The sequence below is a fragment of the Polyodon spathula genome, chromosome 13 (assembly GCF_017654505.1).
Source record: "Polyodon spathula isolate WHYD16114869_AA chromosome 13, ASM1765450v1, whole genome shotgun sequence".
Classification (NCBI taxonomy): Eukaryota; Metazoa; Chordata; class Actinopteri; order Acipenseriformes; family Polyodontidae; genus Polyodon; species Polyodon spathula.
The window spans coordinates 29,212,884-29,357,062 of NC_054546.1; the positions used below are offsets into that span (position 1 = coordinate 29,212,884).

At 41.6% G+C, this 144,179-nt stretch overlaps 4 protein-coding genes across 4 annotated transcripts in view; 2 read left to right on the top strand and 2 right to left on the bottom strand.

Annotated features, from left to right (window-relative positions):
* Positions 1-17,963: 17,963 nt before the first annotated feature.
* Positions 17,964-28,482, bottom strand: LOC121325364 (solute carrier family 2, facilitated glucose transporter member 1). Its single transcript, XM_041267807.1, has 9 exons — positions 28,395-28,482; positions 28,101-28,261; positions 26,243-26,483; positions 25,513-25,675; positions 24,357-24,541; positions 23,740-23,844; positions 23,521-23,622; positions 22,431-22,634; positions 17,964-18,287 (listed from the first exon to the last, which is right to left on the bottom strand). Exons 1-9 carry the CDS (start codon positions 28,410-28,412, stop codon positions 18,063-18,065), a joined length of 1,404 nt encoding a protein of 467 aa, XP_041123741.1. The 5' UTR covers positions 28,413-28,482; the 3' UTR covers positions 17,964-18,062.
* Positions 28,483-41,422: 12,940 nt separating this feature from the next.
* Positions 41,423-45,274, top strand: LOC121325378 (killer cell lectin-like receptor subfamily B member 1B allele C). Its single transcript, XM_041267826.1, has 6 exons — positions 41,423-41,531; positions 42,006-42,104; positions 42,694-42,822; positions 42,908-43,062; positions 43,481-43,593; positions 44,524-45,274. Exons 1-6 carry the CDS (start codon positions 41,438-41,440, stop codon positions 44,651-44,653), a joined length of 720 nt encoding a protein of 239 aa, XP_041123760.1. The 5' UTR covers positions 41,423-41,437; the 3' UTR covers positions 44,654-45,274.
* A 4,077-nt stretch (positions 45,275-49,351) lies between these two features.
* Positions 49,352-68,735, top strand: LOC121325374 (C-type lectin domain family 4 member E-like). Its single transcript, XM_041267821.1, has 6 exons — positions 49,352-49,506; positions 50,537-50,665; positions 65,788-65,922; positions 66,886-67,040; positions 67,787-67,899; positions 68,461-68,735. The coding sequence occupies exons 1-6, from the start codon at positions 49,404-49,406 to the stop codon at positions 68,597-68,599; spliced, it is 774 nt and encodes a 257-aa protein (XP_041123755.1). The 5' UTR covers positions 49,352-49,403; the 3' UTR covers positions 68,600-68,735.
* A 75,189-nt stretch (positions 68,736-143,924) lies between these two features.
* LOC121325367 (beta-citrylglutamate synthase B-like) overlaps positions 143,925-144,179 on the bottom strand; it is a 10,710-nt gene continuing 10,455 nt past the window's right edge. The window contains exon 5 of the mRNA XM_041267811.1: positions 143,925-144,179. This exon is cut by the window's right edge and continues 1,723 nt beyond it. The gene's annotated coding sequence lies outside the window, so the exon portion shown is untranslated.

Consider the following 144,179-nt stretch of genomic DNA (forward strand, 5'->3'; position numbering starts at 1 on the left):
GAGAGAGAGAGAGAGACTGACTGTGCACACTGTGGCACCACTGATGTCTTCACATCCAAAGAAAAAAAAGAACCATGAAGAACGACTGGGTGGAATATTACTTGTTCATGTTTGATCTTATTCCACAAAACATATTGCTCTACTGCATTACTATGAAGTAGGTGTTTTTTTAAGCCATGCAAAAAAAGGAAAAGTTTGGAAATAGATTAAGTTTGGAGCAATAATATCATAAGTGAACACAAGACAAAAACAAATTGAAATACCATGAAGTCATAAGACTGAGTTTAACACTTCTGCAGTTTGAAGACAGACTTTGTATTGCTGCAGTAGATAAGTAGAGACACCAACTATATGCACCTTCTCTGTACCTCTTGGGTTGTGTGATCTTTTCAGATAAGAAAGAGAAACTGAGCAGCTGCAGCAGGATCAGTCCTGAAATAGAACATCAGCAATGGTGTTATCTAGAAGAGGTCACACACTTTGTCCAGTCTAAAGGAATATAAATACAAAGGAAATCATGTTATTGTTTTTTGTTGCTGGTGTTTTAGATGACACCATGTCACCAGGGACAGTGTCTCTCAAAAGTATTCACCCCCTTGGACTTTTCCACATTTTATTGTGTTACAACATGGAATCAGAATGGATTTAATTAGGAATTTTTGCCACTGATCAACACAAAAAAGTCCATAATGGCAAAGTGAAAAATAAAATCAACAAATTATTCTAAATTAATTATAAATAGAAAACAGAAAATAATTGATTGCATAAATATTCACCACCTTTGCTATGACACACCTAAATAAGCTCTGGTGCAACCAATTATCTTTAGAAGTCACATAATTAGTTGAATGCAGTCCACCTGGTCCAATTAAGGTGTTTCAAATGATTTCAGGTTAAATACACCTGTCTCTGGGAGGTCTCACAGTTGATTAGTACATTTCCTAGCAAAAACTACATCATGAAGACCAAGGAACATTCAAACCAAATCCGGAATAAAGTTCTTCCAAAGCACGAATCAGGGGTAGGATATAAGAACATTTCCAAGGCATTGAATATCCCCTGGAGCACAGTAAAGTCCATTATTAAGAAATGGAGAGAATATGGCACAACTGTGAATCTGTCTAGAACAGGCCGTCCTCAAAAACTGAGTATCCAGGCGAGAAGGGCACTAGTCAGGGAGGCCACCAAGAGACCTATGGCAACTCTAAAGGAGTTACAGTCTTCCACAGCGGAGCTGGGAGATACTGTGCATACGTCAACAATAGCTCGGGTGCTTCAGCCAGTTTTATTCAACTTTATAAAGCAAAATTTGTTAATTCTACAGGGTGACACAACAGTTTTAGCCATAGCTGTAATTACAGGGAAAGCCAATTAGACAAACGTTTTGTAAAGAGCTTTCATCAGTACAAAGATGAAGCTACTGGCCAAAACCTTTACTGAATAACTTACTCTAGGATTTCTTAAGGTGTGACAATTTCCGCACTACACTTTTTAAAATGATTCAATAAAGTGCCATAAAGGAGGTGGTTATTTTAGCACAAGGCATAGTTGTTTGTGGGCATCGTTTGGATTAAGTACCAACCTGTGACACTCACATGCTTATACTAAACAGAAAACCAGAATTTATTTTAGATACCAAGACCACTTAGGAGCCAGCTTCATAACCTTTAGGTTATATACAACGCTGTGGCCCCTCAAAGGCTGAAGGATTGTTAGAATGGCATTACCATGTATCTTATGAAGTGAAGCTCTGCTTGATTTGCAGGTATTTAAAAACACATACAGTAATCACATTTACACTGAGAGAAACAGCTCAGCCATTTGGTCCGTGGTATCAGCTCCTAAGCTGCAATTCTCAACTAAACACACCTGCTAATCCTATTAGAAGTGGGACTGAGCCAAACTTGTTAGTAGTAGTAGTAGTAGTACAAAAAAATGACATTCATATTCTTGATAGTCCTAGCAACTTTAGGTAAGATGCTATCTGAAATTGCTGAAATTGAAAGCCATAGATCGTACTCATAAAAAAGAATAAGCAAAATGGTTTTAAAGTTTTTTATAATCTTTCTTCTAATACAGCTTTCCTTTGTCGTAACATGACTTCTAATGTCTTTATCTCTTACAGTTCAAGAGTGATGTCTCTCTGATGTTCTGATAAAGTGAACTCCACTTACCCTTAGAATAGACAGTTTTTGCTACGCATTTGCCATAGTTAACCCTAGTTTGTCATGTTTATTAATAGGCTTTACCATACCTCCCTGTTCTTTACAATGCTTTATCATGTTCTCAATATGCTTAATTACACTTTGCAAGGCTTTTACTGTGGTAAACTTGTATAATGTGCTGCCACCATTTTTAGCTCAGTTCCCTTGAAGTTATGTAAAATGTTTTGACTGTAAATTAACCTTCTTTCAGATGTGGGTTTATCTTTATAATGTCCTTGTATTTCCTTACAAACTATAGGAGAGGCTAACATTAGTGGGGGTGAGAGTCTGCATGACCTGCTTCATATTGCTATAGTCAGAAATACAGCCTGGCTTGCAAATGATCCTATTCACACTCACAGTCAGTTATTTGTTTTTCTAAATGAAACTGAAGTCCCCTTCCTCAGGTCTCTCTCCTCCCCCTTTAATTTCCTGGTGTACCAGTATACTCAGACTGTGCAGGTTAGCAGGTAGAGAAGGGCTATGAGGTGACCTCCACAGATATCAAATTTAGTACAATCCTTGGAGATTCAGCAGCAACCCGCACCCCCTCCCAGCACACAGAGCAGGTACCATGAGTACTTCCATAAAGCCTCACATACTCTCTTTTCTGGTAGAAACTACTTGACTACTTAGTAGTGAAGTACAGTAATGTGTTCTGTGAAATATGATAATAAAACTTCAACATTCTTTCAGAGATTGGTCATTTGCTAGACTAAATGCAAGAGTTAATTTAAGTAGATTGTTTTATGACAGATGTGTATGTCGTAATGTTGTGGTCGCTTCTGATATCTTGCTTCAGACTTCATCTGTTTCTGTACTTCTGCTTATTTGTCAGGAGACAAAATAATATTTTTGTCTGACTTATAAAAGCTTCCCAAAAGTAAAGATGACAATTATCTTATAAAACCAGCAAGACAGAATATATGCATTTACTGTACCGCTACAATGTAAACGTGATCTTTATTTTATGATATACGCTATAATAAATTATATACAATAAAAGATAATGTTGCCAGTGCTTAGAATAGATGCTAATGAAGCCTTGGCTAGCACTCCTTTAAAGGGGAGGGAAGCTCCATCAAGTTGGATGCGGACCTTTGGTGAACAGCAATTTTCAACTCTTTCCACATATTCTCAATTGGATTGAGGTCCGGGCCTTGACTTGGCCACTCCAGGACATTGACCTTTTTGTTTCTAAGCCACTCCAGTGTGGCTTTCGCTGTATGTTTGGGGTCATTGTCCTACTGGAAGATAAATCTTCTCCCAAGTCCCAGGTGTCACAGACTACAGCATGTTTTCCTCCAGGATTTCTCTGTACTTTGCTGCATCCATTTTGCACTCTATCTTCACAAGCTTTCCAGGCGCTGACGCAGAGAAGCATCCCCATAGCATGATGTTGCCACCACCATGCTTCACGGTAGGGATGGTGTTCTCAGGATGATGTGTGGTGTTAGGCTTGTGCCAAACATAGTGCTTAGTGTTGAGGCCAAAAAGCTCTATTTTGGACTCATCAGACCATAGAATCTTCTTCCACTTGGTCTCTGAGTCTCCCACATGCCTTCTGGCAAACTCTAGCTGAGATTTGATGTGAGCTTTTTTCATCAATGGCTTTCTTTTTGTCACTCTCCCATAATGGCCAGTTGAACATATTGAATTACATGCCATGTTTTAGTTTTCCATATACTGTACTTAATGAAAAACTGGCAAAAAATGATTTTGCAAATAACAGAAACCAAGCTGCTACTTTAGTGTTCACTTCCTCTGTCAACTCAGAACTTCTCCTTTTTTAATAAAAAAAAAACATGGCCTGTTTGCATCCATCCTGTTTGCATGATAAAGATGTGCTAGAAACTCTACACAAGGCATGAAGACATATAGTATGACACTTCACAACCCGGTTGAACTACAGCTATGGCCAAAAGTTTATCATCACCCTATGTAACTAACACATGTTGCTTCATGAAGACGAATGAAACCTGCTGAATAATGTTATATTAACATACTGAATTACGTGCCCATAGAAAGTCTACAGTCTCAGAGTTTCATGCATTTAAATGAGGATTTGTTCCACTTATCTACATACCATACTCTACACTGTTAATGGGAAAAAGTTATATATTAAAAATACAAAACTGAACGATCATAATTGGATAAGTCACCTTTGGCAGCAATTACAGCTGTGAGTCTGTTGGGATAGGTCTCTACCAACTTTGCAAACCTAGATTTGGCAATATTTGACCATTCTTTTTTGCAAAACTGTTCAAGCTCTGTCAAGTTCCTTGGGGAGCATTGATGAACAGCAATCTTCAAGTCATACCACAAATTTTCAATTGGATTTAGGTATGGGCTCTGACTGGGCCACTCAAGGACATTTACCTTCTTGTTCCTTAACCACTCCAGTGTAGCTTTGGCTGTGTACTTCTGTCCCAGTTTCAGCTTTCTTGCAGATGGCAGCAGGTTTTTCTCAAGGACTTCTCTGTACTTTGCTTCATTCATTTTCCTTTCTATCCTGACAAGTGCCCCAGTCCCTGCCGATGAAAAATATCCCCATAACATGATGCTGTCACCACCATGCTTCACAGTAGGGATGGTGTTCTTTGGGTGATGTGTTGTGTTGGGTTTGTGCCAAACATAACGCTTTGCATTTAGGCCAAAGAGTTCCATTTTAGTTTCATCAGACCACAAAACTATTTGCCACATGGCTACGGAATCTCCTGGTGTTTTTTTGCATACTTCAAATGGGATTGAAGGTGGGCTTTCTTGAGTAATGGCTTCTGTCTTGCCAACCTACCATACAGGCCAGATTTGTGGAGTGCTTGGGATATTGTTGTCACATGCAAACTTGCCATTGGCCTCTTGGTAGCCTCTCTGATCTGTTTCCTTCTTGCTCAGTTATCCAGTTGGGAGTAATACCTGCTCTAGGCAGAATCTTGGTGGTGCCATCCAAGGGATATTCAAGGCCTTTGATATTTTTTTATACCCATCCCCTGATCTGTGCCTTTCAACAAATTTGTCCCGGAGTTCTTTTGAAAGCGCCTTGGTGCTCATGGTTGAGTCTTTGCTTTGAAATGTACTGCCCAGTAGAGGGAACCTACAGGAACTGCTGAATTTGTCCTGAAATCATATTAATCACTACAATTTAACACAGGTGGTGGCCATTTAACTTGGTGTGTGATTTTGAAGGTGATTGGTTACACCTGAGCTAATTTAAGATTGCTATTACAAGGGGGGTGAACACTTTTCCAACAAAGGTATTTCAGTTTTTATTTTCAATTAATTTTCTACAAATTTCTAGAATATTTTTTTTACTTGGAAGTTTTGGGGCAGGATGTGTAGATAAATGAAAAAAAAACTTTTAATACATTTCAATTCCATGCTATCAGTCCGTGTTTTTCCACTTGTGAAGGACGGTTTCCTCCACATCTCTGCTGAAAGATATCATATAGATATATATATATATATATATCTAGATATATCTATATATATATATATATATATGTCATCGTAGCAGCTTATACTTTCTATGTGTGCTGTGGGCAAGGAGGAATCGATTTGTGTAAGTTTTGATAAAATCAGACCCCCTTTTGACTCGTCCGGTGGTCCGGATGCATTTTAATGAATAATAATAATTTTAAAAAAAATTTAAAAACTAAGTGATATGAAGATGGTTCTTGTTTCTAAGCTGGCAAGGAGGATTCGATTGATGCCTGTTTTTGGAGCAGGTTAAAATGTTTTTACCCATTCCCGAGTAACCTATATTTGCCCCCGGTCTGATTTTCTGCATTTGTGCATATTTCTGACACTGAATGTTATCAGCTCTTCAACCAAAATCTAATATTAGATAAAAGGGACCCTAAGTGAACAACTAACACAAAATTGATAATTATTTCATTTATTTGTTAAAGAAAGTTATGCAAGACCCAAAGCCCCCTTAGACTCAATAACTGGTTACGCCATCTTTAACAGCAATATCTGCAACCAAACGCTTCCTGTAGTTATTGATCAGTCTCTTAAATCGCCTTGGAAGAATTTTGGCCCACTCCTCATGCAAAACTGCTTCAACTCAGTGACATTTGTGGGTTTTCGAGCATAAACTGCTTGTTTCAGGTCCTGCCACAACATCTCAAAGGGGTTTAGGTCTGGACTTTGACTAGGTGTAGGGGAATAATTGCATAGAACCATTCCTGTACCTGTTTGTTGCTACTCTGTACTACCACTATTCACCGAGTTATATGCTTTAAAACAATTTGAGTTTATGCAGGTACATGTCACTGAAAACCAAACTGTGGATGGTGTGACAACTGAGCTGGCTCCAGCTTATCTGTTGATCTTTATTGTGTTACCTCGTAAATACCTGTCCCCCCTTATTGTTGTTGCCCCAACTGAGCTGGCTGCAGCTTATTGGTTGAAAGGGAAACTACCCTGTCTCTCTGTAAAGGTATAATTACTGTATGCTAACTCTGTATGGCAGAACACTACTCGGGCCTCCTAACACTGGTGTGTTGAGCTGTTCTCGTTTGCGCAGACTAATAAAGCTTTATATCTCTGAACACCTGGTGTAGATGGCTCCTTAAAGTTGCGGACCTGAAAAGTTCCATGACATTTTGACATAGTCAGCAGGACCCTAAACTCCGCCCGGTGGAAATAGTCCTGGGACAAAGAGTCAACCGTCGACAGGGTCCAACTTAAATACTGGAATCAGGACACCGCGTTCTCGGAACGGGCAGGGTCTGCTCTGAGTCTGGCTGAGGGCTCCACCAAGGTGAATAAAGGATCCTGAGAGCAACTGAGAGGTGAGTCAGATGATACTGAGTCTGGGACTCAGTAGGTTAACCTTGGTCTGGGACCAGAAAGACGGAGTACGTCATATTAGGTTTCGAACCTTGTTGTGGTCTGGGACCACACGACGTCCGAAGGTTTGGAACCTAGTTGTGGTCTGGGACCACAGGAAAAAAAAATAGTAAAAAGGGGAAAAAAAAAGGAATTTTGAGAATTTGTTTATTAATGATTGTTTAGTTCATGCCTGAGCTGAGCAGGGAGATAACATTTTCTTTGAATGGAAAACATGTATTAATGAAACAAGAACTCAGAATTTGTTTATTAATGATTGTTTAGTTCATGCCTGAGCTGAGCAGGCAGACAACATTTTCTTTGAATGGAAAACAAATAATAACGAAACAAAAAACTCAGTACTATAAAGTACCGAGTTACGTTACCAGCATCGAACTGCCTTTATGTTGAAGTACGTCGTTTTGTGTTTTTGTCTTGGTATGTTTAACTGTGTGTGAATTTTTGAGTAGGCCTATGTGTGTGCGTGCATGTGTGTGCGAGAATGTGTAAACTGTGTTTACGATACGAATTAGCAGAGTGTTTGGCAGCAATTAGACTCTGAGATAGAGACAGAATCTGTTTACAGTTTGAGAATGGGAGCCAATTTGTGTTTAATTGTCTGTTGATTTGTCTCATTTGTGTTTAATTGTCTGTTGTTTTGTCCGAAAAGAGCTCATGTGTGTTTAATTTGATTTATGCTCATGTGTGTTTAATTGTCTGTTGATTTGTGCTCATGTGTGTTTAATTGTCTGTTGATTTGTTGTCTCTTCTTTTCTCTCTCTCTCTACTTCAATACGTTAGCAAAACAGGATGGGGCAGGGACATAGTAAACAGTTAAACAAATGTCAGATATATAACCTTACAGGACCACAGAAACTAATATGTGACAGATGGGGTCCTGTTGTATTACAACAAATAGATTTATGGTTTGACAAGGGCGGGTTTTCACTAGAAGGAAGTTTAAGTATAACTAAATTAGCCAGTGTACGCAGCCAGTTAGAAGGTTAGGAAAAAGAAAAGAAAAATAGAAAGGGCAAAATAGACTGGGATAGCTTTAGGAAGTGGGAACGAATGGCAGATGAGGACAAAGAGAAACAAGAAAAGGGAAAGACAGACAGAGAGGCTCAAGTTATGTTGCAGATGGATCAGAGGAAGTCGAAACAGCGCAGAGAGAGACTCGCTCCCCCTTCATACCCTGGGGTGACCGTGCCTCCGGTAACTGTAGCAACTGCACCGCCACTCCTCCCTCCCCAGAAACAGTGGTGGAAACTGACTACTCCACCGCAAGCGAAGACAGCACAAGAGAAGCAACTGATCCAAACCCAACAGCGAGAAGAACGTAACAAGAAAGATGGTACAGTACGACTTGCTGGACAACCGTAAAAACTCTGGACAGTTTGTGGACATTGCAAAAGAGCAAGTGCAGGGACTAATACAGATGTACCGTCCTAGCACCGGTGAAATCGGACAGGTGTTGCGTAGAGAAATGCAACTGGACTGGCACAGTGTTAGCGAAGGATTTAACACCAACATGAACTTTGCAGCAGATGGAGACTTTCAGCGACAGTTCCAGGATCTATGTAACCGGATCACTACCGGTGGAATAAAATCCACAATTGCAAACAAGGTCTTGAAGAAAGTTGGGATGACTATTATGCCCGACTGCTAAAGTGCTACTGTGATCACAGAGGTATGAGAGATGACCAGGACCAGTACTCAGAGGTACTAAAGACTGTCATTATGAATGGCATTAAACCTGATCTCCGTGGCCCCATAGCGCAGTCATGCATTGGCTGGGAAACCGACACACTGACCAACTTGTTAGACCACATAGTGCATCAGAATCGACAATTGGCAACACAAAAAAAAAAAAAAGAGAAAGAAAAGAAGCACGGGAAGTTGCAGATGGTACAACTACAGTACTACCAGCAGCAACAACAACAGGATGGCAGGGGTGGAGAACAGCGGGGAGGACGTGGTCAGTGGCAAGGTAGGGGCCTCAGTGGGCCAGAGAGGAGAAGAATGTTTTATATGTGGTAAATTAGAATATTATGCTAGAGGTTGCCCTGAAAGGGGCACTACAACACAACAGCAAATACAACCTTAGATGGGGTTATGGGGCTTAAATCAACCATGAAATAAGGAGGGAACTGTAGAGAAAGAAGTTAATAACAAATCAATTAAATTGTGCCCTTTACAATTTGATACACATACTAGCCCAACAATAACATTAACAGTAGAAGGGAAAGAGATTATATTTTTAGTAGACACCGGCGCAGCTAGATCAGTAATTAAAAACAGTGAGACAGGACACCTGCAGTTATCAGGAAACACTATACTAACTGTTGGGGCCTCAGGTCAAACCAATAAGGAACAGGGTGCAGTGTAATAATATGTCTGTTGACCATGCGTTTATATGGTCGCATTTGTGCTCAGTAAATTTGTATGGGAGGGATCTGTTAACGGCTCTACGCATCACGATAGAATGTAGTCAGGAAGGCATTATCATTGAAGTGCCATTACTATATCATGGAGAAGCCGATTGGCTGTATGCGCATATGTGTGAGACCTGTTGCCCGGAATCCTAACCACACAATTGGAACGGCTTGCACGAGAAGTATGCGGCTCACAAACAGACTTTATGCCAGCACCTCATATGCACTGCACGGCGCTTTTCTCGCATGGCCAACGCAACCTTGAATTTGAAAAAGATTGGTTTACTCCTCCGTGCCCTGTCTATGTTAAATATGTGACCTCTGAATATTTATACTGGTCAAAGGATTTTATTGTTCTATCTATCTGTTTGTCAAAAGAACAGAAAGTGTTCTTTTCTACTAAGGGCTCTGCCCCTCATGTATCTTTTGCTAAGCGACCAGAACGAGCATAGAAAGATTTGGGTCCGTGGGTGTTAGCACTAGATAAATTAGTTGATTGGGTGTCAGCGCCCAGAGGCGAGTACTCTCTGTCCGGTCAAGCATACCTGATGTTACAAAGAGGGGCCTGGGCGTGCCATCAAGTGGCTGTGGAGCTTTCAAACACGCCTGGACTACAGGACGTCATGTTGTTACATGACCCTGAGCCAGCCTGGTTGAAGGACATATCCCAGCAACTGTGGCACACCAGTAAAAATTATTTTGGTCGCATTAAGAATTGTGAACCTCTGGTGGTGACACCCAAAAGCACGCACTGACCCAAACGGAAACAATACCCCTTGAGACGGGGTGCTACTGACGGCATTAAACAACTGTTAGAAGAACTGGTACTAAAAGGAGCCATCATTCCGGCCCCAGGAGCTTGGTGCAGTTCTCCCATTCTCCTAGTCCGAAAGGCAAATGAAGAGTGACGATTTGTGCAGGACCTCCATGAAATTAACAATGCTGTACAGCAGCGGACCCCAATTGTCCTCATTTCTAGGATAAGAGTTGCCCTGCCCGACCCAACAGAAGGACCTGGACACAACGTCCACCCCAGCGATTGAGTGGTGATCAAGGACCTTCGGAGGAAGTATTGGCACCAACAGCGCTGGACTGGACTGTTCCAAGTATTGCTAACAACTCCCACTGCAATAAAAGTAGCTGAGAGGTCCACGTGGGTCCACATCAGTCACTGCAGGAAGGTGCTGCACGATCCAGACCAAGATGTCTCCACTCAAGTTTCTCCTGGGACCAGTCACCATGCTCTTGAGCATGTGTCTCCTCACCCTGCTGCTCCTTGAGTCTCCCAGTACTAAAGCAAAAAGGAACACACTGCACCAGTGGAGTGCTGAACACAATGTAGACCATACAGTAATGCCTGGTGGTCTCTGTTGCACCACACTACAAGGAACACTTTGAATATCACCGAACCTTGCTATGTTTGTTCTCTAATGACACACTCAGCAGGGGAACCATTCCCTTTATACCCAGTAGAAGTGTCAACAAACACCCTTGCACCTGCAATGACTATAGGTACAGCCTCCAGCACGGAAATGACACAACAGAGCTGTATAAACGAGATGGTGGATCTCCACAACAAGAGCCAAAATGTATCCATGAACATTTTTAGAGCAGCCATGAATGTTTACACAGGAACTGATCGCAGCACCTCCGGCTGTACTGTCAACCATGCTGACTGTTATTCGAATAATACTCTGAGTATACCTGTACAGTGGTGTAAGCAATTGGTTGGTGGGCCAAATGGAAACATGCCATTAAAGTCACACTGTCCCATGAACTGCCTGTTTCTCCAACAACACCCTTTGTTGGTGTCGGGGAAACAGGACAAATGGAGTATTTATGGGTGTTTCACACTGCAAAACATATGTGTACCCTTTTAATAGCTATGTATGTTTTCATACTCTGCCTAAAGAAACTGTGCACTAGAGCTACCGATTTCACTTTTAATATGTCCTTGCTTACCAGGGAAGGTGAATCCAGTAACGAAGATGAGGAGGACCCCTTTTCAGGATTGCAATTACCTGAGTTGTAATTATATTACAAAAGGAGGCAATGTAGGGGAATAATTGCATAGAACCATTCCTGTACCTGTTTGTTGCTACTCTGTACTACCGTTATTCACCAAGTTATATGCTTTAAAACAATTTGAGTTTATGCAGGTACATGTCACTGAAAACCAAACTGTGGATGGTGTGACAACTGAGCTGGCTCCAGCTTATCTGTTAATTACCTCGACTGAGCTGGCTCCAGCTTATCTGTGCTTCTTTATTGTGTTACCTCGTAAATACCTGTCCCCCCTGTTGTTGTTGCCCCAACTGAGCTGGCTGCAGCTTATTGGTTGAAAGGGAAACTACCCTGTCTCTCTGTAAAGGTATAAAAACTGTATGCTAACTCTGTATGACAGAACACTGCTCGGGCTTCCTAACACTGATGTGTTGAGCTGTTCTCGTTTGCGCAAACTAATAAAGCTTTATATCTCTGAACACCTGGTGCAGTTGGCTCCTTAAAGTTGCGGACCTGAAAAGTTCCACGACATAGGCCATTGCAAAACTTTAGATTTCTTGTTCTTCAACCATTCTGATGTAGACTTGCTCGTGTGTTTCGGATCCTTGTCTTGCTGCATGACCCAGTTGCGCTTCAGCTTCAGCTCACGGACGGGTGGCCTGATATTCTTCTGTAGAATTCTCTGATACAGAGCAGAATTCATGGTTCCTTCAATAATGGCAAGTCATCCAGGTCCTGATGCAGCAAAGCATCTCCAAATCATGACACTACCACCACCATGCTTAACTGTTGATATGAGGTATCCATAGAACATTGTTCCAGAATCATACCAGTGCTTTTTGACAAACTTGAGATAAGCATTCAAGTTCTTCTTAGTGAGCAGTGGTTTCCGCCTTGTTACTCTGCCATCAATCCCATTTTTTCCCAGTGTCTTTCTGATGGTAGAGTCATGAACACTGATCTTAGCCGAGGTTAGAGAGGCCTGCAGATCTCTGGATGTTGTTCTAGGGTACTTTGTGACTTCCTGGACGATTTTACACCTTGCTCTTGGAGAGATTTTGGAAGGATGACCACACCTGGGAAGATTCACTACTGTCCCAAACTTTCTCCATTTGGACAATGTGGCTATGACTGTGGTTTGGTGGAGCCCCAGGGCTTTGTAACCCTTTCCAGACTGATAGGCATCAACTACGTTTTTCCGGAGGTCTTCAGGAATTTCTTTTAATCATGGCATGTTGTGTCTCTAGAGCCTGTGTGCTGACAACTTCACTATAATGGTAAGGGCCAAACTTAGTCAGGATTTATATTGGGCAGGGCTGGCCCAAATCAGGCCTGATTTTTAACCAAAATATTCAAACAGCTGACCCTAACTATCCTTTTAATTGGGTTGAGTTAACTAGGGGGGCAATACATTTTTCACACCTGAAGACTGCATGTTTGATTACCTTGCACACCAAACAAATGAAAGAAGCACCAGACTTGTGTCATTTTTTCTCTCAGACTCCCTCTGCATACTATTACAACCCACAAAAAGATCTGACCAAATACAATGTGAAAAAATGCAGAAAATCAGACAGGGGGCAAATACTTTTTCACGGCACTGTGTGTGTGTGTGTATGTATATATATATATATATATATATATATATATATATATATATATATATATATATATATATATATATATATATACACACACACACATACAGTGGCTTGCAAAAGTATTCAGATCCCTGACCAATTCTCTCATATTACTGAATTACAAATGGTACATTAAAATTTCGTTCTGTTCGATATTTTATTTTAAAACACTTAAACTCAAAATCAATTATTGTAAGGTGACATTGGTTTTATGTTGGGAAATGTTTTTAAGAAAAATAAAAAAACTCAAATATCTTGCTTGCATAAGTACTCAACCCCCACACATTAATATTTGGTAGAGCCACCTTTCGCTGCAATAAGTCTTTTGGGGTAAGTATGTTCCAGCTTTGCACACAGTGTCAGAATGATTTTGGCCCATTTTTCTTGGCAGATTTTCTCCAGGTTGTTCAGGTTGGTTGGACAACGCTTATGGACTGCAATTTTCAAATAGTGCCACAGATTCTCAATGGAATTGAGATCAGGACTTTGACTGGGCCACTGTAGAACATTCACCTTTTTGTTCTTGAGCCACTCCAATGTTACTTTGGCCTTGTGCTTGGGATCATTGTCCTGCTGAAAGGTAAATTTCCTCACAAGCTTCAGTTTTTTAGCGGACTGAAGCAGATTCTCTTGCAGTAATTTCCTGTATTTTGCTCCATCCATTCTTGCTTCAATTGTAACAAGATGCCCAGTCCCTGCTGATGAGAAGCATCCCCACAGCATGATGCTGTCACCACCACACTTCACTGTAGGGATGGTGTGTCTTGAAGCATGGGCAGTGTTAGATTTGCGCCACACATAGTGCTTTGAGTTTTGGCCAAAAAGCTTTATCTTGGTCTCATCTGACCACAGAGCCTTTTCCCACATCACAGTTGGGTCACTCTCATGCTCTCTGGCAAACTCCAGACATGCTTTCAGATGGTACTTTTTGAGAAACGGCTTCTTTCCTGCCACCCTCCCATATAGGCCAGTGTTATGCAGAGCTCTTGATATGGTTGACTGGTGCATCATTACTCCACTCCCAGCCACTGAACTATGTAGCTCCTTCAAAGTGATTGTTGGCCTCTCTGTGGCTTCTCTCACAAGTCTCCTTCTTTTGAGGGACAGCCTTTTCTTGGCAGTGCCTGGGTGGTGTGATGCAGCTTCCACTTCTTGATTATTGATCCAACTGTGCTCACTGGGATATCCAAACACTTGGATATTATTTTGTACCCTTTCCCTAATCTATGCATTTGTATTACTTTATCTCTAACTTCTGTAGAATGCTCTTTGGTCTTCATTTTCCTTCAGATCAACATCCTTACCAATGATCCTTCAACAGTGGGGTTTTTATCCAGAAAATGTGACAGCAAATGTAATGGTTCACAGGTGGAGGCCAATGGTGTGATGGATTGCCCTCACAAAACCTAACCCGATCTTGGGCCCTAACTAAAGTGTTTCCCTAACTAATAACAAGGCAAGCTAAGCCTGTTATCTTGTCACCAAAACGAAATCATAATCCAAATAGCTTTTCCAATAGTTCAGTGTCCAGTTCCACTGTAATAATAACCAGCGCTCCAGCGCTCCAGCACTCCCAACCAACTCCTACTATCACCCACCCAAACATACACACTCACACCCTTTTAAACATAATTAATTGGTCAACTAATTGCTCTACTGACTAAACCTGGAGTTGGTCCTGACTCCAGTAACCTCTACTGGGTTCTAATGCCCATGTATGGTCTCTACTAAATAGAGCTATTTACTTTAAGCCAGATTTAATTATTTTAACTCTCATTTATTTATCACACCATTATCATTTGATAGTTAATCAATAATCCCATCTTTAGTTTTAACCTCAAACACATTATATTATTTTAATACTTTGTTTACCCTCCAGTTAGTTTATTTATCATTTCACCTTTTATTCTTTCCCTAATCAATCCTACACACACACACACACACACACATATATATATACCCTACACGAGATTAAGGAAAAGGCACTGCTAAATTAAATACTGTATTAATAAAAGTTCCACACCACAGTGATTGACAGCCTGTTCCTCCAATCAGTGATGTGGAACCCCTTTTTCTATGTACCTACCCATTCTGGTTGAAAGTTAATGTTGCAGCATTTTCCTTAATGTTGTTGTTTTCCTCAATGCTATTGTGTTTTCTTTAATGTTGTTGTTTTTTTTTTTTTTTAATATTGTTGTGCTTGCCTTAATGTTGTTGTGTTTTTCTTTGTGTTTCTTCTTTTCTTTTTGTGTTTGTGTTTTGCACTTCAGGGCCGCCATTCTTTTTTCCTATGTTGTAGTCACAATATATACAGTAAGGTACTGTACATATCTTTTTTTCATTTCCTGTGTTGCCAGAGGCTACAGTAGTGTGTGCACTGAGCTTACAGTTGCACTGTAACGTACCTGTATTTAATTTATGTGTTTTTCTTTCTCTTTCTGAAGTTGTACACAGTAGGCTACATGGAAGGGTGGTGGGCAATTCACTGATGTTGAGAACTTTATTTGTAACTCTGCTCAGGCACACTAACTTATTTCAACCCTCAGAGGGCTCTGTTGTCCATGGCTTGAGTATCGGCAACAGTAAACAACACCACGGTTATACCATTACAGGTATATGATTCAGTGCAGGTGCACTCGCAGGTGTCTCTGGAAATAATAATCACAAAGGACAAAATGCAAAAGAAAAAGGGAAAATAAAACAGAGTAATAAAACTACAAAACAAAGGTGCTGCACTCTGCAGCATTTACCCCAACCGCCGCTACTAGTATGGCCCAGGTCTCCATCCTATGCTAATGCGTTGCCTCACTACCCTAAACAATAATCGAGGCATCGAGTCATATATACATGTACACGTACGTATAGATCCATTGTCATTGTATCCCGTTGTTTTCTCTTACTCCTGTTATCTTTATACTCTGGTTATGTGCAGAGCGTCACACCACTCCCGAGCCTATGCAATTATGTTACACATTAAGTTAAGCTGAATAAATTAATTTTATTGGAACATGCAAAAGAAAGTACATCTGTATTTATGATATTGTGGACATTGCCATTGAAAGATACATCACCCATGTCACTGACAGTGCAGACACAGACGGGAGGAATAAAAATAAATACAACAATGTTTTGGATTTCAATCATTTTGTGTTTTTCTGTAGCGTTTACAAACCACTAAAAATACGTTATTTTAAGTGACAAAGTTGGGGTGACTGAGGATAAAGACAGCGATTTTTTTTTTCTTTTTGCTATTTTCATTTATTTATTTGTATCTTCCAGTTCATTTAATTGTTCTTCATCCAAAGATTTTTTTTGCAGGTACTTGGTCACAGCTGTACATCTGTAACTCTAAAAGCAAGGTATAATTGCACTGTACACAAAAGGGTTAAATGATAAAAACAGTCATTTATCTCAGGATGTTTCTGACACAATGCCCGTCTTCAGCTGTGTAGAAAGAAAAGTAAACACAGTGCAGTAAACTTGTTATTTTTCAATAATTCTGTGGATGATGCCATGGTCAGATCAGAAAATAATGTTCATTTCAAGAGGTTCCAGAGTTCCTAGTTTGAAGATAAACTTGCCTTCCTTTTGTTTCCAAGCAGCATTTGTTCCACGGCACTGACTGATCCCACAGATGGTGATGTCCATCTGTGTGGTTATCATTGTTGAAGTGTTGGGCAACTAGAAATGCAGTGGTATTGATTTGAATGCTTCATAAATGTATTTGGTATGATTCTTCCACACACTATGTGAGTGTATATGAAAATCCTGTTAACATTACACATTGACAAAATATGCCACATACAGTATACAGGGTGAGGTATACATTAAATAATGCACCTTGAAAAAAACTGGTTGTATTTTAGGTTCACAAGTGGACAATCATTGCAGACAGGAACACATCCAGTGATGATGAATGTGAGGACACAGGAGGTTCTTTTCAAAGGAGCGTAATGGAGCTCACCAATGAGTACATTTTGAGAAATTTGTATGCATTTTTTCTGTTTTTAAGAGATTAATTTGTGACATTGCTTGTTGGTTTTCTGTGTAGTTGTTTGCTATGTCAGAAGTGGTTGCGTAAGTAATTTTTACTTTCAAGTACGTTTCTCAAGTAACTTTACCCTTTCAAGTAACCGCACAATCATTTTCAAAACTTATTATAGACTATTCATACGTAACTGACTTGTGCAAATTTGCACCATCTCATATGAAGGTGTAAATAATTATGGAATTATGTAAATATGATTTTTGTTCTTAAAATGTCATTTCTTTGTTTAAAATGATGTCTCAATCCTAAAATTCTAAGTAATTATTATTATTTGTTTATTTAGTAGACACCTTTATCCAAGGCGACTTACAGAGACCAGGATGTGTGAACTATGCATCAGCTGCAGAGTCACTTACAACAACATCTCACCCAAAAGACGGACCGCAAGGAGTTGCGACTTGCTCAAGATCACAGTGAGTTAGTGAGTGAGCTGGGATTTGAACCGGGGACCTCCTTTACAAGCCATTTTCTTTAACCACCAGACCACACAGCCTAGCTGATGCAAAACTTTTAGCTATAGCTGAAAAAAGCAGTATATAATAGACTATATTACCCACATACACAGACGTTCACCATCGTATAAACCTATATACAGTCAATGTTGGAAGAATGGCTCCCAATTGTCCACCAACCATATTTGCCAAATACATCAATATTGTGTGGATCACCACTACTGAAAATGTTTGTGTCGATGGATACCTGAATACACACGGCTTATGTACACACCTCTGCATATTATTAATTGTTTGGAGCATTGTTTAAAAAAAAAAAAAAAAAAAAAAAAAACGATAGTACTTTGCTTAACTAGAACATTTCTGTCTATCAGTTCTTGCGACTGTGAAGATGAGGTCCATTCCTGATTGCGTTGGTAAGGTCTAGGGTTGTTTTGTTGGTAGTATTAGTGTTGACTTTCTCTATAGAGACTGCCGTCATCATGTCTGTTGAAGGTTCTGAAATCTTTCTGGAGTTCCTTTAACAATACAACCCTGTTTGTCTGCTTGAATTCAGTGGCAATTTCATCAAAGGTGCGTCCTTTTGTTTCGGGAAGCTGGAAGAATGTGAAGGTAAACGAGCAGCACAGGACAGCAGTGAAGGTGAGGTACACGTAGGCACCCATAAGGTTCTAGAGAGAGAGTGATGTACAAGCAATTAGAGAAAGCAAGGTAAATATTTTTTTTTCCATGCTATATGTTATATATGTGGCACATGGCATACATATTTTATAAATATATTATACATATTTTTACATTACATTCTTTGGCCTCACCTTTCGAGGTACCACTAGCCATAAATTAGCTTGCTCGATAAGCGAAGAGGTTGACTGTGAGCGTTATACAATATTGAATGTTACATTCTGAAAATTCGAGGGCAGATAGAAGTCTTAATAAACATATGTCACAGGGGGATTGAATGGTACACGTTTTTCTTTTATTTAAAATATGTTTTGTGCACTTGTTTATATTATTTGCACGTTTTTTTTGTTAGTTAACTTTCTTTATTATTGATTGCATGTTTTTTTAATAATATTATTAACTTTGTGGTGGTGTGTTTTGTTGAACATGAATCTTTGTTTATTTCCTGACTGGCGTCCACACAGGTAAATGCAATGACCAGTATAAACAAAATGTTCAGCGTTGCCTAACTTTACTGTCAGCATTCTTCCAATAGAGTAATCCATAAGATGAGGCGAACACCAATGAATGGATGGATGGTAGGCGGACCGTTTTCAGCTTAAATACAAGCTTGTGCAGTGCTGCAGGAGAGCAGGTGATCTGGTCACAAGGGCAGGAGGGAACGAAACGAAACGAAACAGGACAGAGCAAATTATAACAAACCTACAAGGAATCAGCTGTGAGAGACGCAGAAAGGACACAGTTTTGCTAATAAAACTGCAAGCTACACGCAGTTGCCTAAACATCGGAAGTGTGCTGATATACTAGAAAGGCGCAGTGGAGTAACGAGGACCGTTTGGACTCCTGTGGACACGAAGCAAAGTAGCCGCATTGATTGTATAAGACGCTTGATAGATTGGTTTTGTTTGCCACAATTAGAAACTCTGACTTTTTTATTTTTTTTAGAATATTTCTCCCTAAGTATCATGAATCTTAGTATCATGAGTTTTGATTATTAGTTGTTCACCCGTCCCTGTTATAGTAGGTGTTTTATTATTATTATTATTATTATTATTATTATTATTATTATTATTATTATTATTATTATTATTATTTATTTTGTCCTACTTATTGTATAGTTTAGTTTTTTCACTTTCTGTGTTTTTGAAAGAAAAATGTGTACCGTCGACAGGGGAAAGAGATACAGACGGACATCAAGTCTACTGCAACTACTCAACCCTAGACTAAGCTGCTTGTTGATGATTTTAATATTTCAGTTTTGAATAGTTGTATGGTTGTTTTAACTAAATGAACTAGTGCTTTTTTTTATGTATTTATTGTTTTTAAAAAGATTTTCCCATTCTATTATTTTGACCAACAATGGGGTTGTGAAATTGTTCAATTTTAGAATATCTTTAAATCGGGGCTTTAAGATGTGTTTCCAGTGCCGGGTGGTTGTAAGATCTGGTCAGTGACGTCCTCTAGTGGGGGAATTGGAGGTTTTAAAAAGGGGAAGCGAGAGGGGATTTTTTTTTTTTTTTTTTTTTTTTTTTTTTAAATCAAACTGACACTGGTCATACGTCTAATAAACCAGACGGTAAGGAGAACCAGAGAAATTGTTACATTGCCCCAGATATATACAAATTGTGTTTTTATATTACCAAAATAAAGTGGTTGTACATTTTAATACAGCGTTGCTGTCTTTTCTTCTGGGGTGTTCACAGTCTTAGTGTGTTGCTCTCCAAATTAAAAGAACTCAGTGCAAGACTATTTAAGTACTGAACTTTTTTAATTGAACTATTCTTATGATGCAACTCCCTTTGTGGTGCAGTCAGCTACTTTAATGTTATTGGCACAGTTTCAAAGTGCGCCACACGCAGTCAAAATATATATGGATCATGAGTGCAACTTGGAATGACAGTCGAACACTAGGACCCACACTGCATATCTATTGGTTATTTTTAACTAGTAAAAGTTTTAGGTGTGCAAAATTGGTTGCAACTGCAATAGAAAGGTTAGCATGTGTCATTTGGCAAGGCTGATGCTTTGCTTGCCTTGGCACAGCTTATTCTGACTGCTTTGCCCCTAGCACTTAGAGTATTTGCATGATCATGCTGTGACACAATTGAATATTACACGTGATGCTAAAGTAGTTGATGCAAAGCTGCTGAGACAAAAACAAGCTTATCTCGTATTTTTACGTACTAAAAGAGGCTACACAAGCCTACAGAGCTGGACTATTAATTTTCATATAAAAGATCAACATTTGTGGTTAATTTAACACAAGGTTCCTGATTTTCTACCCTTGTTGACCTATATATATATATATATATATATATATATATATATATATATATATATATATATACACACACACACACAGTGGCTCTCAAAAGTATTCACCCCCCCACATTTCACTGTATAGAACATGGAATCAGAACGGATTTAATTAGGAGTTTTTGCCACTGTTCAACACAAAAAAGGCCATAATGTCAAAAAGTGAAAAATAAAATCTACAAATTATTCTAAATTAATTATAAATATAAAACAGAAAATAATTGATTGCATAAGTATTCACCCCCTTTGCTATGACACACCTAAATAAGCTCTGGTGCAACCAATTATCTTTAGAAGTCACATAATTAGTTGAATGGAGTCCACCTGTGTGCAATTAAGGTGTTTCACTGGATTTCAAGTTAAATACACCTGTTTCTGGGAGGTCCCACAGTTGGTTAGTACATTTCCAAACAAAAACTACATCATGAAGACCAAGGAACATTCAAAGCAAATCCAGAATAAGGTTCTTCAAAAGCAGCAATCAGGGGTAGGATATAAGAACATTTCCAAGGCATTGAATATCCCCCAGAGCACAGTAAAGTCCATTATTAAGAAATGGAGAGAATATGGCACAACTGTGAATCTGTCTAGAACAGGCCGTCCTCAAAAACTGAGTATCCAGGCGAGAGGGGCTATAGTCAGGGAGACCACTAAGCTGCCTATGGCAACTCTAAAGGAGTTACAGCCTTCCACGGCTGAGCTGGGAGACACTGTGCATATAGCAACAATAGCCTGGGTGCGTCACAAAACTGGGATAGTGGGATAGTGACAAAAAGAAAGCCATTGTTGAAAAAAAACTTGCATCAAATCTCGGCTAGATTTTGCCAGAAATCATGTGGGGGACTCAAATGGAAGAAGATTCTATGGTCAGATGAGACCAAAATAGAGCTTTTTGGCCTCAGCGCTAAGCGCTATGTTTGGCAAAAGCCTAACACAGCACATCATCATGAGAACAATATCCCTACCATGAAGCATGGTGGTGGCAGCATCATACTATGGGGATGCTTCTCTGCATCAGCGCCTGGAAAGCTTGTGAAGATAGAGGGCAAAATGGATGCAGCAAAGTACAGAGAAATCCTGGAGGAAAACCTGCTGAGGTCTGCAAGAGACTTGGGACTTGGGAGAATATTCCTCTTCCAGCAGGACAATGACCCCAAACATACAGCCATAGCCACACTGGAGTGGCTTAAAAACAAAAAGGTCAATGTCCTGGAGAGGCCATCAAAGCCCGGACCTTAATCCAATTGAGAATATGTAGAAAGAGTTGAAAATTGCTGTTCACCAAAGGTCCCCATACATCTTGACTGAGCTTGAGCAATTTTGCAAAGGAGAGTGGGCAAAAATTGCATCGTCCAGATGTGCAAAGCTGGTAGAGACTTATCCAAATAGACTCATGGCTGTAATTGCTGCCAAAGGTGCCTCTACCAAATATTGACTCAAGGGGGTGAACACTTATGCAATCAATTATTTGTTTTGTGTTTTGTATTTGTAATTAATTTAGAACAATTTGTAGATTTTATTTTTCACTTTGACATTATGGACTTTTTTGTGTTGATCAGTGGCAATAACTCCTAATTAAATCCATTTTAATTCCTTGTTGTAACACAATAAAATGTGAAAATGTCCAAGGAGGGTGAATACTTTTGAGAGCCAATGTATTATATATATATATATATATATATATATATATATATATATATATATATATATATATATATAAAATAATCAATACCAAAAAAATGATATTATCATGATAAATGATTATTACAACCAAACCCCCAGCTGTGTGCAGATATGTAGACGAGCAGATTGATTACCAGCAGTGGTGGGTAAAGCAGTGAGCACAGGAACTTGCCCCCCCAGTTTAACATGCACGTGAATGCCATGCCGAAAGGCCGAGCTGATTGGTCAAACAGTTCGGCGGCGATGAACCAGGATATGGGACCTGGACCGAGCTCGTAGGCCGAGATGCTGCTGAACACCAGCAGGATTTGAAGATAGGACATCCCTGGGATACAGTGCTGGGCAAGGGAGAGACAGAGGGAGAGTGCGAAGGAGTGTGAGGCACACAAGTACATTTAGTCTGTCTGAGAAATATGCTTTATCAGAAGCCACCCCTACAAAAATGGAACCTCATCAAGCGTGGGTTACCATGGAGCGAAAATCGATGAACACTGGAATTAAAAATCACTTTCCTTATAACTACCTGTTTGTAAGGAAAGCTTAAATATTGTTTTATTCAAAATATTACTACATGATTCAACTGTGTTGAAAGCAGGGATATAATGCTCACATGAAAAAACAATTGTTCTTCTTTCATACATTGGAGATCCTCAAAGTTATGAATACATCAGGAATGCAGGTTTCTCATAAATGACTCTGAAACTGTTATTATTTCCAGTGATTAAAATGCTGTATACTGTGTTAAAGTAAAGTCAATAAAGGTCTTAACCGGAGGAATAATAATCTTGGACAACATAAATAAGCCATTTTAAAATTTCCTGTCTCTGATATTACACTGTACACTTTACATTAAGTGTCTCTAGTTACTGTGTATTTACATACTAGATACGTATTAAGTACATGTGTACTTACACATAATTACAATGTGACTGATATGTACTGTATGTTATTGACAGAGGCCAGGAGCCCTATTTCAGTTTTAAGAAGTGTGTTTGTAACTGTTGTCCCTGTAACTCTGTAATTATTGGTATTTGATACCAATGCCAGATCAGAGATTTCTAATGCTAGCACAGATTCGTTTAGATGCAGTAGCAACAACCGTTGAGATAAATAGTGGATTGTTCCACCATGACTGAGAACTCTAACATATCTAGAAAACCCAATGGGATTTATATTTCATTTAATTTGTGAAATGTCTAGAAGAATAGGTGCAGCGGTTCTTACCATCGCTGCTTCACTGACAGTTAGAAGGATGTTACACAGTGCTCCTACCATGAAGCCAGTCAGCAACAACTTCCTGCGGCCCACTCTGTCCACCAGTAACACCTGTAAGAGGGGTTGGGAGATTATTCCTGCCATTAAAATCTACTACTGTGGAAATCCATTGAAACTTCAAACAGACTTAGGTTTTAATTATTCTGTGGTCCAAGGTGGAGTACTTACAGAGATGACTGTAAACAACACATTGATAACTCCGGTCCCGAGAGTTAGAAATTGAGATTGTGAAAAACCAGCCTTTGTGAAAATATCTGTTGAATAATTGAGTAGCTGAAAAGAAGACAGGTAGATATTTAGACAGAAAGAGAGAAGCTGTTGTCACTTTTTTTTAGATAAGTTCACACATAGTTACAAGAATATTTAAATAAACAAAACCAAGGACAATGGTTTAAGGATAACCGAGTTGTTCTGCTTCTTCAGAATTTGCTTCTGCTATTGAGAGTCAATACCGTGGACTGTAACCTTGGTTAGAAGGTTGACCAAGAGTTAGCTGTCTCTTATTAGCACAACTGCTTACACTGTAGATTCACTCCCTGTGCAACAGGTATTAGGATTCCCTTAAAGTGTCAACTGAAGTTTCATGTTTCAGATAAGGTGTGCTGTGGAGGGATTAAATCTATTGTGTAGTAATGGCTTCAGGTTAAATGGTCTTCACCAAGTGTAAATAATGAAGTCTGGAAAACTAAACCATCTACAGGAGAAACGAGAAACAAACTTAGAAGAAAGTTTTAATGCTAATGGAAAGCAGAAAAGTTCAGAGTTTGGTTAATTTAAAAACTAACCGCGTTGAACCCGGACAGCTGGGCGCCAAGGGTGATGGCAATGATGATGCTGATTGGACTGAGGTATCTTCTCAGGGACAGGAAGTCTCTCACTGTGACCTTTGATTGGGTTTGAGAAGCTTCCTCCCTCATTTCGTTGATTTCAGTGAGGATATCCCAAGAGTTTCCCCATAATTTATGCAGAGCTGGGAGACAGAGAATCGGGTATGTTATATGATATGAAATTCAAATCCTGTTTATGATAAACAGTGATAGCCAGCCTTGCAACCTTTACAGCTCTTGCCAAAAGTTTGGCATCACCTAGATGAAAAAAAAAAAACTATATGAACACAATTAAGATCTTTTATTTAGCATCATAATAAATAAATAATAATTTTTATTTAGCGCCTTCACAAAACGCTTTACAAGATACAAGACTAGGGTATGGAAACTATGCATCAGCTGCAGAGTCACTTACAGCAATGTCTCACCTGAAAGACGGAGCACAAGGAGTTTAAGTGCCTTGTTCAGGGTCACACAGTGAGTCAATGGGTGAGCTGGGATTTGAAATGGGGACCATCCTGGTTAAAAACCTGTTTCATTAACCACTGGGCCACACAGCTTCATATAATGCACAGAAACTACAAAGTGATATCGCAAAAGTCTAAGTTACATAATAGTACAGTAACAATGTTTGTGATTTCAAATATCACATTTTCCAATTTTTGTCAGTTTTATTGTCAGTTCTCGTATGTAATTGAATATTACACTACTCTACAGGTTTCATTTGACTTTATGAAGCAAAATGTGATAATTCTATATAGGGTGTTTATCACAATAGCCCACATATAGCATGTATATATTATATATATATATAGATGAATATATATATATATATATTATATATATATATTATATATATATATATATTATATTATATATATATTATTGGTGACATACTTTATATTCTGAAGGTAAACTGTCCATGTCCTGCTGGTGTGGGTTCTTACGTCTGTCTCTCCTGTAAATTCAGTGGCAGGCTATGCTAGGGATCAATGGGATGCTTTGTGATTATTGAAACTGTGTCTAGGAGAATTTGGATCTCGTTTATAGTGATTGTCAGAGACAGACATAATTAATTCTCTATTAGTACAGTGAGAGTCCTGTTCTCTCGTACCTGCCTCTGCTTCCTTTTCTTTACCACAGTTAATCAGGAGGTATCGAGGACTTTCCGGACAGAAAGGCAGGGTGAGATACTGAAGCACAGCCAGGATCACAGAAAGAGAGAGCATCAGAGGCCAGAACCTAGCATTCCCCAGCACTTCTTCCAGACTCATCACCTACGTAAAACACGGGAGCCAGGGAAAACCTTTACTGAGCTCTTGTTACTGTGTAGCTAGTCAAATGAGAACAGGACAAAAAAATATGTTTTTAACATATATTTCTATGCTACCTCAGACTGGGACCTAGGAGTACCCGTGACGTTCCAAAGTAATTTCCGATAACATATGTTAACATATGCCGCTATCATAAGCCAGGACCTTCTGTATTTATTCTAAGACCATGGAGCTAGAGAACTGAATGCATTTTTTCAAAATTCCATACAAACCTTATGAACTGAGGAATTGAAAAATGATCTAAAATTATAAGCACTACTAGAGGTAATTAACTTTTTTTCCCCCAAGGATAGACTAACAAACAATTATGTATCAATGTTTAAATCTTATCAAAGATAAAGAATACAGCTTCCACAGAGATAGACTGTTATATTTAGAAAAATCTTCTTCATTGAGTTATGATTAGTTATTAGATGTCCAAGACTTTTGGAATGCTACTGAAAGTATTTTAAATGCTACTGTCATGCATTATGCTTTAAATATTTTAATATTACGCTTTTTAGCTCATACCATTCCCACAAGTATTCCAAAAGAGAAGGAGACATGGCTCATGATGGTAAAAGCCCCCCTTAGCGCTGTCGGGGAGATCTCCTGGATGTAGAGTGGTATCAAACTCATACACAGGCCGCAGAACAACCCCAAAATTAGCCGCCCTGTGATGATCAAACCTAGAGAGCCACAAAGCTCAGAGAGGGACATTAGACTTCCAGAGACCACAGATAGGGCATTAGCAATCAGGATCGAGTTCCTCCTGGAAGAGAGAGATAGAGAGGAAGAGAGAGATGAAATAGCTGCGTGTCAGGGAAGGAGATCATATGGAGAGGGTATTGCCAATCAGCATTTCATTCTATCTAAATAATCAGAAAGGGTGGGAGGTAAGTGAAAAAGGAGATTGTAGAGGGGGGTAGTAAGAGGGCTTAAGGGAGAAGGGAGACTGACACTTTAGGCGGGCTGAGTGAAAGCAGAGATCATTGACGATCAGGATTGAAACGGGAATCGGAAAGGGTGGGATATAAGTCAAGGAAATTTGGAGAAGGGATGAGAGATGAAGATGAGAGAGGGATCAGACTGTCAGGGAGCTTGGGGAGGTCAATCATAATCAAGACAGAGAGGCATGAAGGAAAGAGAGAGGGAAGTTAAGGATCAATCTTTTGTTTTAATTAGCTTGAAGAAAAATGTAAAGCACAAAAACCTTGATTTCTTGTCAAAATACTTGTCAGTTTCCTTCAGTGTTTACAGTGTTTTATTGGTTTCCTGCTACACAGGGTGAACTTTAGTTTATAAATATATAAAAGTGAATTAGAAATCTATTGCATTAATGGGAAGCCCTTGAATTGATGATGGTATTTACCATTTAGGTGTGAGGGCGAGATAACAGGAGAACCACACTAATACACTTATTGACTTTACTGGGCCTGCACTGAGCCTTCAAACATATGTAGAGCTGGTAAGATCAAGAGTAAATTTCTGCATTCCTTCAAAGATTTCTTAACAAAGGAACAATGGGAGTTTTAATTAGTTCCTGTGGCAGGCTGGCGAGTGGATAGAGACCCAGAGACAGACTGCAGTTCAAAAATATACTTTTATTATAAATAGATACAAAAATAAAAAGGCACAAGTGCCAAAACAAAGGGATTGAAACACAAAAACAAAGACAAAAAGCAAAATGTACAAAATAAAGGTTTCCAGGCTGGGCAATGCCTTCACTGGATTTAGAAAATTGAAAATCACAACCAACAAAACACCAACCTGCTTCCTCAGCTCCCTCCTCCCAAATGAGAAGCAGAGGCCTCCTTTTATGTCAGGTGGCTGTGCGCTGATTGATCGTTAATTAACCTAATCATCTAATCAACCCCAGCCTCCTCAACATAATAAACCCAGGCAAGTAGGGGAAATTAACGCTATCCCTGCCAATTTAAAAAGGGCAGAGCTTTGCTCTGCCACAGTTTCATTTGGGTAAATCTCTTGCCACATATCATTTGAAGAATTGAGCTCACATTTGCTGGGCTAAATAAACATGCTAAATGTGGTGGTGAACTTGACACTGATCTAGGACATATTTTGGCTGTAATATTCTGGTCATGTGACCAGGTTTTTTCTGTACTGTATAGATTATTGACTTCATATCAGGTTTACATATTTTTATCAGTTAAGTCCCATGTGTACAGGTGTTTTGTCAAATAAAAGTATTTCTTTCACTGCCACACTATTTTTACCATATCAATGACAAACATACTTTTTAGATATGCATTTTACTTCCTTTAATGATGTTTTTTTTTTTTTTTTATCTCCAGTGGTGTGTTATTAGAATTACCCGTATTAGTGATTTGTCCTGTTTTATGCACAACAGATTGTAACTGTCTCTCACCTCCCAAAAGTGTCGGCTAATCCCTTAACCCCCAGGGCCCCCACAATGCCCCCGAAATCTTTGCTGCTGACTGTGACAGCCCAGAGAATAGTCATCTGGGATGTGGTCAAGGACACATTGTAGTTTTCTTGCCATGTGGTATTGAAGAAATTCTCAAAGACCTAACAAGAGAAAGAAGACATGTTGCACTAGAAGCAATCTTTCCAGCCCAAACTCAAATAAGAACAGTGCAAAAAGGGGATTTCAGAACCATTTGCTTGCATTTTATTTTTTTATTATAACTTATGTTCTTACCTGTTGAGGTGCATTCATGTTTCCAGAATGGTAGCCCACCTGGAAGTTCCCAAAAACTGCGGCCAAAACTGACAGTAGCAGCACAGGACTCAGGGAGGTCTAAGTGTGACAGGGTATGGTAAGAAGACAAGCACTAATTAACAAAACCACAGGCAATTAAGTGAACCTACTCTTTGGTGAGGTGATACGTAAACCTCATGTGATACAGAACAAGGTTCCAGTGTAGTAGTCTTGAGCATTCTAAAGATGAGCCATGCAAGTCATGCCCTCCCCCCACACACACACACACACACTTAAATATACCAACATGAATACTCAAAGGATTCTAATTGCTTACTTACCTCTTTTGAACCCATGGAACTCTGCAGGTCTGGATTTCAATAGGTCCCCTGAAAAGAACTACACATATGTTACATCTTTAAAAGTATAGTTTTTAAAGGGTATATAAGGACCTTTTAAATGTATTGTGTTACATGTTCCCATGTGTTGCTATAACTGTTTAAGTACAGAAGACCCCAGAGATGTATCCTACTTCGCTCAATCCACACGGTTGTCATGCTGATGCACGGGGGAGACCGCACTGGGTTGATCCTCGGAGACAGCATCATAACCATTGTGTGTGCTGATGCGCTGGGAAGGCAAAATGAGCTGATCCCTGGAACCAGCATTACACTTCAGCAATCAACACCAGTCAGAAGGATATCTACATCACCAGATGGAAAACAACGCAAATGGATGGAGATGCAGATGGATCACATTAGCTTATTGCAAAGCTACGTCTTAGTTGGTGCTTATCTTTGTGAGAGCAGAGTTCAAATCAGCATAAAGCTCAACATCTAATCTCATGTAATGGAAATCATGAAGATCTGGATACATCCAGTGACTGCTATGAATAGTGCAGCTGGCAACAAGGGAAATACCTTGTGACAGCATGGAGAGACAGCTGACAGGAGGAAAGAGATCCCATTGGGGCTGGCAAGGGTTAGCTACCCTGGTCGGCAGTATCCAGCTCTTTCTTTTTAAAGGTGAACAGGATGGCGGAGACAGCTGCACAAGGCTTCTAAGAAATTAAAGAGAAAAATACCCCTAGAGTCTGCGAGAGCGGGGGCAGAAGATGACTCAAAGTTGGATAACACAGTTAACGATTTAGGAACGGAAATGGATATGAGAATGGAAAGTATTTCACAAAAGACTAGTTCAAGATCTGAAGTTAGCAAAGACATGGAACTCCAGGTTTGTGTCTGTGGCTGGAGCAAAGCAACAATGATCAGAGGTTTGAAGATTCATCAAGGGAGAAAAATGCTTGAGAGAGAAGTGACAAGGGCCTCGCATTGATCAGTACTTCTTACGAAGTCAGTCGAATGAAATCCAGCAACAGGAAACAAACCACACTTCGCAAGATATCAGCACCCATGTCAGACGTGAGGAGGACTTGCATAGATACAACTAGTTATGAACCTAATGATCATAGCAAACCTGGTCAGGCAAACCAGCGTAAGAGAGACCAAAAAACCTCAACAGGCACAAGCCTGGAGTTAAATGGCCAAGAGCTTGTGAGAAAACTGTATGGGACACTGACAGGCTGGCGAGTGAAGAAAGGCCCAGAGACAGACTGCAGTTCAAAAAAATAACTTATTATAAATAAACACAAAAATAAAAGGGCACAAGGGCAAAATAACAATGTTTAAACAAAAATAAAGCAAAACACAAAACTCACAAACACCAACCTGCTTCCTCAGCTCCCTCCTCCCAAATGAGAAGTAGAGGCCTCCTTTTATGTCAGGTGGCTAGGCGCTGATTGATCGTTAATTAAGTTAATCATTTAATCAACTAATCAACCCCAACCACCTGAACATAATAAACCCAGCCAGGTACGGGAAATTAACCCCATCCCTGCCAATTTCTAAACGGCAGAGCTTTGCTCTGCCACAGACACAGTAAACACAGATCTCTGTTTTACTTTGGAAAGGTTAAATGGAACAGTTGAAAAGAAGCTGGATAAATTTGGGGACATCATCTACGCATATGGAAGAGAGAGGTTTGGAATTGAAAAAAGGATGAAAAAGTACAAACTATTCCTGGAAAGTCTAAATGGCAGCAGGAGATGGAACGCTTAGTTAGAGAAAGGAGGCAGTTGAGGAAGCAATGGAGAAAAGCAGAACAAAGTCAGAAGGAGGGACTTCTGTTACAAAGGGTCATAATAGATATGCTTGCAACATTGCGCAGAGCTGAGCGCCTACGGAAACGCTACAAAAAGAAAGAGCATGCAAGAACTAACTTTTATATTCACCAGTGAGAAAAATGGCACACTAAAATCATCTAAGTTTGAGCTGGAGAGATATTTGGAGGAAACACATACATATTTAAAAAGGCAGGAGCCTATGTCAGTTCCTTCAGACATTCCACCTATCAATCCACCCAAATACACAATGGAGGACTGTGCACTTAAGTGGAAAGAAGTAGAGCAAGCTATGAAAAAAACAAGGGCATCATCATCTCCAGGGCCTAATGGAGTTCCATACAAAGTGTACAAGAGTGTTTCTGGAGTTCTATGAACCTGTTGAAATTGATAAAGGTGGCATAGGAAAAACAAGTTGTACCAAGAGCATGGTACCGAGCAGGTGGAGTTTTTATACCAAAAGAAAAGGATTCTACAAGCATCTGTCAATTTCGTAACATAGAAGGCAAGATTTTCTTCAGCATTATTGCTCAGAGATTGTCAACCTACCTATTAAAGAACTGCTTCATTGACATTTCGGTACAAAAAGCAGGCATTCTTGGTTTCCCAGGATGCTTAGAACACATCAGCATAATCTGGCAACAAATTCAATCAGCTAAAAAGGAGAGGAAGGAGCTCCATGTGACATTCCTGGATTTGTCTAATGCATATGGTTTAGTGCCACATGATCTTCTTTGGAAAGGATTTGATTTTTTCAGCATACCAATGACAATAACAAATTTAGTGAAAACCTACTTTGGAGATTTGCAATTTGGTTTTCAATTTCAGAATTCAGCACTACATGGCAATGCCTAGAAGTTGGAGTAATGGCAGGATGTATCATTTCTCAATTGGGTTTTACCATGGCAATGGAAGTAATTATTAGAGTATCAAAATGGGTAGTGGGAGGAGAGGACTTGGCTTCTATAATGTGACTACCACCAATTTGAGCATACATGGATGACATGACAACAACGACTACAACCGTAGCCTGCACAAATCAGTTATTGGGCAAATTAACCAATAACATTGAATAGGCACGAATGCAATTCAGGTCCACTAAATCAAGGAGCGTCTCTATAATTAAAGGCAAAGTAGTAGATAAAAGGTTCTACATTAATGGTGATGCAATACCAACAGTGTCTAGAAGCCATTGAAAAGTCTAGGGAGATGGTATGACGGGGATCTAAAGGACACAGTTCGTGTGGGATGAGTTAGACAGCTAACAGTGGAAGGGTTGAAGAGCATAGTCAGGAGCGCTTTACCAGGCAAACTGAAACTCTGGTGCTTTCAGTTTAGTCTACTGCCAAGACTGCTGTGGCCACTGACTGTGTACGAGATTTCCTTGACAACAGTTGAGAAGCTGGAAGCTTTAATCAGTTCATACGTCAGGTAATGGTTGGGAGTTCCATGCTGCCTCAGCAGAGTGGGACTTTATGGTAAAGGAATACTGCAGTTCTGCTCTAACCAAGGAGTTTAAGTGAGCCAAAGTCCGACTGGAAATGACATTAGTAGATTCACATGACAAATGTATAAGGGAGGCAGCACCTGTGTTGAAAACTGGAAAAAAATGGATGACAAAGAAAGCTGTGGAAGTTGCTAAGGGTACCCTTCGAATCAGAGATATTATGGGGCAAGTTCAGCATGGAAAAGGAGCTTTTAGTCTCAGTTCAGCTCCTCCTACAAGGCACAAGGCAATCCCGGCTCAATGGAGGAAGCTGGTCGTCAATGATGTGCAAAAGCAGGAGGAAAGGATCAGGTGTGTAAAGGCCATTTCCCAGGCCAAGCAGGGAGAATGGATGAGATGGGAGAGTGTGGAACAAGGCAAGATTGGCTGACAAGACCTGTGGACAATGGAACAGAGCAGGATCAGTTTCTTCATCAGATCAGCATATGATGTTCTCCCATCACCACAGAACCTAAACCTCTGGGTGGGTGAGGATCCCTCATGTCCTTTGTGTTCATCACCTGCAACATTAAGGCACATTTTGACAGGATGTCAGGTGGGTCTTAGCCAAGGACAGTTTACTTGGCGCCATGACCAGGTGCTGCGATGTTTGGCCTTAGCATTGGAAGACAAGCGTAACCTGACCAATAAGTTGCCACCAGTTCCATCAAAGCATTACACACAAAAGACAGTATTCCTCCATCCAGGAATAGCAACCACCAAGAAAAGGTGTTAAAACCAAGCCTCGCCCAGGACAACTGGAAGATGCTAGAGACTGGAAGATGCTGACAGATGTTGGTCAACAGCTTATTTTTCCACCTGAGATTGCTACCACTAACCTTCGACCAGACATTGTCTTGTCATCTGGATCAGTATGCCTTGTTCATCTGGTAGAGTTAACAGTGCCATGGGAGGATGCTGTGGATGAGGCGTATGAGAGGAAAAAACTTCGGTATGCTCAACCAGCTGCTGAAGCGGAACAGCGACGATGGAGAGTCCGAATTTACCCAGTGGAGGTGGGTTGTCGAGGATTTGTGGCATGCTCTACAACCCAGTTTCTCAGAGATGTCGGGTTCAGTGGCCAAGAGTTGCGTCGCACAGTGAAGCAAAGCGAAGCAGCAAAAAGGAGCAGCAACTGGCTGTGGTTGAGATGGAAAGATTCTGGATTATGGAAAACAATGCAAATGGATGGAGATGCAGTGAATCACATTAGCTTACTGCAAAGCTACGTCTTAGTTGGTGATTATCTTGGCGAGAGCCGAGTTCAAATCAACATGAATCTCAACATCTACTCTCATGTAATGGAAATCAGGGTGTGTGTTTTTATTTTATTTTTTAATTTTGACAACTTTTTTAAACTATTAAATTGTATTCATTCTACTGCCTCCAAGATGGGTTCACATGGTCCTGCATGGTCACTCAAACTACATTTCCCATCAGTTTCCTTCTCACGTATGTAACGGAGGTGGATTTACCAATGAGCAGGAGGACGATGGGAAATGTAGTTCTGAGAAATACATGAGCGGCCATCTCGGAGCTATAATAGATACAGCCAGAGAGCACTGCAATTTAAAAATGAAAAAAGTGGTCAAGATGTAAAACATCATAATTTAAACAATATACACACCTTACTTAAACATTTGTAGCAACACACGGAAACATGTCTTCTGTTTTTTTTCTTCTTTGTTTTTTTTTTTTGGTTTTTTTGTCAGCTGCCTAAGACAACATTTGATTAAACAAAACCAAAAGCAGTTAAAATTTGCTAGGCAAACTGACATTCAGGTAAGACAGACATGGAGAAAAATAACACAATATTGGATCAATAAAATTTAAGTTATTATATAGTATTATTATTAATTTATTTAAAATTTCTTTACAAAATTTGTGCCCAATTATTTTACCCCCCAGTTTTCTTCCCAATTTGAAATGTCTAATCCTTGCCCCCTCACTGCCGCAATTCCCCACCTGGCAGGGTTTGCTGTAGCACGAAGATGACCCCCCCCCCCACGGTTTTGCCCCACTAACCCACAGGAGTGCCAGAGCTAATGTGACACTCCCTTCAGAATCCTTAACGAACACCAGCTACTTCGCACAGCCAGGACGCAACATTTTTTTTAAATTATTATTTCTGTTTGTGTTTTAACTAGACAATCGCATTTCAGTTGTAAAATACTAAAACCAATTTATGTCATCAGCCCTTGTCTCTCCAGACATGGGCTGATTTTACTTGAGCATTTTAAAGCAAGTTTATAAAAAGAATGTCTTTGTTTACTGGTAATCCCAGGATAACTAAGGATAGGGGACTCAAACTGATTTAATCCAATCCTCGCTGCTTATAAACAGGTCAAATAACCCCATAGTCAAACAGACAATCATTTTGACCTTCATTAGTGAAACTTAATATGTCATTCAAATATCTATGTACATTTTCATTGAATAAAAAGTAATGTAACACAATGTGAACTTTACCTCTAGTAAGCAGTGAATTCAGTAACAAACTTGATTCTTATGTCAGCTTGAAGTACACTCTCTCTCTCTCTCTCTCTCTCTCTCTCTCTCTCTCTCTCTCTCTCTCTCTCTCTCTCTCTCTCTCTCTCTCTCTCTCAAACTCAAACAGCCCTTCAACTTTACATTTTGTTTTTCACATGGTGTCATGCATAGTATATTATGTATAATAATTTAAAATGTATTTGCATGGCCATCACTGAAATACTCCAGTAGTCATGTAGCCGAAGGCAAGAACTGTTTATGCTGAAATGAGAGGTGACATCATGTCTCATGTCTTTTTTAAAATAATACACAGTTATATGGTTATAATAACAGTTCTAAATTCCTATGAATTTCAACAGAGTTGCATGGGATTACTTAGGAGTAACATCTGAAAAACAAATGGCTTTGTTGTTGTTTGGTAAGGATTTTAAGATAATAATAAATAAACAGCCAGAAAATCATAATGAATTGAGGAATAGCAACTAACGTGGTGGAATTCATAACTTTCTAGCCATTATTTAAAAGTTTAACTTTTTTGTGAAACTTTCCATGCTTGTCGAGCTTGGGATGAATTAGGGAATGCTGGATTTGAATTCTGTTGCTTATTTTCTCCATAATCTGTTAATTTATTTTTTTTCTTGATTGCATGTTTAGTTGCTTTCATGGCCCCAAGGGACTGGAACTGCAGCATCCAAATTAATCACTCAAGCAAAGTTTAGAGAAAATAAAACAGAAACAATAAAAAGAACAGAATCTAAGATGCACATTTTTTAAACAAGATCACATTATAAAACAGATTTAATAACAATTTCTTACCTGAGTTTTGTAAGCCTGTCCTTCTTCTGTCTTTCTGATCGATCTATCTATCTATCAGTCAACTCCAGTGTAACTACTGTACATAACTGTTTGTCTATGTCCACCATTAATTAAGTGCCCATCCTCCTGTCTATTGATTTAAGTTATAAGGTACTGCAAAGTTTAACTGCTAAACAAATTGTATATGTCTGCGTGTCAGTAAAAGATATGTGTCGTAGTTCTCCCTAGTTTTCCTTTAGTATTCTCCTCTCTCTGTCTCTCTCTCTCTCTCTCTCTTTCTCATATGCTGACTTTGCACCTGGCTGGCAAATGTAGCAATGGCACTTCAGCGACTGGGGTCACAACTAGTACTAACCATGTTCACATTTACTCCTTTCCCCATCTTCAGGGGATTCACAACCCCGGAATACAAAAAACTTGAAAGGGCATTCTTTAATTATTGTGAGTATTAGAATGTGGAACCACATGTCATACTGACATTTGTAGGCATATCCAATTTTAATGGAACATGACAAGGACATATCTAGAACAAGTTATTGACAAACTTAGAATACAGCAATACATGATATACTGAAGGGCTTATTAATTTGTCCAAGTCACTTACATGTTTCCCTATATACCTGTTTATCCAGATGTGATGGATCTTGGTAAGGGCATATTTTTGCACAGATTCTTGAGGATGGTGTATGACGTACCTACATACACTACCTGGCCATTTCATTAGGACCTGTCTACCCAATTGGATTTGGTACTTCCGTGGTGTGGGGCTTGTTCTCCTGGTATAGGCTGTGATCAGGGAAAGCAGTGCCCCAACCCAATATTAAGGAAATGTCCAAATAAAGTGGACATAAAGTGTATGTCCCTCACATGTTTTTACGTGTTTGTCAAGGTGGTCAACTTTTTCAGGACAGTTCTCATTCTGCATTTGTAATTCTCTTTTTACAGTTTTCCAGTCCCCCTTGTAAATGAAGCCTCAGTCTTAATGGATAAATCTCATGGTTAAATAAATAAAATTAATTATGCAGTGAATACCGTTGTCGATGTTTATATTACCTACAGAAATAGCAGCACAATCCTGCCAAGGTAACCCTTCATTGACATATAAACTATTCTTTGATCTTGGTTTAAGTGGGTTGTTTTCTTGCTATTTTCAGATAACCAGAGGATGTGAAATGCATGACCTGTTTCAACTGTCGGGTCAGCAGGGATTTGGATCCCCAGCAGGTGGACAGTGAAGCACTTGAACGCTCCAGACAAGGCTTGCTGGTCGTAACAGTAAGATCATGGAATTTGATCTCTGGGTAGATGCATGTACATATTGTCCTACCCCACCCTTCACACTAACATAACAGAATGCAAACCGCAGGCACGCTTAATTACTTTTACTAAGGTTCTGTGTTAATGCACAGAGAGCAGTTTCTTCAAGAAATGTGCATGCAAGTGCGTGTGTGTGTGTGTGTGTTACAGTTTGCACCATCCTATAGAAACAACACATTTTGCTTCATAAAGTTGAATGTAACCTGCTGAATAATGTTACGCTGAAATATTGAATTACATACCGTTTTGTCATTTTCCACCTATATTGAAAAACTGACAAAATTAAAAAATGTGACATTTCAAAATCTAATATGAAATACTGTACTGCTATCATGGCTTCTGGTATATTTTTGCAATATTATTTTGTAATTTCTTTGATTACATGATGTTAAATAAAATATCTAAATTATGTTCATATACGTATTTTTTATATTACTTTATAAACACCTACTTTATTAACACAGTATTGCAATAAGAAGCATCCAACATGATTGTAAATATCATACAAAGTTAGAGACAGGAACAAGAACATCAAAATGAAAGACAAGCTGATAGCAGTGTTGGTAGTTACATCAGGGTTAGATACGAGTGCCGGTGAAAGAAGAAAAAAAAATACTACAGATTGGATTAAGTGCAGGATTAAATGCAGTAAAATAGGGAGCAGATAAGTGCAAGTTAAAGTGCATTAAAGGCTGAATGCTAAATTGTCCAGAAGGGAAGAGTTGATTTTTACAGGTGTTGTCTGAAGAGGTGTGTCTTGAAGTGGTGCCGGAAGGTGGAGAGGGACTGGGCAGTCCTGACATCCATAGGAAGGTTGTTCCACCACTGCGGGGCGAAGGTGGAGAAGGAGCGGGGTCTGGAGGCAGTAGAGCATAGTGCAGGCAGAGTGGAGAGGTCAGGTGGCGGTGTAGGGATAGATGAGGGTCTGGATGTAGCCGGGTACAGTCTGGTCAAGGCATCGGTAGGTGAGTAAAAGTCTTGACCCAGATGTGAGCAATGATTGGGAGCCAATGGAGTTAGCAGAGCAGTGGAGTAGTGTGGGAGGATGCAGAGAGAACACTAGGTGAGCAGCAGAGTTCTGGATGATCTGGAGCGGATGGGTGGCTAATACAGGGAGGCCGGCCAGGAGGGAGTTGCAGTAGTCTAGGCAGGAGAGTACCAGGGCCTGGACGCGGAGTTGCATTGAGTAGTTGGTGAGGAAGGGTTGGATTCTCTGTATGTTGCTCAGGAAGAAGAATTGGCAGGTGAGTGTGTTAGAGTGGAGTTGTGCTGGGAGTAGGAGAGGCAGGGAACCAGGGTTACTCCAAGGTTTTAGGCTGAGGTGGAGGGAGAGTATGGTAGATTCCAGAAGAATGGAGATGGAGAGATCAGAGGAGGGGGAAGATGAGGAGGAGGAGGAGGAAAGAAGGAGGCCAGATTTAGAGAGATTGAGTTTCAGGTGATGAGAGTGCATCCAGGAGGATAGCAGACAGACAGGTAGAGATACAGGAGGGGATGGAGGGGAAGGAGAGAAAGATCTGAGCATCATCAGCATAGAAATGGTATGAGAAACCATAGGATGTAATGATGGGGCCCAGGGAGTGGGTGTAGAAAGCGAACAGGAGAAGACCTAATACTGATCCTTGGGGGACGCCTGTAGAAAGATGGTGAGAAGTGGAGGTTGAGCCCCACCAGTTTACGTGGTAGGTGCAGTCAGAGAGGTAGGAGGAGAACCAGGCCAGAGCAGTGCCAAAGATTCCCAGGTTAGCATGAGAACAGGAGAATATAATGATTGATAGTATCAAAGGCAGCAGAGAGAATTAGAACAGAGGACAGAGGCAGCACGGGCAGAGTTTAGCAAGTTAGTGAGAGACAGGAGAGCAGTTTCAGTGGAGTCAGCAGAGCGGAGATGAAGGAGATGAAGGGGAGTAGAGCAGGAGCAGCAGCTTGAAAGAGGGGAGGGGGGGGGGGGTGAAGGGTGCACGTGGTAAGTTTGTGGCCCTGGATGAGGGAGGAGATATCAGAGTCAGAGAGATGAAATAAGGAGGAGGGCGAGTTAGTAGGGGAGGCAGAGGGTGCTGGGTTTAAAGCGGGTGGGGGTGGGGGGGGGGGTGTTAAAGAGCGGATATCAGAGATTTTAGAGGAAAAGAGGCAAAGTCGTCAGAGGAGAAGAGGGGAGGATGGTTGAGGAAGTAATAAAAGGTAGAGAATAGTTTCCAGTGGTTGTTAGTGGAGGACTGGATAGTAGATTGGAAATAGGAGTTTAGCAGAGGAGAAGGAGGAGAAAAGGAGGTTGGTTCTCTTCCATTTCTTTTCAGCAGAGCACAGTTTGCTTCTTGCCGAGCGGAGCACAGAGGAGACGGGTAGGTCGAAGCCAGGTTATGGATGGAAGAGGTGAGGGGAGGAGGGGGGTGGAGGACAGAATCTACAGAGTTGGGAGAAGGATCCTAGGAGGGGGTGAGAAAGAGTGGTGGAGGCAAAGACTACCCCCCCTCGTCTCCAGGTTATGGCACGAGGTGACAGTGAGGGGGGTGGGGTGGGGGTCAGTGGAGTAGGGAGTGAGGGGAGAGACAGAGAAAGAGATGAAATAGTTATCAGAGAGGTCCAGAGTGATAACTGAGAGCGTGTAGGGGCAGCAGGCCCTGGAGAAAGTGAGGTCCAGTTGATGCCCAGCTTTGTGGGTAGGAAGGGATGGAGAGAGAGGTTGAAGGAGTGAAAGAAGAAGAAATCTGGAAAAATGGGTTGGGTTGGAGAGATGGATATTGAAGTCACCTAACAGGACAGTTTGGGTAGACAGAGAGGGCAGTGAGGAGAGGAGATAGTCGAGTTCGTCAAGAAAGTGAGAGGTCCTGGGGGATGGTACAGTACAATTAGCACGAGTTGACAAGGAGAGGTTAGTTGGCCAGTGTGAAATTAAAAGGTGTTAACAGAGAATGAGGTGAGGGCAGAGCAGACAGAAAAAAGTAAGGAGGGACAGAGAATAAGACCAGTCCCACCTCCCCGTCCAGTGAGATGTAGAATATGGGACAGTAAGTAGAGAGAGGACAGGGCAGCAGGAGTTAGTGTTATCAGGAGAGAGCTAGGTTTCAGTGAGAGCAGGGAAATCAAGAAAGAGGTGGAAAGCAAAGGCGGAGATGAAATCAGCTTTGTTAGCAGAAGAATAACAGTTCCAGAGGGCACCAAACAGAGCGTGGGAGGGGAAAGAGTGGGAGGGGGGGGGAAGAAGCAGGGGGATGAGGCTAGAGGAGCAGCAGCAGAAGGAGGACAGAGGTGAGAGCATTGAATAACAGATGTGAGAGACAGTCATAGCAGGACAAGTGAGACAGATAAGTACAGCAGTATTGGGAGCAGGAGCGGTGGGGGGAGGGTACAGACCTGTCTAGTAGTTGCCATCTTCCAGAGCGCTGCTAGGTTCAGATTTTCTCAGTCTCTCCTCAATGGACTCCCACAGCTAGACTCCTGACTCTTTGGTAGAGAGACGCTTCCGTTGGCTGACACTTTGCTCTGGCGGACAATAGGCTAGCTGTCTATTATACTAACTAGATGGATCAAAGCTGTGTGTAAACAAAACAAATTGAAAATCAACCTCTATTCAATTTAACCACACTCATCTGGTACTAATCACAAATAGTAGATCACCTAATTAAAACAACATCACCTTTATAATGTTACTTAAAAACAGCTAATGTTAATTACTTGAATCAGGATCGCTCTGTCTCTGCCACTGCCTCTGCCTCTGCCTCTGCCTGGCTACCTGTAGACTGACCACTAGTAGATTCACTCAGTTTAAGTAGGCTCCATGCTCACTTTGCAAGGGAACTGGTTAACAGCTGTTAAACTGTGCTAAAGACAATACTTAAGCAATACAATAGTTTCAATGCACTTCAATGGAATCACACAACTACAAAACACTGCGTGGAAACCAAATTGCAAATCAACCTCTATTCAATTCAACCAAACTCACCTGGTAGTTATCACAAACATAAGATCTCCGAATTAAAACACCACCTTTACAATGTTACTTACCTTTACCTACCTGCCTCTAACTCTGGTTACCAATATTAACTTGCTGCACAAACTAAATATATCAGATATCAAATTCCCAAAATCCCAGGAGGCCCCAATTCAACAGCAACCAGCACACAAAGCAGATACTGTCAGTATCTTTATATGCACTCTACACTGGGAGAAATGCCTTCATTTGCGGTATAGGTTCTCTGGAATAGGGTGATATAAGATTGAGCTTCGATATACTGAGTCTGAGCTTAACCTAAAGCATTTACTGGACCAAAAGTAATTTTAAACAGATTGCCTCACAAAATTATTAGCCATTGTTAATGCTGTGCAACTTCCAACGATGTTGCTTCAGCCTAAATCTATCTCTGTACTTCTGCTTTTTTTCTGCAAACGGAAAGTGTTCTGGGTGACTAGATGTGTGCCATAGTGGTTCGCAGTGCGCAGATGTAGAGGTAATGCTCAGTAATAACAACCCATCAACAGTTCAATGGTGAAAAATAAAGCTTTATTATTTGCTTAAATAATACTGGCTATACACAGCGATGGTTTTAAGATTCACCAACATTGATATCAGCTGTGGAGACCCCTAGTGATTGAATGATGACTGAGCGAAGTGGGCTATGATTATGAAGTTGTTCCTCAAATCTAGAAACAGACTGCACACTAAACCCTAACCCCTCCCCTTTCTCTTTATATATTATTTCCTGGTCTGTCTGTCTATACTCACACAGTGCTGGATAGCTGAAGGAGAAGGAGGCAATGACTGAATTGGTGGTCTACTCAGATATTATATTTTCCAAAACCCCAAGAGGGGAGGGGACAGTAACCAGTAGCACTCCAGCACACAGAGCAGGTACTGTGAGTACTTTCATAAAGCCTCAGAAATGCAATGTTGGCAGAAACTACTATTCAGTACTGTAGCGCAGTAATGTGTTATGATACAAGATAGAGCTTTAATTTACTTTACTGAAATATTTTGCTGGACTATTAATTATATAAATTTATTTATTTTACTTTTTGTGTTCACTTACAATATTTTTACTTCAGGTTTGGCTACTTCTATACTTATGCTTTTTTTGTCACAACATAAGATTTATTTTTTTTCACATGACAACTTTAAAAGTATAGATATTGCAGATGTGACAAAATCAAACAAAAACTGCAATATGCAAATACCTTTTAGCAAATAGCTTTTAAAACCAGATTTGGGTGATTAAATACTTGTGTGTATTTTAAAAGTGGTAACAAACAATGCTTTACTGCATCTCCTTTGAATAATCTATCATCAGTGATTTAAATCATTTTTTAATCTCTCCTCCTCTGTCAGTTCCACCAGTCCAGTTCAGTTCTCGTTCCAGTGTCATCTTTGCTCTGGGAGCTGCAGTGTGTGTCTTACTGGTGGCAGTTATCGGAATGAGTATAGCACGTAAGAACTTTATTAAGTTTAAAAGTACTTATAGTTACAAATGCACGTGCCTTTTCCTGATATTTCCATTCCATCTAATTTAAGTTGTTATTTTTTTTTAAATTCATGGATTTCAGAAATCACATGACATTGTGCCCTTTCATACTATGTGGACTCCACCTCTTTCATGGTATAATGTAGAAGACGGTGTTGAAATTTCACACTACCATATGATTTCTCACAAAACAGAAAACAAACATGGTAAACAACACCTGCAGAAACGTTGGCAGCCTGTTAGCCTTCTTTACTTCACAGGAAGTCATTTGTAAAGGAGCCCATTTCCAAAATTGTTGCACTCTCCAAATAGAGCCCTCTTCTTTTTTTTACCTCTCAGCTCCCAATTTCTGCTTTTAGTTTTCCCAATACAGATGTAAAGCAGATATTTAAACTTAATCAGTTAGAATTGGGAACTATTAAGACAGTCTTGGTTAAGCCTTGGTTAGCACTCCTTTAACAGAGGGACACAGTGTTTATGAAAAGCAAGTGGAACGATTGCATTGCATTGCCCCCCTTTGCATTATTTCAATATGCTTGCTGCTTATTTGTCCAGTTACACAGATACAAGCATCTCAGACTGGGGATGAAAAGAATGCATTTGGGTCAACAACTGTAAAACCTTCAGAGTGGAGGAATGACCTCAGAGAAAACTTTTGTTGGGATCCAGAATCTACAAATGAAGGTTAAAAACAATTTCTTATTTCTTATCCAGTTAACACTGGTCACTTGCAATTCACCTTCAGACACCTTCTGCTTTTAATTAACAGCTGATCCATGTGAAATCTGTCCAAAGGGCTGGATGTGGAGGTACAAGGGAAGCTGTTATAACATTTCCAAGGAAAGAGATTCCTGGGACTCCAGTAATAATGCCTGTTCCATCAAAGGAAATCATCTTGTTGTTATTGAAAACAACAAAGAGTTGGTAAGACAGATTGTCTTGAGAATAATGCACCTTACATTATCTTTAAACTACCCTGAAGAAACCCTGGCTAGCAGAACCATTAGTCGACCACAGAACTACCAGCAATGGTAACTGCACAATGGATTGGGAATAACTATATTGCACAGTAATGACTGTGGTCCTGGTATGGTTATACACTGTCTCTCCAATACTACCATGGTGCTGTCTTTCAATGCAAAAATATGTAATTGCTCCCACTGTAATAACATTCTTGTGCCAATGCAGCTGCCCTGGACAATATTTATTCCACATTAATATTATTGACATTGCAAGTAATACTTTCTTATCTAGAGTATTTTATGGTAATTATGATTGGATTATAATGGGTTTTTCAGACTTCTTCTTGTTTGGAATACTTTCTATTGTGTTTTATTACCAGGAATTCCTACGTTCGAAGATTGCAGGTAATACATTTTACTGGATTGGGCTGAAAGGCAAATTGAGCCTGGGAGAATGGCGCTGGGTGGACAACACAACTTTCAATGAAACTCTGTGAGTCTCCCATGGATTTTTTTTTTTACACACACAACAACATTGTACAGTTTAAGATACACCGTGTCAACAGTCTAGGGAGGTTGTGATAAGATTGTACCATGCCCTAGATAAACCCTACTAGATTTATGTGTGCTGTTTTGGTTACCCTACTACAAAAATACATAATTTCACTAGAGAAGGTAAAGAGAAAGGACAACTATTCTGATCCCAAGGCACTTAACAGCATGAGCAATCTTAGAACAAATAATGGAAAGATTGGACTTGATTGAAGTCTATACATAATCAAATATAAAGTTAACCCAAGACACGACTACAAATTTAGCACAGAGTGTAGAAATAGAGGGCATACATCGAAGCTGAATACAAATAAGTTTAGAACAGAAGGTAGGAAGCACTTTTTTACGCAGAGAGTTATAAATGCATTGAACAGCCTAGCAGGTGAAGTAGTAGGATCTAAAACACTGGGAACATTGAAAAAAGACTAGATTCTGTGCTTTAAATTAGATTCCCCCCCCACCCCCCAAGTAGCCTTGATCGGCCAAACTGTTTTGTCCTGTTCCCAATCGTTTCTTATGTTCTTATTTGTGCAACATACCATAAACTGCACTGTGTCAATGTAATTTAACAAACGTGCCACAGCTGCACTATGAAACCAATAATGGTCCAAAAGACAGTGGTGTAAAACACATTTCTAATCAAATTCACAGAAAAACACATTTTTTCTTTTTTCATTTCAATAGCAAACTAACAGTTCACTTTGCAATCAAATCTGCAACAGGACATGACACAAAAGTTAAAGATTGGTATAGATTGCCATTTTAGAATTATTTCAGTCGCCTTATTAATTCACAGTCTTCCAAAATGTTATGTGCTTTAGCTGGTGTTTTAAGATGCAAGACATTTCAATATCAAATTGTTTTCTTTCAGGTTCCCTTTCGACAATACAAACCATAAAGGTCTTGATTGTGTCAGCGTTTCCAAACAAAAGGTATATGTAGACCATTGTACAAAAACAAGGCCCTGGATCTGTGAAATGAGAGCTGTCAGATTGAACTGAATCATATGACAAAATGCAAGGATATCTAACCCATTAAGATATAGAGAACTATGAGGGGACAGGATACATGATATTCCAAAAACATACTATAACTTGAATGGAACTGACACTCTAAAGTCACAAAAGCTTGATAATAGTGTGAGATACTTTGAAAAACAATGTGATATACAGGACACTTTTGATATACGGGGACATCACAAAGGTTCTCATTGACAACACAGCAGCCAGAAGAACCACAGAAGTCAGACTGAAAACAGCACACCAGGCTTTTTTTTTTTTTTTTTAATATTAAATCCAGAAACTAAATAAAGACAGCTAAAAACACTTGTCACATAATAGTTAGAACTAGTGAATGCATAGAGTGTACATGCAGGTAACCACCTCACTCACTAGAAAAAAAAAAAAAGCTTTTGAAAATGTTTGACTTTTGATGTTTATCATCCCATACAATTGATATGTCCTGCAGTTATATCTTACATCTAGATTATTATATTAATGTAGACTATTTAGGTTGCTATTTGATGTGTTATTTTATTCTGCATACAGCAAAAATGATGGTACTCTTGTGTATTGCACTGTTGTGTACTGATTTTGGTTTTGCTAGTAAAATGAATTTTTTTAAATAACTTTTCTAGTGTGTTAAAGTAGAATGACTGATATATCTAGCTGTTTTTATTTGTTTGAATATTTTTCCCCATCAATATTATTATTTACCCTTTTCTTTCGTCCTAATATGAATCATGAGGGTCGTGTGTTTGCCAGTTTGTCGAGGGACAGAGCAGTGTAATGCAAAGAGGCCTTTGATTAATGAGATGACAAATCTATGTCTGAGAGTTCCCTTCCAAGTTAAAATTAATAATTTACTGGGCCATCTTTGAGATTGTAATTACTGCAAAATGAAGATTGCACGAAAAAAAGGATTGTAGGAAGAACAGTATACCCTCCTGTATGCCGGCGTAGACAGAACAGGTTAGATAAATATTATAAAGAGCCAGGAAGTAGCCATCCTACTTATACTGTACCAAGTACATTTAACTTTAATTTGGTTTATTACAAGTGTCCAGCTTGAGGAACAGTACTTTCAAGCAAATTAAATAGCAATATGGAATAAAGCAATTGTGACAGTATTACAAGTTTTTGGTATAAGTAGCTTGTTAGCTTTAAAAAAAAAAAATTGATCTGAAGTGTTGTCTTATACTTTGTCAATTTAAAATCTATAATTAAGACATATTTAGCTGCCAATGCTTTTTTAAGATTGTACAGGGCTTTGGGTGGTTCTCATCAAAAACTCTATAGCAACTTAATATAATAATAATAATAATATTTTATTATATTGTTTACTAAATAAATAAGTCCACGAGCACCCATAGGAGGCAAAGCTGATGAAATAAACTTTGACTACGTCACCCAGTGGTTTGAAGAGGAATGGGAACTCTTGAATGACACTTATTTTTCCCACGCACTTCCCAAGCCTTTTCAATAAAATGAAAATAAGCGACAGCGATCACAACTATTGCTTTGTTCCGAGCAGGGTCATGTATTCAGACATACAGTGATAAAACAATGATGGCTATAGGAAGAGAACAATGGAATAAGAAAACAGTTAACTGTCCGACATTACAATTTTCCCTTTCCAGTCCAATGTCGTACCCTGTCCGACATCATCAAAAAGACGTCAAGCACAGGTCTCCGGAAAAAGCCAAGAAAATTTTCAATGGCCAAGTGAGACCGATAGGAGCTGAATGAAGACGAAAAAAAGGCGTAGCTGATAGCCCCATGTACCACAGAGATAACACAGACATAAACAAAGGAGAAAGCTGCTTCTGCATCAGGCACTCAAAGAATATCAAACATTTGCAGAGATTTTTGAAATGTTATAGTAATAAAATAATTACTTAGATCACATTATTGAGGAGTTTGGTGATAAAACGAGTGATCAGGACAGGATTTATCAGTATGCACGTATACAGCAAAGGATGGGGCTTGGCTGGAAATGCAATACTGAGTTTACTTTTGCAATTCAGTGCCTTTTAAACCTGTTTCACGCTGAACAAAGAAAACATTTAAACAGCGTGTGTAAAATAAACAGTGTGTGTGAAAATAAATTGGACCCAACATGCCTGACAAGCGCTGAATAAATGGACCACAACGGGTTAAAGAAAATGCACCTAAGGGAGAAAGCATCTATAACTAAGGACTAGATCATTGAGGGAGGGAACACCTAGAGCAACCCGAAACCTTACACTGGCCTGCTCTGCCTACCAGGTCAGTCCAGACCAAGAACCTTGCACCTGCCTCTCTGCTTACTAAGTTAGTCCAGACCAAGAACCTTACACCTGCCAGCTCTGCCTACCAGGTCAGTCTAGACCAAGAACCTTACACCTGCCAGCTCTGCCTACCAGGTCAGTCCAGACCAAGCCAATAGTACCACCACATGATTTAAATTGGAGTAAGTGCTCCAGATATCATGTACTCACAAATCTGCATAGATTAACACAATCAATGTGCAACTATCAAAGCTGAAAGTCTATGAATTCTGACATTCACTACATATCATGTGTTGAGTTGAAAAAACGTATAAAATAATAATAAAACCAAAGGCTAAAATCTTGCATTGTAATATAATTAAAACGTGCAATCTTGTTCCTATTTAAAAGTTCTGACCTATGGCAGAACATTAATGGTTCCAACAGACTCTTCTCATACTTAACTGTATAAAAAGAAATGTGAAAAACTGACAAGATCTCAGTCGAAGAAGTGCTGAGCAGGCTTGACCCTGCTGCTTATTTGATTTTTTCTGAGAACACATATGTTGATTTCTTATTCTTTTTTTTTTTTTTTTACACTTTTAAAATAATGTGATTTTAGTGTGTGTGTGTGTGTGTGTGTGTGTGTGTGTGTATATATATATATATATATATATATATATATATATATATATATATATATATATATATATATATACTGAGCATCAAAAGAAACTTACCACTTATATTTGGATAAAACTCACTAGACTTGATCGAAAAATGACAAACTCTGTTTTAGAGTAGGTTCAGTCACTTTTTACAGTGCAGATTAACTATCTACATTAAGAAGATGTTGCAAAATTATCTGTCAATCTTGGGCAGGTGTTATAACTCTTGGTCTCCCAGTTTGTGGCCTGTCATTGACAGAATGTGTCTGGTTATACCCTCTAGCCAGGTTTGAAATTTCTGGCTGTGAACACCCAAGACGTTGAGTCACAATACGCTGCACTTAGTCCAGCCTCCAACATGCTGATAGCACGAAGGCGCTGCTCTCTCGACAGACGTGGCATATTTTTTATTTTCTGTGATTTTCTTTATTGATTTTATTTAAGCTTGCGATTCAACAGCTGAAATCGCTCCACATCAAGTGTCGAAGCAACTGTCTCACTAATTAGGTGATTAAGTGCATATGCTTCAGTTGTAGTCACTCAAGCGTGTCATGGTCACAGACAAATGATAAAGTGACTAAAAAGAAACCAAAAACATTTTGACAATGTCCATCATTTATATACCTTATTCATTTATTTTAAATAAATGTGTTATAATAGTGATAGGTTTCTTTTGATACTCTGTATATAATCTTTGGAAATCTTGTTTGGAAAAATCTGTAGAGTGCTTGTCTCCTTTCCTTTTCTGTGAATGAATGGATTGAATGAACACTCAGCACACTGCAGCTGCTGGTCCCTCCTCCTCCCCCCTATCGCTAGACTTGAGATTGACAGTCCTCACTGTTCTATTGGAGCCATGGGCAGGTGGGCAGGATAGCTGTCGATCATTAGACGATTGTTTATCGAAGGACAAATAATTGAATGCACTTTTTCATGACAAATAATTTAATGGACTTTTTCATGCTTCAGTGCACTAAATAATTTTTTTGCTCAGTGTATTAAGCATTTTCTGAAAATTTGACACAATCATTGTAAGTGTTCTTTTATACTCCTTCCTGTCTTGTGTTGCATAAAAAGATATTTCAGGATTTCGCAATTTGTGTGGTCAGCATCTCTGTAGTTCAGTTTTATTATCACACAGGAAACAGTTCCGAATTTCCCACTTCACTGTGCAAGGGTATTTCAGCTACACAGTCCATTTATATGAACCGAAATCCTATGTGAAAGAATGTGGACTGTTAATATGACTGACAGAGTGAAAGTCTTCACACGTTAGGGTATCATGGTAACTATAGTTTTCCATACTATATGGGCATATCAGGGTCGTTGAGGAGACCTTCCCCTAGCTTGTGTCCCCTAGCTTGTGCCTAAACAGAATTCAATCACAGTAAAGAGGGGAGTGGTCAGTGTTTTCAGTGTGACAATAAAATTACAGCATCAGAAACACTGAGTGCTCAATGTTTTTTATTTGTTTCAAGATAGATAACTATTTTGCCTGCACCATTAAATTAAGAACTTCTTATTCAGCTCACTTCTCTGACTATTTACTGTGAACCACACTGAAGTGTGAAAATCCAGTTCAGTCAGGAAACTCATATGATTGATTATTTATTAAAACAGACTAGACAGCACCATTACATTATACATATTCTCACATTACGTTCTTTGGCTTTTGGCTTTGACTTTCGAGGTTCCCCAACTCATAAATGAGGCTGCAAATAAGTGGAGAAGCTGACCGTAGTGAAGTGTGGGGCAGGGTGGCTCCTCCCCAGAGCTACAGTCTGCACTGCTAATATAACAGTCAGAACTTCCTTTCTAGCTCGCTTCTCTACAGCTATGGAGTTAGACAGCATTTACACTGGGCTGCAGAAACCCTCAGAGAATGTCTACTCAACAGTAAACCAGACCCAGGGCAGGAGAGCCGGTTCAGAACAAGGAGGTAAGTATTTATGTGTCCGTTTGAATAGAGACTGTACAACATGCTGGCTGACAAGACAAACCAGGAGTATATTGCACTTGCTGAGGATAGAGCATGAATATTACAGCTTATGCTTAAGAATCCCAGGACTGAATGACAAGCAGGAGGGGTTCAGGTCAGGACTGAAGAGTTTTCGTGGCCCCTGACTGCCTGCTGGACTAGTATATTTTGACTCCATATTATTGCCAATACTGAACTGAACCTCCCTGTCTGCCTTTATAAAAGGTCACCATAGTAAAAGCAAAGCAGAATGTAGTAAAGTGATGAAATGGGTTGAAGTTGAGTATCCTGAAAATGAAGTTTAGAACTTTATTGAAACAAGGTGTTTGTTTTTATACTTGCTGACCATTTTAAACATGATGCTTTGAGACACTTTCTGCAGCCAGTTTCAATTTTTTGCTATTTCATGTACAAGGGTCCTATTCTTGTCTAGCAATCTGTCTGCATGCTACACTTTTACATATAGACGTGCTTATCTAATGTATGTTTTTGCAACCAAAGAACCTACTGTTATATTATACATTCTGTTAAAATAACCTTTTCGAGGGGATGGTTTTTGTGGGGGTATTTTATTTTATTCTATTTTTTATCTTTTTCAATGTCCTTGTTGTGAATCTGATATAGTTTGGTGTTACGTTAAAAAATAATACAAAATCTGGCTCCACATGAATTAAAATTATACATTAGTAACTGAAACCAGTAAAGATCACTGTTAAACATTAAAGCCCAGTGTGATTAATTCCTGAGTGAAAATTGACAGAAATTCACTGTTATTGTATTTCTGGTGTTGGCCAGGCCTACTCCTGGTGACATCACATGATTATCAGTTTCCTTACAAACATGATGAGTTTTCTGCATACCTCAAGTCCTACAAACATGCTTAAAAACACTGAAAATGATTTCAAGTGATACATCTCACAGGTTCTTTTATAGCTTATAAGTGATACAATATTAGCTCTTTAATGATATAATGGTCTTGTTGTATCTGCAGCTTGTATGCTCAATCAGGGATCTCTCCCAGTTCCCCTGGTCCAGCCCAGTTCTTCTTCCAGTGTCACCATTGCTCTGGGAGTTACAGTGTGTGTCTTACTGGTTGCAGTCGTCGGCATGGGAACAGCAAGTAAGAAAAAGAGGTTTAAGGGTTTCAGTTTTGAGTTATGAGCTATAACAAAGAATTAATTTGGTTAAGGATATATGGAGTGCTTGATTTTGAAATCACCAATTATCAGCACAGTTTATAAATCTGACAAGATAACTGTCCAAGAAGTATTTACGCATCTGAAACCTTCACAAGAGTTACACAGTACAGCTTAAGCATATTGGTAACTACCATATTGTTTTGTTGTTTTTTTTATTTGATAAAAATAAAAAAAAGAATAATCATCAAAAAGGTTTCTATCTGAAAAAAGATTAAAGTAAAGGACATGATAAAATATCAGGCACAAACTGAAGTCATTAATCAGGAAAAAAAAACAAAGATAATACATGAAGGGTAATGTTATAATGAGATTCGTACATTTGCAGGTAAAAGTAGTTTGAAATAAACAGTTGTAACTAAACTACCGCAGCGGGGATGAAATGAGTCACAGGACTGAAAAATGACTTTAATATATCACGGGTAGGTGTACAAAATCACAAAAACCAATATATATAAGAGAAGAGAGAGTAGGTGAGTTCTTTATTATTGATTTGGTGTGAACCATGCCCCAAACAGGTATTCACTGTTTTATTTTATTATTATTATATTTAATGCTGTAATTAAAAGCAGCAAATCTGGAATCCCATCCGGGTCTTGTTTAACTTCCAACACAGCAGTTTATTTCTATATATATATATATAGTAGTGTTCTGCTCAGCCAAAAGAGAGACAAGAAGCTGAAATCAGTTCCAAATCTTATTTCGGGAAGCTAACCTCTAGCACCTACTCAGAGACCACTGCTCTGACTGCTTCACTGCTTACTGGACCACAACTAAATCAGGACAGCAACAATAACCCATAATTGGTGGCGCAGGGCCCGTTTATAACAGCTTCACCCCTTTATGTTAATAGGGTGCCGGAGCTTTAAGCACATCCCATTGGTCCTCAGCAGCACACCAGGACCAATGGGCACAGACAAACAACAACCAATTACAGGGGAGACACAGACAGCACCACAGGTGCAGATTAGATTTACACATAGACACAGAGACAGGGTTATACAAGCGAAAGAAAACAAAGAAACGATGAGAAGAGAGTTTAGGAGAGTCAGGAGTGGATGAGTAGCGGCAAATTGAAACATTCAGCCAGGAGAAGAGTGGATTGGAGAAATGAGGACAGATAGGAATTTGGGCAGATTAAGAAAGGGAAAGGAGTGTTTGCAGAAGAATATCGAGGAGGGACAGATTAGTGGGGGGGGGTTGACAGGGTGACTTTGGACTGAAGAAAAATGATGGAGAAAAGGAGTAAAGGAGAGGAAGAAATGGAAAGTATAAATATGGAAAGTAAAAGAAAAAATGATTCAGGTGGGGAAAGGGAAGAAGGTTGTTGTTGATTATAAAATCAAAAATAAAAGAAAGATTTTAACAATGTTAACCCATTAAAAGTGGCTGTAGGGAGAGTAGAGGTAGTGAAAAAGGTTAATGGTGGAGGTTTATTAATTGAATGTATGAGTACGACTCAGAGGAAAAAAGTGCTGGGGTTAGAGGAGCTAGGCCAAATCCTAACTGAGAGTTACACAAGGCAGGAAAAGAAAATGTGTAAAGGAGCGACATATGGGGTGATAATGGACAATACAATAGAAGAGTTAGAGGAAGAGTTGGAAAAGGATCAGGTGGTGGAGGTAAGGCGTATTGGGAAAGGGGATGAAAAAGTTAAATCTACAACAGTAGTATTAACATTTGAACTAGAAAAAAAATGCTTTAGCAAGTAATTATGGGATTTCAAAGAGTGAATGAATATAGGCCATCACCTATAAGATGTATAAGTGCCAACTATTTGGTTATATAGCAGGCTCCTACAGGTGTAAAAGAAGATGTGCTAAGTGTGGAGGAGATCATGAGTTCAGGGATTGTGATGTAAAAGGACAGGGTAAGTGTTGTAACTATGGTGGGGAGCATAGTACAGCATTGAAAGGATGTCTGGAACAGACAAAAGCCAGGGTGATTCAAATAATGAAATTTGTGGAAAAAACTTTCTATGCAAGTGCAGTAAAAAGCTATAAAAAAAACAAATGGAAAAGAAAATACAAGAAAAGTTTCAGATGAATACAAGGCAGGAAAAGGCAATCAAGAGTATTACTAAAGTGACAGAGAAGGTAACCGAAGAAACGTTATTGATGAATAAAAAACAGTTTTTGCTGTTTATTATTGATATGATCAATTGTACTGCACAAACTAAGAGTAGGACAGAGAAGATGTAAACTGTGAGTAAAGCTGGAGAAAGATACTTGAGAATAAAGTTAATGTCTGTAGGACAGATAAATGAATTACTGGAATGTAATAAATAATGGGTATAAGAATTTTTCAATGGAATGCGTAAAGATTAATAGGAAATGGACAGGAATTTAAAAAATGTATAGTTGATTTTAAGCTAGTGGATATTTTTTGTATACAAGAGACATGGTTGATTCCACAACTAAATTTTAAAGTACCAGGGTATAAGGAAAGATAGAAAGGAAGGTAGAGGTTGTGTTTTCTGAAATTGTTATTGTTACCAAGTTGGAGATAGTGGGGGTACAAATAATATGGAGGATGGTGTGATAAGTGTGTTGAATATGTATAACCCTTGTAAGGAGTTAGATAAGGAAGAAATAATGAATATTATTGGGTCGGGAGATGATTTGTGGAGATTTTAATAGCCAGAATACATTATGGGGTAGTATGATAAATTATAAAAATGGAATGGTGATTGAAGAAATAATAGAAGATTTAAATTTGGTGGTTTTAAATTCTGGGGAAGGAACAAGAAATGATGTAAATACTGGGAAAAGTTCAGGGCTAGATGTATCTATTCTATCAGCAGTTGGGAGTTAAAGTGGACTGGAAGATATTAATGGATGAAGAAATGGGAAGTGATCATTTCCCAATAATTCTTACGATAGATGGGAAGACTAAGATTGATGAACAGGTGCAAGAAGAGAGATGGGATTATAAAAAAGCAAATTGGGAAGAATTTCACTACATCTGTAATAGAACTATTAAAGAAACTATAAACCAAGATGATGTAAATATTTTTAAGGAGGGGATAATAAATGCTATCAAGCAAGCAGCAAAAAAGAGCTATTCCAATTAGGAAAAGTAAGAATTACAGACTACAGACTAATTAAAGAAAGGAAATCTTGTCTGAGAAAAGTTTAAAAAAAAAAAACTATGTTGGCAGAAAAGGAAAAAAATGTTTTTAGGAAAAGGAAAAGGGAATATTGGCAGGATTATTGCACTAAAATAAGTTGTGATTCTAGTGTAAAGGATGTATGGAATAAAATGAAGGCAATGGCAGGAAAAGGGACAGAAAACAAATTATTTCCATTAAAGCAGGATGGAATAATTATAACGGACAATGAGAAGAAAGCCTCTATGCTGGGGTTAGCATTTGCTACAGTGGGGCAAGATAAGAATTATAATAGAGTTTTTAGATAAGAGGGGTCAATTTTGCACAAATAATTCAGTAATATTGGAAGATAGGGAAGATGTCAAAACAAAAATAAATGTGTCATTTTCAATGGATGAAAGCTGCGATTGAAAAAGGCAAGAATTCCTAGTTAGGTGAAGATAAGATTTCTTATATTATATATGAAATGTTACCAGATATAAGTTTATATCTATTATTAATAATAATATTATTAAAACGTTATAATAAGGTGTGGGAGTTGGGGGTGTTACCTAAAAATGGAAGAATGCTATCCTCTTTCCTATAAGTAAGGCAGGAAAGGATCCGGGTGAAGTGAGATTTTATCGTCCAATAGCATTGACAGCTAATATATGTAAAATTATGGAAAGGATGGTGTGTGAGAGAATGTGGTATTTTTTTGGAAATTAATGAGTGATTATCAAAGTGGGTTTCGTAAGAATAGATCGATGACAGATTAGTTGGTAAGCTTGTCTATTGAAGTCAAGGAGGCATTAAGTGAGAATGAGGTGGTTGGGGCAGTTTTTATTGACATAGAGTAAGCGTGATATATAAAATAGCATCACTGGGAATAAAAGGGAGGACTTTGTGATGGATCAGAGAGTTTCTGAAGGAATGAGGATTTAAAGTAAAAATTTATGAGAAGTTCTCTGAAAGATTTGAGTTACAAAATGGAACTCCACAAGGAAGTGTTATCAGACCTTTGCTATTTAATATAATGATAAATGATTTAGCTGAGAATACTTAGGTAGGATCAAGGTTTGTTTGCTGATGATGGGGGTTATTTATAAAAGAAGTAAACATATTGAAATAGTTTGGAGGGAATTGCAGGAGGCAATGAATAATCTGAAAAAGTGGTCAAATAAATAGGGCTTTAAATTAACAGTAACAAAAACAGAGATGCTCTTATTTTCACGAAGGAGAAGAGAGCAGGAGAAGTTAAATTTATTATACCAAGATAAGATTCTTAAAGAGGTGGAGGAATTTAAATACTTGGGAGTGTGGTTTGATAAAAAATTAACTTGGGGAAAACAAATAACTACTATAACAGATAAATGTAAAGGAAGGATAAATATTCTAAGAAGTATTTCAGGAATGAGTTGGGGAGCAAATAAAACTAGCATGATGATGATATACAGAGGGTTAATTAGGAGTGTAATAGACTACGGAAGTCAGAGTCTAGTGGGAACATGTAAAAGTGAGGTGGATAATCAGCAAGCTGAAGCAATAAGGGTATCTATAGGAGCTATGGAATCTGCTCCAACAAATGCTGTGCAGGTTTTGATAAATGAGGTGACATTGGAATTTAAGAGAACATGGCTAAGTATAAAATATTGGATAAAGTCTAACTCTCTGCATACAGAATTTCCTCCACGGAAAAGCATGGAAGATAGGTGGCTATACCATTATAAAAAGGAGAGGTGGGAAACAAATGGGAGCATGTTGAGGTATTGGATGCAAAAATGGATAAAGGAACTGGGAACTGAAAATCTTTAATTGGTAGAGAATGTTAATATAAAGGTGTGACCGGGATGGTTGGTGGAAAAAAAAAAATGTTTTATAGAATTGAGTGAGCAAGTGAAAAAAGGAGGGGAAACAATGGAATTGAAAGGAATGAGTCGAGCTTTTGTAGAGGAGAAGAGTATGGAGGCACTATGTATATATACTGATGGATCCAAGGATCCAAAAACAGGAAGAGTGGCGTATTATATTATGACGTATTATATCCCAGAATTGGATATCTGTAAAATAGCAAGGATATCAGACAGTCTATCAGTGTGTGCTGCAGAAATGGTAGCTATACTATTTGCAATAGTTAAAATAGCTGAAACAAAGCCTTAAAAAGCGGTCATGTTTTCAGATTCTTTAAGTGTACTTATTGCATTAAAAGGGGATTTTTATAATAGAAGAGATATCATGTTTGAAATAATACAACAATATAAGGAATGTGCAATAATGGGGATAAAAGTGATTTTAGTTTGGATTCCTGCTCACTCTGGCATTCTGGGCAATGAGATGGTAGCTCTTGCAACAAAAAAATTAGTTAAAAAGAGAGGAGATTGATTTGTTGATTCCGCTGGGGTCTCAGGAAATGATAGACTATGTGAAAAAAATTATAGTAAAAGAATGGCAGGAGAGATGGGATGAAAGCATAAAAGGAAGGTTTTATCATAATATCCAGAAAGAGGTGAATAATAGCTGGGTGAATAAAAGATTGGGAAGGAAAGAAGAAAGATTGTTGGATAGGTTAAGGATTGGACATAGTTCTTTAAATGAACATCTATTAAGACTGGGGAAACATGAAGATGGAAAGTGTGAAAAATGTAAAGTAGCGGAAACAGGAGAACAATATTTATTAAAATGTGAGAAATATGAGGAGCAGAGAAGGGAAATGGAGAGGAGGCTGAGGCGTCGTCAGGTGATAGGATTATGCTGAGCTTAATAAAAAAGCTGCCTTTAGGCCTCCGTGGTTCTGATGTCAGCGCCCCGCCCCTTGGGTGCTAAATAAGTATGCAGAGCATAGGAAGTTCAGCCTATTTTGCTTTCAACCTTTGATTGGGATTGAACATAACTGTATTGTTGTTCTTACATCACTCTTAATTTATTTAATTCAGTGTTTGTACACTCTGTTGCCTTAATTGTGCACGAGAAGATGGCAGCTTCCCCTTATCCAGGTTTATTTCACTGAATCTCTAGTTTTAGGTTCGCTGAGCGTGGGCTGCAAAATCACCGGGCTCGGCTGGTTTTGATGCCCGCTTTTAGCTCTCATATTCAACGTGCCACCTGGCACTGCCCCTTAAGCACTTGACTGAGTCTCTTACTATCAAGCTACTCGCTCTTTTCAGCTTGTTGACTCCTTGAGCCTGTCTCGCTATTATTATTAGAGCCTTTATTGTTAATTACTGTGATTTTTACTTGTAATTAACTTTTTGTTTTTCTTTCTTTCAGAAAAGAAACACGAGGTGTGTGTGTTGGCCTTGGGCCTACCTTAAGCACAGCAGATGTCTTTATTAGACCTTAGACTGCTCCAGACACTAGCTGCACACAGCATTTCTTGTAAACACCACCTGTTAGTTTAGGTCTCCGATCTAAATTTCAATCATTTTTTCGGAGGGATTATTCCCCAAGTGTGTTTCACCACGTCTTCGCAGCGACACACGCACATGTGCCCTGTGCCCTATGCACACCTGTGACCCATGCACATCCGTGCACACCCATGCCCCATGCACATCCGTGCCCCGTGCACCCAGTGCACACCCGTGCCCACAGTGAATACCCGTGCCACGTTCACATCCTTGCCCATGCACACCCATGCCCTTGCACCCATGCACACATGTGCACCCTGTGCATATCCATGCCCCGTGCACACCCTTGCCCTGTGAACATCTGTGCCCCATACACAGCCGAGCCCGTGCACTCCTGTGCACATTCGTGCCTGTGCACACCCATGCCCCGTTCACACCTGTGCCCCATCCACATCCGTACCCATGCACCCCGCGCATGCCCGTGCACATCCATGCTCATGCACACCTGTGCCCCGTGCACCCATGCATATACATGTCCCATGCACCCCCATGCACATCTGTGCCCCATGCACACCCGTGCTTGTGCACTTATCGTGCACCCCATGCACATACTTGCTTCACTGGTGCCCTGTGCACACCTGTGCCCGTGCACTCTCCTGTGCAACCCGAGCACGTGCGCTGCTGTGCACACTATTTTGGGCTTCCACGAGTGCAGCTCTTGCAGCCAGAACATGCCCCCAGAGGACCCGCATGAGTTTTGTGTCTCATGCCTCGGGTCAGAACATGCTGCCTTGGCCTTGACCAACAGAACATTCTGCACGATCTGTGAGAAGTTCCGGAGGCGGGTCCTCAAGGCTAGAGCCAACAGAGAACCATCTCCCGGCCGCCTACAGCTCTCTGGGTCACCCTCCCCATCTCTCAGGCAATGCTATCGCTCGCCTACTAGGACAGTGGGGCAGCGTCCTCGCTCCCCCTCAGAGGGACGCTCACCTCCAGCTAGGAAGCAAGTGCGCTCCAGGTCCCCTAAGGACCAGCCAAGCGGGATCTCGGCCCTCACGGACCAGATTGGCCTCTTTATGGAGGTGGTAATGGGGCAACAGTCGCTCATGATGAGCATGTTGTTAGCCTCTGGCACCACAGCCGCGCCGTTTCCCCGGCCTCCCAGTTTGACTCTTGAGCCGGAGCCTGAGCTTGAGCCTGAGCCCATCCCAGACTACGAGGAGGACATCTTCTGTCTGCAGGCTTCTGGTGACGAGGAGTTTGTACAGGAGGGACTTTTTTGCAGCTCGCTGGACGAGCTGCAGCAGTAACCGAAGGTATCTCCAGGGCCTGTGTTTGAGGCTCTGTTTGAGAGGGCGGCTCGATGCCTAGGGGTGGAATGGCCCAGAATCAAAGAGCCCCAGGGCTCCTGGTCCCCCTCGGCTACGCTGGTACATAGCAGGACACTGCCCCCTTTCCTTGACTTTGTCAGGGAAATCCAGTCTTCCTGGTCCAATCCAGCTTCAGCACATAGTACGGTTGCCGAAGCTCGGGTTTTTTCTTCCATGCAGGGAGCGGAATGTGCCGGCTTGGCAGCCTTCCCCCCGCTGGACACCGCCATTGTGGCCCTCATACAGGTGCCAGGTTCTATGAGTACTGCATATTCCCTTTTGGTCTGTCCCTTGCTCCTCGCACTTTTTCCAAGTGCATGGATGCCATTCTGACCCCCCAGTGGGTTCAGGGCATATGATTGATGAATTACCTAGACTACTAACTCATCTGCGCTCAGTCACAGGAGCAAGCCCTGGCACATACAGCATTGGTCACAGACCACCTCCAGTGGCTCGGTCTCAAGAACCTGCAGAAGTGCCACCTCACTCCAAGCCAACAATCAGATTTCCTGGGCCTCCACCTAGACTCAGTGTCTATGAAGGCCACATTGACAACTCAGAGATTTAACGCAATAGAGTCTTCCCTCTCCCTATTTAGGCTGAGGAAAACAGTAGCATGGTACTATGTACCAGTGGTACACGTGGTGGTGCGGTCAGAAAACACCACGGTAGTGGCGTATATCAACCGCCAGGGCAGCCTGGGATCTCCGAGCCTTCATCGTATGGCGGATCTGCTGTTACTGTAGTCACAACCCCGGCAGTCTTTTCTTCGAGCAGTCCACTTACTGGGCTGACTCAACCACGCAGCAGATCTCCTCTCCAGAGGAGGTCCCCTGGCATCAGAATGGCGTCTCCACCCCAGGGCTGTACAGCACATCTGGGAGTGGTTTGGCAAAACAGACGTCGATCTCTTCGCCTCGCGGGAGTCTACTCACTGCCCTCTTTGGTTCTCAATGAGAGACCTCGACAGTTCCTTAGGGGTCAACACCCTGGCCCACAAGTGGTCGGCTTGTCTCCTATATGCCTTCCAACCAATACCACTGCTCCCCGCCTTCCTAGAGAAGGTCAGGGTAGAGAAAGCTACAGTACTTCTGGTAGCTTCTCAGTGGCCCTGAAGAACTTGGTTCACGATGCTGATACAACTCCTGCACGGCCAGCCGAGGCAGATTTCCCTGCGGGCAGATCTCCACTCTCAGGCTCAAGGTGATCTGTGGCACCTGAACCCCCAGCTGATGCAGCTATGGGTCTGGCCCCTGAACGGGAACGCCTGTCAACCCTAGGGCTGTCATCGGCAGTTATTGCATCACAATACGCTTATAAGTGGCAGTTATTTCAGGACTGGTGTCTGGCCCAGGGCCACATGGAAGGTGTACTTAGCAGCCATATCTGCTTGTCATATATGCATAGATGGATTATCGCCTGGGAACCATTTCCTAGCATCCCAATTTCTTAAGGGTGCGAGGAGGCTGCGTCCTCCCAGGACATCTAGCCTCCCCTCGTGTCGCCTTGATGTGGTGCTGGAAACACGTACAAAACGTCCCTTTGAGCCACTCCACACTGTGGATCAGAAGCTCATGTCTCTAAAGACTGCATTTTTGATGGCTATTGCTACAGCAAAACGTGTGGGTGAGCTGTTTATACTTTCAGTGCATCCTTCTTGCACTCTCTTCGCTGGAGACAGGTCTAGAGTCTCCATGTGACCAAACTCTGCAATTTTGCCTAAAGTAATATCCCCGTTTACACGTAAACCAATCTGTGGAGTTCTCCTCCTTTCTCTGGAGGAGCAATGGTTGCACATGCTCTGCCCGGTGCGGGCATTGAGATGCTATATTAACCATACAAGGGGTGTCAGACACACTGAACAGTTGTTTGTGTGTTATGATTCTAGAACGCTGGGTCAGGCATTGTCTACACAACGTCTGTCCCATTGGATAGTGGACACCATTTGCTCTGGCTTATGAATCTGCTGCCCCCTCCAGGGACAATTGAAGGCCCATTCTACCAGGGGTATGGCGACGTCCTGGGCTCTCTTTCGAGGTGTCCCAGTGTCAGAAATATGTGCTGCGGCTAGCTGGGCTACACCGTACAATTTAGTGAGGTTCTACAGACGGTCTTGGATTCTACAGTGGCTTGCGAAAGTATTGACCCCCCTTGGCATTTTTCCTATTTTGTTGCCTTACAACCTGGAATTAAAATGGATTTTTTGGGGGTTTGTATCATTTGATTTACACAACATGCCTACCACTTTGAAGATGCAAAATATTTTTTATTGTGAAACAAACAAGAAATAAGACAAAAAAACAGAAAACTTGAGCGTGCATAAGTATTCACCCCCTCAAAGTCAATACTTTGTAGAGCCACCTTTTGCAGCAATTACAGCTGCAAGTCTCTTGGGGTATGTATCTATAAGTTTGGCACATAGCCACTGGGATTTTTGCCCATTCTTCAAGGCAAAACTGCTCCAGCTCCTTCAAGTTGGATGGATTCCGCTGGTGTACAGCAATCTTTAAGTCATAACACAGATTCTCAATTGGATTGAGGTCTGGGTTTTGACTAGGCGATTCCAAGACATTTAAATGTTTCCCCTTAAACCACTCGAGTGTTGCTTTAGCAGTATGCTTAGGATCATTGTCCTGCTGGAAGGTGAACCTCCGTCCCAGTCTCAAATCTCTGGAAGACTGAAACAGGTTTCCCTCAAGGATTTCCCTGTATTTAGCGCCATCCATCATTCCTTCAATTCTGACCAGTTTCCCAGTCCCTGCCGATGAAAAACATCCCCACAGCATGATGCTGCCACCACCATGCTTCACTGTGGGGATGGTGTTCTCGGGGTGATGAGAGGTGTTGGGTTTGTGCCAGACATAATGTTTCCTTAATGGCCAAAAAGCTCAATTTTAGTCTCATCTGACCAAAGTACCTTCTTCCATATGTTTGGGGAGTCTCCAACATGCCTTTTGGCGAACACCAAACGTGTCTGCTTATTTTTTTCTTTAAGCAATGGCTTTTTTTCTGGCCACTCTTCCGTAAAGCCCAGCTCTGTGGAGTGTATGGCTTAAAGTGGTCCTATGGACAGATACTCTAATCTCCGCTGTGGAGCTTTGCAGCTCCTTCAGGGTTATCTTTGGTCTCTTTGTTGCCTCTCTGATTAATGCCCTCCTTGCCTGGTCCGTGAGTTTTGGTGGGCGACCCTCTCTTGCCAGATTTGTTGTGGTGCCATATTCCTTCCATTTTTTAATAATGGCTTTAATGGTGCTCCGTGGGATATTCAAAGTTTCGGATATTTTTTTATAACCCAACCCTGATCTGTACTTCTGCACAACTTTGTCCCTGACCTGTTTGGAGAGCTCCTTGGTCTTCTTGGTGCCGCTTGCTTGGTAGTGCCCCTTGCTTAGTGGTGTTGCAGACTCTGGGGCCTTTCAGAACAGATGTATATATACTGAGATCCTGTGACAAATCATGTGACACTTAGACTGCACACAGGTGGACTTTATTTAACTAATTATGTGACTTCTGAGGTAATTGGTTGCACCAGATCTTATTTAGAGGCCTAATAGCAAAGGTGGTGAATACATATGCACGCACCACTTTTCCGTTATTTATTTTTTAGAATTTTTTTAAACAAATTATTTTTTTTATTTCACTTCACCAGTTTGGACTATTTTGTGTATGTCCATTACATGAAATCCAAATAAAAATCCATTTTAATTCCAGGTTGTAAGGCAACAAAATAGGAAAAATGCCAAGGGGGGTCAATACTTTTGCTGTTAAAGACCCTCTGTTCATAGAACAGTATTAGGACATATGTCTTTTGAACCAGACACTAAGGCGCTGTATATTTTTTACAAGTAGACCGATCCTGTCCTACTGCCGCATGGTCTCCCTTGCGACTGCTTTGGAACACAGTACCCATTAGTTGGTGGCTATTTTTGAATTGAAAGAGAACTTAAGGTTGCGGATGCAAGCCCGGTTCTCTGAAAGAGAAAACAGCCATCAAGCAGCGAGGTTGCTTCGAGGTAGCCCTTTTGGCCTGAAGCAAAAGAGGCTGAGCTTCCTACACTCTGCATAGTCATTCAGCACACGAGGTGCGGGGCGCTGACATCAGAGATACGGAGGCCTAAAGGCAGCTTTTTTTTTATTAAGCTCAGCATAATTCTATCACCTGACGGCGATACCCATTAGTTGATGGCTATTTTCTCTTTCAGAGAACTGGGGTTGCATCCGCAAACTTAAAGTACATGAGTTCAACATAAAGATCTTGCTGGGAAAAGGGAAAGAGGAAGGGAGACTGAAAAGAGAAAAGATACTGACGAAGTATATAAAGGAAACAGGAAAAAAAGGGAAGTTATAAATAATAAATAATGACAGAAAAATAAAGTAAATCAAAGAAAGACAAAGGACTACAGAGGGCACTAATCATCTAAAATAATACATGATAATGCACCCTATAGATTAAGAAGAAGAAGAAGAAGAAGAAGAAGAAGAAGAAGAAGAAGAAGAAGAAGAAGAAAGAAGAAGAAGAAGAAGAAGAAGAAGAAGAAGAAGGCTTATACTAGTAATCTTCAGGAAATACAAAGGGAAAAGGGAAAACAATACAGCGGGAATTAATGCACGCAAACATAATTGCATGAATCACTACTATATAATATATATATATATATATATATATATATATATATATATATATATATATACACAGTGGCTTGCAAAAGTATTCAGACCCCTGACCAATTCTCTCATATTACTGAATTACAAATGGTACATTGATATTTCGTTCTGTTCGATATTTTATTTTAAAACACTTAAACTCAAAATCAATTATTGTAAGGTGACATTGCTTTTATGTTGGGAAATATTTTTAAGAAAAATAAAAACTGAAATATCTTGCTTGTATAAGTATTCAATCCCCATACATTAATATTTGGTAGAGCCACCTTTCGCTGCAATAACAGCTTTAAGTCTTTTGGGGTAAGTATGTACCAGCTTTGCACACAGTGACAAAGTGATTTTGGCCCATTCTTCTTGGCAGATTTTCTCCAGGTTGTTCAGGTTGGTTGGACGAGGCTTGTGGACCGCCATTTTCAAATAGTGCCACAGATTCTCAATGGGATTGAGATCAGAACATTGACTGGGCCACTGTAGGACATTCACCTTTTTGTTCTTGAGCCACTCCAATGTTGCTTTGGCCTTGTGCTTGGGATCATTGTCCTGCTGAAAGGTGAATTTTCTCCCAAGCTTCAGTTTTTTAGCGGACTGAAGCAAATTCTCTTGCAGTATTTTCCTGTATTTTGCTCCATCCATTCTTCCTTCAATTGTTTCAAGATTCCCAGTCCCTGCTGATGAGAAGCATCCCCACAGCATGATGCTGCCACCACCATACTTCACTGTAGGGATGGTGTGTCTTGAGGCATGGGCAGTGTTAGGTTTGCGGTACATATAGCGCTTTGAGTTTTGGCCAAAAAGCTCTATCTTGGTCTCATCTGACTAGAAAACCTTTTCCCACATCGCAGCTGGGTCACTCTCATACTTTCTGGCAAACTCCAGACGTGCTTTCAGATGGTACTTTTTGAGTAACGGTTTCTTTGTCCTCGTTAGGGCAATTTCTTTCATCGGTGCAAACTGGGAGCTTCCACAGCACAGGGGTTGAATACTTATGCAAGCAAGATATTTCAGTTTTTTTTTTATTTTTCTTAAAAATATTTTCCAACATAAAACCAATGTCACCTTACAGTAATTGATTTTGAGTTTAAGTGTTTTAAAATAAAATATCGAACAGAACGAAATTTCAGTGTACCATTTGTAATTCAGTAATATGAGAAAATTGGTCAGGGGTCTGAATACTTTTGCAAGCCACTGTATGTATATATATATATATATATATATATATATATATATATATATATATATATATATATATATATATATAATATATATATCCATCATCACAATTATGTTTGTGTGCTTAACCACACTAATATATATATATATATATATATATATATATATATATTACTTATATATATATATATATGATTACTGCATATAACCTGTTACGTTATCGGCATTTGAGTCCGTAAACAAAACATAACTTGTAACAATTACGACATTACAATGAAACCTACGATGTAATTCAGTAATGAAGACAACACAAAAGTGTAACTTTTGAGGTCAAAAAATTAACGTCTCGAATGCATTTCCGTAAGTCAAATCACCTGGCTTTTAAAGTGGACCGGTGTGTGTGTGTTATATATATATATATATATATATATATATATATATATATATATATATATATATATATATATACACAAGTACCTTTAAATACAGTATAATTGTAAATCTCGAAAAACTACTCACTTCTAAATCTTTTGTAGTCATCTTTGTATTACTTTAGTATAAATACATATTAATTTGGATTCATATGTTGGTTTTTTCTGACTTTATGTGAATGAAAAGACACACATTTGCCCTTTTTCCCTTTGGAAATAGTGATATTTTGAAATATCACTGTCCTGGTCACAAAAGCAAGGTTTGTGGGGAATAATAGCCATAAGCAATTAGGAAATAACACTTACTACCCAGGAACAAAAATTATGTTACATAGTGTAATCTGTGCATTGAATTGTGGGATTGTAATCCTGGGCAAGATGTAATGTCTGATTAAAACAAAATATATAAAGATATCCCAGTTCCCACAGAGGTACCTCTTGAGTTAGGGTTAAGCAATGGTAACATTTACACAATAAGTCAGTTGCATTTGCTAGTTTTGCAAATGTTTTCATTGTGAATTTACAGCCTCCGTACGGCAGTACAACAGTAAACCCCCGGGAAAATTCGCTTACATTCAGCTTTAATTGCAGAAGTTAATTGTCACTGATTGGTACTCAATTGTTAAGGAAGGACTTCTTTTCTTGTTTTGAAATGCACCCCATTGATTTATTTAATACTTGCCAAAAAATACTTTGTAAAAGTAATTACTTGAAAATACCAGCACAGCCCTATAGGTGACATTTGTTATTTACGGCCATTGGGGTCACCTGTTGATCTTCAATCCTTTTGATAAAATGAAAAGACTACACAAAGATTGAGTTAGTTACAAAATCACAGTTAAAGAGGGAGGTCCAAGCAGAAACAACAATTAAAATCATAAAGAAAACACACAATAGGATATTAAACAGGTAAGAAATGCATTAGGAAAATATAGATGATATAAAATTGTTTAATAATTGGACTACTTTGAATTCCAGTTCTATGGATACAAGGAACACACTGTATTGCTGGAAATAGCAGCAGTGCGTCACAGAGTTCAACAAACTCTTATATGAAGAATAGCAACGGCCTGGTGAGATCATTTTGTTGGGATCAAGACATTGGAGATGAAGGTAAATCTTAGTTCTCTTATTAGAGTAACGCATTTCTGCATTCAGACTCAAAATGTCTAACTTTCACTGTGACATTCCGTTGTTGCAAAACTTAAACGTACAGAAAAATGATTTTACAAAGTCTGCATTAGCTCAACCCGCAAGAGCATTAAAATGACTGCCTCAAATGACTGTGAAGAACTCCAGACAAAGGTATGGCTCAGTTGTGCTGTACTAATATGCTTCAAAATATTTCCTGAGTAATTCCATCAGGGTGGAATATGTGCTGATTATCAATCCCTGGTACCAAAGCTCTGGTATGAATAGTGGCATGCATATACTGACACATACTCAGGTAGAGCAAGTACACATACACTGGTAGAGCACTGACACAAACACATTTTTCTGTACAAATTGAAATCTCATGAGTACCTCTGCAGAAACACATCAGCAGTCTCTGTGTCATTCATTGACTCATTTCTGGACTTTTTCACTGTACTTCTGTTTTCTATAAATTAGATTTTTTTTTTTTTTGAGTGTACTGATTTGTCTTTTTGTATCTGTATCCTGGAATCAGAGTAGAACATGGCTGCTGTAATAAAGTGCCTTACCATATACTCACATCTTGATGAGTATCAATACAGCAATTAAGTTTGCAGTTAGTGAAACCTGTTTAGGAACCTCTGCTATCAGAGGCATCAGCTCAAAAGTTTACTTGACTTTGATTCTTCTGGTTTTACCCTAGTATTTCTGATTGTTTGAAGAAATGATACTTACTGTTGAACTCATTACACTGTCCAAAAATGGCATTAGTGAAAACTTTTCTAATCACAATGTATGCTGATGGATATAAGGTTTGGGATGAAGCAGTTATTTTTTGTTGACTCCCATACTATGCTGTTCAGTGGGTTGTTGCTAATAAGTAGAAGGTGACAGTAACGGAAGTGATCATAACTTAAACAACATATTATTTTCAATGTACAGCTGATCTGTGTGCAATCTGTCCAAGGACCTGGAGGTGGAGGCACAGGGGAAGCTGTTATGACTTTTCCTTGATACCACAGTCATGGGTGTCCAGTAACAATACCTGTTCTAAAGATGGAGGTCATCTCGTTGTGATTAATGACCAGCAGGAGTTGGTAGGACCAAACTAAAATAGAAATAACAATAATGTCTGTAGCCGATTTATTGTTACATATTAGTACGGACTCATTAAAGCAATTGCAGCTATCAAAATAATTCCATAAAAATGCCTCCTCCATTCACATCCCTTCATTGTGCAGATTTGAAAGAATCACATATTATAGCACATATGTATTTTCATTTTACTCTTTTACTAAACTAGGTCAAATAAATCTCTGTTTACAAGCCAAGCTTTTAGACCGCCTTGCGCTTACTGGGTCATTTTACCTGAAAGTAATTTTATTCCCACCTCTTCACTGGCTTCTTCCTGTCAACAACCAACCAGCCTCAATTCTCAAATGACTGGCATGCTTTCAGCCAGTAACGTGCTTTGACCGAAAAAACACTGCTGAAGTGAAATGACCCAGGGAGCGCATGTGCCAACAGATAACCCAATAATAAGGCATAAAAAATAAGGGCTTCCTTTAATGTAAAGTAGTACCACATATGTTGAAAAATAATAATACATGTGCGCTATGACATGTGTTTCATTCAAAACTGCACACTTGAGGTATATGTAGTTAATGGATGTTCAAAATGGTTAAGATTTATGTAATTATTTTACCAGCTACATAAGTGGCTGACACTATACAGATTAATTCCCTGGTAATGGTGGTGTTTCGGTGGATTACAAAGAGATTAACTTCTACTTTATTGGGATGTTTAAATTAAATATAGTCTCATAATATGTTCATCTCACCAGGAATTCCTACGTGGTAAGATGGTAGGAGGTACATTTTACTGGATTGGGCTGAAAGGCAAATTGAGCCTAGAAGAATGGCACTGGGTGGACAACACAACTTTCAATGAAACACTGTGAGTTTTATCTTTATTAATCTTGGCTTGACTGCACATAGCCCAAATCCAGTAATGCTGTAGCCATCCCCTGCTTCTGAAGTATATCTTCATCATTATTAGTATTGCCCTAGCACCAAACCTACCTATCATCAAATCTACCTATCTTCATGGTATCAAATCACTTCCAGTGTACGATTTCTTAAAGCTCAACTAAGATCCAGTTCAAGCAGTAGGTAGCAGTAGGTAGCAGAAGCTTTTTATTCTGTACTTTACTTGAAATATCTGCATATCCCATATAGACGTATAACATACAAGCAAAGAACCTTGAGATCTGATGATAAGGGACAACAGCGATAATGATGTATGAGCTAAAAGGATATGTGTATGGATATTAAAACCTTGCTTAATACTCATTTAAGCTAGAGTGGTTGCATATTTAAACACCTGGTTTATTTAATGAATAAACCTGCACTTTCTCAAACTGTTTTGTATTGGTGGAATTTCACTTTTTACCATGTTGCCCTCTGGGTATCCTGCGAACTCACAGGAGTCATACATTTGTTACTTTGTTTCTTCCAGGTTTGCCTTTAACAACACTGATCACAGAGGACGGGACTGTGTTATCATTTCTAACACTAAGAAATATTCAGAACCATGTGAGACAGGGAGACCCAGGATTTGTGAGAGGAAAGCTCTCCTGTTGTCACCCAATCTTTGACCACTTTCAAGAAAGATTGTAAATTCACTGCAGAAGAGGAGGGTATTTTTTTTTAAATGCCTCAAAGAATGCCTTGCCAACAAGCAAAACTTTGTTTTTTTATTTTTTGTTTAAAATAAAAGTGAGCAAACCTGTGCTTAATTCTCATCCCTGTTGTTTCCTGTGTTAACCTTCCTGACTCAGCTCTGTTATAGTTGTAATGAAATGGTATCTCAACCCATTGAATTGAAAGGAAAGGGAAGGGTTAAGGATATATATGAACTGCAAACCATACAGTTCAAAGATGAAGGTGTTACCATTCAACTAAACAGCAAGCTTTGTAGTTGAGAGTTAAGTACAGTTCTTATGCTGATGTCAATATTATTCACTCACCAGCTGCTAAGATGAGATTTGTTACATCCCCCCCACCCACAACCCCATCCTTAATCAAAGCTCGTCTTCAAGTATTTCCACAAGTTCTTCACCTAGGCTCAGGGAGGGAGTTTCAACAACAGACCTGTAACCGTGACCGCTTGCTCTCCCCAAAGATTTTCTTGGTTCTGCTGTTATTAAAACCTGCAAATGCTGCCCTTCTGATAGTTCATTGACCTTGATTAAAAAGCTGTGGTGTTAGTTGTCCTGCCCTCATCTACTGTAATTTGAAACAAAATAATATTTGCATTAAATAATATCTAGAAGAACAGTTCAGATCGACAATCACAATTGGACACAACATTGAGTTTTATGATGAGTGAATGTGTCTTTTCACATTGACCAAATGATCTGAATACTTTGAGGAACATGGCACAGGCCTGCAACACTTCCATGGCCAGCATGCTTTAGGCATTGTGTTAAATCTCAGTGATGCTTAGGGTGATCACAGATCACCTCCCTATCTCTTATGATGCAAGTTCATTCTGTCACTAATAGAACAACAACTGACCTTTATTAATCTTGGCTTGAATGAGCGTAGGCCAAATCCAGCAGCCATCCCTGTGTCTAAAGTATATCTGCATCATTATTGGTATTGCCATAGTTAGTTATAAATCAGTTCCATTCTCCTCTATGGCTGACAAAATACTTTAGGACTACAGCAATTGTTGAAAATTGTAGATTGTTGTGCTAAAACCATAGAAAACAACCTTCTAGACCCAGTATGAAAGCTCCTAAATGAGATTATAAATTGACCTTTGGTTTCAATCACCACTGATTCCCTCTCTTACTGGCTGTAACAGTGTGAGCAGCCCTGCACAGTGTATTTTAAGAATGGGTCTCCCCCTCCGCCCATGTTATTTTGTGTTTGTATTATCATGTACAGTATTTATTTGTTTATATATAGAAATGTCGGCGAAGCCGTGCATTTGTTATTGTATTTTTATGACAGCGTAGCTGTGTTTTGGTTTTGTTATTGTTTTTATTTTGAAACGTGTTCTGGCAGAGGCAAAGGAGTAAGTCGTCCTCTGCCAGGAATGATTAAAAACCTTGTGCAGAAGGTGGCCATCTCCCGAATTAATTAAGTGATTCATTTGTTGCTAAATCGGGAGTTGGTCACCTGCATAAAAGCCTGCAGCTCTCTCACTCCGGGTGGGTGTACAGAGGAGAGTACGGGAGAGCGAGAGAAGAGAGAAATTAAATAAGATACAGGAACAGTGAATGCAATCGCCCAGCCTGACCTATATTTCTGTTGGAGATTTTATTTTTGTTTAACCTTTTATTTTTGTGTTTGTTTTTTTTTAAATATTTATTTTTGTTATTTGATAATAAAACGGCGCAAGGGCCATTGCACCGTACCTACAGTGCTCTGTGTTTTCAATTCCTAACTCTGGCCTGATGTCACCGCTTATCCATTTCCTGTCACACTGGCAAACCCTTTTTGAACTTCAATAATTACAGAAAATACTGTATAAAGTTAGATTAAAAAAAACCTTTTAGACCTGCAGCAACTGCTGAACCCAATATGAAAGCACCTTATTGAGATCATGAAACTGAGTCTTCATTGTAAACCAGTACCAACCCAGTTTTGCAGGTACTGAAGATAAATAGTTGTGATAAAACGTGGTGAACAACTGCAGCTACTCAACCCAATATGAAAGCTCCTTCTTACATACAATTAAAATTTCTTAGAAATAGACAGACACTGATAACCTCTGGGTGTCCCTACCTGTAGTGCACTCTACAGAGCCTCTCTGTCCTGTACACAAAGTAACATTATAAAAGCCTGTATTGAACTACAGCAGCTACCCAACATGGTGTCTGTATAGAGTTGTAATCTAGTGTACTGGCATTGCCTGCAGTGTGCTGGTCAGAGCCTCGCTGTACTGTCCTGTTACACACTATAATGCTGGCATGACCTCACTGTGAAATATAAATTTCTAATTAGATCAGTTCTATGACAGAACTAGCTATTGAGAGGGCCATCATTTACACTGCAGAGATTCTAAGCAGCAGAGCGGGATCAGAGCAATAATTCTGTGCCTCTTTGAACAGAAGCTGTAATACATGCCAGCTCACTAGAGTGCATTCTTAAACCAGTAAGATATTTTGCTGGTTGAGGATAGTAAGTCAAAGGTTAAATTAATACAATAAGAACATTAGTTGAGTTATTAGCAGTCCTGGTGTGAATGGCCTCGCTGTCATTTAATTGTGAGGTGGTTTTGTGGGTGTGTGGTGGTATGAAAGGCATTACAGTTGTGTATCAGAAAAATGACCTGCTCTGATATAAAATCAAGCTGTTCAACTTATCGAAATTTCAGCACTTGTTTAAACTGGCTGCAGTGAATCACTTCCTGTTCAGTTCCAACTTCTGCTTCATCAATCTCTTAGTGTTTTATTTACATCACAAGGCATTAAATGTTATTGAATGTCTATAAACAGTTTAATATTGATAAATCTGTCCTTATCAGTCTATAATGTCATACACATTCAATTAAACAAAGATGTAGTAATGTTTGAGGGGATAAGAAGCTGTTTTTCAGAACTGCTGGCCGATAGTTTTAGTTTTTTGTTTTACAGAGTCGTGAATAATTGTTACTTACTTGTCTGTAGTAGGTATAGGACAACACCACAAAAAAAAAAAAAAAAAAAATGGAAATGTAGGAAATGAAAATGCAGATCTGCATTGAAACTGTGCTCACAAGTTCATCATGAGTTTCTATCATATTTAATCAAATATGGTACAACTTTCAAACTGTGTAGCTTAATTAGTCTATTTGAGATCTGAATGTTGACCAGGTCAACATCAACTATGTCTCTTTCTCTCTACTGCATTAATATAAAAAAGGCTGCCTTCCAATAGCGTTCAAATTGCTGCCTTCTAATGGCGTTCAAATTGCTTTCATAGGGTTTTCCCTTACAATACTTTTACTTCCCCTTTTTCTTTCTGACTCTCACTTCCTGCATTGTGGTTGCCTGTACTCAGACACTGCAGGGTAGCAGAAAGAGAAGGATGATGGACAGACAGGTGATCTACTCAGATAGCAAATTCTACAATGCCCCAGGAGAGGAGGGTACGGTAACCAGCACTCCTCCAGTACATGGAGCGGGTACTGTGAGTACTTTCATAAAGTCTGAGAAACTCAGTACTGGCAGAAAATACTTTTTAGTACTGCAGTGCAGTAAGGTGTTGTAGGATAATACAAGATAGAGGTTTAATCTACTTTAAATTAATGTGTTCTGTGGAATAGGATGAGACTGTAGGACAGCTGTAATGGACTCCATCTTCTCTTTCAATTCGAATATGACCACCAAACATTGTTATGGGAAACGTGTACCAGAGCCAACATGAGGGAGAAAAGAAAGGCAACATATGAGGGACACTAAGTCCTGCCTGACCAAGGCAGGGCAGTAAAGAAAAGCACATATACACAACACCAATTGTGAGTGCAAAATACCAGTCACCACGGCAGCGCGTGCGACTGTTTTGTTTTGTAGACAGCGGGCCAAGTAGGCAGGCTGAAAAAACTGGCGGATTCAACTCAATAGCAGGAACACAGCAGAGTTGCTACTTTTTCTCTTTGAACTGCAAGGCAGTAAGGAAAAACACATATACACAACAGCAATTCTGAGCATAAAAGCACAGTTACCACAGTGGGCTGACACAAGCTGGCGGATTCAACTCAATAGCGGGACACAGCAGAGCTGGGTTCCCATGGAGGAATCCCACCTATTATTACTTATTTCTAACTGCACGGCAGTAAGAAACGAATACACAGACTTACAGGCGGGCTGACCAAGCCGGCGTATGCAACACAACAACGTGCGCAGCAAAGTTGGATCCCGGTAGAAAAAATACGACATTTTCTCTTTAAACTGCAAGGCAGTAAAGAAAACACATATATACACACCCAATTAAAATGGCACGCCAAGTAGGCTGCTGTGGCAGTCCAGCAAAGTCAACTCTACAGCGGAACTCGGCAGAGCCGGGGTCCGATGGAGGATCACGCGTCTCTTTCTTTTAAACTACAACTAGCAGAGGAAACATCAAACAGGGAGCGTTGTGAGGTTTAAGTAGGCTTCAATCACAAGTGAAGCCGTGCACTATGTGCAACGTGTACCGTGCAGCACTGCATTCCCACACTAGCACCAGATACTGTGCACCGCTTGTACCAAGCACTGGGCTACCGCTTGCACCAAATACTGCGTGCACAGAAGCACCGAGTACCATGCAGTGCCAGGCACCGTGCGCACAGAGTGCACAGAGTACCGCGTGCACCGCTTACCATGCAGCACAGCCGCGCTAGCCTATACCAGTACAGCAAGACAATGGGCACTGGGAGCACCGCGGTACCGAAGTAACACAGGCAGAGTCTTACGCACCGCAGTATTAAAAAACACCGGGGCAGCTGTGCATAGTGCCTACCCTGACTGCGTGGTCACATGCCTGAGCAGCGCATAGAGTACAGCAGGGGGGACAGGGCCGAAGCCGCAGCGGGTTCATAGTCAATAAGCACCTCACGCACCGTGGTACTGAAGTAGCATGGGCAGAGTCTAATGCACCGGGTTGTTAAAAAACACTGGGGTAGCCATGCACGGTAGCTACCCTGACCGCATAGTCACACAAATGAGCAGCCCGTAGCGTACAAAAGGGAGACAGGGCCGAAGTCGCGGCGGGCAATTGACACACACACAGTAATAAAAACTGCTTTTTAAATACAAAAAACAGTTCAATATTACAGGACAGATAGGGGAGAGCACTCTGTCTATTGATTTGAGCGACCTATACCAATGTGAAGGCCCGTGCAGCCCATTTACGTCTCAACCCAACAACGAGGGAAGCATCAGTAAGGAGTATTTAGCTGTACCCGGCGAAAGCAACCGTGGAGCAGCTAGCACTCTACGTGAGTACGGGGACCTGTAGCTACAATCAAAACAAGGCCCAACTGCGGCCCGCAGGTGGCTGGTGGGCAAACTCGACAACGGGAACAAGGCAAACCCGGTCACGTGGAGTAATAGCAGGTGCTGAAAGTCAGAAACAGAATAAAAAGATTACAAATTTTTAAACTACTGATTCCAGGAAAGTGACGATGCCAGCTTTCAGCACAAAGCGCAGGGGAACTAGTAGTAGCTTATGCGGCACTTTTTATAAGAAGACAGGGCTCAATGCAACACAGAGGTCTTACCTTACCAGTGTGAGAAGCAAAAGAGGGTGATTCTTCCCCTGTGTGACTGTTAAGTACCCTCGGGAGGCGGGACCGAGGACGTCACTGGGGGAAGGGGACCTATCGGCAGATTTGACATAGGAGCTCAGCGACACCTACCGGTAGGCAGGGGTGTATCCCATAACAATGTTTGGTGGCCATCTTCAAATTGAAAGGGAACAATAAACACCCTACCGGCTGCTGACAGTGAGTGAGCGTTGAGCGCACACTTGGCTAAATTACATATTTAAATAGCATGGCGGTATCTGCAGTCTGTAGGCTAAAAAGAAGAAGATAAAGTAGTATAGTATTTACTAGACACATTTGCTTTCTGGAGTTTAAATGTTCAGTGTTTGTAATTTAGTTTAATCAGTTCAGTGTGTTTTATCTAAGTTTATGTTTTTAAATAACTGTATTATTGAGTTTAGCAGGCAGCTGTGCCGCCCTACTTAGACAGTGAAATCACTGCGCTGGAGCTGGAGCAACAAGGCTGTGTTATCTTTACTGTTTACTGTTTTCTGACTAATTCGTTAAAGGACTCCTTTGTTGAGTAATTGCATTAGCCTACGCATGTACGCTGCTAATTAGTAGGCTAATAAAAGCAAAAGCACGGTATTATTATTAAAAAAATGGAATCGCGGATTTAAAAATTAAATTATAATAATAATCAATCCCTAACTCCTGGATTGAGAGGTGTCTGAAATTGGATTCCCTACTCCAGACCTATTGCGTGTGTTCATATCATACAGTGAGTACCCATCAACAAGCTGTCTGGCAGTTGATTGACATGAACAGACGACTGCACTAAACACTAACATGTAAGCATTTTACTAAAAGTAATTTTTAACTGCATAATATAAATGCCACCTTTCTACTTTAATCAAATTTAGTTTTTGGAAATATTCACTTCAAAACAATGAACTTATTCTGGCTGGATTCGATACTGCACAAGACACTCATAGCATTTTAAATGTCCAGCTCAAGTGTTAAACCATAACATTCGTTAGCATGTTTTTGGACTCGTTTGGCCACTTATTGGTCTGGATTTTGAAATAGTTTTACATAGTATTTTTAGTCTTAATTGTATTTTATTTAAATTAGTTTAAGAGCATTTTCCATGAACAGTAATTGGCTGAAATCTAGCATCTCCTCCTTCCCTGTGCGTGCTGAGCCAACAAATCGAGTCCTGTTTATTTTTCGTTTGTCTAATGACTCACTTAATTTTTTTTTGTAACTTGAAATCCTATTACTTTAGGGATATCACAAGTAAAATTTTGGCGACAAATATGTCTTTATTGTATGGGGCAAGGGGGGGAGGATCACCGACAGGGGTAACAAATGATATCACTCCCATGATCTTATATATATATACTGAATATATATACAATCTATATATTATATATATATATATATATATATATATATATATATATATATATAGACACACACACACACACACAGCTCTGGAAAAAATTAAGAGACCACTGCAAATTTTTCTTAAATCAGCATCTCTACATGTATGGCAACCATTCCACTCCAGTCTGTTGAACACAGGCACACCTCTTTCTACTGAATGAGGTACTGATTAGGTGATCACCTGAACCAAATCTTATTTAACAAGGAAAAGTATAAAAACCACTCCTGTGGTCATCACAATCCTCTTGCAATAGGACCGGCTAGATGGCAAAACAGTGCTAGTAGTACCTCAAAAGTAATTGGAATAAAAAAATAACTATTGACCATGCCCAAAGATTTGAAAAGGAAAGTTTTGAGTGAAGAAAAGAAGGGTTCAATTCTGGCTTTACTGGCAGAGGGATGCAATGAGCATCGGGTTGCTTCCATCCTTAAAATCTCAAAGACAGCGATTCATAAGAAAAAGGTCAAGCAGCACATATTGGGGACAACAAAGCTACAGACCAGCAGAGGACGAAAACGACTCTACGCTGACCGGGATGACCGCAAACTCATTCGAATGTCACTCAGCAACCGAAGGATGACATCAAGTGACCTAAAAAAAGAATGGCAAACAGCAGCTGTGGTGAAGTGCACTGCAAGGACGGTTTGAAACAGGCTCCTAGGGGCAGGCTGAAGTTGTGCAAAACTAGAAAAAAGCTCTTCATCAATGAGAAGCAAAGAAGAGCCAGGCTGAGGTTTGCAAAAGACCATAAGGATTGGACCGTAGAGGACTGAGGTAAGGTCATCTTCTCTGATGAGTCCAATTTTCAACTTTGCCCAACACCTGATCGTCTAATGGTTAGACGGAGACCTGGAGAGGCCTACAAGCCACAGTGTCTCGCACCCACTGTGAAATGTGGTGGAGGATCGGTGATGATCTGGGGGTGCTTCAGCAAGGCTGGAATCGGGCAGATTTGTCTTTGTGAAGGACACATGAATCAAGCCAAGTACAAGGTTGTCCTGGAAGAAAACTTGCTTCCTTCTGCTCTGACAATGTTCCCCAACTCTGAAGATTGGTTTTTCCAGCAGGACAATGCTCCATGCCACACAGCCAGGTCTATCAAGGTGTGGATGGAGGACCACCAGATCAAGACCCTGTCATGGCCAGCCCAATCTCCAGACCTGAACCCCATTGAAAACCTCTGGAATGTGATCAAGAGGAAAATGGATCGTCACAAGCCATCAAACAAAGCCGAGCTGCTTGAATTTTTGCGCCAGGAGTGGCATAAAGTCACCCAACATCAATGTGAAAGACTGGTGGAGAGCATGCCAAGACGCATGAAAGCTGTGCTTGAAAATCAGGATTATTCCACCAAATATTGATTTCTGAGTTAAAACATTAGTATTGTGTTGTTTAAAAATTAATCTGAACTTATTTTCTTTGCATTATTCGAGGTCTGACAACACTGCATCTTTTTTGTTATTTTGACAAGTTGTCATTTTCTGCAAATAAATGCTCTAAATGATAATATTTTTATTTGGAATTTGGGAGAGATGTTGTCAGTAGTTTATAGAATAAAACAAAAATGTTCATTTTACCCAAACACATACCTATAAATAGTAAAACCAGAGAAACTGATAATTTTCCAGTGGTCTCTTAATTTTTTCCAGCGGTGTGTAGGGGGTTAAAATTCCTCCTTGCTAAAACCATGTGAATATGCACTTTTGGGTGAATGGGCTAATGGGTGTTAATTGTTTTAATTGTTTTATTGTTTAGTTAATCCCTGCACCTGGTGGTAATTGCAAATTAGAGCCAGGTACAGGGTATTTCAGAGAAGCAGTCAAATTGCTAGGGACTGCTGAGGAAAGAGCCCGACTGTGTGTGAGTGAGAGCAGTCGTACCAGGAAGGTTGTGTGGAACGTAAGTTTGAGTTGTGTGACAGGTAAACGGCTTAGCCATCCTGTGGTCAGTGAGGGACCAGTATCTGTTTAGTTAGTGCTCCGAAAGGGAGTTAGGTGTTTGTTTCTGTTTGTTTTCTTTTCATTTGTGTTCATTAAAAGTGTGCGTCAGCACCGTAAAAATCAATTTCTGTGTCTTGGGGCTCATTTTAAAGGGGCAACGAACCACGTGAGTTCCAAGGATCTTTCACAATATATATATATATATATATATATATATATATTATTATTATTATATATATATTATAGATATATTATTTATATTAGCAGTGTAATATATAGATAGTAATTAGAACATATAATTTTCAGCTAACATCAGTAAGTACTTAAGCCTAGTAATTAGAGTACGTGGTAGAATAGATTTTTTGGAAAGGCGTACGGGGCCTAAAAACTTTGAAAAATCACTGCATTAGCAGAATTAAAATGTTCTTAACAAATAATAAAACAAATATGAGAATACCATATTTTTATTTATACTTTCTGGGCTTATTCAAAGTTCTTGATAAAGTGCATAAATAGATAGACTCAAAATCGAACTACCATATTACTTTTAATTACCGCCACCTTTAAATAACTACTGCACACAAATTAGCATCACAAGGGCATCCATGTAGTATATCAAATAACAGATTAGCCTCTGCAGTGAGTTACAGGAAAACAATTCCATCTCAGGTTTCTGTGACAGTTTATAAATGACTCGACCTTTGGTCTCGTAATTTATGACATCACAGACATCACTGTAACTCACTGAAGCCCATCTATTATTCTCTCTCTCTCTCTCTCTCTCTCTCTCTCTCTCTCTCTCTCTCTCTCTCTCAAATCCACAATACATAGAATAACAGTCAGTGATATGTGTTTCTCTCTTTATCTGTCCCAGTTCCACCAGTCCAGTCCAGTTCTCGTTCCAGTGTCATCTTTGCTCTGGGAGCTGTGGTGTGTGTCTTACTGCTGGCAGTCATTGGCACGGGGATAGCAAGTAAGAACAACAGGTTTATATGGGATACATGAAGGCTTCAGTTTGAGATCAGCAGTTCCAGAGCTACTGTTTAAGGTCCATACTTATCACTCCTATGGAAGCCTCGCTTTCATTTTCATTAATTTATGTAAATCCACCTATTCTTTAATAGTTCATAAGCCTTCACATGTGTGCATATGTTCATATGAACACAGTTAATGAAATACATTGCTTTTCAGTTTTGCAGTGTCAGAGCCATGTAACTGAATTCAGCAATGCAAATCTACTTTACATGAATGACCTCAGCAAAGCAGAGCAGCAGTACAATATGAACTTCACTGCCACAGAGGAGGAGTGCAAAAAGAGCTCCTCAAAGCAGAACAGCAATACAAGATAAACCTCACTGCAACAGAATGAACTCAAGAATGAGCGCCGCCTCTCAGGGCAGTATAGGAATGACCTCAGGAAGGTATTTTGCATAGATCCCAATAAGGGCAAACAAGGTAAATAGAAAATGCAAAATGAAAGTTCCTCGAGTTCAGCACAAGCCTTCTCGTAAGTGAAATAAACACAGCATTGCATGATCACTACCAGACAATAAGTATCAACCTTGATTAAACTGATATCGCGTTTTATTTTTGTTACGTTTCCTTGAAGTGTAAAGCAATTTTATATAAGCTAGTGGCAAAGTGGTGAGTGAATACAGGTGAGTGCAATACAGAGCAGATTAATCACACAGACAGTTGCTTTCAGGTTTCTTCAGGGTGTTTTATTTAATGGATGATAATGTCCAGAGCCTGAAGGGAAACACCAGTAAATAATAATGTTGGGGTGATACAGCAGTGTTTATCACTCGTAACTGTAATCCCCGGGTTTGACCTGCAAGTTTTTACACCAGTTACACCAACTCTAAACACAAAACACAAGACATTGAAGTGAATTATGAGCTAGTGGTGCAAATTCTCTGTGAAATGCTGGGGTGAAAGTGATGTCCGGGTTGATGCTGGCTTGCGCTACAGCTCCGGATCGTGTTACTGGTCTATTGAGACAAACAACAGTTACAGCCGACACTAACAAACACAAAGCAAACACTTTTTTAATATACATAGGTATTTTCTTCAAGGTAAAATTCAACCATTTGCAAAGGAACAGATTATTTTGCTATGCCCCTATTTTATACCCTCCCTCATGACCCCTTGGTTATCGAGCACATCTGCTTCTCCAATCCGTGGATGCTACGCCGTTTCCGGTCCAGGTTATTGAGTTCAGGGACCGTAGCTCAGTCCCTTTTCTAGCCAGCTGACTTCCACCTACCCTCGGGAATAAAGTGTCATGCCTTTTAGTCTAGGGCACTCTGTTCCCTTTACCTAGTGACCTCAAAGATTGGGAGGGAAATCTAGCGTCATTCTATCTCTGTCACATGTTTCACCTCTCAGAGTGGAGCTGAAGGAACACTCAGCTAAATCTACCTTTCCCATTACTCCCCCCTCCCAGGAGAAATAATCTTCATTTTGGTGGTCTTTCCCTGCATGGTACATGAAGGGCTGCAATACCAGATACCACCAAGTTATTTGGCCACTGCTGTCCTTCATTTGCTTAACCACTTGAGTGGGGCAAGATTAAATGAGTGCCCCAGCAGGTAGTATCTCAAAGAGTGAGTAGCCCATTTGATGGCCACACTTTTTCGACGATGGAGTAGTTGCGCTCCTGAGGGAGCATTTTTTTTTACTAATGCACAAGATGGGATGTTCTACTTCATTTACCATTTGGGACAAGACTGCACCCAAGCCAACATCCGACACATTGGTGTGGAGGATGAATCTCTTGGTGAAGTCTGGAGTGATGAAAGCAGAGGCCTGGCAAAGTCTCTGCTTAATAATATCAAACGCCCCCTGACATTCTTCTGACCATTTAATTGAATTTGGTGCACTCTTTCTGGTGAGATCAACTAAGGGATTAATCATTGTGACATACTCGAGGATAAAGCAGCGGTAATAACCAGCTAACCCCAGTAGAGACCTCACCTGAACCTTGGTTTTGGGGATTGCCGAGTCTGGACCTTGGTGACAGCGGGTTTCACCCTGCCATTCCCCTTTATAATCCCAAATATTGTGTCTCTTTCTTGGCAAATGCACATTTTTGCAAGTTAGCTGTGATCCTAGCCAAATGTTCTCGCCAGGTGGAGCTGTAAATAACCACATCGTCGATATAAGCTGCCGCATATTCACAATGTGAATATAAAACTTGGTCCATCAGTCTCTGAAAGGCAGTGGGTGCACCATGTAGCCCAAAAGGCATGGTTGTGAAATGAAACAGCCCCTCTGGTGCTGAGAATGTGGTTTTCTTTCTAGAACTACGAGTTAACGGGATCTGCCAGTATTCCTTCGTCAGATCCAGAGTGGAACTAAACCTTGCCATTCCCAGTGTATTTAGAAGCTTGTTGACCCGGGGCATGGGATATGCATCAAACTTGGCAATAGCATTTACCTTGCGGAAATCAACGCAGAAGCAGTTGGTGCTGTCCTTTTTGGCCACTATCACAATTGGACTGCACCACTTGCTCTTGGAAGGCTCAATCACCCCAAGTTCAGGCATCACCCATACCTTTTTGCGAACACCACAAACACTTTCTGGATCCGATAAGGTCTCTCTCGCACTGTTGCACCTGCAGGAGAGACAAAGGCATATTCTGAGGAGGGAAGCAGCAGCATTACCTAGTCTCCAGGTCAAAAGGTTTGAATTAATGCATTCTTATTGTAATGCTGCTGTTGTCAGTGCTGAGCCGATTTGAGATTGTCCTGGGCCAGATGACCGACCGAATCTAGGCAATCTTTAAGTAGGAGTAAATGCTGCACTTCATTTTTGGACAAGCCTTTGTGCTCCTCCCACCCCTCTCTCATCAGACTGAGGATGCCACGCGATTGTTAGCTGTACAGGAGCTCGAAGGGGGAGAACCCTGTCGAACTCTGTGCAAAAAGGAGGTAGGGAAGAAGCGATGCCCAATGTTTTTGCTCTTGAGTTACAAACTGTCTCAGCATTGACTTCAGGGTCTGACTAAAGCGTTCCAGCAAACTGTCCATCTGTACATCAGTTGGCGTCCTGATGGAACTTTGTGACAGGCTGGTGAGTGGATAGAGGCCCAGAGACAGACTGCATTTCAAAAAAAAAAAAATACTTTTATTATAAATAAACACAAAATAAAAGGGCACAAGGGCCAAAATAAAGGTATTTAAGCACAAATAGAAAGAGACAGAACAAGACTTACAAAAATAAAGGTTTCTAGGCTGGGCAATGCCTTCACTGGATCAAAAAATACAAAAAAAAAACACAAAACAGCAAACCAAAAAAAAAACCCAGCAAGCACAAACACCAGCTTACATCCTCAGCTCCCTTCTCTCCCTAATGGGAAGCTGAGGCCTCCTTTTATGTCAGGTGGCTGGGTGCTGATTGATTGTTAATTACTCTAATCAACCCCAGCCACCTGAACACACTAAACCCAGGCAGGTAGTGGAATTTAACCACATCCCTGCAAATTTATAAAGGGCCGCTGGGCAAAACCAATGGCAAAACTGCTCAATTATGATGGCCTCACCCATCTGCTCACACATTTTTAGTGCCTGGGTGAGCCAGTGTACCATGTGGTCACAGAGTTTCTGCACGACCACCCTGGGGTGTGTATTCAGGGACCTCTTATACTCCCTGAGCCGCACACAGTGGGTTTCCTCCATGATGTTCAGACAGAGGAGAATGGACAGCTTTACCAGGTCATATTGAGTGGCATCGTCATCATTCATCTCCTGGTATATTGTCTGTGCTTTTCCGATCAGGCATGGTCCTAATTGGCTTGCCCAGAACTCTCTGGGTCATGACGTGGTGGTAGCCAGCTGTTCAAATGCCACCAAGTATGTATCTGGGTCATCCTTCATTGTCATTTTGTGTGTCCTTGCTTCCAGGGCCGCCATGATGATGGGGTCCACTGAGGCTGTGGGCAGTATCCCCAGCCCGACCCTCTCAATCAGTGCAGTGTGAATCTTCCCTCTTCGTCTTTCCTCAGCCTCCCATCTGCTGTTCAGCTGCTCCAGCATTGCTGTATAGTCCGTTCCACCATCTAACACCAAGTGTCTTTCGATCTCTGTCACAAACCTGCTTTTGATTTAGCACAATAATTAATTCTGGCAATTGCAGTTTTGTTGTAAGTGATGCTTCTTAATGTTTGGATTTACTCTATTTTAGTTCAATTAATCTGTGTTACTATATATTCTGAATGTTTAAAACGGAATTCTTATTTTAATATGCAATGCCTAGGTAGGAATCTGAAAGTCTTTTGTTAACAAAAATAAAATAAATAAATAAATGCATTAATTAATTACAAAAATACTTTCTGTGAATAATTAGTTCTGATGAAAAAAAACAAGCAAACTTGTTGTTCTGCAGGCGGAAAGATGGACTGTGGAGCTGTGACAAAGTGGTTAATAGTGTGCAGGTGCAGGTGATCAAAGAACAGACAGACAATTGTAATGCAGGTGAAAAAGGTTTGTTTATTTTGATTTCTTAAGTCCAGTGCCTGACGATGAAACAAACAGTAAATAATAATGCTGGTAAGTAATACGGCAGTGTAAATTACTTACATTTATAATCCCTGGCCTGGTCCCAAAATAATAGTCCCGTTATTGTATCCCCACATTAAACACAAAACACATACACAAGTCAGTTTAGTGTGTGAATTAGTGATTGTGGTACAATACAGTTTACAGTGATACAAGTGAAGTGCTGTCCCGGGTTTTTGCTGGTCTCTGGCGACAACATCGGAACATGTTAGCCATCTAGTGATTACAAACAACAATAGACAGAACAAAACAAACACCCACGATTATTCACCACACAAATACAGGTCCTTCAAGGTCACTTATTAATAACCACAAACGAAGGAACAGATACATTGCTTCGCCCCCTTTTTATACCATCACTCATGACCCCTTGGTAAACGATTGCAGCTGCCACACATTTGCCCTCTGGGTCAATGAGTTAGTGTACCTAAGCTCCGTCTCTTTTCTACATGACCTACTTCCTTTTAACCCTCGGAACGAAGTGTCAGCTCACATAGTATTCTGTTCCCATTACTTAGCATCCTTGCAGGTCGGAAGGAAGATTTACCACCAGGAATCATTGTCTTTCAGTCACAGGAGCTCATGTGGATTTAGCATTTTTATAATGTATGTTTCTCAGTATTTCGTGGCTAACTGTGGCTACCTGTAATCAAGATGTATTTTCCTGCGCACTCTTTGCTTTGTCAGTCTGTCATACAAAGAGTGCAAGAGAAACAAGTTCACCCTCAACATGATTAGTGGGAGCCACCAAACACTTAGAAACACTTATAAAAAACAGATGAAAAGTTGATATTAACACACTCCATTTGTTTTTACAGAACCTGTTGTGGTTTAAATGTTTACACCATCAATTATTCCACAGCTGAAAGATGTTATTAAATTAATTCTATGCCTATAATACTGTTCATCTGTCATTTTTCTCCCCACTAAACACAGCAGAATGTATCGCACAGTCAGTGTCCAAAATAAGCTTGAAATGTATTTCACTTTTAGCAATAAAACTACCTTCTTATAAATAATACTGCAGCTGATAGCCTCCTCTTCTTCAGTCATTAATTGGCATACCTAAAACTGTGTCTAAATCTTAATCCATTAAAAAAGTTTTTTTTTTTGTTTTTTTTTTAAAAAAAGCATTGGCAAATGTAACATTTAAATATACATGTATTTTCACAATTATTAAATATTACCACCAGGGGGTGCCATGCACTATATAAAATCCCATTATTAGTCAATTACATTGCTAGATAGTCTCTATCTTCTACTTTGCTATAACACAGAATAGAATAATGAATTTACACATTGTTTCTCTGTTTGTAGAAGAGCAGTGTACAGTCTGTCCTGATGGATGAGTGAAAGGCAGTGGAGTTTGTTACTTTATTTCTAAAGAATCAAACTACTGGAGCGTGAGTCAAGATCGGTGTGCTAAAGCTGGAGCTCAGCTTGTGTGATTCAGGACAGAAATGAACTGGTAAGTGTGGCAAGCCGGCCTGAGCGGTGCACACACAGAACTGCGAGTGAAATGTGAATTTGCTTGCTCGCATGTTTTAATAGCTAAAAAGATTAAACAGAACACAAACACTGAACAAACAAAATGGCATAATGACTAAACAGACACTAACAAACAGTCCACCAGCACGCATAGCAATTGTTTATATCTTTTGATTTTAATTATTTTCTCCTCTCTCTCTCCTGTACCTCCTCACTGTACACCCAACTCCAAGTGAGTGAAACTCTCCCTCTTCTATACAGCTGTACCGAGACTCGATTGCTAATCAATCATTCAATTGGAATCTTGGTACATCTGCACATGAACTAATTGTGCTCTCTGTGCTTCCATACTAACACCCTCTTTTGTGCAATTCCCATCACTATCTCCCGCTTATGCACAGCATACATGGCCTCAAAGGCCACCTCCCCCCCCAATACTCCTGGTAATAGTATTAAGCCAAGAAAGGAGGCTTCAAAGGTCCCACGGGCGGTAATATTGTCAGTGGTCATGCTGTCAACAGAAATGCTGACAGTGCATAGGCTGGTTCCTCCAGCCTTGGCAATCCCTCCTCCCGTTGCACCACTGGCAGCAGAAGACTGACTCTTTTAGCCAGGGTAATTCTGGCAGCGGAAATGTTACTATGGGCAATGCTGTCAGCAGACGTGCTGACAGCGCCAAGGCTGGCTCCTCCAGCAAAGGCAGGTGTGGCCGTGAACATGATGGCAGTGGCAATGCTGGCAGCAGAAAGACAGACAAAAGTGAGGCATACTCCGCTAGCGGCCACAGCAAATCCCTGGGGGTCAGCAACAAATGACCCCCAGGTGATGGCGAACCGCATTCCCAGGCAATGTCGAGCAGGCCTCCTCAGATGATGGTGAGCAGGCATCCCCAGGTGGTGCAGGCTCAGCAGCCCTAGGAGTTGCAGAACAGGGCAGGAGCGCTCCCTCCGAAGGCAACAGCAGCAGCGGACCCACAGGAGACAATGGCAGCTCTAGCTTCCATACTAATACCCAGTTTAACCTGCACGTGGAGTGATTGTGCAATCCCTGTGCCTAAATACAAATATACATTTTACATCACCTGTGCTATAATCACTGCACCACTAAAATAATAAATATATTTACAACAGACAACATTAACATGCCACATGCAACATAAAACGCAATAATACGCACAGGGGTGGGGCACCCCGCCACAGTAAGGCAGAAAACTGACCGTCCATCAGGCTTACACATAGGATAAATTCACAAAGCTATTTCCTCCAATTTGTCATTAGCACATTTCTTTCAGAAAGGAGAAACACACCCAATAAAGTTACCAAACCAGAAATAACCAACCAAGACTTTTAGTGTAGAGGTTTAAATGAAACATTGTACTTTGTTTTATTCATTTTAGACATTTCATTTGCGTTTTTATCGCTGAGAACGCTAGTTTGCCTACCATAAACCTGGTTCTCTGAAAGAGAAGATGGCCACCAAACATCATTACGGGAAACGTGTACCAGAGCCGTTGCAAGGGAAAAAAGAATGGCAGCATATGAGGGACGCTAAGTCCTGCCTGACCAAGGTCAGTGGTGTGAGCGTGCAACCTAGAGGACCCTAGTGCCCACAGAGGGCAATGAGGGATCTACCATATTCAGGTGATAGAACCTGGTAAAGATATGAGCGATAGCCCAGCTAGCCGCATAGCAAATTTCAGCCATGGAGGCACCTCAGAAGAGGGCCCATGACGTAGCCACACCTCTTGTGGAATGTGCGGCTATCCGCCTAGGTGGGGATAAGCCATCACTATTATACACAGTCGAGACTGTGTCTGCAATCCAATGAGACAGCTGCTGCTTGGAGAGGGGCTGCCCCAGGGTCCGTGTTCCATGGCAGACGAAGAGCTGGTCAGACTGACGTAGTGCTCTTGTCCTATCCACATAACATCTCAATGCCCGAACTGGGTACAGAAGGTTGAATTTTCTATCCTCGTCCATCGCAAATGAAGGAGGATAGAAGGACTCCAGTTCCACGGACTGATTTACATGGAAGACTGTAACCACCATGGGGAGAAAAGCAGAGTTTGAACGCAATGACACTTTTGCTAGCATCATCCCAAATACGCATACAGGAGCTATGTACAGACAGCGACTGCAGCTCACTAACCCGCTTTGCAGAGGTGATGTCCAAGAGGAAGGCTGTCTTCATGAAAGGTGCTTCAACTCGATGGAGTATATAGGCTCAAACAGGGCCTGCGTGAGAGCCTCCAGTACAATCTCAAGGCTCCATTTGGGGAGAGTGGCTCTCCTAGGAGGGTGCAATCGCAGAGTGCCTCTGAGAAATCAGGTAGCCAAAAAATGTGTGCCTGGGGACACAGAGTCAACAGGGGCATGGCAAGCAGAAACAGCCTCTAGGTAAACCTTCAGTGTGGAAGGTGATCTGCCAGCCTCAAGCAGATCTTGCAGAAACTGTAGCCCGCACCACATATACACAACAAGAAATGTGCACCGAGCACCGGGCTACCGCTTGCATCAAGTACTGCATGCACAGAAGCAGCGAGTACCGTGCAGCACCAGGCACCACGCGCACCAAGTGCCCCGAGTACCGCGTGCTCCACATACCGAGCAGCAACTGCGCGCTAGCCTGTATCAGTACAGCGAGACAATGGGCACCGTGCGCACAGTGGTACCTGAAGTAGCACGGGAAGAGTCTTGCGCACCGCAGGAATAAAAACAGTTTTTAAAATACAAAAAACAATTCAATATTACAGGACAGATGGGGGAGAGCACTCTTTCTATTGATTTGAGTGACCTACACAAAGGTGAAGGCCCACGCAGCCCGTTTACGTCTCAACCCAACAACGAGGTAAACCTTGTGAGGAGTATATAGCCATGCCCGGCGAAAGCAACAGCGGAGTGGCTAGCGCTCTATGTGAGTACAGGGACATGTTCAGCTACAATCAAAACAAGGCCCAACCACTGCCCGCAGGCGGCTGGTGGGCAAATTGGACAACGGGAACAAGGCAAGCCCGGTACCGTGGAGTAATAGTGCTCTGTGAAGTAAGAAGGGGTGAAAACACACACAATTCTTAACAAGAATACTTACCGTACTAAGACCGACAGACAGAAAGAAGCAGCCTGACACGCGGAGCGAGCAGGTGCTAAAAGTCAGAAACAGAATAAAAAAGTTATGAATTTTTAAACTACTGATTCCGGGAAAGTGACGATGCCAGCTTTCAGCACAAAGTGCAGGGGAACTAGCAGTAGCTTACGAGGCACTTTTTATAAGAAGACAGGGCTCAATGCAACACAGAGGTCTTACCTTACCAGTGTGAGAAGCAAAAGAGGGTGATTCTTCCCCTGCATGACAGTTAAATAACTTTTTATTTTTTAAAATACAAAATTATAGGATTTGCTGGATAGGGCTGTGACAAGTAGAGAGGGAATGGCATGGGGTAGATGTCAGTCTGCTGGATAGAAGCAGGTGAGCCTCTCATTTATTGGATACCTAAAATATGCCTATGAAATAGCAATTGATGTTACATAACTAATATTATTATGATCTGCAGGCCTGCAAAGCATAGTATTCTAACATGATGCTTTCCATCTGTGAAATGTGTGTATAAGTGGGATAGTTCAGGAACAATAGGACCCTGAAGAAGGGAGGGCCACTGTTGGCCATCTTTGTAGCTATACTACTTGTCGGCTCATTTTAAACCAACAGGTTAAGCATACACAGCCCTTAATAATTAGGGGTAATTGACTGAACCCAACTCCCTATATAAAAAGGTGGCCTCCTCGGGAGGCAGTGTGGTCCAGTGGTTAAAGTCCAGGGTTTATAACCCCAAGGTCTCTGGTTCAACTCCTGTCTCTGCCTCTGATTGACTCACTATGTGACCCTGAATAAGTTACTTAGCCTCCTTGTTCTCCATCCTGTGGATGAGATGTTAAATCAATGTCATATTGTAAGTGACTCTGCACAGTTCACAGCCTACCTCTGTAAAGTGTTTTGAAATGGTGGTCCACTACAAAAAGTGCTATATAAATATTTTATTAGTAGTAAGGAGAGAGACCAGGAGGAAGGTTTGCTGGATGAACGCTCCAAGAAAAAGACAAATATTTATTTATTCCAGCAAGTGTAGATGTGTTTGATTGTGCAAATTGCAGCAAAGTTGAGCTGTCTGCACCATTTATGTAGACTGATTGTTGTTTGTTAAGTGTTTAATTAGGCTCTGCAGTTTATTGTTTTGTTTGTTTGTGTATGATTAAAGAGCCAGCTGCCTATGTTCTCATCATCTTCAAGAAACCTTTGTGAGGCTTTGAAAGAAACTTCGTAATCATTTTCACCACCTATAAAGAACTGTTTTGTGTGCCTACGCCATTCTTACCACTAGGGGCACTGTTTCACACGTAATTTCAGAGATTAAAAGAACAATTACTGGAGAGTATTTAACACAGGATTCATAAAATCACTGCTTGGTTATTTTACTGGCAGTAAAGGTTTTGATGTGATTTACCATCACAGATTATTACTGAGAGATTGTATCTACCCAGTTGTCAGAGGTATGCAAGTGAACTGTGTCTCCCACGTAGACGTCAATGGCAGACACTGTCTGTTCCACTGTCATAACACAGTGCCTACAGCTCCCATCATGCCTCAGCATCAGCAATACCAGTGAGAGATGATGGGAGCTGTAGTCACAGAGGAGTCAGCCACAATATTCAAGGTCTATAAAAATGATCATTGTCTCCCTTGTAAAAGTTTCTGGTATACCAGGGTAAAAGAACAGCAGAATATATTAAAACACTGCACTGAAATAACATTAGTGTATTTTCTGCATTTAGTGTATATTAGCCTATGTAAAAATATAAATCTGCACATTGGGCATATATAGCTACGGCCAAAATGTTTGCATCACACTACAGAATTAATACATTTTGCTTCATAAAGTAGAAAGAAACCTGTTGAATAATGTTATGTTAGTATATTGAATTACATACCATTTGTAGTTTTCCACATATTTAACGAAAGCCTGACAAATAATTAAAAGAAATGATATTTCAAAATCTAATATGAAATCATGTAGTACTATTAATGGCTTCCGGTAGACTTTTTGCAATAATATTTTGCAATTTCTTGGTTACATGACATTATATAAAAGATCAAAATTATGTCCATATAGTTGTTGGGTTTTTTGTTTGTTTGTTTGTTTGTTTTTTAATATAATTATGTCTCAATCCTAAAATTATAGGTTAAAACCTTTGGCCATAGCTGTATAGCACAGTAGTAAAATCAAATGATTAACCTAGTACATTTTCCTTTTACTTTGGCCTATAGACTACCAGTAACACAAAACAAATCATGCTGCTGATTTACACATACTGTACTATAATGCCAAAAAGATTTAACTTAAATCCCATCATTTCTTCTACATTTAACCCATAAAATGATTCCCCCCACCAAGATTTAGCTTAATACATAAATGTTAACAAAAATACTTAAGTTTTGAAATGTGTACTTTCAGATATCATTTATAAATATTGAAAATGCTTATCACAAATTCAACATTTAAAATCAAATGGCAATTAAATCTGGAGAAAAAAAAGCCAGTCTTTAAATCTTTGTTTTTGTTTTTACACTTGGAGAGTTAACATTTAGCTGACATGTTAAATCTGGGAATCTAAAAAAAAAATCCATAAAAAAAACACACGGAATTTAAATGTTTTTTATTTTATTTATTTTTTATTTTATTTTATTTTTTTACACTTGGCATCAACATTTAGCTAATAGATCTTTCAGCATTTTAAAGTAAGTTAAAACGTTGACCTTGGCAGTTAAAATAAGGGAAAAGCAAGGGAAAATAAATCTGAAAAATAAACCTGGTTTTGCCAATACTTATTTTGCAAGATAAATCTGAAGATTTAAGATTTAAGTATTTGACATAGCAGTCTTTGCATAGAGGAGGCAGTGAGATTGTTTTTCAATAAAACTGCTTTATATCGTAAAAGGATTTCAGGGGGCAAATGTTATTTTATCATACAAGTAAAAAAATGTCATTGTCCCCAACTTTAAGAATCCTGTCAAAGTGTGTGGTCTGCCAGCTGCTCCACATAATATAGGCTGTGTTTTATATATATATATATATATATATATATATATATATATATATATATATATATATATATATAGTCCTCTGGGGTCCCAGATTTAGCGGCGACCTTGAACTCTCTGCCGCTTCCCCATCTATGGTATACTCTGGTATACTTTCCCATAAATATGTTTTGGTGGTCATCTGTGAGCGGGAGGCTGTGTGTTTTTGAGTGGATCCACAGACTACGTCAGGAACAAAGAAGATATTATTTCATCGGACTAATAAAAAAAAATTACTGAATTAATTCAAAATGACTCAAACGCATCATATATACATGGATACTGTATAGGTATATTATAGGATTTGTAGAACATTGTGAAAATTAATCTGTTATTTCCCTTAGTGCAAATGTCAAGAGGCTGTTTATCAGTTAATTGTATCTGTTTTGTATGTTTTACATTTCTCATACAATTTTCCCAAATGTTGTGTTGCTTAGAACAGTCTGGTTACTTAACTGTTACTGCCTCCTGTGCTCTGTCTATCCCTGCAGTACCTTTATCAACAGAATCACCATTGCTTTGAGATGCTATTCACACATTGTGCTCCGGGTCATTCATGAAACCCAGCAGATTCCCTTGCATACACTGGTAGAAATGATCAGCCATTGAAGTCCTGGGAAACAAGGCCACTGAATGAATAAGGAATTGAATCTTAGGGTTCTGGAGGAGAACATGTTACCATCAGCAATGTTTAACCACCCAGATAGGATTCTTATCTCTTCTATATGGGTTAGTGGGATGACAAGACACCCTGCTACAAGGCAGGGGATGGCAGGTTTGGTTTGTTCTACCTAATTGTGGTGAGACCTGCTGGCGTGTGCAATCATGGAGCAGCAAAAAGGCAAAGAACCAGTGATAACACCAGAGTCCTGTATTTATTGATTGGGAGGGAACAGCAGATCAGAGATTAATAAAACAGGTTTAAGTACAACAGTCTATGCAATGGCTAAATTACTGTCCAGTATTACACTTTTAAAAAATTAATATTACAAGCTATTTTACACAGCAAACTCAGTTTGAGTAACATCTGTATAAACAAAAGACTAAGGACAGAAGTCCTGGTTTGGGTATCAAAGGACTACACAGTGTGGCAGCTGCAAGAGTTCATGGCTTATACTCTTGCTCCCCATTTAGAGCACAGGTGATAACAAGCAGTGCGTCAAAGAACATTAGATATGGATTGTAGTTGTCAGGCCAAAGTCATCTCTGGAATGCAAGAAAACTGAATCTTACAATTAATAAAGGAAAAGAGTAACTGATTTGTTTGTGTAACAGGCTTGTTGAAGCATGAAATGAGGCAGATATTAGTTTCTTCAAGGCACTGCTTCACAGCTCCAGTTCCAAACAAGCCAATTGGGTGATAGAATCTTGTTCAGGTCAGCACAAGCTAGGTGAAGGGCTCCTCTACTGGCTTAACAACCCTGATAAGCCCCACATGTGTGCAGCTGAGCTGTCCAAACATGAAAAGCTACAGCTACAGGGCATACTGGCTGTCAGAGCAGGGGCTGAACCCCTAAACCTCAGCTCTGCAAAAACTTGTGCAGAGTTCATTAACTCCATCAGAGTCATAGTCATAGCCTCCTTCAAAAGATTAATACAAATTGACTGCAAAGCTGAAATGTCCCTGCACAGTGAAAAGGGAAGTGGTCAGTGTCACACAGGCAAACAACAAAGGAATTATGAAATATCAACAGAGGCAACAAAAAACAATTACAGTTACAATATGTTTATATCTGCTAATACCAGCTAGGTAGTGGAGAATTACAGACAAAATCTGTTCACTATATGCATTAAATGATGTTAAGCTTTCTTTTCATTAAAAAAACAATAAAGGTGTACTTTCTAACCTGATATTTATTCTACTGTGTTGATGTCATACAATTCTTGAAATTATCAATTTAAAGATAAGATTACAGACAGAAATTATATATATATATATATATATATATATATATATATATATATATATATATATATATATATATATATATATATACACACACACACACAGTGCCTATAGAAAGTTTACACCCCCTTTTCACATTTTGTTGTGTCAGTGCCTCAGAGTTTGATGCATTTAAATTTTTTTTTTTTTTTTTTTTCACTTATCTACACACCATACTCCACACTGTTAAGGGGAAAAAACTGTTTTTATTGAGAAAAAAAATTATATTAAAAATACAAAACTAAAAGATCATAATTGGATAAGTCTCCACCCACCCTGAGTTAATACTTGGTGGAAGCACCTTTGGCAGCAATTACAGCTGTGAGTCTGTTGGGATCGGTCTCTACCAACTGCACACCTAGAATGGGCAATGTTTGACCGTTCTTCTTTACAAAACTGTTCAAGCTCTGTCAAGTTCCTTTGGGAGCGTTGATGGACAGCAGTCTTCAAGTCATGCCACAAACTTTTGATTGGATTTAGGTTGGGGCTCTGACTGGGTCGCTCAAGGACATTTACCTTTTTGTTCCTTATCTACTCTAGTGTAGCTTTGGCTGTGTGCTTTGGGTCGTTATTATGCTGAAAGGTGAACTTCCTTCCCACTTTCAGCTTTCTTGCAGAGGGCAGCAGGTTTTCCTCAAGGACTTATCTGTACTTTGCTTGTGGCAAAGTGGCTAGTGGAGGGGAACAGGTATAGCGGTGATGCGGTGCAGGAGTGACAGGCAGACAACAGTTTCTAGTGAAAAGGTGCTTTTATTTATAATCCAGGTCTGGTGACCGTAAAATAATAAATCCCTGGCGATACACAACAATGTGTAAGGCGTGGAGATAACAAAAACAGGGCACAGTCCAGAACAAAAATGAACCCACGGTCACCAGTCCTGGGTGAGTGCAGAAGTGAGGGTGCGTGGTGAATACACAGATACGGTGGTGTGCAGGGGTGCTCCGGACAGTGCTGACCCTTTGCAACAGCTGCAGAGTAGTGCTCTAACTGTCTACAGTGAAACAAACACAGACAGTTAATAAACAAACACAACACGTAATCACAAAAACACTGCAAGTTCCACTCTCGCTCCTTCTTCCTCCAAACGTTCTACCCAAACGAAGGAAAAGATTAGCGTTACCCTGGCCCCTATATGTAATCCCGCATGATATCTAGGTAAACGGTTGCAGCTGCCTTATTACTTGCAGCTGCCTCTCGTTTAACTTTCAAATCAATACGGTCTTACAACAGAGTTGCGCTTCCTTCCAGGCTGACCCACTTCCCTGACCCAGAAACAAACTGTCAGGCCAGCCCTTCCAGATACTTCTCCTCTCGTTCTTTAGCACCCTCACAGGTCGGGAGGAAGATTCATCACCAGAACTCATCTTTCCGTCACATATCCCACCGCTCAGAGTGGAGCCGAAGGAACACTCGGCTAAATCTACCTTCCCCATTACTACCCCCTCCAGGGAAAAATAATCCCCATTTTGGTGGTCTTTCCCCGCAAGGTGTACCATGTGGTACATGAAGGGCTGCAATGCCAGATACCACCGAGTTATCCGAGCATTGCTGTCCTTCATTGTGCTTAACCACTTGAGTAGGGCGTGGTCTGTGACCAGATCAAATGAGTGTCCCAGCAGGTAGTATCGTAAAGAGTGAGTAACCCATTTAATGGCCAAACACTCTTTTTCGACTACGGAGTAGTTGCGTTCCCGAGGTAACATTTTTTTTACTCAGGTACAAATATCGGGTGCTCTACTCCAGCTACTTTTTGGGACAAGACTGCACCCAAACCTACATCCGATGCGTCGGTGTGGAGGATGAATCTCTTGGTGAAATCCGGTGTGATAAGAGTGGGGGCCTGGCAAAGTGTACGCTTAATAGTATCAAACGCTCCCTGACACTCAGCTGACCATTTAATTAAATTTGGAGCACTCTTTTTGGTGAGGTCGACTAACGGCTTAACCACTGTGGTGTACTCGGGGATGAAGCGGCGGTAATAACCGGCTAAGCCCAGTAGTGACCTCACCTGAGTCTTGGTTTTGGGGATCGCTGCATCAACCAAAGCCTGGATATTGGTGACTACAGGTCTCACCCTTCCATTCCCCATTAAAAATCCCAAATATTGTGTCTCTGTTTTGGCAAACGCACATTTCCTCAAGTTAGCTGTCAGCCGGGCTGCCCTTAGAGACTGAAGAACGGCTGTAACCCTAGCCAAATGCTCTCGCCAGGTGGAGCTGTAAATCGCCACGTCATCAATATGCGCTGCTGCATATTCATGATGTGGGCGTAAGACCTGGTCCATCAGTCTCTGAAAGGCAGCGGGAGCACCATGTAGCCCAAACGGCATGGTTTTAAAGTGGAACAGCCCTTCTGGTGTTGAAAATGCGGTTTTCTCTCTGGAACTGCGGGTTAAAGGGATTTGCCAGTATCCCTTCGTCAGGTCCCGAGTGGAAATAAACCTCGCTTTTCCCAGTTTGTCTAAAAGTTCGTCGACCCGAGGCATGGGATATGCATCGAACTTAGCAATAGTGTTCACCTTTCTGAAATCCACACAGAAGCGGTTGGTGCCGTCATTCTTAGCCACTATGACAATCGGACTGCACCACTCGCTCCTGGAAGGTTCAATCACCCCAAGCTCGAGCATATCCCATACCTCTTTGCGAACGCCACTTCGTCGACTTTCCAGGATCTGGTACGGTCTCATACTGTGACACCTGGTGGGGAGATAATGTCATATTCAGCTAAGTTTGTTCTGCCGGGCACGTCAGAAAAAAAACATTGCTGAACTCCTCAATAAGCTTCCACAGCTCTCTTTGCTGATCCAGAACCAATTGTTCCCCCATAGAAATCGCTCTTGTGCTCGGGATCTCTGGACAGGGACCTAAATCATCCTCCATATTGCCTGGGGCTATCAATAAGACCTCCCTTGCCTGCCAGGGCTTTAACAAATTGACATGATAAATTTCACGTTCATTTCGGCGATCGGGCTGTCTAATTTCATAATTTACTTTGCCTATAGCCCAAATCACCTCATACGGCCCCTGCCATTTAGCACACAGTTTCAATTCGGATGAGGGAAGTAGCAGCATTACCTTGTCCCCTGGTCGAAAGGTTTGAATCTGTGCATTTTTGTTGTAATTCTGCTGTTGTCGGTGCTGAGCCGATCTGAGGTTGTCTTGGGCCAAACGACCGACCAAATCCAGGCGATCTCGTAGTAGGAACACATACTTCACTACATTTTTAGACAAGCCTTTGTGCCCCTCCCACCCCTCTCTCAGCAGGTCGAGAATGCCATGAGGCTGCCGTCTGTACAGGAGTTCAAAGGGGGAGAACCCCGTTGAACTCTGCGGCACTTCTCTCACCGCAAAAAGGAGGTAGGGAAGAAGCGATGCCCAATGTTTCTGCTCCTGTGTTACGAATCGCCTCAGCATCGACTTTAAGGTCTGATTAAAGCGTTCAACCAAACCGTCCGATTGTGGATGATAAATGTACATCCTGATGGGACGTATTTTTTATATTTTGTACACCTGCTGTAACGTATTGGACAAAAAATTGGTCCCGTGATCAGTCAAAATCTCCTTGGGGATTCCTACTCTAGCCATAATCTGTGCTAATTCGGTGGCTATTGCAGCTGCACTAGTGGACCTCAATGGAACTGCCTCCAGGTATCATGTTGCATAATCCACCACTACTAATATATGCGTATACCCAGAGTCAGAAGGTAGCAACGGGCCCATTATGTCCATCACAATGTGCTCGAAAGGAGTGGAAATAATGGGCAGTGGGACCAAAGGGTCAGGGTGCACTCGACCTCGCACTCGCTGGCAGTCTGGGCATGTGGCTACATATTTCGACACATCAGTATGAAGACCGAGCCAATAGAATCGAGCCAATATTCGTGCCCTCGTCTTCTCGGCTCCAAGGTGCCCCGCAAAAGGGATATCATGCGCCAGCCTCATGACCTCGGTCTGACAAGACGGGGGAACCAACAATTGTGTTATAGGCTGTCCTGTGCCCGCGGCTAGGTTTACTCTATACAGTAATTGCCCCTTTATACTGAAATGTGGATATACTAGCGCCCCAGCGCCATCAACATCCTTACCTTCAATGGACCGGACCTGCCCCCCCAAGCGTGCACCAGTGACAGGTCATTCTGTTGGCCCCACACTAGGTCCGCGCTTGAGTACCACGGGTCCAGTACATTGAGAGGGGCTGGAATAACCTCTGCCCTAATCGGTCCAGTAACCTCACCCTCTCGGTCGCATTGAGTTCCCACTCCCTTCGACTGCCATTAGTTACCATTACAGCACTCTCCCACCAGACCCCAGCCTTGTCTCAAAGACGCTCCCTCCCATTTCGCAGTCCATCTCTCCTTATTTGTTTTTCTAAAACGGAAAAGAGGGGAAAACATTTCGGGGTGAAAAGGAAACACATCACCAATCCGTTCCTTTTTTTTTCTGCCACGTTTACGTGTGTGGCTGAGACTGCCATTATTTGTACTAATTCTTTGAATTTTGGACAGTATCTGCCCAGAATAACTGGGTGCGGCAACCTTTCCGCCACCCCGTCTACAAGGTGACGTTTTATCGGCCCTACCGATAAATATACTTTTAGTGTGGGGTATGCCGCCGTGTCTCCATGGATACAGGAGATGGCCACCTGACCTTGTGGCCGCCACGACACACTGCCCAGGAGTGCTCTAGCTGTCTACAGTGAAACAAACACAGACAGTTAATAAACAAACACAACACGTAATCACAAAAACACTGCAAGTTCCACTCTCGCTCCTTCTTCCTCCAAACGTTCTACCCAAACGAAGGAAAAGATCAGCGTTACCCTGGCCCCTATATGTAATCCTGCATGATATCTAGGTAAACAGTTGCAGCTGCCTTATTACTTGCAGCTGCCTCTCGTTTACCTTTCAAATCAATATGGTCTTATAACAGAGTCACGCTTCTTTCCAGGCTGACCCACTTCCCTGACCCGGAAACGAACTGTCAGGCCAGCCCTTCCAGATACTTCTCCTCTCGTTCTTTAGCGCCCTCGCAGGTTGGGAGGAAGATTCATCACCAGAATTCATGTTTCCGTCACATTACTCCATTCATTTTCCCTTCTATCCTGACAAGTGCCCCAGACCCTTTTAATGAGAAACATGCCCATAACATGATGCTGCCACCACCATGCTTCATAGTAGGGATGGTGTTCTTTGGGTGATGCACTGTGTTTTTTCACTTGGAAGTTGTGGGTTAGGATGTGTAGATAAATGAAAAAAAAGGCACTGTACATTATATATATAATGGAAAATAACAACCTCTAATTAGTTAAACAGCATCACATGACCGTGCGTATATATATATAGCATGGCTTGGATACTAATGTGCCGCTTCACACTGAATAAATCACTACGCACCAGTACATTCTAGGAGGAGGAAAAGATCAGGTGTGTCAAGGCCCTTTCCCAGGCCAAGCAGGGAGAATGGATGATGTGGTAGAGTGTGGAACTACGCAAGATCGTCTGGCAAGTGAACAATGGAACAGAGCATCAGTTTCCTCATCAGATCAGCATATGATGTTCTCCCATCACCACAGAATCTAAACCTCTGGGTGGGTGAGGATCCCTCATGTCCTTTGTGTTCATCACCTGCAACATTAAGGCACATTTTGACAGGATGTAAGGTGGGTCTTAGCCAAGGACGGTTTATTGGCGCCATGATCAGGTGCTGCGATGTTTGGCCTTAGCACTGGAAGACAAGCGTAACCTGACCAACAAGTTGCCACCACTTGGTTCTTATCTTGGCGAGAGCCGAGTTCAAATCAGCATGAAGTTCAATATCTACTCTCATGTAATGGAAATTGTTGGAAAACATGGATTGAGAATTGATTAGCAGTTTGCTACGCATTTGGACTGGCAGAGCTATACTGGTGTTCTTTTCTGAAAAGAGACTAATATTGCAGACAGCAGACTGTTTGGTTCAAATTGCATGTACTGCTAACAATTGATAGAGACCTTGCGTCTACAAACTTCTTGCCCAGCATTGACTGCAAGCTAACAAGATAACAATGCTGTGGACCAGAAGGGGCCAGGCTCTCAGACTTTTGGAATGCAAACATAAAGGGGCTAAAAGGCTCCCAGGGACTGCAGTTGGACCCAAAGGTTCTCAGGGAGAATAAGAGATAACGCCACTGGACTCAAAGGGTCTCAAGCAAAACGGAGAGATGACAAAAACTAGATGTATGGACCTTTTGGGGCGCCAGGGGTCTGAAGAATGCACTGAGTTCAGAGGTCATTACACTAGACTACACACACAGACACACTAAATTAAATACATATAGTATATGGTAACAGAATAATGTGCTGTACCTTTGCTATTGGTTAAATGTCAGAGAAAGAGAAGGTGAACCATCTATACAGAAGGGTATTTAATGTCATGCAAAAATTGTAAGGACGAGTATTGTTTGTCCTGTACCTGGGACCAGACTCCCTGCATATTTCAATAAACCTAACAACTGATTGAAGAAAAGATTTCTTGAATCTACTTGCTCACCATTCTTTTTTTTTAAGTTATATCAGAAATAATAAATTCCATGATAAATTTGTTATTTGTTATTAGTTAGAAAACCACAGCCAAAAATGAGTGGCATTTCATCTGTTTCCTTTAATATATTTGGGGATGAAACTCCACATAACTGGTACAACACAAGCTTTCTGAGTGAAAACAGAAGTCCATCTGAAATAAGTTTTAACATCTCTGCTGACAGCGAGTTTAAAAGCAGCAATAATGTATTCTTGTGAGTTCAGAAAACTCTTAGAAAAGCAGGTAAAGACAAGGCCAGACACTACCCCCCAAATTACCGGCCTGCATTTGAAGTTCTGCGGGAAACTGAGGTACTGCCCCCTGACACTGCAGTCGGATTGGTGCATAAAGTCTGGTTAGATCGTCAACTTAATCTGGCATGAATTGGACGCGAGTGTGTCCGACAACTAACATATTTTGAGATCCAAAAGGATGAAAACTTACCAGAATATGTGTGCCTCACATATAACCTGTTCACAAACTCACTTCAAGATCCGGCTTCAGTCTCAATCGCAGCTGCTCTCCTTATTTCCTTAGTGTCATTTGAAACTCCACCCACCATCACAGCTTATGCTCAGTCCTCCAATTCTAGGGAGATGGCACTTTCAATGCAGAAATTCTCTATAAACGAACATGTATAATTTATTTTTAATAAGCAAACAATGAATTGAATTAAATTAAATATGGGACTATATTACACTGCAGATGTATACACAATAAAAGTTTCTGTTTTTGTCTTAATTGTGTTTTAATTATTTTAATTATTTTTCTTCCCACAAATGACATGTAGCCATGTTTCCCAATTCAACTTCAAGTCATGCTGTTCCGATAATACATACCACTTCTGGGGTACCACCCCAGGCGTTGTATATATCATGGGAACCACATGGCCCATCGTGGTTTATACCTTACATATACACCAGTAAGTGTTTGCAACAGCTGAATTGGGAAATAAAAAAAATTAAAAGCTGCTTTTACTGTCATGACAGTTATTTTTAAATATTTAAAGATGCAGACCTGGCCTGGTCAAACATGGAGACTGAACTTCTCCCTCCCGCAACCTCTTTATTCACTTTTCTTGACAGCTCTACCTAGGAGATAGTCGGCAGTATTGTGAAAACACAGTTCCTCTATCCCTGCCCAGCCCTTTAACCTGCTCTATATAACAGTCAGAACTTCCTCTCTAACTCAGTTAACTACAGCACTAGCTATGGAGAGGGACAGCATTTACACTGGGCTGCAGAAGCCCTCGGAGGATGTCTACTCAACAGTAAACCAGACCCAAGGCAGGAGAGCTGGACAGGTGGGAAGTAGTTCTTTGCATCTTTGAATAGAGACTTCTTACATGATAGCTGACAAGACCATACTGAAAACTAGCAAGATATTGAGCAGCTTGAGGATAGTAAGAGTTTAGCAAAGGGTGGTACTGTTCAGTTAGTGTCAGTCTCTGCTTGACAGAGGCCCAGGACTGGATGGCAGGCAGGGGGTGTTCAGGTCAGGATTGAGGTGTGCTCTGTCGCTTGCAGAGCTGGAAGAAGAAGTTCTCATAACCCCTGCCTGCCATTTAATGTTCATTCCTGATCCTGAACACCCCTGCCTCTCAGCACCGTGTTAGTGAACGGTGCAGCTATTTTTGTATTGACTGCACTAATAGGGGTTAAAATGTGATGCAGGCGGGTATTATGATAATGAAGTGCTCTCATATAAACTGAGAAGTTCACTTTACTGAAACAAGCTGTCAAACTGCTGTCTGTGTATGTCTGTGGGTTGGGGAGCAAAATGAAAGAAACAGCCGCCGACATTTAGAGCGAGGCTACTGCTGTGCTTCCTGTCTCCCTTCGTGTGTGTCTATGTTTTTTAACTTTTTTAGAAATTAATATTTTAAAGGCATTGGGGTTTTAGAGGAGTGCTGGAAAAACAAAAATTACCTGTTTTAACAACCTTCTAAACAACATTTGTTTTTATTACTTTATTTACAAGGTGGACATAAAAAATAAAATATTCTACAATTTAAGGGTACGGTTCATTTAACTCACACACTCAAAAATAGAAAATTCGGCCAAATGTTTTGATCAGTAAGCTTTAATAGGTCATTTAAACAATAATAAAATGAGGAAAATACAGAAATTGTGAATTTATTTATATGGGGGGGGGGGGGGGGGGGTCAAACTATATATTTTCGTCCCCCACATTTTTCATTCGTTATTTATGTATCTTCGTACACATGCCCACCCAAATCTGCACCTATGTGAATGCCAAGTTTAAGTACATTTATAAAACAAACAAACAAACAAAAAGTCAACTGTGCGCTTGGAAGGCAGTTTTAAGTTTAGGTTAAATAGACAATTAGCCAATGAAACAAAAATTGTCATTGTGATGCAATATTTAGGTGAGATCTTCCTCTCACACAACGAATCATGTGCAATCCATGTTTGACTGACAGCTTGCGGGAAAGTTGGCACAGATCTGTCCTAGACGTTTATTTTAATGTGCATTTTTTAAAGTAAGTTATTAGTAGTGAGGCGGGTCAACATGGCAAAACAAATATGCACACACTTTTAAGTTTTAAGAGTTTACTTTAGTCAAAAGGCTCGAGTGAACAGGATTATGGCAACCGGTCAATTACTGATAAATAGTACGTTCTTATTTTATTTATTTTTTTTTAGAATTTATTTGTCCTTAACAATGACTCATAAGAGCAATGGACTCAAAACGAAACCTAAGCTGTGAACTCTGTCGTCTGAACTGAAGTCGTCAGTTCCCTTATCCAGGCTGAAGTTGACAAAGGCTTCATGGTCAGCCCGTTTGCAGCACCTCCCGCATTAATCCCATAGGCATCGCTACCCGCAAGTATTCTGGCAATAAACACCTTATCATCGACATATCTGCTCCTCGGGGCAGTAATACTTGCAGCATTAACTCCATCATTTCAAGCAAGCAGTTCGCTCTTCATTACATGAAGCTGTCTGAGGCCATTAATTCCATCAAAATTGAAGGTCATGGAGCTTGGTTTGCCAAAGCTGAGATTCAAGGTCATGCCTTTTCACCCTTCCCTCCGTCACCTTTTCACCCTTCCCTCCGTCACCTTTTCACCCTTCCCTCTGTCACCTTTTTGGAGTCTGTTGAGCAGAGTAGTTCAATTTTTCCACCTAGCTCACTTTCGTATGCCGCAGTAGCCCAAAAATATTCGATTCCTTGTCAGAAGCCCTCTGTTGGATTCTGCTTAACAACTATCATGTTCCCTTCCTCCTCCATCTGTTGGATGACTTTCTGTTCATTTACCCCCCTTCAGATCCTCCAGCTCAGGCAATTAATCAGCTTAAGACCCTCTTCTCAGTCAGTGTCCCTCTTTCCAAAGAGAAAACCACTGGCTACATCAACTCTCTCGAGTTTCTCGGCAATACCCTCAATACTGTGAAATTCGAAGCCACCCTACCTCCTGCCAAACTTCAACATATTCTCTCACTCATCAACAGTTTCCAAATCTCTTCTAAAATTAAGTGACGCAATATATGCAGTTGTTGTGTCCTGTGGTGGCCTCGTGCAAAGCTCAATTCTGGGGAACCTATTCCCTTTTCTTACCAATAGGTCCACTACGGTATACCATGACTTTCAAATAGGGCAGCAACAACTATTTGTATTGCATTTTAATACAGCAATTGTAAAAAGAACACACAGATACAGTTAGAAATTTACCTATTGTGCTTGGCAGCAGCAGTCTGCAATTATAGCTGAATAAACAAGTTGGTGGTGCTGGTGCACATTGTTTTGCAACATTGTACAAAGTAAATTGTTTTTGATTAATTTCATGCTCAGGTATGAAAAGCTTCTCTCCCCTAAAGCAACAGGCACAGACAAAAGCAGACACAAGGCAATACTGAGGTTAGGATACAGGTACAGCAAATCTCCCTTAGATGTAGTCAAGCATAGTAAGATGCAAGGACTATACATTGGCTGGAAACACATATATTTAAATTTGTTTCCAGGTTCATTGAAAACTTTGTTTATTGTGTGTCGAAATCAGTTCATTTTTAAATGTCTTAACATTTTTATCTTAAATCATGTGATTACTCTGCACCTGACATAAACTTGTGCATGGCTTTAAACCCCTACATGTTGTGTTTTTCTTGTTAATGGCTTCTGGTGTATAGATAAAAAGAACGGTAACATGGTGTGGCAATGTTGCCCCACCCCTGTGTATATTTCTGTGTTGTATGTTGCGTGTAGTGTGTTAATGTTGGTGTATTGTAATTGGTACACGGGATATAATATGGGTTATGCGCACAAGTGTTTAAAATGTATATTTGTATTTAGGCACAAGGATTGCACAGCACTTCACGTGCAGGTAAAATGTAATAATATGTAAGCACGGGGAATTGCACTTTTATTAATTCACAGGCAGTTGTACAAAGAAAATCGAGTCTTGGTACAGTGCATAAAAGCAACATGTTTTCACCCATTCGGGGTTGTGTGCTGACGTCCCCACTACAGCCATCTTTGTAACACATGGAGTTCCTTTTCAATTCAAAGATGGCCACCAAAACATTGCTATAGGATACACTCCTGTCTAGGTGGCACTGAGCTCTTTTATCAAAGCTGCCGATAAGCCCTCTCCCCTCGGTGACCCCCTCGGTCCCGCCCTCCAAGGGTAATTAACCGTCATGCAGGGGAGACTTGCTCTCTTTTTGCTGCGTAAGCTATTGCTAGCTCCCCTGCACTTCGTGCTGAAAGTTGGCCTTCACCACTTTTCCCAGAATCAGTAGTTTTACATTTGTAGCCTTTTTATTCTGTTTCTAACTATCAGCACCTGCTCGCTCTGCATGTCAGGGTGCTTCTCTCTGTCTGTTAGTCTTAGTACGGTAAGTATTATTGTTAATAACTGTGTGTGTTTTCACCCTTTCTTGCTTTGGAGAGCGCTGTTACTCCACGGGGCTGGGCTTGCCTTGTCGCCGTTGTCGAGTTAGCCCACCAGCCACCTGCGGGCTGCAGGTTGGGCCTTGTTTTGATTGTAGCTACGCATCTCCATGCTTGCAAAGAGGACTAGCCGCAGCGCGGTTGCTTCAGCCCGGCCAGCCGTATACTCTTCACCGAGGCTTCCCTCGTTGTTGGGTTGAGACGTAAGTGGGCTGCGCAGGCCTTCACCTCTGGTGTAGGTCTCTCAATCATCAGACAGTGTGCTTTCTCCAATCTGTGCTGTAATATTTTAACTGTTTTTTGTATTTAAAAACTGTTTTGTATTACTGTGTATGAAAGTCAATCGTCCACCACAGCTTCGGTCCTGTCCCCCTGTTGTAAGCTACGTGCTGCTCAGGTGTGTGACCACATGGTCAGGGTAGGCACCGTACCTAGCTGCCCCTGTGTTTTTTAATACCACGGTGCGTAAGACTCTGCCCGTGCTACTTTGGTACCATGGTGCGCACGGTGCTCATTGACTCGCTGTACCGATACAGGCTAGCGCGCCGGTGCTGCACGGTACTCGGTACACGCGGTGCATGCGCTACTCGGTAGCTCTGTGCATCTGTGCATGCAGTACTCAGTGCAAGCGGTAGCTCGATGCTTGGTGCACGCAATGCACATTATACCCGGTGTTGCACAGCACGCGGTGCTCAGTGCATATTACACCGGTGCTGCACGGTGCAAGCGGTTCGCACTGTATCTATTGTTGCATGGTACCCAATGCTCCTTAGATCCAGTGCTACACGACACTATGTGCGCACGGTGGTCAGTCTACCCAATGCTATGATGGGCAGGGCTGGTTTCCATGCCTGTGAGGCCTGTGGGACCAATATCCCGCAGGAGGACAGGCACAAAATGTGTGCTCGGTGTCTAGGCCCCGAGCACGCCGCCTCAGCCCTGAAAGGCTCCTGCAACATCTGTGCAGCTTTTCAGCCCCATGTGCGTGCAAATCACCTGGAGAGATGGTGGAGTTCCATATCCCCTGCAGCAGGCCCATCCCAGCCACGCCTCCGGATGCCATCACAGAGCCTCTTCAGGGAGATCCCCTATGCACAGACATCTGTATCCACCTGCAGTCGCTCCCCGTCACCTCTGTAGAAGAAGTCCTGAAAGACGAGGGACATCATGGATATGAAAGCTCAGATTGGTAGGATCATGGAGCTTTAGGACAGGCAGGCCCCACCGGCTCTGGCTGTGGGCCCCCGTGTGGCGTCCCTCCCACCCCCTGTGCCAGACGCAGTCTCTGTACTGCCCCCTCCATAGGAGAGCAGATCGACCGTGCGCTTTGTTCGGACGAGGACGTGCTCTCCATCGCCACCTCGTGGGGGGAGTCCGCTTTCCCTCCGGATATGGAGGTTCCGAGGCTGCCTCAGTTACTAGTGCGCCGCCACTGGCAGGATCTGTGCATGCGCTTATGGGGCGCATGAAGGCGTACCTGCAGGTCCCTTGGACAGCGCAGGCAGAGCCATGCTGTTCCGCCAGTTGACCGCATACTGTTCCGTCTTTTGACCGCATGATGTGGCTCCCTGAGCTCAACCCTTCCCAGCTTTCCCCAATTTTATGGAGTTGGTGTGTTTCTCTTGGAACCACCCAGCCACAGCACTGGCACAGTTGAGACATAGGTCTCCTCTGGTCTCGCTGGAGGGGGCAGAGAAACTGGGCCTGGCCAGGTTTCCCCCTGTGGACTCCACCATCATAGCCTTGGTTAAGTCTCCTCCAGTAGGAAGTATGCCAGGGAACCTTGTGTGCCTTAACCTGCAGTGCAGGGTGACGGAGACACACGTCCGGAGGGCTTACGTGGCAGGAGCCCAGAGTACCCGCTTAGCAAACACATCCAGTATGCTGGTTGCATACTTGGATGGGATTTTGCTTGACACCCCGCTCCCAGAGCCGGTGGCCACAAAGTTGTGATTGTTATCACATATTTGCTCCAGATCTCCGGCCTGCAGGGTCAGACCCTGGGTCGGAGTTTGGCGGGTCTTGTGGTGGTGCGCAGAGAGCTTTGGCTGTCGCAGGTGCAGGTGCCTAATGCTGATAAGCCCGTGATGTTGGACTTGCCCACATCACCAGGCCACCCCTTTAGCCCAGCAGTGGAGGAGATCTGAGGCTTCGAGACAGGTAGCCACGTTGCTCCTTCCCCCAGCTCCGACGTGGGGCAGGTCAAGCCGCTAGCACTGTACCCCGACATAAACAGTCACCCAGAAGGTGCCAGTTCCCACAGCTTCGCCAGGTGACTTTAGGCATCGGCTACAGGCCTCATCTCAGACGAGAGGCAGTATGGAATGGCGGCTCCACCGCATTTGGGAACGGTTTGGGAAGGCGCAGGTCGATCTCTTCACCTCGGCGGAGATGACACATTGCCCCCTGTGGTATTTCCTCTACCGCTGTGGCAGTCCACTCTGCATCGATGCCCTAGCCCACGTATGGCCCAGAGCTCTCCTTTACGTGTTCCCACCACTGCCATTACTCCTTTCTCGAAAAGGTCAGAGAAGGCATCTGTTCTCCTAGTGGCCCCCAGGTGGCCCAGGAGAATCTGGTTTTCATCCCTGTGCCAGCTATTGAGTGGCCCGCCCTGAGAGATCCTGCTTTGCCGAGATCTCCTCAGCCAGATGTGTGGCACACTTTGGCACCTGTTGCCAGGCAGGCTCCAGTTGTGGGTCTGGCCCCTGAAAGGGACTGCTGGTCAGCCTTAGGGCTGTCAGACGCGGTCATTGGTATACTGCAGAATGCTAGGGCACATTCCACTAGGTCAGTGTATGCCTGTAAGTGGTAATATTTTCAACATTGGTGCCGTACTAACGGCATTGATCCAATTTCCTGTCCCATTTACCTGGTGGCTATTTCTGCTTGCCATGCCTCCGTTGACTCAGTGTCACCAGGTGCGCATTTTCTGTCTACCCGGTTTCTCCGAGACGCTTGGTGATTGCACCCTCCTAGGAGGACAACTCTCCCCGAATGGAGCCTTGAGATTGTACCGGAGGCTCTCACACAGGCCCCATTTGAGCCTATATACTCCATCAAGTTGAAGCATCTGTCCATAAAGACAGCCTTCCTCTTGACTATCACCTCCACGAAGCGGGTTAGCAAGCTGCAGGCGCTGTCTATGCATAGCTCCTGCATGCGTATTTGGGATGAAGGTAGCAGAGTGTCACTGCATGCAAACCCTGCTTTTCTCCCCAAGGTGGTTACAGCCTTCCACATGAATCAGTCTGTGGAACTGGAGTCCTTCCATCCTCCACGGTTAGGTACGGGCATTGAGATGTTATGTGGATAGGACAAAAGCAATGAGTCAATCTGACCAGCTCTTCCTCTGCCATGGAACACGCACCCTGGGAAAACCCCTTTCGAAGCAGAGACTGTCGCATTGGATTGCGGACACAGTATTGACTGCGTATGATGGTGCTGGCTTACCCCCACCTGGGCTGGTAGCCACACATTTCATGAGAGGTGCTCTTTCGAGGTGCCTCCATGGCTGTAATTTGTGATGCGGCTAGTTGGACTACCCCGCATACTTTTTCCAGGTTCTGTCGTCTGAATGTGATAGATCCCTCATTGCCCTCTGTGGGCACTAGGGTCCTCGAGGTTGCAAGCTCACACCGCTGACCTTGGTCAGGCAGGACTTAGCGTCCCTCATATGCTGCCATTCTTTTCTCCCTCACGACATCTCTGGTACACGTTTCCCATAAGGATGTTTTGGTGGCCATCTTCGAATTGAAAGGGAATGTTAGTTTACCTACTGTAAACCTGGTTCCCTGAAAGAGAAGATGGACACGGTTTTGTCGCGAAAAGAGAGCGAATCTCCACTGCGTGACGGTTATCTACCCTCGGAAGGCGGGACCGAGGGGGTCACCAAGGGGAGCGGGACTATCGGCAGCTTTGATAAAAGAGCTCAGTGCCACCTACCAATAGACAGGAGTGTATCTGTGGCAAAGTGGTTGGTAAGGGGAACAGATGTCGCGGTGATGAGGTGCAGGAGTGATGAACAGACAACAGTGATTCAGTGAATAAGTGCTTTATTGCTCTTTTCCAGGTCTGGCGACCGTCAAAAATAATAAATCCCCGGCAATACACAACAATGTGTAAAGCACGGGGATAATGAAACCAAGGGCACAGTCCTGAACAAAAACAGCGGTACGGTCACCAGTCCTGGGTGATCGAAAACGTGCAGGTGCTCAGTGCAGTGGTGCTCCGGATAGTGCTCTCCTTTCGACAGCTCCGGAGACGTGCGTTAACTGTCTAGTGCTAAATACAAAAACAGACAGTTACACGGACAGACACAACAATACCAAACACTAACACAATCCACTCTGAGAGCTCCTCTCTCAGTCCTTCTCTCTCTCCACTCGTTTAACCCAAACGAAGGAGAAGATCAGCGTTACCCTGGCCCCTATATGTAATCCCGCATGATATCGAGATAAACGGTTGCAGCTGCCTTATTACTTGCAGCTGCCTCTCGTTTACCTTTCAAATCAATACGGTCTTACAACAGAGTCGCGCTTCCCTCCAGGCTGACCCACTTCCCTGACCCAGAAACAAACTGTCAGGCCAGCCCTTCCAGATACTTCTCCTCCCGTTCTTTAGCGCCCTCACAGGTTGGGAGGAAGATTCATCACCAGAACTCATCTTTCCGTCACATATCCCACCGCTCAGAGTGGAGCCGAAGGAACACTCGGCTAAATCTACCTTTCCCATTACTCCCCCCTCCCGGGAAAAATAATCCGCATTTTGGTGGTCTTTCCCCGCACGGTGTACCATGTGATACATGAAGGGCTGCAATGCCAGATACCACCGAGTTATCCGGGCATTGCTGTCCTTCATTGTGCTTAACCACTTGAGTGGGGCGTGGTCTGTGACCAGATCGAATGAGTGTCCCAGCAGGTAGTATCGTAAAGAGTGAGTAGCCCATTTAATGGCCAAACACTCTTTTTCGACTACGGAGTAGTTGCGTTCCCGAGGTAACATTTTTTTACTGAGGTATAATATCGGGTGTTCTACTCCAGCTACTTTTTGGGACAAGACTGCACCCAAACCTACATCCGATGCGTCGGTGTGGAGGATGAATCTCTTGGTGAAATCCGGTGTGATAAGAGTGGGGGCCTGGCAAAGTGTACGCTTAATAGCATCAAACGCCCCCTGACACTCAGCTGACCATTTAATTAAATTTGGAGCACTCTTTTTGGTGAGGTCGACTAACGGGTTAACCACTGTGGCGTACTCGGGGATGAAGCGGCGGTAATAACCGGCTAAGCCCAGTAGTGACCTCACCTGAGTCTTGGTTTTGGGGATCGCTGCATCAACCAAAGCCTGGATTTTGGTGACTACAGGTCTCACCCTTCCATTCCCCATTAAAAATCCCAAATATTGAGTCTCTGTTTTGGCAAACGCACATTTCCTCAAGTTAGCTGTCAGCCGGGCTGCCCTTAGAGACTGAAGAACGGCTGCAACCCTAGCCAAATGCTCTCGCCAGGTGGAGCTGTATATCACCACGTCATCAATATACGCTGCTGCATATTCATGATGTGGGCGTAAAACCTGGTCCATCAGTCTCTGAAAGGCAGCGGGCGCACCATGTAGCCCAAACGGCATGGTTTTAAAGTGGAACAGCCCTTCTGGTGTTGAAAATGCGGTTTTCTCTCTGGAGCTGCGGGTTAAAGGGATTTGCCAGTATCCCTTCGTCAGGTCCAGAGTGGAAATAAACCTCGCTTTTCCCAGTCTGTCTAAAAGTTCGTCGACCCGAGGCATGGGATATGCATCGAACTTAGCAATAGCGTTCACCTTTCTGAAATCCACACAGAAGCGGTTGGTGCCGTCTTTCTTAGCCACTATGACGATCGGACTGCACCACTCGCTCCTGGAAGGCTCAATCACCCCAAGCTCGAGCATATCCCATACCTCTTTGCGAACGCCACTTCGTCGACTTTCCGGGATCCGGTACGGTCTCTCTCGCACTGTGACACCTGGTGGAGAGATAATGTCATATTCAACTAAGTTTGTCCTGCCGGGCACGTCAGAAAAAACATCGCTGAACTCCTCAATAAGCTTACGCAGCTCTCTTTGCTGATCCGGAACCAATTGTTCCCCCATAGAAATCGCTCTTGTGCTCGGGGTCTCTGGACAGGGACCTAAATCATCCTCCATATTGCCTGGGGCTATAAATAAGACCTCCCTTGCCTGCCAGGGCTTTAACAAATTGACATGATAAATTTCACGTTCATTTCGGCGATCGGGCTGTCTAATTTCATAATTTACTTTCCCTATAGCCCGAATCACCTCATACGGCCCCTGCCATTTAGCACACAGTTTCGATTCTGATGAGGGAAGTAGCAGCATTACCTTGTCCCCTGGTCGAAAGGTTCGAATCCGTGCATTTTTGTTGTAATGCTGCTGTTGTCGGTGCTGAGCCGATCTGAGGTTGTCTTGGGCCAAACGACCGACCAAATCCAGCCGATCTCGTAGTAGGAGCACATACTTCACTACATTTTTAGACGAGCCTTTGTGCTCCTCCCACCCCTCCCTCAGCAGGTCGAGAATGCCGCGAGGCTGCCGGCCGTACAGGAGCTCAAAGGGGGAGAACCCCGTTGAACTCTGCGGCACTTCTCTCACCGCAAAAAGGAGGTAGGGAAGAAGCGATGCCCAATGTTTCTGCTCCTGTGTTACAAATCGCCTCAGCATCGACTTTAAGGTCTGATTAAAACGTTCAACCAAACCGTCCGATTGTGGATGATAAACGGACGTCCTGATGGGACGTATTTTTAATATTTTGTACACCTGCTGTAACGTATTGGACAAAAAATTGGTTCCGTGATCAGTCAAAATCTCCTTGGGGATCCCTACTCTAGCCATAATCTGCGCTAACTCGGTGGCTATTGCAGCTGCACTAGTGGACCTCAATGGAACTGCCTCTGGGTATCGCGTTGCATAATCCACCACTACTAATATATGCGTATACCCAGAGTCAGAAGGTAGCAACGGGCCCATTATGTCCATTGCAATGCTCTCGAACGGAGTGGAAATAATCGGCAGTGGGATCAAAGGAGCGGGGCGCACTCGACCTGGCGCTACTCGCTGGCAGTCTGGGCATGTGGCTACATATTTCGACACATCAGTATGAAGACCGAGCCAATAGAATCGAGCCAATATTCGCTCCCTCGTCTTCTCGGCTCCGAGGTGCTCCGCAAAAGGGATATCATATGCCAGCCTCATGATCTCGGTCCGACAAGAAGGGGGAACCAATAATTGTGTTACAGGCTGTCCTGTGCCTGCGGCTAGGTTTACCCTATATAGTAATTGCCCCTTTATACTGAAATGTGGATATACTTGCGGCCCAGCGCAATCAACATCCTTACCTTCAATGGACCGGACCTGCCCCCAAGCGTGCACCAGTGACGGGTCGTTCTTTTGGCCCCACACTAGGTCCGCGCTTGAGTACCACGGGTCCGGTATATTGAGAGGGGCTGGAATAACCTCTGCCCTAGTCGGCCCAGTAACCTCGCTCTCTCGGTCGCACTGCGTTCCCACTCCCTTCAACTGGCGTTTGTTACCATTACAGCACTCTCCCACCAGACCCCAGCTTTGTCTCAAAGACGCTCCCTCCCATTTCGCGGTCCGTCTCTCCTTATTTGTTTTTCTAGGACGGAACAGAGGGGAAAACATTTCAGGATGAAAAGGAAACACATCACCAATCCGTTCCTTTTCCCTTTTTCTGCCACGTTTACGTGTGTGGCTGAGACTGCCATTATTTGCACCAATTCTTTGAATTTTGGCCAGTCTCGGCCCAGAATAACTGGGTGCGGCAACCTTTCCGCCACCACGACTACAAGGTGACGTTTTATGGGTCCTACCGATAAATATAATTTTAGGGTGGGGTATGCCGCCGTGTCTCCATGGATACAGGAGATGGCCACCTGACCTTGTGGCCGCCACGACACACCACCCAAGAGAGCTGTCCTGATCAAGGTTTGCTCACACCCTGTGTCCACTAACGCTTGGGTTTTCACATTCCCTAAAACAATGTCAATCAGCCAGGGCCCCTCCCAACCGTTTTCCCCCTGCTTACCCGTTCCAGGTGTCCAGTTGCATGCAGCCACGTCACACTCCATAGCAGCGGGGCATGACCTGGCCCTATGTCCTGGCTGGTTACACCTAAAACAGAGTGGAGGGACAGAGGGGGCATAGGTTAAATATCTGTCCCGCTGCTGGTAGGGCAACGGGGCAGGGGCAACACCTCTACCCCAGCTGGGGGCCAACCTCGGTCTCCATGGGGGGGCAGGCAAGGGGGCCCAATGGGTTCGGCGGTCTGGGAGGTCTGGGTGCCAGGAACGAGGGTGATGGTGGTGGTGTTGGAGAAGAGGGAGGGAGAGGTTCGTTCCTGAGCAGGGCAGGGACTGTCAGGATCCTGACCCGGGCCGACATCAACGAGTCTTCAAAATCTTCTGCCAATTTGACCGCCTCCTCCAGGGTGTCAGGGTTGTGGCGCCGTACCCACGCCTGAGTTTCGGCGCCGACCACATGGCAGAATTGTTCCACCACAATGGCTTCCCCCATTTGTTGAGCGGTCTTCTTCTCTGGGGTCAGCCAATGGACCATGTGGTCGCACAACCGCTGTGCCACCACCCTGGGGCTTGTCTCCGGGGCTCTCCGGTATTCGCGGAACCGCGTCCGGTGGGTCTCCGCGGTGATGTTGAGACGACGGAGGATAGCCTGCTTGACTAGGTCATAGTCAGTGGCGTACTGGTCGCTCAGGGCTTGGTATGCTGCCTGCGCTTCCCCGACCAGGCAAGGTCCCAGCTGGCTTGCCCAGAACTCCCGAGGCCATCCCGCCGCGGTTGCCAGCCGCTCGAACGCCACCAAAAATGCCTCCGGATCATCCTCCGCCGTCATTTTCATGGCCCGTGCCTTCGGGGCCGACCTCAATGATGTTCCGGTAGGGGTCGCTCCTGCAGCAACGATCAGCCCTACCCGTTCAATGAGCGCCGTATAGCGCTCCTCCCTCCGTCTCTCCTCTGCATCCCGTCTGATCTCCAGTGCCTGCAGCAGCTCCGCCAGTGCGTTGCGGTCCATCCCGGATCTGACACCACGTGTGGCAAAGTGGTTGGTAAGGGGAACAGATGTCGCGGTGATGAGGTGCAGGAGTGATGAACAGACAACAGTGATTCAGTGAATAAGTGCTTTATTGCTCTTTTCCAGGTCTGGCGACCGTCAAAAATAATAAATCCCCGGCAATACACAACAATGTGTAAAGCACGGGGATAATGAAACCAAGGGCTCAGTCCTGAACAAAAACAGCGGTACGGTCACCAGTCCTTGGTGATCGAAAACGTGCAGGTGCTCAGTGCAGTGGTGCTCCGGATAGTGCTCTCCTTTCGACAGCTCCGGAGACGTGCGTTAACTGTCTAGTGCTAAATACAAAAACAGACAGTTACACGGACAGACACAACAATACCAAACACTAACACAATCCACTCTGAGAGCTCCTCTCTCAGTCCTTCTCTCTCTCCACTCGTTTAACCCAAACGAAGGAGAAGATCAGCGTTACCCTGGCCCCTATATGTAATCCCGCATGATATCGAGATAAACGGTTGCAGCTGCCTTATTACTTGCAGCTGCCTCTCGTTTACCTTTCAAATCAATACGGTCTTACAACAGAGTCGCGCTTCCCTCCAGGCTGACCCACTTCCCTGACCCGGAAACGAACTGTCAGGCCAGCCCTTCCAGATACTTCTCCTCCCGTTCTTTAGCGCCCTCACAGGTTGGGAGGCAGATTCATCACCAGAACTCATCTTTCCGTCACAGTATCCCATAATGATGTTTTGGTGGCCATCTTCTCTTTCAGGGAACCAGGTTTACGGTAGGTAAACTAACATTATTCATTCTGATGCAGACTCTGATGAATATAAATTCTTGTTATAGTAACTGACCCACGACAGCAGGGGACCCTTGCAATTGCAAGGCCTGCATGTGTCTAAAACCGGTACTGAATATGCAGGGCCCTTTGAGGCACAGGGCCCTGTGCAGTCGCATTGGCTGCATTGTCCTAAGGCCAGCCCTGATCCTAACACAAACCACAAACAAGTGATCTCTGCCGGTATTTGTGACCCAGAAGAAGTACTGATTAGGCCTGATCTTGCTGCTTAGTTTATATTTCTGAGATCTGAGCAGATCACACAAGTCTATCAGGTCCATGTAGATGGTGTCTCTTTTAGTCTACTGCTGCAGCAATAGAAAAGACTTAAAATTGCAGAATTGTTCAAGATAGTTTTGTAGGGAGCTTTAAATGTTTGGTGATTGTGACAGAGATAGAATGACACTTGGTGTTAGATCTCCTTCCCGACCTGTGAGGGCACTAGAAAGAAGGAACAGAGTAACCTTAAGCAAACGGCAAGACCATTTATTCCATGTGGTAGGTGGAAGTCAGCCATTTAGAAAGGGGGCGGAGCTACGGCACCCAAGCTCACTGACCCAGACAGTAGATGGCGTGACATTCGAAGATTGGAGGAGCGGATGCGCTCGTTAACCTAGGGGTCATGAGCAAGGGTATAATTAGGGGTGTGTAACTTCAGTGATCTGTTCCTTTGTATATGGTTAGCAACGACCTAGAAGGAGCCCGTAATTTGTGAATAAAAATCGTGAGTGTTTGAGTCTTAGTCTGTCTTGTAACACTGTTTGCTTGTGTTGTTTGTCTTCAAGATTACTGAAGCTGTAGCCGCGGGCCAGCATTAAACCCGGACATCAATGCTCACTTTTCACTTTGGAACTGTCTTTGCACCACGAGCACTTAATTCACGCACTGTAGGAACTGTGTCTGTGTTTGTGTTTTGTGTGGGTGAGAAAAGACAGGACTTTTGGTTGCGGGTCAAACCCGTGGGATTTTACAAACAGGAGTGATACACGTCGCTGTACCACTTCCATCATTGTTATTGTTTGCAGGTTCTGCCATAAGGTTCTGGACATTATAATCATTAATAAACAGCCCTGCACCTGTAAATCATTGTCTGTGTGATTAATCCGCTTTGCACTGCACATATTCACCACTTTGCCACAGCGACACAATGACACTTCCCCTTTCTTTCTCTCTATGTACCACTATGGAGGTCTAAAGGTTGCAAACTCCTTCCATATCTATCTCTCTTCATCTCTCACTCTCACACTTCTTGGTCTGTCTGTCTTTAATCAAACAATGTTGGGTAGTTGAGAGAGAAGGGTGAAGGGTTATGAGGTGACCAACGCAGATATCAAATTGTCCAAAATCCCAGGAGAGGAAGCTGATCTAAGTAGAAGTACTGACCAGGCTTTTCCTGCTGCCACTGTGTTTGCAGTTTATTTCTGAGATCTGAGCAGATCACACAATCTAATTGAACTTCCTCAATTCTGAAGTAAATATAAAGTGCTGACCAGGAGCATTCCTTCCTCGTTCATTCAAAATCCAAGAAGTATTGTGGTCCATTGAGATAGGGGTCTGTCTTCAAACTGCGGAGGTGTTCGTGCAGGAAGCTTGACATGTCTTGGTGTCGCATTGTGACTTCCTTTCTATGCACCGCTATTAAGTTATTCTTCAAATCTCGTAGCTGAGTGCAATATTATTGGAACAAACTTGAGTTATTGATACATTGTCATCATTCTTGGCAGTCTTTCAATGTTGTGCAAACTTGTTTTTAGTAAATGCATAATAATTGAGGTTCCACTGCACTTGTGGCCGGATTACTCATGTTTTTCTATGTAGAGCATGTGAAGATAGGGGTGTTGCTACTAGTATCTGCTGTTTGTGTGCATAGTTAGTGATATGTGTGTTAAGTGGCTCGCTAGAGTGTCTTTCTAATGTGCTAACCCAAAATGATTCACTCAGTACAATCAGTTTTACACTAATATTTTATTAAACTTGGAAAACAACAAGCAATACAGAAAAGGTATTAATACATATTTAGCAGTGTTCTCTTCTTTATCCGGTCTAACAAAGATCTCTACATAAGCATGGTTTATACAGCACTTGTTTACATCTTTCATCACTCTTCTTTGTTTCACCCAATAGTCCACATGGTTCTGCTTCAGTCATTAAGTTCCATAATATTCCCGTGGTTTTATCATCGGCTTCTCTTCAACATTCATTTTGCTTTGAATCTTTATCACTTCATTTACATGGACCCCTTAAAACTCAATACACTCTCTAATGAACATTTTATTCAGTTTATACCCCTACATTCTGCTATATCTAATCCTGCAATGAGTTCATGGATACACAGCTGCTAACCATGAATACAGAAACAGTTCTGTGAGTTCAAACCTTACAGAAAGTTGTTCATTAAAATGATTACACATTGCTGTGGCTTGCAGCAGTTGGCTAACAAAGAACTGAACAAGCCTTACTTTACTGTTTAGTTTATTGTATCTTTCTGAGATCTGATCTGATCACAATCAATAAGAAGGGCTGACCAGACCTGCCCCTGCTGCTGATTGTTTTGTCTTTTTATGATCTGAGTGGGTCACAATCTAATAAGATAAATATCCAACAAGTCGTACTGGACAGTACAGTGAGTCTGAACCTTGATTCAAGTTACAAATTCAAGATTGTACACATTGAAAGGAAGTGGACCAGAACTGGAAGATTTTGTAAAGGACCTTGGATGTATTTTGGACTACACTTTAACACTGTCATGCCCATGTGGAGAGAGCTATTCAAAAGAGTGTTACACAGGTTATATTGCCAAAAATGTGGCACACAAGTCAAGGCAGGTGTTGCTTAGACTGTATAATGCTCCTTAATGCCCACTGCATTTGAGAAAGAACAGGGAAGGACAACCAGGCTACTCCCAGCATTTAGTGTCATGAATGATGAGAGCAGACTAGAAAACAAGCTGGCTAAAAGTTAGGTCAGAAGAGAAGGTAAGAAGCACTTCGCATGCACATAGTTCTCAATCTAATGGAACAGTATACCAGGTGACAAATAACTCAATGATGTCCTTTTTATTTATATTCCTTCAGATGGGACAAAGTGTGTGACCTCTTCTAGTTAACAACGTTGCTGATGTTCTTGTTCAGGACTGATCCTGCTGCTCATTTTCACTTTCTGATCTGAAAAGATCACACAATCCAAGAGGTACTGAGCAGGTGCATATAGATGGTGTCTCTACTTATCTACTGCAGCAATTTGAAGGCTGTCTTCAAACTGCGGAAGTGTTAAACTTAGCCTTGAATGGAGTTTTGGTGACACACTGACCACGTCCCCTTTACTCTGTGTACCGCCATGAAGTTCTTCTTTAAATCACATATATGATTGCGCCCCCCCCCCCCCCCCCCCTGACTGCCAAACTCCTCCTCCTCCTCCTCCTCTCTCTCTCCATCCTCTCGTTTCTTGGTCTGTCTGTCTACACTCAGACAGTGCTGAGTAGCTGAGCAAGAAGGTTGATGCAGAAGATGTGACCTACGCAGATATCAAATTCTCTAAAATCCCAGGAGGTGGTACAGGAGCCCTCAATTCAGCAGCAGCCAGCACCCCTCCAGCACAAAGAGCAGGTACCGTGAATGCTTCCATAAAGCCTCAAACACTCTCTTTTCTGGTAGAAACTACTTCACTGAAATTGTATTGCGTTAAACTGAAAATGGTATCAAATGTACAAGATTAAAAAGTTTACTTTAAATGTAGGACCTGTATATATTGTGGGAGACACTATTCTCATGGATCTGAATGTCCGAATGCGACGGATATAAAGAAATGTACGGAATAAAGTTGTCATATATACATCACTTCAGAGGAAAAATGCAACTGTCTGCAAAAAAATGTAAGCAGTAAATGCTTAAAATAAGCAAAGAAACTCTTTTCTAGGGGTGAAATGAAGAATTAATATTCCACCCAGTCATTCTGCATTGGTAATAGATGCAAAATATTTGAGGCACCCATGCATTTATAGACTGCTTTTTTTTGTTTGTTTGTATGTACAGATAGGAGTGGTGTCAGTGTGCAGAGACAGTGACACGTATGTCTCTTGTTCTATCTCTCTCTTTCTCCCAGTTCCACCAGTCCAGTCCAGTTCTCGTTCCAGTGTCATCTTTGCTCTGGGAGTTGCCGTGTGTGTCTTACTGCTGGCAGTCATTGGCATGGGGATAACATGTAAGAACAGGTTTAAATGTTGTTATTTGTATATTGTATGATAAGTTAAATATAGTTAAATGGGATATCAATCTGCAGTGTTGTATATGCAGTAGCTCAATTTAAAATATGATGGAGTCGTGTATAATTAAAAACGAGGAGCTTGCATGCAAGGCAGCTCTGTTCCCCTTTAGCTGCTTAATTTGTAGCTACAGGAAGTTCTCAAGTGTCTGTTTTAATACTGCCCTTTTTTAAACTTGTTGCCATTCAACGCTTTCTGTTGCCAGTTAATTTATTTTCTTTTTGTGGGCAATACATTTTTCTATAGTTCTAAAATTGCCTTTGTAGTTTTTCCAATATTAATTAATTTTTTAAATGGCATTAACAGGCACAACTTTTACAAGGACATAACCTTCTGGTAGTTGAGCACACCTGAGTCGCAGGCAAGAACAAGTGCGCACCATTTAGACATGTGAAATCTTTATGTAACAGATTTATTAACTTTTTCAACAAAATGTTGCTTTTCTTGTGATTTATTTTTTTAAGCTAGATATTCTACATCAGTGTTCCTGAGTCCTTTTAAGAGCACTTCCTGATTGGTCGATGAAAGTTCTGAGGTTTCTTATGCTTATCGGAAACCTGCATCTCCTGCACTGGTGAATCAAATACTATTTGTTTTTCAGTTCTGCTGCATCACAATCATTGCAACCCAGAGAATAACAATGATGTCACTAGTGACCTCGACAAGTACAAGAATCTCAGGAAGATATTCTGTGGGGATCCTAACACTGGTATGGAAGTTAAAGCTCATTTACAATTTTTTATGCCTAAAAATATGTAGATATCTGGCAATCCTTGAAAAGATAATTTTCACTCTTCAGATTTTCATGAATTTTAATGGACATAATTGCAGTTTTTCTTTGCCAAAAACCTGTATATCAATGAGTTAGTGTGTTAAAGATGAAAAGCTGAAATTGTTTGTCTCGAAGTGTAATTAACTGTAGTGTACTTAGGACAATATGGATAGAATTCAAATTTTATTCTGGAAAAGTACAGTTTCTGGACAAAATAAGTTATTTGTCTTTTCAGTGTTTTACTTGTTTCAGTATTTAAAACTATTGATAATTATGGAAAAGTTGTCCTAATGTGTTTGTTTTTTTATTTATTTTTTAAAAAAATCTGTTTTCAAAGACTACAAAATAACAAACTGGGAAAAAAAATCTGTTGGGTGCACAATAGTTTCATGAATGTTATTTCAAATTTCTTTACATTGTGGCATTTCAGCATCATTTCAACAGGTGGCAATTAATGTGTTCAGTTTTGTATCTTTGATGGATGCTGGCAAGTAAGTCACCAAATAGGAAGGTGTGTCTGTTAAATACAAGTTCTGACAGGAAACAAGGTTCTGAGGGAACTGTAAGACTTTTTTGCACTGCAATAGACTTCTGTTAACATTTTATTATTTTGCTTTTGTGTATGCCGGCTTAACTGTAAACTAACTGGTAAAATATAAATGAGAATGTACTTGCCAATGGGGGGAGCTGGGATCTGGAGTCCAACGGTTGGAGGAGTTGTGTAGGTTCCTGAAAGAAAAAGTCTGTTTGTATGAGAATGTCAGGGTGCGCAATGACGGCGAGGTTCTCTGAGTAGAGGCCTACGTTCAATGAACTTGCAGCGTCTCTGTTAGGAAAAATAAATATGTAAAACTAACTTTAATTCAGCTGAGTTATTTGGTGGGTTTGTACTTAAAATAATAAAGAAATATCTAACTGGGAAGATTTAGTATAATTTATTTAACTAAGACTTAAGGAAAATGAAAGTACAACTTACCCATTTGCATTGCCCGTCGCTCTGTGTGTGTGGAAAAGGGAGCACGCACGGTTGAGGCGCGCTTTTTGAAAATGACAGTGGACGAGCATAATGTAAGTCTACAAGGAGGGAAGCATTAAAGGAAGGAAAATGGTTTTATAGTCTTTTGAAAGTACCACTACCATGAAAAATAATAATAATCATTTGTGATTAGTTAAAAGAAAGGTGATGTTACTGTATTGTTTAAAATAAAGTAAGATATAAATGTTTTTATATTTACTAATTTGTAATTTGATATGTTCCAAGGGGAGCGGCTAAGTTGGGTATAAATAGCCTGTATCGAGCCCTCACTCTCAGCGTGTGTTTGTTTGTTAGAACTGGTTGGTGTTGTGTAAAGAGCCGAGGAAGAAACTGATTATCAAAATATAGCCTCCTAGTGACAGTTAACTGTTTCTGATTTTTCTATTTATTTATTTAGTAGTTTATTTATTTCTTGTTTTCTCTTTGTGGCCACATTTGTACCAAGTGCAATTTTTGTTCCGGTGTTCCTCACTCCAGTTTGGAAAAATAAAAGAAAGCCAGTTTGGCGCAACAAAAACTTTTCTGATCATCACTGGTTACTTAATAACATCTGACATTATGCACACCAGTCCCTTACGATTAATGAAGGTTCCTCTAATTCAGGGTTGTTAACCTTGGCTACAGGAGTCTCTGGATTTATATAGAACCCATATAAGCTACTGTTATTAAGCTACCTGTAAAGTGTCTTCATGCTCACAGCTACGGTATTATTAAAACTACTAAATTAAAAACTGTGGTTTGGACCACAACTTTGTTTTTGGTATAGTTAACAGATTTGCCCAAGTTTAGTGTTGTCCCAATTTACCCAAGTGTGACAGGATGGCTGGGTGGTGATGTCCCCAGACCAGGAAGCTGACAGACACATGTACTGTGAGTTGATGCGCTGGTGTGCGTATTTGTTAAATTAAAAAAATAAACAAAAAGGGTATAGACCTACAAAAACACTGCTCACAGAGCCAAATAAACGTTTAAACATACAGTATTCTTCATTTCAGCCCCAAACACAGCTTTTTGGGTGTGATACTAGCTCTAGTTCCACATCAAATGCAGCACTAGGCTTTACAAAAGGTTTCCAATACACAAACCTGCTGTTATGTTTTTAAATGAAGAATAGATTAGCATGACAAGTATACAAGAGTATCTGCATCAGTGAGTACTCATGATTGCCCCTTGATCTCTGGGTACTGTTACCACTTTATCAACTTAAATAAGCAGGAAGAAAATCCTATGCTGTCGCTTCTATTGTCTACCTGCAGATTCACATTTACCAATCAGGCTAATACTGTAATATTTTCTAATTTGACAAACTAGTTAAACATCCAGTTCACACGTAGCAAGGCTAAGGCTAGTAAGGGGCAAATCGATTAAAACATGTTATATACCATTAGTTTTTCATCTGCCCAACATCTATTATAGGGGATCATATGTAAGTGCAATACCATGTTGATTTTATCCAAAATGAATCTAACTTCTTAAAGAATGGAACAGAAATAGTTAGTCTGAGTTCTTAGTTATTCTTTAAATAAACTGGAGAGCCGTGTGAACTCTGTCTACAGGGGTGGAAGATGGGATACATTGGAAGCTGTTATTTCTTTTCCACTGAGAGAAAATCCTGGCACTTTGCTAACGAGTCCTGTTCCAAACTCGGGGTTCATCTTGCTGTGATTGAGGACAAGGAGGAACTGATAAGGGCTTCAGGTATCTTTTTAAATAAAGACACTTCTAATATTGGATTGTAAAATAGTAACCCAGTTCTCTATCCCAGGGGTGGTCAAGGTCAGGACTTCCAGTCCAGGTCTTTGTTCCAACCACATCCTTCATTATTAAATTGAGCCTGATAAACCCCTGACCTGGTCAAAAAGCACCTAATCATTTAATTCTACCTCTCAAACCATGACTGCAACAGCATTGCAGGCGTATCCAGACCCTACAGGGCGTTTATTACAGCAAACCCACCAACACGCATCCATCACTGCGTCGCCCAGTACAGCACAACCCCTCCACTGCATTACCAAATACAGCGCAACCCCTCCACTATGTCACCAGTACAGAGCAACCCCATCACCGCATGACCAAATACAGCGCAACCCCATCACCACTGGTCCCCTTAGACCATCACTGAGAGCCCCGTTACAGCGAATCACTGCGCACAACGCATCAAGAGCTCTGCATAACACTGGCCTGTATGGGAGGGTGGCAAGAAAGAAGCCGTTACTCAAAAAGTACCATCTGAAAGCACATCATCAGCAGGGGCTGGGCATCTTGTTACAATTGAAGGAAGAATGGATGGAGCAAAATACAGGAAAATACTGCAAGAGAATAAGCTCCAGTCCGCTAAAAAACTGAAGCTTGGGAGGAAATTCACCTTTCACCAGGACAATGATCCCAAGCACAAGGTCTAAGCAACATTGAAGTGGCTCAAGAACAAAAAGGTGAATGTCCTACAGTGGCCCAGTCAAAGTCCTGATCTCACTCCCATTGAGAATCTGTGGCATTATTTGAAAACTGCGGTCCACAAGCGTCATCCAACCAACCTGAACAACCTGGAGCAAATCTGCCAAGAAGAATGGGCCAAAATCACTCTGACACTGTGTGCAAAGCTGGTACATACTTACCCCAAAAGATTTAAAGCTGTTATTGCAGCGAAAGGTGGCTCTACCAAATATTAATGGGTGGGGGTTGAATACTTATGCAAGCCAGATATTTCAGTTTTTTATTTTTCTTAAAAATATTTCCCAACATAAAACCAATGTCACCTTACAATAACTGATTCTGAGTTTAAGTGTTTTAAAAAAAAAAAAAAATCCAACAGAAAGAAATTTCAATGTCCCATTTGTAATTCAGCAATATGAGAGAATTGGTCAGGGGTCTGAATACTTTTGAAAGGCACTGTATCTATATAGAATTTTTTTTGTATTTTTTGTATTTTTTTATTTTGCCACCTGCTTTAGTCAGTACGAGTGGAAGAGCAGCTGACGTGTGTCTTGTGAATCTTGATCTATGCTTTCATTCTCTCTAATATCTATTGCTGCCATCATCGACCATAGCCAAATAATCAGCTGGTGTCATGAAAAGCAACTCACAACTACATTAACCCTGGTACTGAGTAGAGTGACACTGGAGGTTAGTGATGATACTATTTACAAAGTATTGGATGCAGTGGACGTTCTAGGCAAAACTAAGATACGTGGTCGCCATGGAGATTCTACTGGGAAAAATGCATTCATTTTAGTGGAGGCTTCTGTTGACCTTGACCCCCAGAAGTTGGTATTGAGGGTGAAGTAGGCCCCTGGGCTGTGCTCCTAGTTGGAAATGCAACTGTCATGGAGATTCCCCCAGGGAGAGAGACCGCTTTTCAAGCCAAACTACTGTCCCTTCTGCAGTAGGAAGGCAAGACCCTGGTGGATGTACAGGCAATGGTCAATCCATCCAGCTCTCCAGCTACTGATTTAAGTAAAGACCTGGTTAGTGCTATAGGACAATTAGTAGACAGATATAACAAAGTATCTGCTGAAGGAAATAATTATAGAAATTTGAGGTTGTTTTCAGGAATGAAACCCACCCCTGCAGGAGAAGAAGAATACAATGCCTGGATTACGCAAGCTACTCAGATGATAGATGAATGGAAATGTGCTGATTCTACAAAAAAGCAACATATAGTTGAAAGCCTGAAAGGACCGGCTGCTGACGTTGTTATGTTTCTGAAGGTTGGGAACCCCTCTGCTACTGCCAGAGATTATATGGTAGCTCTTGAGAGTACATATGGCACAACTGAGAGTGGACAAGATTTAATGGTGAAGTTCAAGTGCACATATCAAGATGAGGGAGAAAAGCTCAATATTTGTATCGTTTAGATAACTTACTGCAGAGTAGTTTTGAAAGATGGGATCGCTCGAATGGAACAAGTCGTTAAGGGCACCCTTACTCAAGACATGGTTGCCCTGAGACTCCGAATGACTCATAAACTATGTGAAGCGCATTCTTTTTCACAACTACTGTTCGGAGAAGGAAGACCTAATTTCTTCTAGAGATGCTGTGAGGGCCTCAGTAGCTGCTGCTGATGTCTCTGAGCTTGAGAGTTTGAAGAGAGAAGTGAAGGAACTGGCTAGTCAGGTCACCTGCCTCTTGGCCGTGGCTACTGTCATTCCAAAACAAGAAAGGCCTTCATCTTTTTAGAATAGAGAGTCTGCAGGCCGTGTTTGACACCCCTGCAAACATTGCACCTGCCACACATGAAGTCCCTTCAGCTACAGCAAGCCACCGGGGGATTTTCTGCTACACATGTGGGGAGGACGGCCATATGAAGAGAGTATGCCAAGGCATAGAGGACCTAGAGGAAGGTTAATCAGAAGTTGATTCAGTCTCAACAGCTGTCGGGAAACGCCTTCGGATCCCGGTGAAGGAGCAAACTGGTGCAGTTTTACAGAACGAAGACTAAAATACCCCCAGGTTTAGTGGGACCCTCATCAGTGGTACCTGTACAAGTAGATGGCATATATACGCGAGCTCTACTGGACAAAGGTTCCCAGATTACCATCTTGTACAGAAAGTTTTACAACACTTACCTAAAGCACTTACCTATTCAACCTGTTGAGAACCTGGAAATATGGGGTTTGAGTTCTCAAAAATACCCATATGATTGCTACTTATCTCTAAAAATCAAGTTTCCTGGAACCATTGTGGGAGTACCCCAGAAAATCAATACTTTAGCGCTGGTGTGCCCAGACCCTATGGAGACGAGTAATGTGTCTATCCTAGTCGGAACTAACACCAGCATGGTGAAGCGGCTCTTTGAGTCCTGTCAAGAAGAGGCGGGGGAACACTTTCTGAGCACTTTGACCATACACCCTGTGATCAAAGAAGCTTATGAGACCATTCAAAAAGCTGCAGGAGACAGCGTGTGATCGCTGAGGAACTGTATGGTTTACACAGCGAAAGACCTTCACCTTACAACCAGGAAGAGTCTGCCATATCACTGGCACACCTAATTTCCCTGAGAAGCCCATGGACCGGATACTGCTGGTAGACCAGCCTGAAGAGATAGGTTTTCCTGAAGGTTTACTAGTGAGGCCAGAAGTTCAGTCTGTCACTGTAGTGTCTGCCAGACGAATCATTATTACTATTAGGAATACCTCTACTAAAGAAGTGACCTTGCAACGTGGGACTTCAATAGCCCACCTATTTCCAGTGGATTTAATGCCCCAGCCAGCCACACCTAACGCTGAAGAATCGTGTACAAAGTTGACTCCTTCTTCCTTTAACTTTGGAGATTCCTCCGTGCCAGAGCCGTGGAAACGTTTGTGTGAGAAATTGATGGAAAGGAGAAAGTATTTTCATGTCATGAGTGGGACATGGGCTGTTCTAAAAGAACTCAACCGTTCCAAGAAAGATCCCGTCGCCTGGCTCCTGCAGATGTGGAGGATGTGCGGCAACATTTGCAAGATCTCAAAGGTGCTGGCATAATTTCTGAATCTAGAAGTCCCTACGCCTTTCCGACAGTGGTAGTAAAGAAGAAGTCTGGAGTGGTGAGGATGTGTGTAGATTACAGAACTCTTAAAAGACGCACCATTCCGGATCAGTACACCATGCTTCGGATTGAGGATGCTCTCAACTGCCTAAGTGGGACTAACTGGTTTAGTGTCCTAGATCTCAGAAGTGGTTACTACTAAATACGCAAGTCCAGCAGACAAAGAAAAAACTGCATTCATCAGCCCCCTGGGGTTCTACCAATTTGAGAGTATGCCACAGGGCATATGTGGAGCCCCTGCCATGTTTCAAAGAGTGATGGAGAGAATGGTTAGGGACATGAATCTATTAGAAGTTTTAATGTACCTGGATGACTTAATCATTTTTGGAAAAATTCTAAAAGAGCACGAAGACAGGCTGCTCAGGGTTCTGGATCGACTGCAGGAAGAAGGTTTGAAATTGTCCCTGGACAAATGCCAGTTTTGTAGAACATCAGTCACTTATGTTGGCCATATTGTGTCGCAGCGTGGTGTAGCTACTGATCCCTCAAAGCCACCTGGCCTCGACCCCAGACACTATCTGCCCTTCGTTCCTTTCTGGGTTTCAGCGGTTACTATCGCCGCTATGTGAAGGATTATGCTTGCATAAGTTGACCTTTGAACCAACTACTGCAAGGTTATCCACCTCACATTAGGAAGAATGGGACCAAACCTACAGTTTCCCCATCTAATAAGACTTACTACAAACCCTCCGAACCTTTTGGGACTAGATGGGATGAGAAGTGTGAGGATGCTTTTCTAAAGCACAAGACCTGCTTAACCAAAGCGTCAGTCTTAGCCTTTGCGAACCCTCAGAAACCCTATGTACTGAACACAGATGCCAGCCTAGACGGATTGGGTGGCGTTTTGTGTCAAGAACAGTCAGAAGGACTGCACCCTGTTGCATTAATCAGCTGGAGTCTGTCGCCAATCGAGAAGACTTACCCAGCTCACAAGTTGGAATTCTTAGCCTTACAGTGGGCCATTGTTGATAAATTGCACGATTACCTGTATGGGGCACGGTTTGAGGTGAGAACAGATAACAACCCCCTGACATATACTTTGACCTCAGCCAAGCTAAACGCTACAGGGCATAGATAGGTAGCCACCCTAAGCAATTACAACTTTAGCTTGAAGTACAGACCTGGGAGGAGAAATATAGATGCAGATGCACTGTCAAGGCATTCTCATTCTACATCAGCACCTGATGAAGAATGGCAAGAGATCTCAGCACCAGGGGTCCGAGTTCTTTGTCAGACTGCATCTACAGATAAAAGAACAAATAAAATACCACCTGATCGTGTCAATGAACAATTAGGAGCTCCTGTGTCTGCAGTACCCAGAGCATACTGTCAACTAGCTGCCCTGGATACAAACCAGTTGCTTAATATTAATCAGCAAGAATTACAGGCTGCCCAGAAAGAAGATCCTTGTATAGGAGAAGTGTGGCTAGCAGTCAGTCAGAGAGATCCAGACAGTGTAGACAGGGCCACCTATGCTGACATCCCCCTTCTAATGAGAGAACTGGATAAACATACACTTCAACAAGGATTACTGTACCAGGTTGTCAAACTATCAGACCAACCTGACAGAAAACAGCTGCTTTTACCTAGACAGTTTCGCTAGATTGCTCTGAAGTCTTCGCACGATAGCTTAGGACATTTAGGTTTTGACGAGACCTATGGTTTAGTATTTGAACGGTTTTACTGGCAGTATTGTAAAATGTGTGCTCGTTGCATACAAAGGAAAACTTTACCCACTAGAGCCGCTCCACTAGCTCACATGCACAGTGATGGACCCATGCACATAGTTTGTATGGATTTTCTCTCCATAGAGCCAGACACCCAGAATGTGTGCAATGTGTTAGTCATCACTGACCACTTCACCCGATATGCCCAAGCCTTCCCTACCAAAGACCAGAAAGCATCAACTGTAGCTAAGGTACTTTGGGAAAAGAATTTCATCCACTACGATTTACCTAGAAGGATGCAATCAGATCAGGGCTGAGACTTTGAAAGTCGTCTAATCCAAGAACTTCGGACTAAGCTAGGAGTAAAGAAATCAAGGACGTCACCTTACCACCCACAAGGGGATCCGCAGCCAGAGAGATTTAATAGAACACTTCTCAACATGTTGGGTACTTTAGATCAGTCAGCACATAAGTCACCTCGTGCATGGATATAATTGCACATAAAATGAAGCTACAGGTTATTCACTGTACTTTCTCATGTAGTTTCCAACCTTACATTGTAGAAAGTCAGATGTCAGAGCTTCCAGTATACCATTTGAAACCTGAGAATGGAGAAGGTCCTAAAAATATCTTGCACAGAAGTCATATATTACCACTGGAACAACAAGTAAGGCTGGATCCTGAAATAGACCTAACACCTACACCTTGTCCGAGGGCTCTCAGACGCAGATGAGCAAAAGAAGTGAGGAAAGTTAAACTTGAGTGAGCCAAGGAACTTGAATCTGCTCCAGATGCTGATGATCAACTTCAAGATACCAACTCTCTGTGTGAATCAGATTCTGAAGAAGACTGCAGTTTTCATAAATCAATTGACAATCCCTCTGTGATGCCTGAGGTCACTGTTCAATTAGAAGAGACATTGCTACTTAGTAGCTCTGCTGGGACTACACCTTTAAATCCAGACAGACCTGTGTTTGAACTGTCTAGTGAGTTGACAGTGGAGATGCCTACAGCCTCTGGAAGTTATCCTGAAACCAATCTGGCTGAGGGAGAAGCTGATACAGAAATAACTACTGCTACTGAAAGTAATACCTGGATGGATCATGGTCAAGTTGAAGAAGTAGAACTTCATTCCCATGAGCCTGAAGGAGAGGAAGAGGTTCCTGCCGTAAGGAGATCACACAGAGAAAGATGGGCACCCATATGAATTACATATGACTGCCCTGGAGAAGTTAGGAAAGAAGCATTGACTGTTAAAAGGACTTGTGTTTTTCCACCTGGAACTGATACACTTATTGTGCCACTCAAATTAAGACCTTTATGCCACACATGGTGGTGTAATAATCAAGCTCTATGTAAAGTATGTACTATCTTACCTGGTGGTAGATTTGCATGTTAATGCCAATCTTGCAACAACATTGTAAATAGTTAATATTTGTATGCTTAACCCTTTTTCTTTACAGGAACCGTCATGGGGGCATGACGGAAATTCTTAGCAAGGGGAAGGTGGAGGCCCCTTTAAAATTCGACGCTTGTTGGCCAATGTTATTATTGACTGTATTAGAAAAACTACTCGCCCCATAATGCAATTTCCCACCCAAAGGGATTGAACTTTACAATCAATACAGAGCACCAATCAGGAAGGAGAATCACCTGCACATCCCACCTTTCACAGACACCATTATAAGGATAAGTTCCGTCCAGAACGGGGGTTCTTAGTCTCTTTTTTTCTTGGTTTTGTGTTGGGTGGACGTAGTTGCTGTGAAGGAAAAAATAAACAAAACAAGGGTGACTACGCAGATGGCCCCTGGTTTTATGAAGATGATTCAGTGCGTTAAGGAAAAACAAATATAAGATATTTGCATTTCAACACAGTACAGCTTCAACAGTATGAGTTAGAATTGCAAACGCCGGTTAATTTTATTAAGACTAACATCGTGTCTGGCTTAAATGGAATTAATTACCAGCTGGGACTGAAGCAAGTCAAGTGAGAATTGGTTAATGTTAACGTGCACCAACGGAAAATAAATAATAAAATGACAGAATGGGCCCAAACGAGTTATGCTAGCTCCATATAAAACAAAAGGAACAAAGGTTAACCGAGTTTGCATTGCATTGGACTTGCTTTTGTTTTCTTTTTTAATGATATAGGGTATGTAATTTGTTATGTATGTATGTTATTGTTTAATTTAGGGAAATCTGGGCTTATAGAAGCTATTAAGAATAAGAGTGGAACGTGTCTTATTTTCCTTACATTACTGCAGTACTCGCATTATAGAGTTTTGAACTGGTATAAAAAAAGAAACCGAAAGTAACTGTCATTTATTAAAGTATTATTATTATTATTATTATTATTATTATTATTATTATTATTATTATTATTATTATTATTATTATTATTATTTTCTGAGGTTATTTCGAAGTGTTGATTTTGAGAATGAAAACTAGTCTAAACAAATGCATTTAAACAATTAAGGGTGTTGATAATATAAAAGAACACCATCAGATATTTAAGTATTAAATGCAATAATGCTCTTTGACATTAAGTTGGGTTTATTTATTTTTTTCCCTCATGTACAATCAACTCTGTGTTTCAGTGGATTGTGTGTATTTAACTGTTTAAATATATCACTGCATATTAACTGCTGTAAAAGAAAAAAGGGCAGATAATTCAATTTCCAGGGAGATAGTAAAGTGGCACATTGGTTTAAATTGTACAGTATTATCCAGGTGGAGGCAATGCACCAAAGTCATTGTTATTCATTCTTTAAGATATCTGCATAAAGAATAGGGCAATACCAGTCAGCTCAACACCAACCACTGGGAACCTGGATCTTGGATAATGGCCGCGGTCAATGTATTTGAACTTGGATTACTTTTTTTTTTTTTTTTTTTTGTTTGTTTTTTTCTGTAACTCTTGAAAAGAACAGACAGGTGACTGATTGTGACAAAGTGCCCGCCCCTGTGTATATTATCTGTTAAATGTTGGTGTATAGTCATTGGTACACGGGATATAAACGGGTCTGTGTAACACGAGTGTTTAAAATGTATATTTGTATTTAGGCACAAAGATTGCACAGCACTTCACGTGCAAATAAAAAGTAATAATAGTGATCACGGGGGAAACTGCAATTTATATAACTCATGTGCAGTGTGTACCGAGACTCCAACTGAATGATTGACTTTAGCAATCAAGTCTTGGTAAGCTGTCATAAAAGCAGCATGTTTTTCCACCCACTCGGGGTTGGGGGTTTGGGGTTTTTGGGGGTTGGGGGTGTCCCCTCATAGGGAGGAGTAGTAGGAGAGTAGGGAACGGGAGAGAGAAAGAGTTATAATATCAATTTCTATTGTGTGCTGGTGGGATCAGCACGATACTTGTTTATTTAAAACTCACTGTGTTTGTTAGTCTGTCTATCTACTCACCGTGTTTGTCTAGTATAGTCCGTTTTTGTTTGTATATTTATTTTGGCGTAAAGTGCCGTGCCCTGCCTTTTTGTCTGTTTAAACTGTTTATTTACAATAAACCGGCGCAAGCAAGCGCCTCATCATTTCACTTCAGCTGTTTTGTCTCGGTGTATTCCTTTCCTGGTTCTGACGTCACCCACTCCGGCCGTCTTTGTTACACTGATGCAGGTGCAACTCTCTGTGGAGCCCTTTTTAATGCCTTCCGTGACACACTAACGGTCTGTTTGGGACAGAACCACACTATCAAAATAATAAAAACCTCAATCCTGTCCTGCAGGTCACTCTGTCTCTTCTCTATCCTCCCTTCTGTATATCATCTTGCAGTAACCCACAGCTCCCAGATAACTCCAACTTTTTCTTGCTATCTCTCCCCACCTCTTTTCACTCAATCCCCCTCCTTCCCCCGAAACACTCCCTCCTCCAACCAGACCACTGTGCCCGCCCCACCAGCTCCCTCCCACCAATCACTGTGCTCTGCTGGTCCCCGCCACGTCCTAGATGGTATAGCCCGTGCACCTTACAATAACAGCAAACAATAACAATGTTCCTCTGGCGCTCATACCACGATCTCCGGACCGGTCGTTACAATATATATATATATACCAACTGCACCGATAAGCCACAAATGTTTAAATCAATAATGATAAAGAAACGAATTATGAAAAAAAGAGGAAAATATAGAGTGGACTGGAAAGACTTAATCTGGCTTAATGATTAAAGTGAAACAAATGTCAGTTACCCAGACTTGCAAATAAAACAGCAGCTTTTGGTTGGGAATTCAACATTTAGTTGCCCTCATATCCAGTCTCGCAGTAATAGTTCACGAGATAGCAGGTGTTTGTCTGCTGCTGTGACTGCAGCGAATAAAAAAAGATGCACCGATGGATACCCAGGTACACCACGTGGAAGCTGGACAACGGGATCGAATTGTAAACGTTTTGATTTGGGATACAGTGTGTTCAGGTCAGAAATGCCAGTCACAATCTTTACAGGACTCGTTTGTATCAGCAGTAAGATTGGTGCTGACTTGGGAGAGGCTACAAGCGACAACGATCCGAGAACGATTATTTTGTATTATGATTATCATGAAGAAATTTGCATGTAAGCTAAAGATTTTTTTTTTCCCCTTTCGGATTTTTCAGAACCGAGTCTGTGTTTATAATACAGTTTGCAAATGCACTTGGCTCGTTTATATGGTGTGTGAAACGGATGGTTACAATATCCTGCAATGCGTATTGAAATATGGCAGCTACTGAAGTAGTGCTCCGGTTTTTAATATAGCATGTTTTAGATTCTTACACATTTTGTGGAAGAAAGTACTGGGGAGCACTTCGCTAATTGAATGAATACATTTCTTGAATGACTACAGTAGGATAATGCAGTTTGCCCAATTCTGCACGGTTCTCCTAATGTCGGCATTAAACTAAGTAATTTGAGAAAAGATTGAATATGTGGTACTATTTTGTAAGTTTTGTCGAGTTCGGCAAGATTTTGGTGTCTGACCAAAGTTTCTACCAGAGCTTCAGTTTCTCGCACTGCACTTAGTTTAGGATTACCAGATTTTCAGTGAAAATAAACGTGGAGTTTTTCTTTTTCTCTTTAATTTACTGACCACGTAGCAACTCAGATATACTCAGTATCTACTGTAAAATAACACAATAATAGTTTAAAAATTAAACATCGAGTGAATTAATTGCAGATAACTAATTATTTTATTTTTATATTGTCGTCAAAGCATGTTAAATGTACAAGCCAGGTTAAAAAAAAAAAAAAAAAAAAAAAAAAAGGATCAGCTATTACCATTTAAACATATGGTATACACAAAATCAGAATGGTTAATTTTTGTCCACTATATATTTAACGTAATGTTAATTGCAAAGTAATAAAAGTTCTACTAAATCCCATCAATGTAGGAACTTTTCAACCTTTAAATTAAGTATTCAAATTATAAAACAAAAAATTAAAGTTGATGCGATTTCTTTTTTTTTTCTTTATTTAGTGGTCGCCAATTGTTTTTATCCCAATTTGGAATAGCCAATTATTTTTAGGCGCAGCGCTGACTTGGGAGTGGTGAAGATGAACATGCTGTCCTCCAAAGCGTGTGCTGTCAGTTTCTTTTCACACTGCAGGCCAACCATGCAGCCACCTCAGAGCTACAGTATCAGAGGACAACGCAGCTCTGGGCGGCTTACAGCAAGCACGCAGGCGCCCGGCCAGACTACAGAGGTCGCTGGTGAGCCGAGGACACCCTGGCCGACATAACGTTTGAACAATTCTAGTATTAGTTGCCATATTTAATGTCACCAAACTGTTGTTTTGATACAGTCACCGGTGGATGTACTTCCGGCTTACCAATACATTTACAGTGGTGAATAAAAAATGCGCCCAGTTTTGTACTTATTATTGGGCAGTTAAAATTGTATCCAGACCAGTAGTAAAAAAATCTAAATGTAGAGCCCTGTAGTTTGACTGGGCCATTGTAGGTCATTCACCTTTTTGTTCTTAAGCCACCCCAATGTTGCTTTGGCCTTGTGCTTGGGATCATTGTCCTGCTGAAAGGTGAATTTCCTCCCAAGCTTCAATTTTTTAGCAGACTGAAGCAGATTCTCTTGCAGTATTTTTCTGTATTTTGCTCCATCCATTCTTCCTTCAATTGTAACAAGATGCCCAGTCCCTGCTGATGAGAAGCATCCCCACAGCATGGTGCTGCCACCACCATACTTCACTGTAGGGATGGTGTGTCTTGAGGCATGGTCAGTGTTAGGTTTGTGCCACATATAGCGCTTTGAATTTTGGCCAAACAGTTCTATCTTGGTCTCATCTGACCACAAAACCTTTTCCCACATCGCAGCTGGGTCACTCTCATGCGTTCTGGCAAACTCCAGACGTGCTTTCAGATGGTACTCTTTGAGTAACGGCTTCTTACTTGCCACCCTCCCATACAGGCCAGTGTTATGCAGAGCTCTTGATATGGTTGACTGGTGCACCATTACTCCACTCCAAGCCACTGAACTCTGTAGCTCCTTCAAAGTGATTGTTGGCCTCTCTGTGGCTTCTCTCATAAGTCTTCTTCTTGTTTGAGCGCTGAGTTTTGAGGGAAGGCCTTTTCTTGGCAGTGCCTGGGTGGTGTGATGCAGCTTCCACTTCCTGTTTATTGATCCAACTATGCTCACTGGGATATCCAAACACTTGGATATTATTTTGTACCCTTTCCCTAATCTATGCATTTGTATTACTTTATCTCTAACTTTTGTAGAATGATCTTTGGTCTTCATTTTCCTTCAGATTCACAGCCTTGCCAATGATCATTCAACAGTGGGGTTTTTATCCAGAAAATGTGACAGCAACCTTAATGGTTCACAAGTGGAGGTCAATGGTAAGGTAATTGTGTCCTCGTTAGGGCAATTTCTTTCATCGGTGCAAACTGGGAGCTTCCACAGCACAGGGGTTGAATACTTATGCAAGCAAAATATTTCAGTTTTTTATTTTTCTTAAAAATATCTCCCAACATAAAACCAATGTCACCTTACAATAATTGATTTTGAGTTTCAGTGTTTTAAAAAAAAAAAAAATATCGAACAGAACAAAATTTCAATGTACCATTTGTAATTCAGTGATATGAGAGAATTGGTCAGGGGTCGGAATACTTTTGTAAGGCACTGCGTGTGTGTGTGTATATATATACTATATGTGTGTGTGTATATATATATGTATACTATATATATACATATATATATGATATAATTTTTTATGTTCCAAAAGATATATATTTATATATAATAGTACAAATTTTTTAAAAATTCGGTAAAATACAAGTCAAGCGTTTAAAAATTACAAACATATTACAAAATATTTGTAAAGTTTTTTAAAAATGTACAAGGTTTAAAAGATTATAAAAATATTTTACTTTCGGGACGTTTCGGGCAAAAGCCCTTGTTCAGTTGTTTAAAAAGTAAACACTGTGCAGTAAACTTGCTATAACAAGCCATTTTATAAAAGTGCATTTTTAGTTTTGACTTGAAAACTGTAATGGTCCCAGGTTCCTTGCAAATGAAGACAGAACATTCCATAACTTAGGAGCTCTATAAGAAGAAGTCCTACCTCCTGTGTTGCTTTTGCTGACCCTAGGAATAATAAGCAGCCCCACATCTTGTGATCTCAGAGTGTGGTTTGGAAGATATGGGAAGATGATTGATATATATATATATATATATATATATGCTTTCAAACTAGCAATAAACCAGATGTTGCTATAACAAGTGCAGATGACCAGAAGTGCTTCTGCCAACCCAGTGGCACAGCAAGGTCTGCACCAACAGTGAGGCTGTTTGTATGTCTTACCATCATATCAGTTTATATTGGGATTTGCTCAGTTATCAGAAGCTAAGTTTAGTTAGTACTTTTCAATGCTCTTACATTCAGATTAACCTCAAAACACTGTCAGGATCAGCAGAAACATGGCATTGAATACTTATTTCGTACATTTAAACTATATTATATATATATATATAATATATATATATATATATATATATATATATATATATATATAAGTCAGCAACCTTGTTCACATTGTCAAGTTCAAGATGCCTTTGCACATTACGCATATGTGAACTGCGTGTAAGCGTACGTTCATAACTTGAACAGAACCTTGTTCACATTGGCAGTTCAAGATGCCTTTGCACATTCGCATATGTGAACTGCGTGGTATTTTTTTTAATGGAACGATAGCCTGCACTCAGAACAGAAGAACTACAGGGATATACATTAATCCTTGATTTGTAGCAGATGTTTAATATATATATAAGTGCAGCACAGGAGCAATTTTATGGTATATATTTTAAAAAAAAACTACATATAGTATGGATTATATTGACTTAATTTAGTGCATTAACTATCTTAATATTTGTGGATGAAAACAACATTGTGTATGTAAAAGCAAGCAGCTAAAAGAAATGATCGTCATTTTAATGTAGAGAAACACACTTCTATAGCTGTGTATATCGTTGTGTGCAAAATAAACAATGGTTTATTATGCCAAGTCACCAGCAGTAGTAAGATTCACAATCCTAGAGTTTACATTTATCACGTGGTTACTAAACTGGATAAAAAGGGAATTGTGACAAATTAAGCTTACTTATGAACACACTGCAGCTCATATATTATGTGAAAGAAACAACCTGAACATTAACCTGCTAGATTTTTTAATTTAATGCTCTTATAAAATTAAAGTCATATTATGCAGAAATAATTACCATTTAACATTGATCCACTGTTTTGGCTAGCAGAGCATTTGCCTTTTGATTTACCATTCACACAAATGGGAGTACTCAGCCACATAACCAAATCGGGCATACAATACAAAAAGGTAGCCCTAAGTCTGCTTCGAAATTTTATTTAAAAAATATATATATATATATATATATATATATATATATATATATATATATATATATATATATATATATATATATTATATATAATATATTTTATCGGTTGACCTGGACCTGCTGGATTGCAGGCCCAGGACTGCCTGTTTTTTTGAAGCGTTCACATGAGAAAAGGCGGCCCTTTACAAGGAATACAGTGTTAGTTTATTTGCTAGTGCAATAAATATTAGAAAAAGCTATATACACTGTAGCATGTGCATGCAGGCCTTTTCAATTTGTTTCCTTCAGTCATATTGCTTGTAGAAATATAAAAATATAAAAATATATACAAACATACAGAAGTTCAAACTCAGTTTAATGGAAGGCTGTAGTTAATGCATACCTGTGGCAAAGTGGTTGGTAAGGGGAACAGGTGTAGCAGTGATGCGGTGCAGGAGTGATGAACAGACAATGGTAATTCAGTGAACAAGTGTTTATTTGTGCTGTTTCCAGGTCTGGCGACCGTCAAATAATAAATCCCCGGCAGTACACAACAATGTGTAAAGCGCAGGGATGGTGAAGAACACAATACAGTCTCAAACAGAAATAAAGGCATGATCACCAGTCCTGGGTGATATTCAAACATGCAGGTGCTCTGTGCAGTGGTGCACCGGATAGTGCTTTACGTGGCGACAGCTCCGGAGGTGTGCTTTAACTGTCTAGTGGTGCGAAAAAGACAGACAATTATAAACAAACAAACAAAGACAACACGTATTTTCACTCTGAGAGCTCCTCTCTCAGTCCTTCTCTCTTCACGTTACCCAAACGAAGGAAAAGATCAGCGTTACCCTGGCCCCTATATGTAATCCCGCATGATATCTAAGTAAACGGTTGCAGCTGCCTTATTACTTGCAGCTGCCTCTCGTTTACCTTTCAAATCAATACGGTCTTACAACATAGTCTCGCTTCTTTCAGGCTGAACCACTTCCCTGACCCGGAAACGAACTGTCAGGCCAGCCCTTCCAGATACTTCTCCTCTCGTTCTTTAGCGCCCTCGCAGGTCGGGAGGAAGATTCATCACCAGAACTCATATTTCTGTCACATATCCCACCGCTCAGAGTGGAGCCGAAGGAACACTCGGCTAAATCTACCTTCCCCATTACTCCCCCCTCCCGGGAAAAATAATCTGCATTTTGGTGGTCTTTCCCCGCACAGTGTACCATGTGGTACATGAAGGGCTGCAATGCCAGATACCACCGAGTTATCCGAGCATTGCTGTCCTTCATTGTGCTTAACCACGTGAGTGGGGCGTGGTCTGTGACCAGATCAAATGAGTGTCCCAGCAGGTAGTATCATAAAGAGTGAGTAGCCCATTTAATGGCCAAACACTCTTTTTCGACTACGGAGTAGTTGTGTTCCCGAGGTAACGTTTTTTTACTCAGGTACAATATCGGGTGCTCTACTCCAGCTACTTTTTGGGACAAGACTGCACCCAAACCTACATCCGATGCGTCGGTGTGGAGGATGAATCTCTTGGTGAAATCCGGTGTGAAGAGTGGGGGCCTGGCAAAGTGTACGCTTAATAGCATCAAACGCCCCCTGACACTCAGCTGACCATTTAATTAAATTTGGAGCACTCTTTTTGGTGAGGTCGACTAACAGGTTAACCACTGTGGCGTACTCGGGGATGAAGAGGCAGTAATAACCGGCTAAGCCCAGTAGTGACCTCACCTGAGTCTTGGTTTTGGGGATCGCTGCATCAACCAAAGCCTGGATTTTGGTGACTACAGGTCTCACCCTTCCATTCCCCATTAAAAATCCCAAATATTGAGTCTCTGTTTTGGCAAACACACATTTCCTCAAGTTAGCTATCAGCCGGGCTGCCCTTAGAGACTGAAGAACGGCTGTAACCCTAATGCTCTCGCCAAAGCTGTAAATCACCACGTCATCAATATACGCTGCTGCATATTCATGATGTGGGCGTAAAACCTGGTCCATCAGTCTCTCAAAGGCAGCGGGCGCACCATGTCGCCCAAATGGCATGGTTTTAAAGTGAAACAGCCCTTCTGGTGTTGAAAATGCTGTTTTCTCTCTGGAGCTGCGGGTTAAATGGATTTGCCAGTATCCCTTCGTCAAGTCCCGAGTGGAAATAAACCTCGCTTTTCCCAGTCTGTCTAAAAGTTCGTCAACCCGAGGCATGGGATATGCATCGAACTTAGCAATAGCGTTCACCTTTCTGAAATCCACACAGAAGCGGTTGGTGCCGTCTTTCTTAGCCACTATGACGATCGGACTGCACCACTCGCTCCTGGAAGGTTCAATCACCCCAAGCTCGAGCATATCCCATACCTCTTTGCGAACGCCACTTCATCGAATTTCCGGGATCCGGTATGGTCTCTCTCGCACTGTGACACCTGGTGGAGAGATAATGTCATATTCAACTAAATTTGTTCTGCCGGGCACGTCAGAATAAATATCGCTGAAATCCTCAATAAGCTTACGCAGCTCTCTTTGCTGATCCAGAACCAATTGTTCCCCCATAGAAATCGCTGTTGTGCTCGGGGTCTCTGGACAGGGACCTAAATCATCCTCCATATTGCCTGGGGCTATCAATAAGACCTCCCTTGCCTGCCAGGGCTTTAACAAATTGACATGATAAATTTCACGTTCATTTCGGCGATCGGGCTGTCTAATTTCATAATTTACTTTGCCTATAGCCCGAATCACCTCATATGGCCCCTGCCATTTAGCACACAGTTTCAATTCAGATGAGGGAAGTAGCAGCATTACCTTGTCCCCTGGTCGAAAGGTTCGAATCCGTGCATTTTTGTTGTAATGCTGCTGTTGTCGGTGCTGAGCCGATCTGAGGTTGTCTTGGGCCAAACGACCGACCAAATCCAGGCGATCTCGTAGTAGGAACACATACTTCACTACATTTTTAGACAAGCCTTTGTGCCCCTCCCACCCCTCTCTCAGCAGGTCGAGAATGCCATGAGGCTGCCGTCTGTACAGGAGCTCAAAGGGGGAGAACCCCGTTGAACTCTGCGGCACTTCTCTCACCGCAAAAAGGAGGTAGGGAAGAAGCGATGCCCAATGTTTCTGCTCCTGTGTTACGAATCGCCTCAGCATCGACTTTAAGGTCCGATTAAAACGTTCAACCAAACCGTCTGATTGTGGATGATAAACGGACGTCCTGATGGGACGTATTTTTAATATTTTGTACAGCTGCTGTAATGTCTTGGACAGAAAATTGGTCCTGTGATCGGTCAAAATCTCCTTGGGGATCCCTACTCTATCCACAATCTGTGCTATTTCAGTGGCTATTGAAGCTGCACTAGTGAACCTCAATGGAACTGGCTCCGGGTATCGCGTTGCATAATCCACCACTACTAATATATGCGTATACCCAGAGTCAGAAGGACGCAAAGGGCCCATTATGTCCATTGCAATGCGCTCAAAAGGAGTGGAAATAATCGGCAGTGGGACAAAAGGGGCGGGGCACACTCGACCCGGCACTACTCGCTGGCAGTCTGGGCATGTGGCTACATATCTCGACACATCAGTATGAAGACCGAGCCAATAGAATCGAGCCAATATCCGCTCCCTCGTCTTCTCGGCTCCGAGGTGCTCCGCAAAAGGGATATCATGCGCCAGCCTCATGACCTAGGTCCGACAAGACGGGGGAACCAATAATTGTGTTATAGGCTGTCCTGTGCCCGCGGCTAAGTTTACCCTATATAGTAATTGCCCCTTTATACTGAAATGTGGATATACTAGCGGCCCAGCGCCCTCAACATCCTTACCTTCAATGGACCGGACCTGCCCCCCAAGCGTGCACCAGCGACGGGTCGTTCTTTTGGCCCCACACTAGGTCCGCGCTTGAGTACCATGGGTCCGGTACATTGAGGGGAGCTGGAATAACCTCTGCCCTAGTCAGCCCAGTAACCTCGCTCTCTCTGTCACACTGCGTTCCCACTCCTTTCGACTGGCATTTGTTACCATTACAGCACTCTCCCACCAGACCCCAGCCTTGTCTCAAAGACACTCCCTCCCATTTCGCGGTCCGTCTCTCCTTATTGTTTTTCTAAAACGGAAAAGAGGGGAAAACATTTCAGGGTGAAAAGGAAACACATCACCAATCCGTTCCTTTTTTTTTTTTCTGCCACGTTTACGTGTGTGGCTGAGACTGCCATTATTTGCATTAATTCTTTGAATTTTGGCCAGTCTCGGCCCAGAATAACTGGGTGTGGCAACCTTTCCGCCACCCCGACTACAAGGTGACGTTTTATCGGTCCTACCGATAAATATACTTTTAGGGTGGGGTATGCCGCCGTGTCTCCATGGATACAGGAGATGGCCACCTGACCTTGTGGCCGCCACGACACACCGCCCAAGAGCGCTGTCCTAATCAAGGTTTGCTCACACCCTGTGTCCACTAACGCGTGGGTTTTCACATTCCCTAAAACCACGTCAATCAGACAGGGCCCCTCCCAACCGTTTTCCCCCTGCTTACCCGTTCCAGGTGTCCAGTTGCATGCAACCACGTCACACTCCATGGCAGCGGGGCATGACCTGGCCCTATGTCCTGGCTGGTTACACCTAAAACAGAGTGGGGGGACAGAAGGGGCATAGGTTAGATATCTGTCCCGCTGCTGGTAGGGCAACGGGGCAGGGGCAACACCTCTACCACAGCTGGGGGCCAACCTTGGTCTCCATGGGGGGGAGGCAAGGGGGCCCAAAGGGGTCGGCGGTCTGGGAGGTCTGGGTGCCGGGAACGAGGGTGATGGTGGTGGTGTTGGAGAAGAGGGAGGGAGAGGTTGGTTCCTGAGCAGGGCAGGGACTGACAGGATCCCGACCCGGGCCGACGTCAGGGAGTCCTCAAAATCTTCGGCCAGTTTGACCGCCTCCTCCAGGGTGTCAGGGTTGTGGCGCCGTATCCACGCCTGGGTTTCAGCGCCGACCACACGGCAGAATTGTTCCACCACAGTGGCTTTCCCCATTTGTTGAGCGGTCTTCTTCTCCGGGGTCAACCAATGGACCATGTGGTCGCACAACCGCTCTGCGACCACCCTGGTGCGTCTCTCCGGGGCTCTCCGGTACTCGCGGAACCGCGTCCGGTGGGTCTCCGCAGTGATGTTCAGACGACGGAGGATAGCCTGCTTGACTAGGTCATAATCAGTGGCGTACTGGTCGCTCAGGGCTTGGTAGGCTGCCTGCGCTTCCCCGACCAGGCAAGGTCCCAGCTGGCTTGCCCAGAACTCCCGAGGCCATCCCGCCGCGGTTGCTAGCCACTCAAATGCCACCAAAAATGCCTCCGGATCATCCTCCGCCGTCATTTTCATGGCCCGTGCCTTCGGGGGCGACATCAGTGATGTTCCAGTAGGGGTCGCTCCTGCGGCAACGGCCAGCCCTACCCGTTCAATGAGCGCCGTATAGCGCTCCTCCCTCCGTCTCTCCTCTGCATCCCGTCTGATCTCCAGTGCCTGCAGCAACTTCGCCAGTGCGTCGCAGTCCATCCCGGATCTGACACCAAGTGTGGTAAAGTGGTTGGTAAGGGGAACAGGTGTAGCATTGATGCGGTGCAGGAGTGATGAACAGACAACGGTAATTCAGTGAACAAGTGTTTATTTGTGCTGTTTTCAGGTCTGGCGACCGTCAAATAATAAATCCCCGGCAGTACACAACAATGCCTAAAGCGCGGGGATGGTGAAGAACACAATACAGTCTCAAACAGAAATAAAGGCAAGATCACCAGTCCTGGGTGATATTCAAACGTGCAGGTGCTCTGTGCAGTGGTGCTCCAGATAGTGCTTTACGTGGTGACAGCTCCGGAGGTGTGCTTTAACTGTCTAGTGGTGTGAAAAAGACACACAATTAAACAAAGACAACACGTATTTTCACACAGAGAGCTCCTCTCTCAGTCCTTCTCTCCTCACGTTACCCAAACAAAGGAAAAGATCAGCGTTACCCTGGTCCCTATATGTAATGCCGCATGATATCTAAGTAAACAGTTGCAGCTGCCTCTTGTTTACCTTTCAAATCAATAGTCTTACAACAGTCTCGCTTCTTTCCAGGCTGACCCACTTCCCTGACCCGGAAACGAACTGTCAGGCCAGCCCTTCCAGATACTTCTCCTCTCGTTCTTTAGCGCCCTCACAGGTCGGGAGGAAGATTCATCACCAGAACTCATATTTCTGTCACAATACCCCATAAGTTAAAGTAAGTGAAGTATTTATTGAAAGAACTCACTTAAATGTTGTATTTTGTGTGAGTAAAATGCATTTGACCCAACTGAAGCACAGTATTACAAAACCAAGCAGAGACATAACCTCTTTCCCAGCATTTATTCATTTTTCAATCCATTGCATTACATTAAAAAAAAAAAAAAAAAAAAAAAAAAAAAAAAAAAAAAAAAACCCACCACAACACTTAAAATCCAATACACAAATAAGTACGGAGCTTTCATCAACAAGGGGGAACTTTTAGAAAGAGCCGTGTTGTGTAGGGTAAGCAAAACAGCACCCCAGACTGTTTCTCGTTACGCAGAAGTGTTTGGTCATAAACCCACAATGTTCAGGCAGACATAAGCTTTCCCCATAAATGTCTGTCTCTTCTATTCAAATAGATTAAAAATAGGGGCATCTGTCAGCAAGGGCCTATCATAACAGCAGCCACATTTCTTAATGGGCATGTCAATGTACAGCACATTCAGAATTTAGTTTAAAACCACAGTAACATTTGGCAACCAGTAGAAAATGTGTGGGACCATATTACAAATTAAGTGCTACTTACAGATGGCCACTGGATGGCAGCGTGCACAGTTAAAAACCTTTCAAAATGGAGGCACCCAGAATGGTTGCGTATTTAAAGTAACAGCAACATTAAGATTTTCAACCCACAAGACAACGCTAGAGGAGAAGTTTTGTCACTTCCTGTAACCTACCGCAATAGTACCCGGATGCAGGAGTATGTGTGGTATTGGAAACATTTGAATATCCTGCATTAAGCATTGGGAGGTACTCATTCTTTTAATAAATGGCAGCAAGAGCTAAGAACATTGCAATTAGTATCGCCACTCACTTTTGCCAACCTCATTCACTTGTCTTTCTCCTAGCACAATTTGCAGAGTGATTTTAGAAAACAAATTCAGCTGTTCATTAACCAATACAATTCATCAGCACAGTTTGTTAGAGTTGTGAATATTGACTACCGGAGTCCTTCATTCGTTAGAGTCTAAACAAGACAAAAAACTGATTTTACATAGATGGCTTAAATCCTGTATATGGAATCAGTCATCAGTACATACAAATGGTCCTTTTCAAGCAGTCTGGGATACAGATTTGCCTGTGGTTAGCTGTAGGATGTGCACATCAGGAAAGTTATCATACATGTGATCTAGTTTGACCCTACTAATATCAATTCAATGGAACACTTTACTGTGAATATTTCAGAAAACGTGTTTCATAAAATTATACCAGTCTACATATCAATGTAACCCTTGGTTTTCCAGGAACGGCAAAAAGATAATGCAGTATTATACAAATATATGTTTGACAGTAAGTTAAGTAAAATCCCCTCCCAAAACACATTTACAAAACGTATATGGTGCAACTGTTTAAAATTAAAAGTTGTATTATCCAGTTATGACAGTCTCTGGAAAACAAAGGGCTAAACATGTGACAGAAACAACGTGGCACTAATCTTACAAAAGCTTCCCTACATGTAATCCTTTGTGATGAAAACCTGTACAAGGACTGGGCAAACACCAGAACTGGAAAGTGTTTCCGCATCAGTTTTATTTCTTCAAAAACAGACATTTAAAATAATTTGCATGGTTGTTTAAGTAAAACAATCTCTTGAACAAATCCAAGGTTTAGGAGGGTGGCGTTGCATTATAAAAGTTGGTGCTGCACACCAACATTTTTTTCTTTTAAATTAGCAAATGTAGACGCAGTGCCTGCATTTTATAAAA

Excerpts from the sequence above, each read along its gene's own strand:
- LOC121325364 (XM_041267807.1), bottom strand. Across the intron at positions 25,676-26,242 it reads TTGGAATACTTGTGGGAATG|GTGATGAGTCTGGAAGAAGT; the intron begins GTATGAGCTAAA and ends TGTTTTACGTAG. Across the intron at positions 24,542-25,512 it reads AGAAAAGGAAGCAGAGGCAG|CTCTGCATAAATTATGGGGA; the intron begins GTACGAGAGAAC and ends TCTGTCTCCCAG.
- LOC121325378 (XM_041267826.1), top strand. The coding sequence starts at position 41,438 with ATGACTGAATTGGTGGTCTACTCAGATATTATATTTTCCAAAACCCCA. Across the intron at positions 41,532-42,005 it reads CACTCCAGCACACAGAGCAG|TTCCACCAGTCCAGTTCAGT; the intron begins GTACTGTGAGTA and ends CTCCTCTGTCAG. Across the intron at positions 43,063-43,480 it reads TTGAAAACAACAAAGAGTTG|GAATTCCTACGTTCGAAGAT; the intron begins GTAAGACAGATT and ends TTTTATTACCAG.
- LOC121325374 (XM_041267821.1), top strand. The coding sequence starts at position 49,404 with ATGGAGTTAGACAGCATTTACACTGGGCTGCAGAAACCCTCAGAGAAT. Across the intron at positions 65,923-66,885 it reads TCAAGACATTGGAGATGAAG|CTGATCTGTGTGCAATCTGT; the intron begins GTAAATCTTAGT and ends TTCAATGTACAG. Across the intron at positions 67,041-67,786 it reads TTAATGACCAGCAGGAGTTG|GAATTCCTACGTGGTAAGAT; the intron begins GTAGGACCAAAC and ends TCATCTCACCAG.